The following is a 144,179-nucleotide window of genomic DNA, read 5'->3' as shown; positions in this document are numbered from 1 at the left end:
ATGTAAAGAAAGTGACTTTATGAACTTGATTTTAAGATTTGTATTTGTTTATTATTTATTTATTTACTGTAAACAAAAGAAAAATGTGTGAATCTAGTCACACATTTGAATCTAGAGTCAATATAGTGTGCAGTAACTCCTAAATAATTTTGATTACTCACTGACGTCCAGTGATCACCTTGCATCACTTTGCAGCAGTTCCAGTTTGGCTTCTCCGTGTCGTACAGGCTGTGTATGCATGCGTGAAACTACTGTCCCCCTCGACGGCAATGTATAAGACGGGTCAGAACATGCCAACCGTTGTCTTTAAGAGCCGAGTTTTCTACGATGCTGACAGGTCTGCAGTTAGTTGCCATCCATTTTGCAAGAGTGGTAGCAATTTTTTGGGATTTGGTTTCATCCGCAGGTCGGCAAGTAGCAATCTCCAGAATAGTGCTTTGCCTGAGCCTGCTAGCATCAACCTGAGTCACATTAACTGTACTACTATGCTTAGCTCGTAGCTGGTAGCTCAAGCTTGACGTGCTTCGGTGATATTTTAATTTGGCTTAACACAATGTGCATATGGCTTGTGTTGCTGCTGTCTTTCTCCATCATGCCTGCAGCCTGCAGCAGCAGGATGTGTTACGAGGAAGTATGGTAAAGTGCGGCAAAGGATCAAAATAGTAGCCTGTTAGGCATGACGTGAAGTGAAAATAAATGAATGGCGGCATGCGATTAATGCGATAAAAAAAATGTACGTGTTATGCTCGGCTCTTAATCACATTGCGATTAACCCGTTAATGCTGACAGCCCTAGTTATTATCGATCTCAACACTGTCTCCTCCTAACTCCTGTTAAATCATCTTAGACTAACGCTATCTAAAGTTACTTCTTGATCATTTTGTTTGTTACATCATGTTCTTTTTTTGAAGGGTTTTAATCTGTGTTTTGGGGATCCTAAACATGTTGTTTTGTACTACATGTCCCTGTTGGACTCATTAATATCACATCTGAACAGATTTCTGTCATTCAAACAACTCTGAGTTGTAGTTCAAAACTTTTACAGCCAATTTACTAAAAAGTACGGGTTTTATTTAAGCTCGAGTCCATGAACAGTTAATGAATACGGGCACGGAGAACTGAAGGCTGTGTTACAATTAGCTTTAGTAAGCGCTGGTCAGCTCCATTATAAAGATATGGAGAGGATCGGACTGCCGCGGAGAGGGTGAATAACCAGACTCTGATAAATGACAGTGGCTTTCACAGTGGCGTGGCCGCCGCGTTTCTACAGTTTATCAGTACAGTTAATCCCACAGCAAGACCAACAGGAGCATGCTACTACCGATAGCCTTTGAGCCTGAGGTGAATCTTGACACTGTGTCATGCACAGAGTGCAACGTCACGAGGGGGAGGGACTGGAGGCCGCTGGTCTGCGCTGTAAAAAATACATCGTTGATTGGAAAAAGAAAAACAAATTTGGAATTTCTCTACCTGGGCGGGTCTCAATCTACCTGGGCGGGGCACCCAAGTAGAACCTATGGAAAACACTGATGAGTAAAAGTTTATATGCTTTTTCTTCAACTGCTGTCAATGATTCTAAGTTCTCTCAGACAAGGTGGCAATAAAACAATACGATCAACAGAAAGACATCACAATAAATATTTTTAACGTGTCTAGAATTCTAGGCTAGCAATTTGTTACATTTTATAGTGAATCCAGTGTCAAAATGTTAAATGGCTCCTTGACTGATACTCTCACTTTCTTGTCTGAAGTCTCTATCCTTTCTATTGCGGTCACTCTCTCTTTATTATTATTATTATTATTATTATTATTATTATTATTATTATTATTATTATTATTATTATTGATATTGTTATTATTATTTAGTAGTAGTAGTAAGTGTAAGGCAAGCTACTTGGAAAGTGTAGAGAGCTCAGCTACCAGTTACTCCACATTAAATGAAGCTTGTCTAACTTAAGGTGGGCCGACCTTAAGGTGGACCAGCTATTCTCATTTCAGTGACAAGCTGCTCAGCTGAATTCAGTGTGAGTTGTTCTGACAACCAGATAAAACTAATTTTGTATTTTAGTTGTTAGACCAGACATTTGTAGCAATTACTCATCCCTCATCATATATAGGAAACTCAGGAAACAGTTTCACTTATTTCCACAAAAAAGTAAAAATAAGATAACTGTTGAATCTTTAACAGTTTCCTGTCTATCGTGCTATTAGCTGTGTGGCTACTAGGTGTGAAAACAAACAACCCGGAGCTTCATAAAGTATGCCCTGCAGAACAATCCATCCATCTTCGTCCGCTTATCCGGTTTCGTGTCGCGGGGGGAGCAGCTCCAGCAGGGGACCCCAAACTTCCCTTTCCCGAGCAACATTAACCAGCTCCGACTGGGGGATCCCGAGGCGTTCCCAGGCCAGGTTGGAGATATAATCCCTCCACCTAGTCCTGGGTCTTCCCGAGGCCTCCTCCCAGCTGGACGTGCCTGGAACACCTCCCTAGGGAGGCGCCCAGGGGGCATCCTTACCAGATGCCCGAACCACCTCAACTGGCTCCTTTCGACGCGAAGGAGCAGCGGCTCTACTCCGAGCTCCTCACGGATGACTGAGCTTCTCACCCTATCTCTAAGGGAGACGCCAGCCACCCTCCTGCGGAAACCCATTTCAGCCGCTTGTACCCTGGATCTCGTTCTTTCGGTCATGACCCAGCCTTCATGACCATAGGTGAGGGTAGGAACGAAAACTGACCGGTAGATCGAGAGCTTTGCCTTCTGGCTCAGCTCTCTTTCCGTCACAACGGTGCGATAGATTGAATGTAATACCGCACCCGCTGCACCGATTCTCCGACCAATCTCCTGATCCATTGTCCCCTCACTCGCGAACAAAACCCCAAGGTACTTGAAATCCTTCCCGTGGGGTAAGGACTCATTCCCTACCTGTAGTAGGCACTCCATTGGTTTCCTGCTGAGAACCATGGCCTCAGATTTAAAGGTGCTGATCCTCATCCCAACTGCTTCACTCTCGGCTGCGAACCGATCCAGTGAGTGCTGAAGTCCGCAGGCCGATGATGCCATCAGGACCACATCATCTGCAAAGAGCAGCGATGAGATCCCCAGCCCACCAAACCGCAACCCCTCCCCACCCCGACTACGCCTCGATATCCTGTCCATAAATGTTACAAACAGGATTGGTGACAAAGCGCAGCCCTCGCGGAGGCCAACCCTCACCTGAAACAAGTCCGACTTACTGCCGAGAACCCGGACACAGCTCTCACTTTGGTCGTACAGAGATTGCAGGGCCCTGCGAAGAGACCCCCTCACCCCATATTCCCGCAGCACCTCCCACAGTATCTCCCGGGGGACCCGGTCATACGCCTTTTCCAGATCCACAAAACACATATAGACCGGTTGGGCATACTCCCAGGCTCCCTCCAGGATCCTTGCGAGAGTGAAGAGCTGGTCCGTTGTTCCACAACCAGGACGGAATCCGCATTGTTCCTCTTCAACCCGAGGTTCGACTATCGGCCGAACCCTCCTTTCCAGCACCTTGGAGTAGACTTTACCAGGGAGGCTGAGAAGTGTGATACCCCTGTAATTGGCACACACCCTCTGGTCCCCCTTTTTAAAAAGGGGAACCACCACCCCAGTCTGCCACTCCTTTGGCACTGTCCCAGACTTCCCCGCAATGTTGAAGAGGCGTGTCAACCAGGACAGCCCCTCCACACCCAGAGCCTTGAACATTTATGGACGGATCTCATCAATCCCAGGGGCTTTGCCACAGTGGAGTTGTTTGACTACATCAGTGACTTCCACCTGGGAAATTGACAATGATCCCCCATCATCCTCCAGCTCTGCCTTTAACATAGAGGGCGTATTAGTCGGATTCAGGAGTTCCTCAAAGTGCTCCTTCCACCGCCCTATTACCTCCTCAGTTGAGGTCAACAGTGTCCCATCCTTACTGTACACAGCTTGGATGGTTCCCCGCTTCCCCCTCCTGAGGTGGCAAACAGTTTTCCAGAAGCACCTTGGTGCCGACCGAAAGTCCTTCTCCATGTCTTCTCCAAACTTCTCCCACACCCGCTGCTTTGCCTCTTTCACGGCAGAGGCTGCAGCCCTTCGGGCCCTTCAGTACCCTGCAACCACCTCCGGAGTCCTCTGGGATAACATATCCCGGAAAGACTCCTTCTTCAGTCGGACGGCTTCCCTGACCACCGGTGTCCACCATGGTGTTCGTGGGTTACCGCCCCTTGAGGCACCTAAGACCCTAAGACCACAGCTCCTCGCCGCAGCTTCAGCAAGGGAAACTTTGAACATTGTCCACTCGGGTTCAATGCCACCAGCCTCCACAGGGATGCACGAAAAGCTCCGCCGGAGGTGTAAGTTGAAAGTCTGTCGGACCCTAGCCTTCTCCAGACATTCCCAATTTACCCGCACTACCCGTTTGGGCTTACCAGGTCTGTCCAGAGTCTTCCCCCACCCCCTGACCCAGCTCACCACCAGATGGTGATCAGTTGACAGCTCCACCCCTCTCTTCACCCGAGTGTCCAAAACATACGGCCTCAGATCAGATGAAACAATTATAAAATCGATCATTGACCTTTGGCCTAAGGTGCTCTGGTACAACGTACACTTATGAGCATCCCTATGTTCAAACATGGTGTTTGTTATAGACAATCCATGACTAGCACAGAAGTCCAACAACAAACAACCACTCTGGTTTAGATCAGGGAGGCCGTTCCTCCAAATCACGCCTCTCCATGTGTCTCCATCATTGCCCACGTGTGCGCTGAAGTCCCTCAGCAGAACAATGGAGTCCCCCACTGGAGCCCCATGCAGGACTCCAGTCAAGGTCTCCAAGAAGGCCGAATACTCCGAACTCTTGTTTGGTGCATATGCACAAACAACAGTCAGAGTTTTCCTCCCCACAACCCGCAGGCGTAGGGAGGCAACCCTCTCGTCCACCGGGGTAAACTCCAACCTAGCAGCGCGTTTAGCCGGGGACTTGTGAGTATCCCCACACCCGCCCGGCGCCTCACACTCTGGGCAACTCCGGAGAAGAAAACTCTCCATCCCCTATCCAGGAGTATGGTTCCAGAAGCAAGACTGTGCGTAGAGGTAAGCCCCACCAGATCTAACCGGTAGCGCTCCACCTCCCGCACCAGTTCCGGCTCCTTCCCCCACAGAGAGGTGACGTTCCACGTCCCCAGAGCCAGCGTCTGCTGCCTGGGTCTTTTTGAACCATTCTTTGTCTGGCCCCTCACCTGAGACCACTTTGCCTTGGGAGACCCTACCAGGAGCACACAGCTCCAGACAACACAGCCCTCAGGTTCATAGGGACACACAAACCTCTCCACCACGATAAGGTGATGGTTCCCGGAGAGCCCGCAGAACAAGCTATTTTTAAATTGACAAAATAGTTGCTGTTTGACACACTTGAAAATAATGCATGATGCAAAAGTTGAATATCTTTATATTAAAAAACATTCCTGGTTAAATTGTGATCAATGTGATCTCAATATGGTGCTGACAGAATTGCTATCTGAAGCAGCAGTGAGATTTTTGTTCTCTTATTCTATGTTTCTGCCTCTTTTTTTCTTCGTTTTGTCTTCCTGTGCCTCATTTCAGGTCTCTTTCTTCTTTTGTTGGATCTCAAGATGTCATTGAATAGAGAAGAGTTGAATGGATGAGGAGCCATTTTAGACACACACACACACCTTAAACACACACACACACACACACACACACCTTCCTTGCTCCCTCACCTAAACAGATGGTAAAGCTTAAGCTCACACACTTACTGTACAGTATTTCCTTCTGTGGCACTTTTTATTCACCTGTCTCACTCTCTGTCTCACACACACACACAGTCTTGGCATGCATAGCAGCAGTCATTTTTCTTGTTAATGTAGCATGTTGAATTTGCAGGGCGGCGGCGTGCAAATGAAAGGTTGCACGTCTCACTCGCTTGGCAATATGTATTTGATAAGAGCTGTAAATCAACTAGTGTAGCAGAGCAGAGCCTGCAGGGACGGACAAAACACATGTTAATGGAAAGCAGCTCTAAATTGGAGTGAAATACTGTAGGCACATGAGCAAGTGTGCGTGTGTGTGTGAGAGAGAGAGAGAGAAAGAGAGAGAAGTGTGTAAAAAAGAACAAAGACAAAGTAGATGCGGGTGAGCTGGTGTTTACCTGTGTGGACAGTCATAAGAAATGTGTGTTTGCAAACAGGAAAAGAGGGAGTTGCTGTGCTGCTCAAACTACAAATCACCGACTTTTGTTTCTTTCTGTTGACATAAGGGACATAAACTACACAACTGATCTCAGCCAAAGCGTATTAATTACAATTTTGATAGTAGGGCTGCACAATATATAGTTTTTTTAATTCAATTCAATTCAATTTTATTTATAGTATCAAATCATAACAAAAGTTATCTCGAGACACTTTACAGATAGAGTAGGTCTAGACCACACTCTATAAATTCCAAAACCCCAACAATTACAGTAATTCCCTCAAGAGCAAGCATTAGCAGTGGCTATTGCGACAGTGGCAAGAAAAAACTCCCTTTTAGGAAGAAACCTCGGCAGACCCAGACTCTTGGTAGGCGGTGTCTGACGGGCCGGTTGGGGGCGTGATGAACAGTGGTGATAACAGTCACATTAGAAGTCACAGTGACTTCGAAGGTTATCGTGGAAGTTCATGTCAGATCATCAACGCGATATCAACTGCCGTAATAAACACATAACGAAAGGCTGTGAAATATCGCAAAAGACACTTTTTTGTGTTAGATAAAAGAAGATATCAGTAGAAAACTGCACTTTGAAATGCAACTATCATTCTTTTTTTAATGGTGCCTGTATTCAATTCAATGTTCAATTTGGTCAATAAAAGAATGTTGAAAATTATTTACTTTCATTTGTTTTAAATTCAACAAGCATTTTTTTTTGTATTTCAAAGTTTCTCTGAGCAAGACACTGAACCCCAAATTGTTCCCCGGATGCTGTATAGCTGTCCACTGCTCCCAATACTTAGGATGAGTTAAATGCAGTAATTGAATTTTACTACATTGTACTGTCAAATTGTATGTGACATATTACAGTTTTTTTTGATTGCTAGACGACAGTGGGCACAACTCGAGTCACATGTGCAAAACTCTAACTACAGTCTGCACAGCAGCAGTTCATGTGGACCAAACTCTAGTTTGTTTTTCATTGCTTGAACAGTTTTCAAACCTCTACACACTTTGTGGTGGCAAATTTTATTTTAACCATTTGTTTAATGATATTAACCATTTGTTTAAAGATTGTTTTATAACGCCACAAGATTTAGCTTCTTCATGTGTAGATTCAAAAGACTCCAAGTGAAATAGTTGGCAACCGTGAACTATAGCCTAGAGAGTTATTTAGTTTTACTAGCTTGAAGCTCCTCACATTTTTGACTTTTTGCTAAGATAGAAGTGGAGAAGGCCGATGACTGTTTACAACAGTGAGAACTACATAGGTTTCTGTCTCCTGAGATAAAAGTGTTGTTTAGGCTAATGTTAAGAACAGAGAGCAGAGGGGAAGGTGAGACAATGGTGTGACTGTTAATGATGTCCTCTTTTCAACTATGGCCATACTAAAAGATACATTTAGAGGGGTGGCTTAACGGAGTTTCTTAACTATATGATGTTTGGATGTTTAGACTTTAGGTTTGAAAGACATTTTCAGTTGTGCTGCGTGTACCTTTGAAACTGTGTTTTCTCCATTTGCAAATGTAAATAAATACTCAAAGACCAAACTTTGGTTTAATTCTCAAACAGTCGTTATTCTTTTTGATTTTATCATGAATATCACTAACGCTGCTGCTTCAAGGAAAACTTCCACCACAATTTGGCGTTGTCCGGCAGGATGGATGAGTTAACAGAGAAAAGAGCTCTGTTGGGTCGCTGATGAGTGGCTATCCAGGGATCAAAAATCACCTGCCTCATACCTCTAAACCTTTAAAAAGGTTTTTCAGAGAGAAGAGGGTTAGGACCGCGGAGCGCTCTTGACTGTTTTCCACTCCGTTAAAAACGAACAGGAAGAGATTTCAAGCAGCACGGTAAGATAAAATTGATTAATTACAATTGGATTGTGAATTCAAGGTTTGTTCAAAACATTCTAAACAAGCAACCGTTGCTAAACGAATTAAGTAATGAATAATTGGCGAAATCATTCTCTTAACTAAAGAGAATAAATGAAACTAATTCTGACTTTTGGGAAGTGAGTAACTGGGTATTTTTTTTGGGTCATTAGATAGGACAAAGATATAACTGAGGTTATGAATGACATCTTTTGGCAGACATGGACAACGTTGGACATATTTATGATTGAATTCTCATATGGTGATAAGACAATTGATTGACGAACAAGACCAGTAAGAGAACTGGCAGAACAGTAGGCAAGGCCTAAAGAATTAATCTACGAAACTGATAGCACGTTTCTTGATTAAAGAGGCGGACTGCAGAGTAAAACAAAACAAAAAATAGTTAACTAAGAGATTTTTGACTGCAGGGTCGCACCGGGTTTTTCATACAAGTTTCCCGAGCAAAAACAAATAGTCTATACTCTTTAGAAGAGACTCTTGATTATTTAGAGACAGACTGCAACAAGGCAAAACATACTAAATAGGTCAAGTTATTTGACTATTAAGTTGATTTTGTCCGCAGGGCTGTACACGGTTTTTCACGCAAGTTTCCCGAACAAATAACCTTGCGGTGTGGTGACGATCACATCAACCAAGACATAGTATACTATAAAGTCCAAGAATCAATTATGGGAAACGAAATTTCCCCTTCCGGTGATGCAACTGGACCCATAGTGGGTGAAATGACTCATAAATATGGACCGGAATGTTTGCGATGTCTGTCATAACTGGTCATAAAGCTTTGGCTTTCCGAGAAATGGATCTTTGTGTACAAAGACACTGAGAATGTTAAAGCAAGATTTTAGAAGAAGTAGAAAGAAAATTAATGGGAAAATCAATAATTAAGACACAGGATTTAAAGCTACTGGTTAGCCTACAGGAAAAACAAAGAATGTTTTAAGAAAACAGTGATCTAGGGAAAGAATGCAAACACACATGCACCAATACCCTCATCAGTTCTAACCAAAGCCTATTTCTGAGCTTTCTCTAAAAATCAGGAAGACAAGCTGGAGAAACGGAGGGACGAAGAGGACACGGACTCAACAATCGCCAACAGCATCAGTCACACCTGCATCGGGTGGAAAGACCAACGAGTACGTGAGAAAACCATGTTTGAAGCGTTTGTCTGCATGTTACAACAGGCTGGTGGGCAACATATGGAGCGCGGACCCGAAGGAAAAAAAAAAAAAAAAAAAAAGGTTGCTCCCACAAAGGATGTGGCCGAGCCAGAGAGAGGCCAAGCCGGGTACCGTGGGCAAAATGGTGAGCCCTACAACCGAGACCAGTGTTTGTACTGCAAGGACTTTGGACATTGAGTATGTAAATGCCCGAAGAAAAAGCAAAAAACACCTCCGACAAAGAACAACACTTGTCCCTCTGTTTGACTGAGTCCAAAAGCTGAGGACGGTATGAAGGCAATGAAGAAATGCTTTGCACTGATACACCGTTTTTGTTTTTGCTATTAGGAACAATTGATAGGTTAGAAAGTTCTGAAAAAGAATCTAATCAGTTAAACAATTATAGTATATTATCTTCTGAAACCTAGAAGAAAATACTGAGTGTAAAGTTAAAGGCGTTCCACTCACATAACTTGATTATTAGAACTAAAGATTTGACACTGAAGATTATTTGGTCATTCTATTTGGTCAATTGGGGTTACAGATCAAACAGTAAGAGAACAATTCTCTGTTCCTCTCTCCTGTACATGGGAAAAACAATTCTTGGTGTATGATGCTTCCACTTATTTGGTTAACCTGACAACCAATACATCACTTAAGGCTGCATCTGCTTTTTATCCCTCATGAAAAGTTTTTTGGTGCAGTGCTGTGTTCATGTAAAATGAACAGAATAGCAGCTTGTTCAGTTTAGTGTTAACAATTAGATTTTTACTTGAGCCAGTCACCTAGAATGTCTGTACACGTTCCTGATGTCACTGTAAGACTTTTGCTGCCAAAGCTATTGAAGCGTTCGTGAATATGAAACTGTCTCTGCAGTCTTCCCCGATGCTGGGACTGCCAGATCCCTAAAAACAGTTCATACAGACATACACGTAAATACACATGCTTGCAATGAAGACATGCTTTTTGCACGCTACAAACATTCCCCACACGTAAGACAGATCAAATTAGACGCAAAAACAGCACGACAAACAGAAATAACTTTTGGAAAATATGTCCAAGTATTCAATGTGATTGTCTTGTGTGTATACAAATTGCCTACCATGGTGTTAATTATACAAGGGAAGAAAATTGGATTTTTAGTTGATTCGGGAGCAACAATTTGGGTTTAGTGAAGTTTTGTTCTTCAAATCAGAAGCTCTCTGGTAAACTAGGGTTTTTTTTTCCCCTTAGAGAAATGGTTAGAAGAATGGTTATCTCAGAGAAGTTTACCATTCTTATCATTTGAGTATATTCAGATCCTTAGGATCCTGAACTACATAAGAAAGGAAAATGTTCATTGTTTCTTTCTCCCTTCCATCTGAGTGTCCTGTAAATTTGTTATGCAGATTGGATTTGAAAAGGTCTATTTGAAATTGAAGACATTCTTTCACCCACGGGTCTTAGGAATATTTATTCTTTTGCCCACTGGCTTTAAAGTTGTGCGGTTTGATAAAAATCACTCTTTGGCTGACATATTTTTGTTGCAGCCTAAAAGTACGTATTTGTTTACAAATTTTAATGTAACACGTACCATGTCAGTCTGTTAATCTTCTGATTACGGTAACAAATTGGGACACCTGTAGTTAAGTTGAAGGAATCTAAAAATATTACATGCATTCCTTTTGTCACCTTTTGACCCTGATGAAGACTACGTTGAAAAGTTTTTTTTTAACAAATCAAAGGACGAGTATGAGTTTTCTTTTGTCTACTGGCATATACGCATGCCCAGTGGCTGTCACCTTGACTGATAAACTACAGAATTTTTTCAGAAATTCTAACTCAAAAGCTCACATTCATGTTTCTTTGTCTCCAACAGAAGAGGAGACAGACGTAGGACACCTTGTGACTATTTGTAAAATTGACTGACTGGACTGACATTACTGATAATGTGTTTATTTTTTCTCCATCGAAAGGAGACTATAGAAAACCCATACAATAACATATGCCTTGTATTCAAAGTGTTCAGATATTCAGAGAACCTGTGACTACAATAGATGCATATTCACACGGTAAAAACAACATTTTTATCTACTGATGTTTCACCACTTTTTGTCTCAGGTACAGCGTTATCTCTGGGCAAAACACACAAATGTGACGTGGATTGATTGACAAATTGTTAACCTGTAGTCATCAAGCTGCGTTCGGACTACAGGCCCCAGAATACATAGTGGGTCTATGCTCGAGCACCTAATGTCTCCCACAGCTAAACATAACATTCTGCAGGGAATGTTAAATGTTTTGATTCTCTGTTGTTTCGTCTAACATTTTTCTTTTCTCAGAGTTCCAGTAGAAAAGACAGTAAATATCGTTTTATAGTTCTGGGTGATGGTAAGCTGTACACCTTGACACACCTTTCAGGAATACATTGAGTTGTTAATTAATGATGCCATAAATTACAGAAAGAATAACAGTGTGTTTATATGTACCCTGGAGAGATCCTTCTTTTTTTTGACAGAGGACAGCCAGAGGAGGAGACACACACACACACCACACAGATAAGGCACAAGCTAAAACCAAACAGTAGTACAAGTGAAATTTTGGTTTAAAGAAAAAATATGTGATATGTTTCCCGTAACAGGTAACGATTTGGATAAATAGATGTTCAAAGTACACGTGATTAGGTGTGCTTTAGAAGGCTAAAAACTTTAATTTGTAATGATTCTTGGAACTAGCAGATAGTAATTAATGTTACTTTGGTTTGTAAACTATAGATAAAAAAATGAAAAACAATGTATTTTGGGTAATTCGTCTTAGTTTAATGGTGATATTGAATAACAAATTTTGTTTTTATCATGAATATCACTAACGCTGCTGCTTCAAGGAAAACTTCCACCACAACTTATCCCATGACTTTAACCACAACGTGCACAACGCTGTAGATTTACAGCACTTTGTTGAAATGCTAACACACTGCTGTCAAAACTGTTAACCACACATTCAAAACAGAATAGATTTCAGTCTGGTGCCTATCAAACACTGCTGATTGCAATTTTAGCTGAAAGCCTAAGTAGGTGTCTTGTTTTAGACTAGTTAGTGAACATATATGGTATTTATATAGAGAAAGCTCAGAAAGATTTTTTTTGTATACAAACACCAAATAAGAATGAAACAATTATACACTGTACCGTTTGAGATAAACAGGTAAAAGAGCAAAGATACCAATATGTCCAGTTAAGATGTCTGAGGTTATGTACACAGCTATAAAAAAAAAGTGAAAAACACTATCTTTACAATAGTAAAACTGCGTTCTTACTGTTTTTCAGAAAGTAATGGCGGTGAAAGCAATAGAAATACCACATTCATTTTTATTTAGAGATGATGCAGACATCCAATGTGATGAAGAAAACTTGCCACATGATGCTGGAGAGAGGCAGAATTAGTCACACTATTCTTTGGTACTGTTACGTATGTACCTTTAGTTTTTTTCCCCAGTAATTCCATAAATTACTAGAGACAAAATACTTTATTGAAGAAAACGGCTGATTTTCATTCCTTCTTTTTTACCTTATGTAAAAATTGGTATGACATACAATCTATATTTTTTCCTTAAATAAACTATTGAGTAGTGTCAAGTCACTCAAATTGTTCAAACTGTAAAGATGAAAAAGTTTGTAATTTGTGTATTGGTGTTTGATGCTAGTGTTTTTACTCTCAGTGTGTTCTGAGTGACAGTGTGTGTTATCTCAGTGAGGCTTGTGCATAGTGTTTGGCTGCACTGAGCCTGTTTTGCAGGAGATGTGAACTGTTTAGCTCAGGTGACTGTTGGTAGTGCAGACTGTAGTTTGAGTTTTGCACATGTGACTCCAGTTGTGCCCACTGTTGTTTAGCAATCGGAAAAAACTGTAAGAATAACGTTTTTTTTTTTTTGCATTATTTGTTAATGGCAAAATGTGTCAAACCATTCCGAATCAAGTATTGTTGTGCTGCAGAGATGTCCAGGCCTACAAATCCGACAGACTACAGAAAAAATCTTTCTTTGGTACAGATCCTCTCAAAAATCACACTATAATAATTTTAATTTCTTTCAATGTTAATAATTTCAATGAAAATGAGAATAATGATACAAAAAAGATAATTCCCTCCAATATCGTGAATCATATCGCAATTGCAATATCAGTCAAAATAATCGCAATTAGATATTTTCGTCATATTGTGCAGACCTTGAGTGAATACACTCGACAGTCAACAAAAACACGTGAAGTCCCTCAATAATTATAGTGGTGTGTGCATGTGCGCCCTGAAAGCATAAAAGAAAGTCTAGAAGGTGTATTTACCTTAATGGACAAAAGCACCATGGGTCTATTTTGACAAGGTGGAGGTAATACTGTCCTTACTGTGCGCCCTTTGAAATAACTCTATATTAAAACAGATAGGCCTATTGTCATCATAACATACATCCTGGCCACACACACACACACACACACACACACACACACACACACACACACACACACACACACACACACACACACACATGCACACATACAAAAAACAAATAAAGTATATGCCTGCGCTTACAAACACTCATGTACAAATGCTTAAATGGTAACATGCAAGTTCAAGGGTATGCATGTATGCATTATATGCCTTCTTTTAACCAAATGCATTACTGTAACTCCAAACCTAATTTAATCCTAAATTAATCTTGAATTTAATCTAACATCATGCAACCCTAAAATTGGTTCCACAACAAAATGTCCTCACATTTGAAGTTTTCCTTCAACACCCTAATGGTAAACAACAATTTGGTGTTGTAAGAACAATTTGGTCCTCATAGAAAAGCAAGTGCACATATACAAATACACCCAAATACAACACATGCACTCAGACACATTGTAATATCATCTGAGTGGTATGTGATAGAGGAAAATGATATTTGGAGAAATGGCCTGAGAGGCTCCATGTAACCCTTGTTACTCATAAAGAGTAATGAGTAATAAGGGTCTAGATGTGGACTACTGCTCTTTCACTCATGTGTCCGGCTTCTCTCAACAGCTATATTCTCACTGGGGCGTAAAATACATTTCAGTGCAGCATCCCCATGGCTCCGTGTGTTTAAGGGTCACACAAGCTGGCTCACTTTCCAAAAAACTGAGGCGGGAAATAATTTGGAAGCAGGTAGAAGAATAAAATTCCTATCAAAAGTTACCAAAAGCCAGATGAGATCCATTTAAATTGTTCCATTTAAAAAAAAAGCATTTTACTAGTACAATTTCATGTGACAAATAAAAAATTTATTGATTGATCTAACTGTGGTCAATTAGGAGGCCAAAGTTTGTGATGGTGGAGATTTAGATTGCATTAGGGCCTATATTAAAATGTTTTTCCAATGACTTGTTTATTGTGGACTGAAAACAAGTGGGGGAAACACAAGTGGGGAAGCAATAAGAAGCAAAAAAAAAAAAAAAGATGTTTGAACTGAATAGTTCTGACTAGTTTTTTTATGTTGACACACCCTAAGTGTGGAGTCTGCACACCAAGTAGGCCTATAGCCTAAAGGTTTAATGCATTATTTTAATCTGTCATTCAAAAAAAAAATTATGTACAAAATCCTTGAGTTTGATTTTAAGTAATTAGGTAGCAAAACAAAATTATGCCCTCAAGCAGTTTAAGGAACACGCTGACTTATTGAGACTTTAGCTTATTCACTGTACCCCCCAGAGTTAGATAAGTCCATACTCTTTCTCATCTTACATACCCTTCTCATCTCCATGCGTGTCGTAACTCTGACTGACGCACCCACCGCTAGCCTAGCTTAGCACAGATCCTGGAGGTAACCGGCTCCATCTAGCTTGCTGCAACCAATAAGTTACAAAATTAACGCCAACATTTTCCTATTTACATGATGTGATTTGTGTAGTCACAGAGTGTACAAATAACAAGATCACATGAGACACAGCCATCTTCTAACCCTATACATACTGGGAACTATATTCTCAGAAGGCGAAGCACTGCAACGTCTGCTACTTGGGTGGAGTGATTTGCTCGCAGCACCTGAGAACGCCCGTGGTGAGGAGCATAGAGTAACAATGGTGCTTTTCAGGTGTTGCGCTAATCACTCCGCCCAAGTAGCAGAATATAGTTCCCAGTATGTATATGGTTAGAAGATGGCTGTGTCTCATGTGACCTTGTTATTTGTACACACTGTGACTATACAAATCACAACATGTAAATAGGAACATGTTGGCGTTATTTTGTCACTTATTGGGAGCAGTAGGCTAGATGGAGCTGGTTACCTCCAGGATCTGTGCTAAATTAGGCTGACAGAGTTATGACACGCATGGAGATGAGAAGGGTATATATGGACTTATCTAACTATGGGCGGTACAGTGAATAAGCTAAAGTGTCAATAAGTCAGTGAGTTCTTTAAACTGTTTGAGGGCTGAATTTTGTTTTGGGACTTTTGTTGTTGTTTTAGATAGATACTAGCTAGCGCTAGCTACTAAGGTTATTATCTTAGTAGCTAGGTTCTCACCCACGTTGCAGGCTTTACAGCATACAGTCCTTGGATGTATCATAAGATAAGTGTTAAAGCCTAAACCTAAACCCAAATCGGCTCTTAAGGACATATAAGATATTACATTAACGTTAGCTACCTAACTAGCTCCATTATTTAGCTTGGACCTCGGGAGAGCCGTCAGATGAGCATGCGCAGTGCAGGGCGATATGGGCGGGCACAGTCCTGTGGGTCTGCTCGCGTCCATTATGCGCATTTATCATGCCTAGTTTAATAACTCTACTAGTAAATGTTAAAAATGTTAAAAACGTGACGTTTTAAACAATGACCGTTTAAGTGTTCGGGCTGGTAAAAAAAAAAAAAATATAGAAGTTTCTTTTGCCATGCAAAGTCTATGGGAAAAATCTTTCTGGGCCAGAGGGGTGCAATTACACCGTTAACCGCTAAACGCATGGTTGCTTTAAGACATGGCGCTGTTCCTGGGGGCTTGATTATCATACCATATCAGCTTTGATTAGTTGTATGGTATATAATCAGTGTAAACAGGCTAAAACTATTTTGCCTCGTAACAGGAACATACAGTGCTGACCAAACATTAAGATACTCAGGTTATCAGGAAAATATTGCTAAAATAAATAACTAACCTTTTTTTCCACACAGGAGCACAACCATGTAATGTGCACTGTGTCTACAATTTAAAAGGTCCCATGACATGATGCTTTTTCGATGCTTTTATATAGGCCTCAGTGGTCCCCTAATACCGTATCTGAAGTCTTGTTCCCGAAATTCAGCCTTGCTTGACCAACTGCCACTTTGCTTGTTTGCAAGCCATGATGGCTCTCTCTCATGGGAGGGCCAAATTCTCTGGGTGAGCAAAGCAGAGAAAGGGGAGGTAACCTTGCTCCTTATGAACTCATAAGTAGGAGATTCCAGATTGGCCCATCTGAGCTTTCATTTTCTCAGAGCAGGATACCCAGGGCTCGGTTTACACCTATCACCATTTCTAGCCACTGGGGGAAACATAGGCAGGCTGGGGGAACTCATATTAATGTTAAAAAACCTCATAAAGTGAAATTTTCATGCCATGGGACCTTTAATGACAGCCTATGAACTACTGTAAGTCAACACATCCCCCAGACTCTCAAACTCAGTGTAACGTTAACTAAACAAAACTGTAACTATTTTAGTACAATATGAGATCGTATTCTGAACGGCCGCCATGACAGTGCAGGTCTGAATTTCCGGAGAAAACAAACCCATGTGACGCGTTCGTCCAATCAGCTGCCGGTTTTCATTTCTTGGGCAACATTACAGATTAGCGCCGCCTGCTGTTATAGAGATGTATTACATCTCGTCTCCTCTCGTCTTTTTGGTCTGTTCTGTGGCAGTTTTTTGGACCTCAGGGACGCGACTGATCATATTGATGGGGTTTTCTGTCAACGGTCGGCCGTCGGCTATATGTGTCTACACCATAAGGGCCGAGACACATCAGGCCAATTATCGGCCGTGGGACAGTCTGGCGAGGTCAGTGACTCAAATCGGTTTGGTGTGTCCCGTGTCGTCGTCCGTCTGAGGGGCTGTTGCCGTTCATTTTGGCCGACCTGACATGTTCGGTCGGCGGCAGGGCCGTCGGGACTCACCCGGAAATGGGGAGCGGAATGAGGTGACTAGAGTCTCTCAAAATCTGACGAAAATATTTTAAACTGACCTTTGTTGATTCAGCAACTGCACGGCCTATTTCTCGCTTAACTGCGACTGATCATATCAACGGGGTTTTCTGTCAACGGTCGGCCGTCGGCTATATGTGTCTACACCATAAGCCTGAGTAGTGTAGTACATATTAACAGGCTGCATTTGAGCATTAAATATTTGAATATTAAAAAAAATGTGAAGGGTATTATAGAGGAAGATTGACAGCTTTAGTCTACAGTAGCTGGGTCCTATTTGAAGCCATTTTCTGAAAGTTGTTGTAGGCTATTTATTGTCTGCCCCCACAGAGCACTGTAGAAAAGGGAAGGCTGTTGATTTACCACTGATATAAAGACATGAATTCGCAGTTCACTCATACATTTATGAATTAACTGAGGCAAAGTGCAAATTTTAGGAGTGATGTGGTTCAAAAGCCAAGTCAGACTGGATATCTTAAGAAATAAGGTGGACAAGGTGTCAAACCATTATACCAACAAAGATAACAAATTCAGGTTTGTAGTACTGCAGTACTGTAGTTTCATTGTGGTGTAATGCAACAAATATACATTATATTCAATTAATATACTCAACAATGACATTTAGACAACATATGTCTGTTCACATGATCACATCAAAAAAAAGCAATGCACAATAGGCCGACATGACTTAAGTTACAAATGTCTTATGCATCTATAGGGCCCTATCTTGCACCCAGCGCAATTGACTTTGTACACCAACACATGTATCATTCCTATTTTGCACCCGACGCACAGCGGACTTTTCCCTCCACAGACTCACGTCGGTAAATTAGGGAATGATCTTGCGCTCCCGGGGGCGGTTCAACAAAAAGAGGAGGTGTGTTCCGGCGCAAACGTTCCCTGGTGTTATTATGCAGTTTCAGAAAACAATTCCGCCACTGACCAGGAAAAACCTGGTCTAAAGTCAGTGGCGCGTTATTCAGATGCTATTTTAGGGGCGCATGCTTGGCTGTAATGTAGAGTGTGCACATCGCGCATACACTTTGCTTCTCTCATCTCACGGACCCAGCAGTTACCATTTTTGCAAACCATACATAAATACAAGGAAAAATATGACCTTGTTTTAAACAACATTTCCATGAATCATGGATGTGTTGATGACATAAATGAGGAAATATTAGAGGACTTAAGGGGATGTGATGTTGAACTGCATGTGCCGATGCCACCTAACCCAAATGCCCCAGCAGCAGTACGGGAGAGGAGAGACAGAAGAGCTGCATTGTCTATAGTGAGGTAATCCTGGTCTAATGTTAGACTACATTGCAAAAATACCACCATGCATTCATAACCTTGTGATTCAGTGTGAGTGAGCCCAAAACATCGGAAAGTATGTTTTTGTGACATGTCTTTATTTACATTTTGTCAAAAAGAAAAATCAATAGCAAACGTCGGTCTCCTCGACTGTGAACCACTCCTGGCATGCGCCCATGGATTTAGTTAATCGCGATTAATCACATGTTTTATCACATGATCAAAATTCTATTATTTTGCATTTCAGAACTGTTTTTAAGTGCATATTAACAATGGAAAGCAATTATTACCAGTGTATCTTGATTGTGAATCAAATCTATCATATCTTTGTAGACAGCCGTTCTAAAAAAAATTGTTTCCCCTTTCGGGATTATTTGACTAACAACAACCCAACCACTGTGATAATTTGTGCCCGTATCTAAGGAAAATATATCTTCCCCACCACTCCTCCTTTTCATAACACATCATTTTTTTTACTCACTTTGTGAGAAAGTCCAGTATGCCACAGGGTGATGGAGGCACTTAAGATGAAATGTAAACTTTATCATTGATATCTAATTTCATACATATTCGTGATAATCCGGTGGGCTACAAAGCATTATCTTAATTAACTTTTGGTGTAACTGCCTCCCCATCATCAAGACTCCCACTGGGCCTCCCAGCGGCAGCTCACAAAAACCCAGCGATTAGAGCACACACAAAATTAGCAAGGGATCTCAAAGGATCAGTGGTTCTCGGAGGTAATTACTTCATTTGTAAAATGTGACCATCCAACCCATGTCCGCTTTGTGAGCCAAAAAAAAGAGAGAATATCGTATCTGTTGGTGAACATTTAAGCCAAATAGCTATAAACTCAATTATGAGCAAATCATTTCCCATCATGCATGTAGTTAATGCAGGCAAAGAGTAATTGGATTGCCTGGTTGCCTTGATGCCTTGACATCAGTATAAATTGGACACAATTCATTACCAGAAGGCATTGTTCTAAGTGGTCAGCGCTGATTGGTTCTGGTCAGGCCTAGCTCATCTCAAACAAACCCAAATATGCCACCAGACATGTCATTAGTTCCTCTTTAATTGAAAGAGCACAAATTAGTGAAATTAGTTGCTGTTGTCTTGTAGCCATTGATGATGCAGTTGCCTCCAGTTACTGTTGATCTTAAACTTTTTTTTTTCTTCTTTTTTTTTTAATAGCATTAGAAATCTTTGTCGTTTCTTTTGTTCAGTGTGGAGATGAGTGATCAAAAGATACCAACTTTATCCTGTGTTTTCTGAACTATAAGGAATACTTTGCATTACTAAAATAGCTTTTCTGTACATATTGGATAAATCATTTCCACACGATCACCAAGTACATGTTTGGAAAAAAGTACTGCAAAGCATTCGGTGATTCAAAAGTTAAACTAATTTGTATACACAATCTTAAAAAAAACAAGTGAACTAATCTGTGTGCAGGCTATTTGTTTTAGATTGACATTTCAACACAAAAGACTGATTGAGAAATATTTTGAAAATGACAGATCTTCTAAACAAACCTGTGATGATGTTCAGACAATGTCATTTTAGGAAACTCCTGATGTCTCAAGTTCCAGCTTCTACTGTACCTACCTTCTGATTATGTTCTGTACCAACATGACTTCCCATTTAGATTAACGGGGAAAGCAAATGCCACACCCCGGGGGAGGACGCCTCACACGCCGGGAGATGGCCGCGGGGGACGCGCAACAATAACGGACGGTTAAAAGGAGAAAAAAAACGCCACACGCGGGACGCAATCCCCGGCCCCCTGGGTGAAAGTCCAGAATTGTTTGACCTATCCACCACCCCAACCAACCTCCTTATGCGGATTTTCGGCATTTAATACTACTCGCTACCGTAGACGTGCTGTGACCATGACATATGCTTCCCATTTAAATACATTAGTTTACATTTTCGTCCTGGTCACCACGAAACAAACGACAAGAAACGTCCCTGTGAACACGTATCAATAGATTGAAATAACGTGACCATTTCACGTACTGCCATGAGACTGGATTGTCTGTACCACCACTAAAGCTTGAAACACTGAGATATGATTCAAAATACAATATTATTATGGCAGGAAGCTGAAGAGGCTTGTTATTGTAACTGGAACAAATGGAATAAACAATCAAAGAGTATTATAAGATAAAGGAGCAGGCTGTTTTGGTTATGGGTCTTTATTGGCCTCCATGAACCATGTTTAAACAATGACAATAGCAAAAAGAAAAGAAAATTTAAACAAAAAAAACGTTATAGGGCTAGTGTCCACTGGCACCTCTTCTCTTCAACTGTTGCCCATGTGTACCTCCCACTGTAACTAAACAACAACTGAACTCAGCTCTTTTGAGAATATGTATTTGTCTTTTAGTGGTTTGATTTTTTTTTTTTCAGCACAAAGAGCCACTGTAGAGTTCCCATCTTTTACTGCTTGATTGCTGGCTGAACTACTGCTACATCACACGTACACATTGGTTTCATCCAAGAGGAATTGTTTAGAAAAATGCCAACCTGCATTGGTCTGAAAACAAGTTGGTTGAGAGATGCTGTTACCTTATGCAAATCTAATATGGTTTTAACATAGTATATTCATTTCACTCAAATGTGGCTAATAATGTAAAATCACCAGAAAAATTAGACAGCACCATTTGTGCAGATCCTCTGTAGACACATAGCCCAACAAGTGTGTATAATAAGGCTGAGTGACAACATATAGAACAACTGAATCGCCCAGTTCAAAGGCATCCAGATCTGTCTCAAAACCTTTGTCATCAGACTTATGTTCATATTAAACTGTTTTGCAATAGAAAAATAAGCTTTGGATGAAATACAATGTTCCTGTGTAGCATCATGTTGAATATTGAAAAAGTCAACGTTGTTTTTTGTTTTTGTTTTAAGATTATTTTTTGGCCTAATCAACAGGACAGCTTGAAGACAGGAAAGGGGAGAGAGAGGGGAGACGACTTGCAGCAAAGGGCCGTGGCCTGACTGAACACATTGTCCTTACCGCAAAACCCTTACTTACTTGGCCTATATGAACATCACCTTTCTACCCGCATTGGCTTAACATTGCTATTACAAATTGGTTACATATGAACATAATTCTGTAGGAGAAGGATCCATTTCCCTGTATGCCAGCGAAACAGCCTGTCAACCAGAGGAATGTGGACAAAAATAAATAAAATGTGCTCTTTTTTCTGCACTTGACAATTCTTTGTTGAATGTTGTTGGTAAAACCGAATTAGCATGAGTTAACACGAAACTCTCTCTAGTTGCAACAAACTATCCTGGCCGTTGTGTGTAACTTCTAACAGCTGCAAAGATGGCAAAGAAGTCTCTGAGGAACTGTACTAAAGTTCAGCAGTAGTTCAGTAAGCATGCAGTAAATTGTGGTCCTTCCACAATGGCTACATACAGAAGATTTGTCTTTCTCTGGTATCAAATAAAAGCTGAAATGCCCCAAAAATAACCAAAAAATATTATTGTATTTTTTTTCAGTTGACATCCATACAGTTTTAAAATTGTACAACATGTAGCATTGGTGTCACAGGCTGTAAAATATGTTTCAACTCACAGTTCTAGTCAAGATTCAAAAGGTTTTTCATTGAAAGCATTGCTACACTTCTACATTCAGCGACTATTGAATACCGGACTGATCCTTTCAATCACAGCAGTCTACGTTAGAGTAAGCGAGATACAGTAACGTGTATAAGTCCTGAACATACAGTATATAGTCGTCATCATCAGTCAAAATATCTATTGCTTTTGTGGAGGCTGTGCAGCCCATTTAGTTCCCCCATTTGGAGTCAGCTCAGGTCTCTTATCTGTGCCTATCCATGCTCTCTGTCCTTTGAATCCTGTGTTCATTCTGTGTCAGACCTGACAATTCCATTGTGATTTTATGTGCATTTTATTATGCATCTTGTTAAACAAATTATTGAAAACAGAGATATTTATATCTGTGGTAGTCCAGATTCAGCTTTTGCTTTCTTTTTGACTAGCCCAACATCTTAACATTTGGTTTGGCTTTCTTTCTGAAATGGATGTCTTGGACTCATCAACCTCAAGCACTTTTGAGCGTGATGCACGGTGGACTACCTCCATTTTTACATCTCATTAAGGAGGTAAATGGATTCCTACCCTGTACAAAGACAATAACTCATTCAATACTTTAAACAAAGACAGGAACATCTTTAGAAAAAGAACCAATAAGATCACGTTCACATTGTGGTGATAGATAGTATTGTGTACCATATTTGCACTGTAAAATGTACAAAATATCACCGTGTTGTTGGCTAGTGACCTGCAGTCTTATTCACAAGCACTTTGAAGCATGTTTATTTATCTACAACATACAGTGTACTCTGAAACAGTAACACATTTATAAATAAATATTGCAGTCTTAACAATCTTACAGTTCCTTTTTTATGGTCAATTCGTCACGACTCGTCACCTGAGCTTAACGAAGGTGAGGCAACCTCTGCCTGTTCAGTCTCCTTCCTTTCACTGTGTTCTCTTAATGTGCTATTCACTAGCAGGTCTATTCTTTTCAATCTTTGCCCTTTCTTTCTGTCCTCACCCTCTCGAATGTTAATTTAAATAAATAGATCTCTAGGAGAAAAAATAATCATATGTTCTTAGAATCTTAATACATCTTTGAAATAAAAAGCTACAATTAATAGCCTTCCAAATGAGAATAAAAATGTAACAAGGAAAAACACAATAAAACATTCTATTTATCAAAAAAGACAAACAAAAGGAAAATTATATGCATAACTATGTTCAGCAAAACAAACATGTTTCATGAACCCATATCTATTCTAGTGTCACTCCATTTTTATTTGTATTGTGATTTCATTCAATATATCCTGTTAGCTCCATGTATAACACTGCAGGTACTCTGGTCCGTCTTGTTGCCTACATGGTTTCTGTTTTAAATAATCCTCATTATAAAGTGTTCGGTCAGGCTTTGCAAAGCCTGAGCAGCCTTGCAGCCTTCTTTTTATATAAGTCACCTCAGTCAGTCCCCTTTTAGTTTACAGACAGTATTTCACTGTGTACTTCAGTTCACAAAGTTCCTACTGCTGTCCAATCACAGACAAGGAGGGGGGCCAGGAGATTATGCGATTGGTTCGGAATACAGGGAGAATGCCGCTTCTGCCATTGGCTGGAGGGTTTCACGAAACAGGAAATAAGCCTCAAATATGGCTAATGTCCTTTCCTGTCTGTAATTGTGCAAGTTTAAATGCCTCTGTCTTGGATCCAAGGGAGAAACTTTTTTGTGTATACTTTTTTCAACTCTTGACACATTCTGTTGTTTGAGGAAAGAGCAAGATTGCCCGAATTCAGTGCTGAATGGCAGCTCCCACTGGTGCCTGAATTCATAATTAAGTACTTGGAATATATATATATATATATTTTTTTTTTTTACATGTTACATTTCACTCATGAGCAGTGCCAAAAGCAAATGGGTCAAGTGATATAACAAAAACAAATAGATTGTATCTTTGATGTACACCTATTCTTCAGTAATCATAATCATTATTTAACCATTCAGTAGACTTGGCTGGTAAATATTAAAACTAGATCTATCAATAATCCATCAACAGCCACAGCCAATAATGGCAATACACCATATGAGTAAAAAATACTTCAGAAATGATGTTCTTGCCATCCTTGTTTAAATGTATAGTGGCTTGATGATGTTTGTCCAATAACATACCCTGAATTTACTGTATAGCACAATGGTTTACTGGTATTCTGAAAATAAACATTCATTACCAATAGTGACTTTATTATTGATTTTTACACTAATATCTCCACAAGAAATAATATAAAACAAACTCATAATGTTATTTATTGTTTGCTACCGTTGATTTCAGTGTGAGCTAGTGGTTACAGTATGCTTTCCATTGCCTAAGGGGAGCTAAATGTAAGCATCCCCTACACTGTCTGGTCAATTATCTTCTAAACTCTTCGCTACACTTTATATTCCCTTTACTGTTCTTATATTTGTCCTGTTCTCCCTCCCTTCATCCATTGCAAAGGCATTACAGGTGAATTGTACTCATTGTCCATCCTCCCCCTCCTGCACTCATCCTCTGCCCCTCCATTTCTCAGTCTCTTTCCCATTAGTCACAGATTGTCTTGTAGCCTCTCCATGTAGGTTCTGATTTCAGACTGACCCAGGTCCATATCCTGGCACACCCACTTGATGTCATCTTCGCTCCCATTGGTAACCAGGACTGAAGAGTTGGTGTATGGTCCACCCCCACCCAAATTATCATTGGGCACAACAGTGGCAAAAGACGTGAACTGGACCCTCTTGCGTTTGGCGGCTGCAACTGCAGCTGCAGCTGTGGATCCAGGGGAATTATTCAGATGCTCCGCTTGGCCAGTGCCATTTTTGCCACCAGTAGTGATCGCTGAAAGGCACTGATGCGGTTCTGGAACTGATCTGGGCAAAGTTTGTCCGTGGGTGATACCCCGGTGTCCACCTGTACCACCACCCCTACTAATAGTGCCCATGCCTGTGCCCACACCCATCACCAAGGTGTTACCAGCCCCGTTCAGCAGGTACTTGTTCTCCTCGTATCCTCCTTCATTCCGGTCAATGATGGTGGTGCACTCATCAGGCAGCCCACCCTGGCATTGGTCAGAGTGGTCAGATAAAAGGTCGGCCTCGTTGCCAAGCCACACCCAGTCATGGGCGTGGTTCATGTTGCCTCCTGCTTCCAGCACGGGAACTTGCTTGTGACGGTATCTGTAGATGAAGGACGATAATTAGTCGATGACTCAAGTACTATTTTGAACAAGTGCAATTTCAGACTGTGCTGATTTTATTTATATTAAAAAGGTTGATATAGACAGTAGAAACACACAGAGTAAAAGACAAGCATGGGTGAACAACATTTTGCCAATAAACACATTGTCTGTCAATGCCATGTGCTTTGTGTCCTGGCTTTTCAGGTTCATATGTTGGTCCACACAGAGACTTGTGGTGTTAATGGATGGAGGCCTTAGGATTTAACCTACCCACACACTTTTATTGCTGAGTTTCCTTCAAATAAAAAAATTGAGTCCTCAATTATCACAATGTTTTACCTGAAAGCAAAGCTGACACAGTTGATAAGGAAGACCAGTATTGCCAGACAGAATACACCCAAAAGGGCATACATTCCAATCTCCAGGTCCGACAGTCCTCTGGTGGTCCGAGTCAGCTCGCTATCCCCAGTGCCTGGTACCTCAACTTGTGCTGGGTAGCTACTGTAGTCCCCTGCTTGGCTGGGGCCTCCACCCCGGCTGCTGCTGCTGCCTCCACTGGCAGCTTTACCACCTGAAGCACGATGGGTTACTGTGCTCTTGGTCGTTGTGCTAACCTGATTAATGGAAAATAACACATAGGTAGTTAAACAAATATTAACAAAAAAATAACGGAATTCCTAGTTTCCTAGTTCCTTTATTCATACTCATGTTAACTGCTGTGTTAGGGTTAGTTTAGGACCTTTTACATTAGTGGTGTTTTGTTAATGGTGTTTGGTGTTTTGTTAATGGTGGGTTTTTTTAATACACAAATTTGGGATGGATAGTTTAACATCATAGGAATGGGGACTAATTTTGATTTAAAGTGGGTATTATGCACATTGAACAAAATCACTGTACTTTATGATCAAATATAATGGATATAATCTGTACTTGTTATATTTGAGATTTAAATGCCTGTCGGTGTCTTGCCATTCTATCCAATTGAGCTACATAAGAATACAGTCAAACTCTCCAGTAAGGTTGTAGTGAATACTTTCTTTTACTGACTGCAGTGACAATAAATTGGAAAAAAAAACTCTTTAGCCATCCATTGTTCCCCCCCACCTTTCTCATGGCTCCCTCCTCTCGATCCACTGCTGCACTATTGGACTTCCACTCCCCTCCATCCTTTGTTTGGTGCTCCCTGGTGCTGTTGTCCATCCCTCCTCCGTCGTCCTGTCCACCTCTTCCCACCGCACCTCTTTCTTCACTCTTTGCTCCAAACTTCACTATCACATTGCCAACTCCAGATGCCAATACACTCTTCCTTTTGGATTTCTGGCAGGTCTCAGAGATGACCATCTCTACCCGAACCAGTGCTCCCTGTCCGTCCCCCTCTGCCACTACAATAGGCCAGTGCTGCTCCTAATAGAACATACAGACAATGTGAAGTTAAATAGACACAGCACTATGGACACCAAACTGTCTGACCAATTTGCAAATTCTGCAAAGTGTTTCCTCTTAGTAGAAAATAGACAACAATGTGAGGGTAAACAGACACAGTACTTTGGACACCATACTGTCGCTTTTGCAAAAGTGTTTCCTGAAAATCTTTATCAGTAAAACGTCTATGTTTTTCGTTTCTGGAATATTTTACACAGCCTTAAACCATTGGCAAGATGAAGAAAACTTGAAAATGGCTAGTACCTGATTGGTTATGGAGATGACACTCTCATCCAATGATACAGCTGAGAGGAGGAAGTCCTTGGGATCATAGACATCAAGGGGTGTCACTGAACCGTCACTGTACTGGATCCACGCACTGATCGCTGCTTCCTGAGAGTGAATGAGAAAAAATTGTCATGAGATACATAGAGACCATCTTGCAATGAGGAGGGAGTGGAGGGGAGGGGAGGGAGGGGAGGGCCCCTGCTTGGAAAACACATCCATCTTCAAACTCAGACAGACTATGCTATCACACACACACACACACACACACACACACACACACACACACACACAGTAGACTCACAAGGTGAAAACAATACCAGCATCGCTGTCACAGCTGGTAATAACAAAATGGGTATTAACAGTGTTTTTAACATAAACACAGAACTTTCAATCTTCCTTTATTGGGCAATGATGAGCTAAACCTGTTTTCGAGGAGTTATAAGGTAAAGATGTAATGGCTGTTTTACCATGCTCAAGTCCCAGGCCCATTGATCCTCAAGGTATTTCAGTTCTGACTCGTGCTCCACTGAAAGTTTAACCCATTGTGAAGACCCAATGTACTCACACGAGGCAGGGAAAGCTTGAAGAAAGGTTAATTTAAACATGGATTTCAAAATCACGGCAGGTGATTCTGATCCGATTTACATCTCTCTCTGGACGTTACAAATTTGATGTTCCGATGCATTGTAACCCATTCTCATCACACGGTATCACACGTTATTCCAACCTACGCAGTCTTTTCTGCAACTTTGACTCACCACATTACCATAACATAACTAATTATATCAGAACTTTATAATGTCTCATTCCAACATCAAAATTTTACCAAATATAAAAACATATGTGCTTAAGTGAAAAATATATTAATTGGTGTTGGGCCTTGACAGTGTGACATTTAGTTTTTAATGATTCAGCTGTTTGAGTCTCCAACACAATGGAAATAAATAGCATATTGTTAGTCTTGGAACAGCCCAAAGAGAGACATGTACATTACCATCCATCCCTCCACACAAACACACACAAACACTTAAACATGTAGACATTCATAATTGAAACCAACCACTTCTTTTTGTGCACAGACACACTTTTCTTCTGACTTTCGTTTATCTTTCTCCAGCCTCCTCGTCCACCATTACAATGAGGACAAATACTTGAAAAAATGTTTTTTTGTCAACAGTCTTCTTCCAGCAGCAACTATTCCATAAATAAAAACAGAGTTCAGCAGAGAATGTATTTTCTCTGCTTTTCTTTAAGTGATCCTGCCGCACTAATTTCCCTTGATAAAACCCTTTGCTTTCTTTAATCAGAACACAGAAAGGATTGTGTAGGTATAACACCTCACTACAAAAGTAATTAAGCTCCAATGCGAGGAACAGTACTTTATCTCTTTTCCTCCCTTTATTTTCACATGAAATTGTAATTTTTCCTTGCCTCCTTCATTCCCTTATTTACCCCCGCCCCCCTCTTTCCCTCAGGTCTTCTGTTTTTTACTTTTTTTCACCCTGTTTTCTTCTCCTCTACATAGTCGCATCAAATTTCCACAGAAGATATTGAATGATGTAGATACAAACAGACAGATAGAAAAAAAAATTTTAATAAAATGAAATATGATATCTTTATTTTGATCGTAATGGGCTGCTTCTCGTCCAATTAGCCCTTGGATAAAAATTATAATGTGGGGTATGGTTTGATAAAGAACAAAAAGAGAAGGGAGGGGTAGAGGGTGTGAGGGATAATAGCTTGAGATAGTGTGATGAAATAACCTTTGGCAATGTGATTAGACAGTCAAGAATATCTTGTAACATGGTAGCCTTGCAATAAAATGTGCATGTGGGTATAGGTGAGCATGTTTGTTTTTTTAGGTATGTGTGCTTGTGTGTGAGTGTGTTTTTCTATATACAGTATGTTGTGTGGTTATGCACTGTGTGAGAGAGCAAAAGTGGAGAAAAAAAAGAATTCATAGATTTTTACCAATTTAAATTGTGTTGGACTTGTATGACAAATGTAGTTTTAACTGTGATTTCAGTTGAGCATTGTCAAAAAACAAAATGCATTTATGTGGTTCTAACTAACAATATCGACCACTTTTCTTTACCGTAGACCTTTAGGTGGCTGTAACTGTAGCTAAGTAGTGCTATAGCCTGGATGTTATATGCACTTCTAATTAGAAGCTGATTATTGGAGAGATAGCAGCGATGTGATGTTCGCAGCACAAAATTACTGTGCAACTTTTAGGATTACAAACTTGGGGGTATTACTGTAGAGATGGGAACAGTTTAAAATGTAGTCCATTAGTGTGTCTGTGTCTGTGTATGTGATTCAAACCTAAAGGCAGCATGGAGTCTATGCATGTTTCTGCATCATGTGTCTGCATGTGCAAGTTACATTCTGAAAATCTGATAAATACAACCCTGGGAGGATACGCTATCTAGCAGAGATGGAGATATTGTGATTTGGGTGTGTGGATGTGTTTGCGTACCTGTAGTATCCCCTACCTGTTTGGGTGTGTGTAGCAGGTCTGTGGCTGTAGTCGTTAGCTGTATAGCCTGGTAATTTCCAGGACTTGCTGTCATACTGAGCGACAGAGACGCAACCAGCTGGACACCCAGGTCAGTGATGGTGACCTATTCAAACAGGAGAACATCGTAATACACGCCAATAAAAAGGACTTATATCCCAAATACATAAAATGATTCAATTTGCTATTTTACCTTGTCATCCAAAACAGTCACAGTCTTCTCTGCCAGGATGGAGTCAGACAGCGGGGACAGAACCTGCAGCAAAAGATCACACAACACATAAATAGTTGTAAAAAGAAAACACTAACAATTCAAATTTGAAGTTTTCACTTTCTGAAATGAATCTGCATTATTAGTTGCAGGGATGCACTAAAGCCATTTAATCCATATGTGAGTCCTTAAAAGCTGCATTCCATGGCAGCTTCACATTTTCCTGCTCTAACACCCAGAGTCTGCTAAGTCTTTCCAGAGGAAAAAAAATCCTAAAAACAAGTGCTCACAAGCTCCAAAATCCAAGTGACAAAAAACCAAAAGACATCATGTTGCTGACAAATTGGTTGTTTGACAGGTGATGGAATGACAGCTTGTGTCTTAAAAATACGCAAGCTGTGAAGAAAATAATGGGGAACAACAAGGTCCTGATCATGCTGCATCAAGTATAGGATATTAGGAAGTACACATTAGAAACACTGTATGGGAGAGAGTTGTATTAAATTAGCTTTTATTGTTGTCTCTGTGTTTTTTTGCCTTAAGGTGAGTAAAGTGTTTAACACTGGCGAGAGTTGGTTAACATCACAGTGCTTTGGGCCACATAGACTGGCAGTATCTGTTTGTTACTGTAAGTTACAAAACACCTAACACACACACACACACACACACACACACACACACACACACACACACACACACACACACACACACAGTATTGCCATCTGCCTCCCAGCTGGCTTCCAAAGTGTCAGCATTCAACTAAGACATCTTAGTAACAAAGCACTAGGCCAAAACTTAACAACTAAAAAGAAAGTGAATGAAAAGAGAACAGAGAGAGAGCACAAGTGAGAGACAGTGAGCGAGCCAGAGAGAAAAAAATTCAGTAGGTGTCAGTGAGAGAGAGACAATGACAAATAGAGGAGGACAGAGAGTGAGAGGGGCAGAAATAAGGAGTGGGAAAGAGATTGGGGTACAGATGGAGAGAGGGAGCAGCAGACAGACTGTGATAGAGATTAGGAGCCCTGTGCTGTAGTGTGCTACTCCGCCTGGCGACAGGAGGACAGGCAGATCTGATTGGTGTACAAAGAAAATCTCTCAGTGAACGTGTCGGGGCGTCAAACTCAATCCCACCCTCAGTGAGCTAACAAAATGCAATGATTGACATCTTTGGGATTGCTCCTCAAGACAGGCAGAAAATAAGAGGACGAGAAAGAGAGACTGGGAGGGAGAAAGGAGAGAGAGAGATGGGCAGGAGAGGAAGAGGTGAGACTCAGGGGGACGGAGCGAGGGGCTAAAATTGAAATGTCAAACTATCAAATGATGGCTGTCGACTCTGGCATCTCAATGGGAATGCTGGGTAAATTCTCGCTCCTGGCTCCCAAACAGAGCACAGCTGTCTGTATGCGTGCATCTGTGTGTGTGAGTGTCTGTGTATGCTTGCATGTAGCGCTCCCCAGTTGAACGGATGCAAACACACACTCAGCTGTTCCCCACAATCCCCACTGCTGCGCCGAACGCAGCGCCAACCCACTTCTAATACACGCACACAACACACTCTTCAGAGCAATTACGCAAATGTAAGCACTTAGAACGATCCTGAATCATGAAGACATACAGTTTATATATACATGAAAGACAGAAATGTAACATAATAGGATAAAATATAACAAACACTGTATTGACTATGACTTTGACATATTTAGCAGTTTTGCCTTGGCTCTGCTATATAACAGTATAACAGTAATGTAAAACAGTAAGCCACAGGACTGTCTTCCACTGTTACATTCAGTCACAATGGACCGGCTTATTGGAATTCAGCAAGAATGCGAGTGTGTTCACTGTGTGCAAGTGTGTGTCTGTGTATAATTGCTGAACATCACACTAAGATGTCAGGGCCAAATCCGACAGTTAATTGTGGCTAATTGCGTAACGAGCTAGCAAGCAAGGCTTACAACTGCAAGAGAGGAAGAGGGGAGGAAGAAAGAGAGGATAATGTTTACATCACTGGAGTGTTTATGGCTGCAAAGTGAGTTGTCAAATTACACTGCGCTTCACATAATCATACATTTTTAACCGTCTTTCTCCTGAGTTGTTGTCCAACAAATTTTTTTTTTGAATCTTTAAAATGCAATTCAACCACTGATTGTGGGAATGCTTTATAGTTCGTAGATGGTACACCAGAGTTTGTCTAGTTCTAAACTTTACATTATATTATTTAATTAAAAGCTAACTTTAAAACCACATGAGAATGTATTTATTTATTTTTGGGTTATTTCATTTTATTTTATATTTCATTCTCAGGTTGATATAAGAATGTGAATATACTACTTCAGTTACAGTAGGAGAATGAGTTGCTTTGTGGTTTGGAATGATAATATTAACTAAAACAGTTAAAAAATAATGTGAAAGAGAACAGACTGTACATACCTGTATAGTGGTAATCCCCAGGTCCCGCCCGATCAAGATTCGTCCATCTATCAGTCTGGCAATGCGTGGATCTTCTACCTGAGGAGCACAGAAACAGCTGTCAGTCACTACAAGTTTAATCACTTTGTTTATAAGGCTTTTGTGCATTTATCCTGGATTAATACTACAAAAATTCCTTGTTTGAACTATAATTCAATAGTCAAACATCAGTCCAAAAAGGAAAGAGTTTAAAAAAAGGTTTAACATCTTGTGAAATATAAAACCTTTATCCCAAAAGGGAGATGACAAGATCGATACAAATCTTGTGTTTGTGCGCTAGAGCTAGAGCTACAGTTGGGAGATGGCTGGCCTAGCTTAGCATAGACACAAAAAACACAGGGAAACAGCATATTTTGGCTCCCTCCAAAGATTTTAAATCTGCTTAACAGCACCAATGCAGCTGAATCTGTAATCCATAAATCCAAACTAATAGAAATGTAAACACAAGCTGTACAGTAACTATTTATCTGTAAACAACATTCAGGCAAAGTCTCCTCATCACATTGAGGTTGCTAGGCAACCAGCAGTGACACTTCAAACAAGTATTACAATGTGTTGACACTGGCCGCTAAAGTGCCGCAATTGGCAGGGAATTGCTGGGAAGCGATGCCTGATTCCTTTCGCCGCCCATGAAGCAATTGTGCTGTTCACATAGCACGTGCCCTGCTGAAATATGAAACAATCGTTTCGGCGTCTGATCTATATTTTCCGCAAGCTTTTCTTGCAAGAAAACACACTGATAATCTATAATAAACGGTATTGAAGATATATTATATATGATATAAATGATCTGATTCTGATAAATGATAAACTATGCATCCCCTGCTTGCCAACATGCCTTGATTTTCTTGCCCCTCTCCCTGCTGTTTTCCTGGAGTTTCAAATTCCCAGATTTTTACATAATGAAATATCCAAACCTGCCCATCAACTATATTTATTTAGAAATCACAGAGTGTCACTGCTGTTTGTTGCCACTGCTGCTTGCCCTTCTCTGGACATACAGTATGGTGGCCAATCGCAGCAGTTCAGCGGCCAGTGTAAACCCGGTATTGGGCAAAAGGGTAAATTATTGTTGTAAAGAAACTGTTGAAGCATTGCCATTCATTAATGTTTATGTACAGATTAAACAAGCGAGATACAACGTGTTGATTGGGTAATTGTAATGCTAAGATAACCCTCTGTACCTAGCTATATGCTTAATGTACGGACATAAAAGTTCTATTGATCGTTCTAATCTCATGTGACTCTTTAAAAGCAATTGAGCATATTTCCCAAAATGTTGAACTATTCCTTCAAGGAAGATATAGTGTACGTGTGTGCATTAGGCTTGCACGATTCAGGGAAAAATATGAATCATGATTTTTTAGCTTAGAATTGATATCACGATTCTCTGCCACAATTATTTTTCTCACTTAAGTGTAATGTTTATTGCACACATGAACCATGACAAAACAAAACAAATTGCCAGTACCAAACAGATTCTTTTTGGCACCTATAGCACTTTGCGCATCACTACAAGCCTGTAAACATAGAGGCTTCAATGAATAAAGAAAATACAGTACATACTGGCCATTTAAGTACAGTAGGCTACCAAAAATAGTGACATATAACACATTGAACTAAATATGACCTTGATACAGGCTCTATCTGAACTCCTTGAACATGTCTTTACATAATTAAAACATGTCAATGTCAATGTCAAATGCTTTCAGTAAATTAATTGAAGGAGAAAAAAAAAAATCAAAGTCATTTAAAAAATAAATCGCGAACAGGGGTGAATCGAGATTGAAATTTTATAATGATTTATCGTGCAGGCCTAGCGCGCATATGTGAGTATATGTGTATACATACCTTTAGCTGGTCCAAGACCAAATGAGTGATATCAGCTTGCCAGTCCGCACCCAACATGTAGACCATCTCTCCTCCTGGGTCAGAGGGTTCTGCGACAAAATGGGTAAGGACTCGCACCAAGGCGTACTGGTACTGTAAGGTCGAGAGAAAGTTCAAATCAGACATTAATGATCAACTACACAATGGGCACTGTGTTATCTTGTGCGTTAACTTGTAGAAAAATAGTACACAATAATACTGCACAGTAACTTAAACCAACTGAAGCAAAGCATTATAGTACATACAGTAAGTCACATTTCATTCCCAGTATGTGGTCGGACAGCTCTCACTGCCTTTTAGGAATACTGACATTGACAAAAAGGATTAAAAAACTCTCTATACAAGTTTGTGATGAAAACCAATTAAATAATACCTGTAGGGTGCAGCCTTTGCCCTTCCTCTCATCATCCTCATCATCTTCACTGTCTCTGGTAGGTCTGGGAGGGAAAAAAATAAATGAGACAGAGAGAGAAAGAGAGGATGAGTTTATCTGGTAATTAAATGCCATTTTTATACTCTACACTCATCTTCAGTAAATCTACTGTATAATCTCTGCTCCAGGTTACTCTCTGTGTCAATATAAAGACACTTAGGTTTTTAATCCAGCTGTAACACATTTAAAACACTTTAGTTGTAAAGTGTGCAACTAAGTGTGTTACTTTTGTAACTTCTCTTAGCTGAAAAAGCATGAATGAATTTCCCTTGTGAATGTAGCCCCAGTTCACCTCAACATGTGTACAATCTAAAGTGGGACTTCTCAAATAGCCACATCTGTACTGAAACAGCTCGAATATTCTTTATGTTTTAAGCCATTATCACAAGGCAACTATGATATACAGTAAGTGCTTTAGACTCCACTTTACACTTTACACTTTACTCCATTTTGAATGTATTGTTTTATTGTTTCTATATTGTTTATTATCACTCTGTAATACTGCATTCACACACAATTACTCTTTAATTTGATTTAGTCCCTGTGATGTGGGAGTTTCATGAGTTTTTTACCACCTCTTTCCTGTATGTTGAGTACAAACACTTTATTGAAAGTTTAGCATATTTCAAAAGACACTTGCAGTACTTCTCAACCAGCGGCATATCATACGTATAACCTTTTAAAATGACTTCATCATGTTACGTAAAGTAAAAATCTGCATCTGAATCTGAATTTGTCTTATCCAGTTGTTCCATATTTTCCATTTGTCGCTGCTGTGCATTTCTGATTAAAGCAAAAATTAAACAATTATATTAACACATATACGTTATGAAATATCAACGATTAATATGAAAATGCATATACTTGGTGTAATTCCACATCTAAGGAGGCTGAAGAATCACAGTCAAATAAAGAATTAAAATGAATCTGAGAATACTTTGAATACACCATCAGTGTTAAAACTCTCTCTCCCTGAGTGGAGGATCTATTTCTCTTTGATTACTCAGACACACAAAGAAACACACACTCCCCTCCCTTTGTGTAATATCTTCACAATACAACATGCAGGCAGGCCCACACCGGACCATACATTCACACAAGAACACAGCTGCACAGCTGTCTGTGTAAGAGTGTGTGCCTAATAGTGCTTGTGTTTCACTCTGTGAGATACAAGTTAGGGAAGATAGAGGTGTGTGTGTGTGTGTGTGTGTGTGTGTGTGTGTGTGTGTGTGTGTGTGTGTGTGTGTGTGTGTGTGTGTGTGTGTGTGTGTGTGTGTGTCTGTTCGAGTTTGTGTGTGCACACGGGTTGGTGACTATCTGAGCAGAAAGTGGCGAAATTGAAAAATAGGTCCAGCAGAACAGAATGTAAGGGCGTCAAAATAGGGGAATAGAAGCAACACACACACACACACACACACACACACACACACACACACACACACACACACACACACACACACACACACACACACACACACACACACAAAACTACATATACACCCACATACCCACGCACACACTAATTCACAATCACACATAGAGGCACGGAAGCAGGCAGGCATGCATGCAAGGAAAAAAGACAGACTATTAGGAATGGGTTTGTATAACCTGAAAAAGAAGTGCACATGCATATTTGAGCTGTTATTAAAATCTGAGCCTTAGGTTTCCCCATTGTGACTCTGAATTTGAGTTCAAGAAACTAAGTCGGATGCTGTGTATTCAAATGTGGCAACGTCTTGCTTGCACATCCCTTCTTTATGATGAAGTTAGAGTGGCTTAGATTATATAATGCATTTTTGTACATGTGCAACCGCTGAAACTCAGTGTAGAAAATGTAGAAGTTTTATCACATGCTTGATGTTCATACTGCCTCGCATAGCTCCATCCTCAAGAGGAAATACACAAAAGGTTGGATGTCATTCAGTTGAAAGATTTTATTAAACAGTATAGACTCTGTGAGAAAAAGAGGGAGAAGAAGTAATAGAAATATAGAAAGAAAAAAATAATATGAGCCAAACAGAAGAAAGAAAAATAGAAAGCGGACAATATACTTCTGCCAAGGCTTCGTGATCCTCTACTTATTACATCAGTACAAATCTACACAGTGATTTTCTGTATTGAGAAAAAAAATCTCAGTTTATAAGGTTAAGCTACTATACATGTTTTCCCTGATCTGCAGCTTTTTAATCAAGCAAATTAATTATTTTGTCTTTGACTCATGGCCTGAATTTACACCAAATTTCATTAAGAAAAGCTACGTTTTAGTGAATAACTGTTAACAGATAAACAGAGACCGAAAATAAAACCTTCTAATTAGGTAAAAATACAGTGAATGACAAAATAGACAGAAGAAGAAATTAAGATAATAGTGGGACATTTTTCTTTCTTACTGCAGGGTAGACGAAAGATAAATAACTTCTACCGTTTATATGCTAGAGTGCCAGTTTAGTCTGTCCTACATTCATCTTTCTCTATACAGTATGTTGTTTTGCCTTCACCCTCCTTCCTTCTTCCACATTACACAAACACACAAAAAGCTGCACAGAACATAGGCAAGCATGTGCATGTGCATGTGCATGTGCATGTGCATGCACACACACACACACACACACACACACACACACACACACACAAAAAAGAAACAAAGAAACGTGTGGGCACAAACTGACACTTAAACACCAACATCCTGTAACTGATCCACCCACTTGCATTGAGACAGAGAGAGAGAGAAAGAGAGAAAGAGAGGGAGGGTGTGTGTGTGTGTGTGTGTGAGAGTGAGTGTGTGTTGTGTGTGTGTGTGTGTGTGTGTGTGTGTGTGTGTGTGTGTGTGTGTGTGTGTGTGTGTGTAAGTGAATGAATGCCTCATTCAGTGGCAATGATGCTAAAGCCATAATAGTAATCATCAGTATAGCCAGGCAGGCCTTGACCTCATAGGAAATTATGGACTGGCTAGAACGCTCTATATAGTGCTCTATACTGCTCCATTCAATAAGCACTATATCACACACACACACATGTGCATGTACACACACAAAGACAAAAGCACAAAAGCCAAAAGACATAGACATTCACACATTGTCTTGGTTTATCCTTTCTTTTCTCTCTCAGTCGCAAAGTAACACACACAAATCTTAAAGGTCCAATATGTAATATTTGTACTGTAATAAATCCAAAAATGACACCAATGTCTCATCAGATATTAAGGAAACATGTTAAACTGAAATACTATCTTTTCTAACAACAATGCTAATGTCAGTATTTTTTCTTTTTGAAATTTACATTCCGTGACGGAATTTATGTTTATGTTTTGGTCTGTGTGTTGTTATCAACGGCCCAGTTTGACAGGCAGGCCGGGTTGCCAGATATACCTGTAAAAACGTAAACCCAGCGCGCTACAGCTGTAACGGTAGTACAGCCATGAAAGCAGCAAACAAACAAACAGGATCAACGGAGATAGATTCTACATGACATAAAAAAAAGAAAACAGCATGTTTCTAACAGTTGCGTGACCAGAGACGTAACAACCCCCTGGTAAATATTGGAGATGTATTTGAAAGATGGAGACAGCTTAGATCCCAAAAGGACGCAGAGTTGGCTTATTTTCTCCTGAACAGGTAAGCATTATCTTAAGGCTAATTTATCACAGCTACTAGGGATGGGCATTTTTTGTCATTTCAACATTTGTGTACTCACATTGAATTATATAGCTAGAGTACCCAAGTTGGTTACTCGCAAAAACAATTGAGACATAGCCAGTAAAGTGATCCCGACTGGTCCTGGCTAACACCGCCATGCTAACCCTGCTAACTGTTAACGTTACCGGGAGGACCAGGCAAGCAACCCATGGCTGTTTACAACGTGTAGCCTCTTCAGCGGTTGGAGCCAACAACAGTGAGTTATTTTAAGCCACGAGAGGGGGGCTGTAAATTGGAAAGAGAGGACTGTGAGTTTGCAGTGTGTTTAGCGATTGTTGCCGTAATTCTAAGCCAATGAAGTGTGTTCCGTCGGCAACGTAGTGGTATTTTTAGCGGTTCGTATTGCACTTCTAAGCCGAGGAAGTGTGCCTGACTGGCGTGTGGAGAGGACTGTGAGGTTGTTGTGTTTTTAGCGGTTCATACTGTAATTTTAAGCCCAAAAAGTGTGTCTGTCAGTTGGTTACAGAGCTCCACGTGAGCACGGGCTTTTATGACTGTCAATATAGCCAGCATCTACCGTTAGCTACTCCTCTGTGCTGTGGAGTAATGTCTGGCTATGTGAGTCTAGCATCTAACGTTAGCTACTCCGCTGTGCTGTGGAGTACTGTCTGGCTATGTGAGACTAGCATCTAACGTTAGCTACTCTGCTGTGCTGTGGAGTAACGTCTGGCTATGTGAGAAAAGCGTCTAGCAACATTGTTGTGAATGCTGCGGTCTCAGCCTGGCAACCCCCGTGAACTTCGAGTCTGGGCAGGAGGGGGCGGGGGAAACGACTCTGCAGTATTTTGAATTGTTAGTGCAGTAACTATTTTAACCGCTAGCTGCCAGTATTACATACAATATTACATATTGCACCTTTAAGATTTATCGTAAAGCAAAATTACATGCAGCAATGACACGTACAGTCTCTTCCTTTTGTCTTTTTTTCTCACATGCTCAAACTCAGTACTCTTCGCTGAAGAAACAATATGCTTTGACTGCTTTCAAGCAGAGCAAGTGCATGGACCAATAGCTGTAGTCAAAGTTCAGAGTAGCATATCTGCCTTTTTCTGTTGTTTCAAGTTCAACTACCACAGAACACAGAATACATTACAGAACACAACAAGTTTGCTGTGAGAGGACGTCCTGACTGTTTTGTTTGTATGTGTATATCACACTGTACTGTACTAATATGTACACACAGCACAGCTAGATTTTTTGCATATTCAGTTATGTTGTTGCTGGTGTATGCTCTTTTTTACCAGTCAGTAGGGTTCTGAGTTCATAAATCATCTACGATATGTGTAACACTTCAACATCAATAAATGCCACCAACAATCCATTAAAAAGAAAATCAGAATTGAATTGCTTTATGCTACAAGGAAATAAGGAACCAATTTATTTTGCATGTGATAACAAATTAATTACTATATTTTTCTTATTATATCTATGTTTATTTATCTTATGTTAACATGTTACCAGCTCCCCTCTCTTTGGACGATATAGGTTATAGACTAGAGCTAAACAAATAATTCAACTTTAAAAATATATTGAACGATATTAGCTTATTGCAGACATATTAGTATCTGTAGCTGATAAGTAACAACAAAATAGCTAAAGACATCTGTCCACCAGTTTATTTGTCAACAGTAAAAGCTTGGGCCAAGGTACACTTAACAAGCTTAAACATGTCTTTGTAACAATAGAGAAATTAGTTTTGGCCTCAAAAATCTAGTATTGGGTGGGATCTTTTGTTAACTACCAACCAGAAGTTGCTGGTTGCCGTTTTACTACTCTTTAACTTATTTTATTATTTATTTACATTTATTTTATCGTTATTAATACATACTGTGTGTATAAGTTTATACTTATATTGTTTATATTCTTTTTATCCTTCTTATATTTGAGAATGTGTGACATGCACCAACAACACCATGACAAATTCCTTGTATGAAAAAATGCAAAAAACATACTTGGCAATAAAGCCCATTCTGATACGTTCAGTTTTCTAACAACAAACCTTTGCATTAGTGTTACCTGGTCTGATCTGTTATGTAGCTGCTATATTGTCTTTTTCCAACAAAAATGAAAGGTACACAGGTACGTTGTACAATTGCCTTCACTACATGAATCAGTAAAATGCAAACTTTTACACATGCTTACACCCTCTGTTTCCCTCAGTTGTGCCCTTAAGGTCATACAGGTAATTTACCTCTTGTTAGTGATGATCGGTACCCTCCAGCCTTTAACCTGGCTCAGCTCAGTATCTGACACGTCTATCTGCAGAGGTAGCTTGGGCACCCAGACTGTGAGCTGCAGCTGAGCAGACAGGTGCAGGTAGGTAAAGTTGACTGCCAAAGACTGCCGGCCGCGCATTTCTTTACCGTTCACCAAAACCTGGTCACAGTTTGGGGAAACCTGAAAAGAGGACAAGAGCAGGAACAAAAGAGGAGAGTTGGGTTGTGTTTGGGACAACGTGCATGCAGAGTCTGACACTTCTAAAGGACCTCACACACTTAACTTGATGATTTCTGCAGAAACAGATGTAGCCCCTGTAGTGCATTCCTTAAGCACAGCCTGGAGTGAGTTTTCATCACAACATTCGTGCTCTTGCAGTCAATAAGATCTTATGTCAGTGATTTCTTACACTTTTATTCATCCTGTAAAGCACTTTGGAACACATTTTTGTGCCCTAAAAAGAAAGGTTAATAATATGCTTCTGGAGCTTCTTCTTGCCACATTGGTGGCACCCAATACCCAGGGAGCTTGTGTCACCTCCACCAATCTGAAGCAATGTATTAAATGTACAACTTGTAACATTCTAAAACCAGTAATTCACATTCATTTTAAGACATTAGTATAATTGCTTTGAACCCATCAGACCACCCAGGAGAATACTGCCAACCTTTGCAATGCATTTTAAATTGTGTGCCAAAGGATCTAGGAGGAGATCTGGTCGAAAATCAGAAGAGGGCTAGAGGGCAAAAACATTCTCTCTGTGAGTGGAATTATGAATAATAGTCCTACATTTGACGACACTGATATAAATTGGAGACTATCGATCATCTAAACCATGGTCTCATTGTTTACAATAATTCATAGTCACAGATTAATTTTACAGCTATATCCTATTTAACCCAAAACCCCTACACACTACATTACATGTGAGTCAGTCATAACTCAGCTAACATTGTATGCAATGGTGGAAAGTAACTAGGAACATTTAGAACTAGTACAATTTTAATGTACATTATTACTGCAGAACATTAACCTTTGATACTTTCAAAAGATTTTGTTGTTAATCCTTGTATGTAATTAGGATTTTCACTCATGCAAAGGAGTACTTTTTCTACCACTGTTCCAAATAGCAGTGCCCTTCGGATTAGCAGTTAGTTACTAATTCTGTCACTCTGGTTTTAACTAGTACTCCGGCTTTGCTCAATAAGATTCTGTTGAAGCTACTGTTGAAATTAAAAAAAAAACAACTTTAAAATACTGAATGGTGACCCAACAGTTGTAGTTAACAATGATTTCTCCAGACTAAACTATTTTCAGAATTCATATGTATATGTTGTCTGCTCAGACACAGTTTGTCAGACACAACAAGGTCACAACAAATAATTAATTAAATACATATTCATTGTCTCAAAAGTGACATTAAAGCTGCCCAATAATGCTATGGTAAAACCAAATTAAATACAGATTTGTCATTATCAAAATGCTGTGTAAGTTATGTACGTTCTAATGAAAACGTCTTGTGTATCAACTTGACTGAATTTACGTATTGTCCTTAACAGCACCATTACATGTTTTTCCATAATTATGGAAATGCAGATATCTAGTTTTAGAACAGTATTATTCCAAATAAATTGATACTGAAGTGCAAAACATTTATTCAGACACTGGATTATTATGGTTGTGTTTCAGAAAGTGGACAGCACCCTTAAAGACACTCTGACAGGCAGAAAAATGGAAAAGCCAGGATTTTAGTCAGTTTCATTTTCACCCTCCTTGCTCATCTGACTGTGACTGATTGAGATGACATTTTTTTGGACAAATCCTCCTACGTGTTTTACCAACAATGGATTCATGCAAGAAGGAAACTGATCATAATGCAATGTAGGCATATTGTGATCTTTGCCCAGTTGTTATGGAAGTTATCTTAAATCAAGATTTAGCATATATATTATTCTGGGCCAGTTCCATCCATCCATCCATCCATCCATCCATCCATCCATCCATCCATCCATGATGAGATTTACTGCCATTTTGTTTTTCTCTCTCTGTCCCTCCCCCTCATTATTTCTGATTCTTTTTTTTATATTTCCACAGCCATTCACCCATTCCTGAAATATTATATCACCTGTCCCTCTTTCTTTACCATACACTTTTATTCCCTTTTAATCTCTCTGTCATCTCTCCATGCTACACGTATCCTGCACACCTTATTCTTTCTCCTCACCCCTTTCTTTTTTGCTCTCAGGCTCAACTTAACATAAACCCTTTAGTTTGACTTCCTCTGCCTTTCAAAGTCTGCCTACCTCACCTTTCAATGCTTTTCCACCTTAATTTGCAAAACGTCCATACCTGTACAGAGTTTTTCCCCTAAATTCTGCTTCACACTATTACTGTGTTTTCAAATGCATATATGTATTTCTAACATGAATTTACCTACGATAGAGTTCCCTTGTGTCTATCCTCTCTTTCAGCAACACCTTCTTTTATATTCATCCAGTCATACACATTCATACCAGGGCGCTTCACTTGTCTTAAATTTTGGGGAGAACCATAGAATTTGTGCATTTTTGGTCAAAAATCATTTGAGCTGACAACTTTTTTTTTATCTCAACCTTATTTATTTGCAATTATTGACAGTAATTTACTGCTTTGTAGTTTTTGGAACCTTAAAAATTGTGTTCAGGACAAACATATAACTCCAATGGGATTTTCATGTCGCTCTGTCTGTGGATGCTTCTTCACATCTGAACACACACCACCTACAGTAAAAAATAAAACTCCTAACTTTTCCTAACTCATAATTTAATCTAATAACAATTTGAAAAGCCTGTCCTGTACTGTACGTCTGTAATTTGGGAGACTTTCTGCCCTCTAGTGGCAACTAATTTTCAGTCCCAGCGCGTCAAAAAGCAACATTTGGTCAGGTTTTTTTTGACGTGCTTGATCAGGACTCGTGGCGTCACTTCATGATGCTCTGGGTTGGAACGTACATTTAACTGACATGCGCCACAAACGGTTAGGTTTAGGAAAACATTGTGGGTGGGTTTACAAAATGTACATTTCAGTAACATGTGGGACAAGAATGGGACACAAATCCCAGTCTCCTGGGTGAAAATCCTGGGCCCAGTTTTTCAAAAGTAATCCAGTGGGATTTCGGATCATGGATTGGATGCAATCTTGGAAATGGGTTTTTCAAAAGCAAAAGAGGGATTCTGAACTAAGATCAGACCATGTAATCCAATCTTACATTTGATCTGGATCAAACCTGCCCTTTGGGTTTTTCAAAACTTTGAACTTGGTTTTGGATCTATTTGATCCAAATCCCATCAGAAGTGTGGATTCAGTTGTGATTTTTCAAACCAAATAACATCAGAGAGTTTTTTCTTTTAAGTGAATGATCACAAAATCAATGGTTACTGATGATATATACATTTCTTCATATTTGAAGCATATGTGAAGCATGTCATATCTAATGAGATATGGTAAAAAAAAACAATAAAAAAAACATTATAACAAAATAAAGAATGTAAAATGTTTCTGTTAATTACAGTGTTTCTGTTTCTTAAAATTAAAACAAACAATGGCTATTTGTGGCCACCAGCATTTTGCCTACCTGTTGTTCTTTGCTAAGCTAGTAGGCTACACTGTTGGTTCCATTTAAGGCTCTGGTAAACAGGATTTGGTAATCCTAATATTTGGTATTTGGATCACAGTGATCCAATCCAATGTTCCTTTAAAAAACTGGCATAAAAGTAAAATGGATCAGGATCCTGGATAGCAAAACATGGGATTTCCAAATCCATATCAATTTGATCCAGATTACATTTTTTGAAAAACTGGGCCCTGTGTTGTTTAATCCACCCGGGCACGGTTTAGTGTACAGTGCACTAGTACACTAGTAGTAAACAAACTGGACTTTGGGGTCAAACATGCTATGGCACGTTTTAACTGGGCCAAGTGTGAGTACGCCCTAAGTCCACTCCACATGAGTGATGCTAACATGCCAGCTAGCATTAGCTTATAGTTTTATTCTATAAGAATATGTAAATCTGTGAAGGAGAGGTTCAACATTCACCATTATGAGATTATGATGTTTTAGCTACTTAGTGACAATTTGGAGAACATTGCGAGTTTTGACATTAAAATATTAAATTTTAAAGTTTTAAATCAGCGTTCTGGCTGATTATTGTCACGGTCAGGTCGGATCAGGCTAAGAACTTTCCATTTCCCTGATAAACACAAACAAGCACGCACAGCACTACACACACTTTGTATGGTGTGAAAAAAAAATTCTGGCTTCCTCATGAAAGTCTTTGATCTCAAAAGAGGTTAACATTTTTACATAAGTGCAAAAACGTTTCGTCTCTATCTACTCGTACCTTTTAATTTCTTTCAATTTTACTTTTTTCTCTCCGCATCTGCTCCCCAACATAAAAGGAAAGGTGCCCAACCCTCTCTTTTTTTTCTCTTTTACTTTCTTTATATCTCCCCCAACATCCACTATTTTCCTCTCTTGGCCCTCTCTTTTTCTTTTGTCTCCGCCTTGCCCTCCCTCCCCCATCGCCCCGTCTCCCTCTTCATCTTCGTCTCTCACTGAAACCTGATTTACCGCTTGTTAACATCAAAGGGATGTTAGACTGTTGGTGCCTCAAACTATTTCTCCAAATCATTCTTATATTCCAGGTGAAAATCAGTGTGAAGACTGCACTTGGTAACTGTGGCAGGGTTTAGTTTCCAATGAAGGTATGAGACAGCAGAAGTCATGGGAATGCACAATGGTTCTGCTTGAACTACCACACAGCCATTGTCCAGGACTGTCATTTCTACCACAGTTTTGCTGAATTACTTCTGCTCTATGGCTGAATGTCCTAAAGGAACGATTTAGAAAAATCAAGTTTTTGTTCATTTAGTCAGCTTTTGGAAAGTTTGAAGAAATAGGCAGGGAACTTTTCAGGTCAGTTACACAGGAGTTTGGGTTTTATGAAATAATAATTTGACTTCACCACTTCAGAGGAATGAACTCTGAATTACTAATACAAAATGGATGCAGGATCATTACACGATATACAACTCATGATCTTTATTCTACAATACTAGCAGGCTATTTGCCATGGAAGTTGTTTACAATGCTTCTTTCGTTCTTTTTTTCCAAAACGTAATTAAGAATGCATTTCATTGTATGGGAGCGGCTTCTAAGAGCTGCTTTACCTGTTAACTGCTAAGCAGTTAGCTCTATAAGTGCCTTATTAAAAGGTTAAAGAGGTTAATGTTATATGTTGCTCAACCCTCCTTTTTGATTTGTGCTGAGTCAGAAAGTTTGTGTTTAGAAACATATATTGTGTTTTTGCTTTTCTTGCAGCTTTTTGTTTTGTTTCATAGATATTTAAGGTTTAAGGTTATTTTAAATATTTTTAAATTTAGCTGGGGCTAACATCCATTCTGCTGCCATTACCAGTACAAACATACAAAATGTATTTCTACAAATACACAGACAGACATGATATTGAAAAAACGACACAGCGAGATTCCTAACAACACCACTAGGCAAAACAGGGAAAACATTCACACTAAAAGAATATACCAATCCCTTTGTAAATAAAGTATGTAAATCAATTCATAGTAATAAAACCAAATAGATCCTCACAGTCTGTCCTGACCTATTAATGTAACTGCTATTTAAAAGCTTTATTGACACAGAATCAAATTCATTTTTAAATATATTTAATCTTCATTGTCCATTGTTTTTTCATTTTCTTTCCCCCTGTTCGTTTTTGTTTGTTGTGGATTATTTTTTGCTGTATTCTTTGTGTGTGTGTGTGTGTGTGTGTGCGTGTGTGTGTGTGTTCACATGGCACAGAGCTGAGTGCCAAAATAGACTCACAAGAGCTGCCAGAGACATGATGTGGAGTTGGCGGCACACAGAGAAAGAATTAACGCATGAATACAAGCAGATACACACACACACACGCGCACACACACGCACACACACACACACACACACACACACACACACACACACACACACACACACACACACACACACACACACACACAGCTGGGGACCTGGCAGTGTGAGTGGCAAAGAAGAGGAGATCTTGTTAAATGATGCTGTCAGTTCTTCTTATTCATTTATTCGTTTATGAGCGTGCCATATGTTTCATTTATGTATCAGTCCAGATTTAAAGTAATGAAATCAGATTAATAATACTCTGATTCTACTATAGAAATAAATCAACAATATAACAAAGTTTTTCTTCTTGCAGTTTGTTTTCTTATGATAACAACTTACATATTTTATCATGACTACATGAAAGAAATGTGAGGTGTGTGCCCAATGCCTGCCTGATTACAGTAAATCAGTTATCACACATGGTTAAAGGAGTTTGACATTTTGGGAAGTGCATATTTGCTTTCTTGCCGAGACTTAGATGAGAAGATCTTTACCACTTTCATCTCCTTATATATATATGACGCTGTAGACCAAGCAGGCAATTAGCTTAGCTTAGCATACAGACTGGAAGCATGGGGAAACAGCTAGCCTGCCACTCCAAAGGTCTGCCGGCACATTTAAAGTTTATAAATGAATTACGTCAACCGCTTGCTCTCTTTCTGTCACAGAGGATATTAGATGAAATTGGAATGGCTTCCAAAGAAAAAACATTTGAGATTAGATTGTCCCCATGGAGTCTGAAACAACTTCTTAACATGAGAGACCGGTCACATTCAGTTTGGAGAAAGCAGGACCCTAAGGTTTTAACTTCAAAAAGCTTTATATCATTGTGGTTCAAATAAGCCTCCTGAATAGCCCCCACCAAAAAACATGATTTTAACCTTAAAATTTCAACATGAGGAAAGTTCCATGCATCACAGTAAAGTAAATACAGTGGCTGTGAAGGAGTACAGTTCATTAATGTTATTTTAAATTAACTTATTTCTACAGAGACAACTTTCAATGGAAAGACAAAATAAATATGAATCCGTTTTGGACACAAACACACACACACACACACACACACACACACACACACACACACACACACACACACACACACACACACACACACACACACACACACACACACACACACACACAACAAGTGTATTGGTGTTTTTGCAAGTAAACAGCTGAGTTGGAGGTTTGAGGACACTGAAGAATGGATTTAATCTCTCTGTTTCTGAGAAAGACACAGTGAGAGAGAGAGAGAGAGAGAGAGAGAGAGAGAGAGAGAGAGAGAGAGCAGGCCAAACAGAAAGCAAAGTGAGAAACGATTGAAGAGACACACAGAGAGGGAGAGAAGTAAAAGAAGAGCAAAGGAAAAGCAGTGAGAAAAAAGTAGCAGAGGGAAAGTAAAAGCGTGGATCTCATCAGTTAGGAGTTGTTGAAAGCACAGAGGCCAGAAAAAACTGCCTTCACCTTTATCAAATACCGCAAACAACACCACAACAATGTACAAACCTCCAAAGACAATTGCTGAAACTTTCCTAACTTCTCAGCAGCAATTCCAGCCAAAGCAGACAGAAAGCTTGGCTGCTTAAACTGTGTTTTATTAAAAAAGTCCCATTCACTTTTTTTGGGACGCACAGTCTCACACACACACACACACACACACACACACACACACACACACACACACACAAAACAGCACAAACATACACACAGCACAGGGCACAGAGACACGATGCATGGAAAAACATGCTGATGGTATTACAACTATTTTACTAGTTTTTTTCCCACAGCTTTTATAAAGTGTCAAAGCTATAACACTTTCTTATTATTGAATACAAACACTCTATAAGCTACACATGTGCTACTGTTGCAACACATGCTCAGATTCATGTATAAGTGTAGCAGTTTAACGGTCTAATTTAATTTAATTCTCTGAAAAACTTTTAGGCTTTTTTTTTTTTTTTTTTTTTTACTACAGTACAAGCACATACTTTGACTTATAATGATCCGCCTACAGTTAAAATAGGTTATTATGCATGCAGGAACTTCTGACCCACAGACCTCAGGCTTGTTTCAGAGAAAATGACATGTTTTATTCGTGGCTTTGTGTAGAGGTTAATTGATGGTCGCGTCTCGATCTGATGTGCATGAATGTGCATGAACACGCAATGCTTGTATCAATCCGGCTTGTTACTGTGCGCTTGTCAAACCACCTGCCGCTGTCTTGGCGCCATCCCCCAAAGGAACCTCTGCTTTTTCTGTGAATATCCGACCTTAAAAGCAATGGTCCTGTTGGTTGAGAGGCACCTGCGGCTCGTGTTCCATTATACTAATTTGTGTCAACCACTGGGCATTTGTCAGTATTTACAGACCTCTTTCAGACCGCCCTGGTGACTTTATTTATTTAAATAATACTCTAGCTAATTTTTGGACTGTGTGTATTGGCTTTCTCTGGTGACAGGCCAGTGCTACCAGTGTACACACACTTGAGCTGTGCATCATATGCTTTTCTTATCCAAAGAGGTCTGATGATAGCGATACCTTATGTTCCTCTGCTAAGAGTGAGCTTTTTGAAATATTGTATAGAAAGCGCAAATTAGTGCATGAGGTCCTATAGCAAGTGAATGTGAAGTTTCTTGTACTGGCCAATTTCTGCTTTAGTTGTCACTTCTGGCTTCAAACACTCCCACAGTTCCAGCAACTCGGCTATGGAATTTTGGGGAAATGTCAGACTATATATACTGTTTGATATCAGATTGTGTTGAGCTCTTGCTAGAGCTGTAATCGGGCCTTAAAAGTTAGGCCCGACAAGGCCTGAGCACGACAGCGTTCGGCCCGAGCACGACAAATACATTTTGATTGACAGCTTTTTAAAAGCCCGAACCCGTTTATAGACCGACATTATTCAAAAGTGTGCACGCACAAAGCTCTTTTGTCTTTTGTCAAGAATGAATCATTTATACATTTTTAAACATAATTTATTCATGACTAACGTAAGCTATAGGCCATTTGGAAGTTGGAACAAATAAATAAAACAGTTCTCCAGAGGCCAGGCTCCGTTTCACCTCCTCAGCATCCATTTTTGCGCTAATCTAAACGCATCACCGGACTGCTCATTTACCGCGCAACCCGGAGCGCAAGCCTGAGCCTGGCCCGTCGGGTTCGGGCAAAGATCTTCAGCTCTAGCTCTTGAAAAACAAACCAGCAACTCTGCTAGCTTTTTCCTGGTTTGTGGTGCTGCATAAACTATTCAGACTATGGAATGAGCTTTTAGCTTATTACACTTCCCTCTTCAACTCGACTCCCCTTCCCTTCCTCAAAAACCTACTCAGGAGTCCCAAAAGTCAACCACCCCCTCACCCCCATTTACCGATGATCTCCCCAAGCTGAGTCATTTATTTAAATCCCTATTCCTCTCCCTTCAAGCTAAGTGATTTGTCTGAATTTACAGTTACTTCTCTCTCTGTCTTCCGTTGATCTCTTACACTCTCGTATTTTCACTATTAGTCTCTCTCAGATGTATATTTTCTCCCTGCAAAGCAATCCATCCATCTCTCTCACTCTCAGATTTCATCTTGCAATATTTTTCTCTGTGTGTTTCACACTCTCCCTCCTTCCCTCTCTGCCCATTTCACTTGTTCTATGCCTCAGGCATTCAATCCATCTGACTTTAAAAATCATATCATCCAATAAGGGCCCACTCGGTAGACAGGGGCGGGCCCTGAGGGACAGACTAATCAACTCTCTGATGGGATTAGACCTCCCACCTGTCCGTCATTTAAAAAACCCACACTAGACCAATCCAATCCTCTGCAGTTTCATATGGCTGGGATTTAGGCACGAGTTTTTGTTTTCTGCATGCACACGCACGCAAACACACACACGCAAATGCACGCACACACACACACATACAGTACAAACACACACACACACCACACACACACACCACACAAAGGTGCACCCATTAGCAGCCTTCAGCCCCATGTATGATTGTGATTTGGCTCAGATGATAGACAGCTGACGGAGAGAGCAATTGGAAGGTGCACGCAAACACACACAAGTTAGCAGAATATCACTGGGCCTGTCATTTTGAATTTGGACAAAGGGGCAGTAAAATGTTCTCGAATGGCCATTTGCACTCTGCTTTTCTCTGGAAAAAACTGTCTAATCAAGAGAGAGAGATGAATAGAGAAAAAAACTGTCTAATCAAGAGAGAGAGAGAGAGAGAGAGAGAGATGAATAGAGAAATATAAAAATAAATCCAGTAATGGAAAGAAAAGAATGGGAAGAGCTATAGAAATTTAACAGGAAAAACAGCCAGAAGGTGAAAATCTGACAGCAACAACATACAAGATACAGGAAGAGGGAGAAAGAGAAAAGAGAATGGGAAGAGAGAAGTCAAAGACAGAGAGAAAAAGTATGAAAGAGAAATGAGCTGAAGAAAGATAAAAGACAGCATTCCCTTCTATTGGTTGGGATTTTTATTTTTTGCATTGATAAAGCTGGATGGAGCTCTGAACTCTCTGTCTTAAACACTGTATGCTCTTTTGAAATTTAAAATTCTGGTGTTGGTAAATAAATTCAGCATGCTATGCAAACACATTTCTTAAATTAATAATGAGCATGTGTATTTATGAAAAACGGATGCTGTAATTTTTCTAAGGAGAACAGTCTCATAATGACATAAGGCTGTTATGATTGGCACACTAAATGGTTCAGTTTCACCGCAACCTACCAACCAACGTTAACCACAACCTTTTAGCACCGCTAAGGTTGTTGTTGCTCACATGGAGCCAATGGTCATTTGTGTACTTTATAGTAATTGGCCATAACCATAATTATTTTATTTCAATGCATAAATTGCTATTTAAACATTATAGTTCATGAAAGCGTAAGCTGACAGCAACACATTTAACTGGCATTTGATAAGTTTGTTTAAAATTCATTGGACTATTGGATGGAAACATTTCTGCAGAGATGTTACAGAAGGAGAGAGAGGTACATAACCAAAAAAGATAGAATGACACCCAAAAAGTGGTTTAAAAAAGAAAATAAAGGCAAGTATGAGATAATGTTGCAATTACAGTAAAACCACTATAATAAAACAAAACCATTTAAATATCTTATCTTAACTGTGCTTCCGGTACCAGTGATGTAACTAATATTTTTATGCTCTGTTGTTAATCCTGCATCCAGTTTTCAGTACATCTCTCCTCTTGATTCTATTGGCGCTGGTGCTGTGCAGGCATTTAGGGAATATAAACTCAACGTCCCTGGAACTGTATCTACCAGTCAATAGCAATGTAACGCAACAGCAATCAGAAGAAATATCTCAGTGGCATTTGTTTTGCGGTACTAGCACAATTACTACTAATAAATTAAATGGCTGCCTCCACCAGGTCAAATCTTTACAGCGAGTTTAGTTGATGTACATTCACCTATTCAGATCATACCATGCCTAAATTCTTTGTTACCGTAAACTCTCTTCTTTCTAACCTCTCTACCATCTCTCTCCAATAAGACAAAGAAAAAGTAGTTCATACTTCAAAGACTCTCTCTTTAACTCTACTGTCTTTACCGCGGAGGTCTACAGGGCTTAAGGAAAATGCAGGAGGATGTGGGTTTGTGTCTTTTTATGTGGGTTGGACAGTTGTGCGAATTAGCATGCTTATTAGCATAGGGATATAAGTCAACACTGGCCCCAATATGTCTGTTTGTATGGCCCTATTGTGGCCTAGGTGTGTGGGTGTAGATGTGTGTGAAAGGGCTGCTTTTTTAAGTGTCTTTACTGCTTTTTTAAGTGTCTTTACTTGCTGTTAGAGTTGGTCTTTTTTGGCTTATTTCTGACATGCTTTAAAAATCATATTTAAATGAATTCTACACAAACAGTCACTGCAGTACAATTCACATATTCTTTATGTTTCTATCCTGCATTAGTGCTTACAAATCTTCTATCTTGAAAGTTGTAGAAAAGAATTGAATTAGTTAATATACTCTTAGGTTGTTACATGTATACTTTTCACATACCATTCCCTCATTCTTTGTACATTACCACTTTTACTGTAACTTCTTCTGCATGCATTAGTTACCCTACCAAACAGCCATTTAGACAAAGCTTTAACATGCTCAATTTCAAAACAATGTCTATTAAAAAAACACATAAATGCAGTTGCTTGAAATGTAACCTGATTATATGAGACATAAATGTCATACAGTTGTGTGCTGTACTCAAGGCATTTAGTTCATCCGCGACAGACTTAGTGGACTGAGTCTGTTCAGCTTCTTATGGAGCTAATCATGCTGGTGATTACCTGCTTGTACTGTCACTTTTTTTTTTTGCCCTCTCAATTTTACACTACATTGTTTCTTAACATGTCGTGAGTGGATGTAAACATTAGCGGTATAATGCTGGATAGGCCAGGCCCTCGACCTCTGTAAAAGCAGTTCAACAGCTTGGCCTTTCTAATGTTAATAGCCCTGCAGCAGAGGCAGACTGCTGGCTGCTAACAAGAGAACAGTGCACTGGGAAATGCAGCAATACTGCAGTTGATTTAGAAAATCTCTCTCTCTCTCTCTCTCTCTCTCTCTCTCTCTCTCTCTCTTTCTGTTTCTATCCTCCTCTGTGTTTTCACTTCTCAACTTTTAAATAGGCTAAGTGCAGAAGGAGACGTGGTAAATGTGACAAAGAAGGGCAGAGAAAGAAATGACTGGAGACGGAGGCAATTTAGGAACTAGAAACTGTTAAGGCATTTGATCAGGATGCCTTCTGGATGCCTCGTGGAGCTATTCTGGGCACGTCCGACTGGGAGTAGACCCCGGGGCAGACCCTCAACACACTGGAGAGATTATATATCCCAACCAGCATGAGGTGGCCTCAGGATCCACCAGGAGGAGCTGAGGACATGGCTGGGGAAAAAGGACATCTGGGCTGCTCTGATTTTCCTGTAACCTCAAACTCAAATGGACATTTTTTTTTTTTTACTGAACAGAGAGGAGGAAGAAGCACAAGTATCTGTCTTTTCCAGAGTCTAAATAAATATGTTAATGTTTTATTGATGAAGAGCCATACATGTGGCATCCGGAAATAAATATTAGATTTGTGTTTCATGATGTGTGGCCTCATGTCTCATTTTCCTTGAGCATATAAACAATGTATCTTTTTTTCTCTCAGCATGCCTCTCCTTTTTCCTAGCTCTATATTTATTTCACAAAGCCACATTATTTTTTTGCTCTTTCACTGTTTTTCATCATCATCTCTCTCTCTCCCTCTCTCTCTCTCTCTCTCTCTCTCTCTCTCTCTCTCTCTCTCTCTCTCTCTCTCTGGTCTAGTGGGAGACAGGTGCAGGTGTTTCACTTAGTTGGTGGGATTCTAAGCAGTGCACATGCACGCACGCACGCACGCACGCACGCACGCACACACACAGTGTATTTAAGATTTTGATATGAGAAAGATACCATATAAACTGGGGTAAATTAGATCACCAATTTAAAAACGTACTCAAAATTAATACTAGAGGTTCGACCTCTAAATGGATTCCAAGTATTATTATTTTTTCCGTATTTATTCAGTTGGAAAATATATCCAGTGATGCTCCAGGAAATTTAAAGTGTCACTGCTTCCCAAAGCTCTAAAAGCAGCTACACCCTGGGGCTTCTACCCAGTTTTACTTCAACTGAATGAATATAACTGTGCGTAGCTACATGTACAAATATATATTTTTTGTTACTGGCCGACCACCATATTGATTTTGTGCTTGCATTATGTCACCCATTTATTGGTCATGTGCACTGCAGTTGTAGGTTTTCTACCTTTTGAGTATAAGGGAATAAAACAGCCCCTTTTCTCTGTTTTTTTTCTGCCATTTATCACCAATTTAAAAAATGACTGCATCATTCTACTGTATAGAAAGCCCCGTTTTATGAAAAGACCCTGTTTCCAGCAGTAAAATATTTCTTTAAGAGATTTTTATTTATTTAATGAGGAATACCTCTTGAGATGTATCATCTCATTTTCGAGAGGGTCCTTGATAGGACTAGACAGTACAAAGGACAAGACATTACAGTACAACATACACATTCACTCACATACTAACCTCCCCACCCCACACCCCTGCCCAGACATCACCAGAATGATCATTACAAAATGTATGAATAGTAATTAAGAACAAAAGATAGAAAACAAAAAATCCGATAACCAAGATTGCTGGCAGAGGCAATGGAACACCATTATTATCTTTACCATTATGATTCAAAGCCTATTTGAAAAAAAAAATCTCGTTTTACAGTTAAACAATAAGCTACACTATGTGTCAGAAAATGTTTTAGGTGATGCAGTAACAGAATCTTGGTTTATGTTTGATTATCAGGGAGGGGCAGCTCTCTCTCTCCATCCGCTTCTATACTCAAAACGTGTCATCTGGCGTTTTTTGGCCTGTGAGTATGGAGATCTTGGCACTGATAAGATGGAGGGAAGTTCAACATTCAGTTAAACATGCTACTGTACAAACATTGTTATGATACAAAGTTGGTTAAATATCTTTTTAACGTAAGGGTTAGTTTAACTTGCTATGTGTAAAAATTCAGATGTCAAAGAATAAAGATGTGGCTCTTTGAGAAGTCTGCAACCCGACCAGAGTGTGACTTGAAAACTGAAACTGAAACTTGATTACTTTGGTTGTCTTTGGGTACATTTTCATGTGCACTCTGTGAACTTCGGTTGGTTTTAGGCAGAAAATAAAAACATCAAAACTATAGGTTTATTGTTCTGTTTTAGGTTGTGCTTTAACAGGTGGAGAGGTTTACATTTGTGTTGATGTAAGTGACTGCTGGCTAACTAATGCTTGATGAGCACTAACAGTTGGCTCACTTCATCGTGATGACTAGAAAGGTAACCTATAACAGCAGGCTGCACTGAGAACAGTGTACAATGTCTGTGTGGCTATGTTTATACATTGAAAGAGAGTGTGTAATGTTAAATTATTTGCTTTGGGCTTCGGACTTCAGGCCAGGTCCAGGCTAAAAAAATTTAATGTAAAAAAAAAAGTCAAACTTTCAGGCCCATTAGAACTTTAATTCACAAATCTTATCCTTGTTTTCAGTTGCACTAAACTCTCTTGGAGGTAAATGAATGTTAAATCAAAACAGAATTATTGAATGATTACATTTTGGCTAGCTTTTCAAATATGTTCATTACAGACAAAATTTTGCTAAAAGCAATCCAATTATTCCATAATCCAAGTGTTATTACTCGAGTAGTCCCGAACAAAACTACACATACCATTGTGAAATGTCTATTTAGTAACCTGTATTTCAGTACATAGCAAAGCTGATCCTTCAACACTGATTTGGGAGCGTGAATATTAAAATGTACACACACACACACACACACACACACACACACACACACACACACACACACACACACACACACACACACACACACACACACTGCCTTACCAATATCTGAAACATTACAAAGACGGGTCAAGCACAGGACAGGAGGGAGCGATATACACACAGGCTAGCGGCAGTCCTGTCTGTGGTGTCTGAACTGTCCATGTGTGCCAGTGATGGGGTGCTAATGCACTGCCAGGAAGCAACATGGTTCCCTGAGGGAACGCAAAATGGAGGCATGGTAACAGCTGCCAAAATGTCAGGGTGAGCGAGAGAAAGAGAGATGGATGGAGGTCAATGGGGAGCGCGAGTGCAGGAAGTGGGGGTGCTATGGGAGTTGCAGCCCCCCTGCTGGCCAGAATGAAACACAGTGGAAATGTAATTTTACCGTTTTAAATAATATAGAATAATATCTATATAAAAAATATGGTCTATGGAAAAAAGGGACACAGCGTCCAGTGGTGAGAGTGAGGCTGAATGTAATCTCTATGTATGTCCAAAAAATACAGTGTTCTTCTTTTGTTGAAATGAAATGTATGTGTTTTATTGTGCACACAGACAGGCTGAGCACCAACTAACACACTATTCACTTTTTGGGCAGAGAAAGTACTGACAGCTGCTGATTCTGAGGACAGACAGGATGGACATGTACAGTATCTAAAACATAAGGCAATGCGGAATAAAACACTAAACTAAGTGGAAAAAAAATGGAAGATCAATATATGGTTTCAGTTAAGATCTTTTCAGATCTTTTTTATTGGTAGTCAAACTGTGTTCTTGGCCTTTTGACCTTCATCAAGTGATAGCCCTGAAATACGGCCTGTGTGTGTTTTTGGTGAGAAACAGCATTTGCAGGTGTAACACATGGCACCACCCTACTTAAGTTATCAATATGTGGATGTTTGTGTGTTTATGCGATTGCTGCTGTGTATATTAGCATGGTAATTAGCAGGTAATTAGTTATTGATTAAGGCCAGTATATTTTATGGAGGTGAGAAGGCAAGTGTGAAGAGGGGCACAGCATAACACCACGCACGCAGCGACGCACGCACGCAAAACTATTTGGTTAGGTTTAGAAAAAGACTTTTTTTTCGGATAAAATAAGTAGGTTACACTTTATTTTAAGGTGCTTGTAATAAGCAGTTATTACCAGTTAATAATACATCTATAAGACCCTTATAAACATGAATAAGTCCATATAAGTGTTAATTACACCACACACTACCAATGGTTCCAAAATCTCAAAGCGAAAATGCATTTCTTTTGTTGCTGTTGTCATTACCCCACTGCAAACACTTGTAGGACATGAATAAGCTCCCTTTCTTCCAACCAAAGCTGTGTCATCAGCAGAGATGGGAAGTAACAAAGTACAAATACTTTGTTACTATACTCAAGTAGATTTTTCAGATATTTTTACTTTACTATTTATTTATGTGCAGACTTTTTACTTTTACTCCTTACATTTTTTACACGAATATCGGTACTTTCTACTCCTTACATTTTACAAAATTGGCTTCTTACTTTAGTTTCAAATAATTTCAGTGAAGCTACTATTTTTTGCGTCATCAATTCCAAATTTAATCTAATTGGATGGGAATATACTGTACGTTGTTATAATGTGCTGCAAATTGTGCCAACCGAAACATTACGAACTGCTGGCTTTCAAGAATTTACCATTGAATTTGAAAAAAACACATAAAGGTAAATGCATTTTGTTGTTGCTATGTGTTGTTTGTTTCAGTAACTTTATTAAGTTTACTTTAATGCTTCAGTTACATTTGTTCTCCTGCTAGCAATGACGATGCCTTGGTTCGCTAGCATTTAGTTAAGTAATAATGTTAAGGTTAGCGAGTGTAATCTAATACTAGCTGATACAATATCTGCATGTATAGCTTTATATTAAAAATGAATTCAGTAACTTCATTGTGTAACAGTTCTGTAGTAACATTAACGTTACTCAAGGCAGTTCTTGTTTTCGAGACCACTTAAGTTAACGTTAATGTTACTTGGTCTTGTCTCAAATCGACTTCATTTTGGGCTAATGTTAACGTTATGTCTCAAACCTCTCAGACGTAAGTTAGAGGACTCATGTTTGAATTCTCACAGAATCACAATTGAATTCATATCTTGCTACTCAGTCACAATCTTATTAGAGTCCCAGTTCCTAACTCTACATGTTTTAAACCTATTGGCAGACAGCCATTTAAAATGTAGGCAATGGCATATAAACAGCCTTTTTTCCATGTCCACTGAAGTTTCTCAGCTAGCATACAAAATGGTTGTCATTCGCAAGGCTACTTTTACTTTTATACTTTAAGTAAATTTCCAAGCCTGTATTTTGTTACTTTTACTCGAGAAAAGAAGTTAAATCAGTACTTCTACTTTCACCAGAGTATTTTTTAACACAAGTATCTGTACTTCTACTTAAGTATGGGAAGTGAGTACTTCTGCCATCTCTGGTCATCAGCAAACTTGATCAATTAAGTGACACTGATGCATTTAATTTTTTATAAAGCCTTGAGTGAAGTGGTTTTTTTTCACTCACTACCTGGAAGTTTTGTCTGTGGAACATTTTATGCGGATGCACTGGGGAACATTCAGGGCTTTGCTGATTTAACAACAAAATCTCTTTCTGCGTTGTATAAGAACTGGATCACTGGAGGTCTAAAAAATAGTTTTAGACTCCTTCAAGGTTGCAGCTCCCACAGATATATGTCTTTGGGTGTTGGTAATGGTCTGGTCTGATGTTGTGCACTTTAAATCGCTGGCTATTTCCTAAGCCTGTTACTGCTAAATGGAAAATGTGGGTTTAGATAAATGTGTGTGTGTGTGTGTGTGTGTGTATATGCGTGTGTGAGACCTCTGCCTTTAATCCACTTTACCTTTCATTTCTTTTCTAGGCTCTCAAATGACCCAAGGCCCCTGGACAGTCCCAGTTTCTCTCCTCTACTTTTCTGCCTGCTCCTCTTTTTGTCTCTTCTTCTCTTCTAAATCACACATAATTAATTTCCTCCTCATCAATCCATTCACTTAAGGAAACCTCATACCTTCAACATCATTTGTGGTTTGAATTATGTTACTGTTTTAAAAAAACGTTTTCTAATGATAGCAGACTTGAGTTTGATCTCCTCGTCACCATGCATTTTTCCGCCCTTCTGGGAAAATCAACAAGTCCTTCAAACCATACGACCATAAAGGTTGTTTATTCCTACCCTCTAATACAACCCATTGAAACGTTTAATAAATTCACACGTCGTTAACGTTGCAAAAATGGTCGCAGTTTAGTTTTAGGTTGAGGCACAAAAACAACTTAATTCATTATGGAAAATATCGTGGTTTGGGTTAAATGCAGTACACTTGTGACGTTATTTCACTTCCAGTTGTGTGTGATGAAGCGACACAGAACATGACGTAGTTCCATTTGTTTTCATAAAATTAAAGAAAACTAGCCATTTATTTTTATTTTCAAACAGGACAGGTGCCTGGGTAGCTCACCCGGTAGAGCGTGTGCCAATATAAAGACGCTCAGTCCTCGACGCAGTGGCCGCGGATGCAACTCTGACCTGTGGCCCTTTGCTGCATGTCATTCCCCCTCTCTCCCATCTCAAGTCTAAGCTGTCCTGTCGGAAATAAAGGCCTGAAATGCCCCCCAAAAAGCTGTTCACCTATTCATCACCCCAACATTCCCTCTTACATGGAGTTAGGTGCTTTTATACTTTGTCAGTTTACGACCTGCTTTGCTACCCTCTTAATCACTACAGCCACTAGAGGGCGCCGCTACTATAAACATAAATATGGGTCGTAATTGCAGCTTAAACAAACAACTTATGGTGTTGTTTTTCAAGGCAGGACAGTCTCAGGAAAAAAATGGATGTATAGCATTCAGAATTGTGACATCAATATGAAAACATATTCATGCTTGTAAGGGAATTATCTTTTTATCTTCCTTATCCAGAGGAGGGTCAGAGGCCAGATTCAAACATAGAGAAGCAGCCAAAAAGCTCCAAACCAGCATTTTTCTAGCGCTTGACTGAAAAAGCGTTGGTGACAACTTAGATTTTCAATCACTAAAACCCACCTTGCCAGATTCATTATATTTGACATTGTACTGTTGAAATTTCACAGTTGTGCTGTTACTGTCTTGCAGCAATCAGTGGTTGTTTGGTTGTAATAGAAGCATAGAAAACTTGATTCACTTGATTAGTTGATTAATGAGAAAGCAATTAAAAGCACCACTTAGTTGACACTTTTACCAAATTAACTCACAATGGCGTGATTGCATATTGTATTCTCATCCCAGAGAATTACACAGGACTACTAAATTGAAGCTTGGCTATTCAAATTAAAATAAATAACTCAAGGTGACTGTAATTATCATTTATTCATAAGATTTTAAAGATGGTGAATAGATGACCTTCTTAAAAAAATAATTATTTTTGCCAAAAGCGGATGCTTATTCATTGCATGAGTGTGCACTGGCAAACTAAATGTAAATAAACTAAGCAAGCAACAATTATTCATTTTTTTAATTTATGGGATATGTTGAAATTAAAAGCCGGGCAGAAGCCCCAAACCTTTAACACAAAGCACTAAAACTCTTGCCAGGAGCAATAAATGTACAGGAAATTGTCCTTGTGACTTTAATACATGTACACAGTGACAACTCCCACAGTGACCAAGAGTAAGTACACAATGGGACACAATTGACATAATTCATATTCACTGCCAGAGAACAGAACGTTATATAGCATCTAACAAGCACTCAGTATATATAATGTTTATAGTCAATTCTGGCACTGTGACACAAAAGGGTGCAGCTAATAGAAAGGGATAGAGAAACTGTAGCAGAGAAACCTTAACATATAATTGCTCTGAGTTAGATTCAATTAATTTTGATTAGTTACATTTGCTCCTGAGGCTTGAAGTTGCTTTACGACTCATCTTGACATTATAAATGGTGTTTCATAGTGCAAGCAACAATTGGCAGTAACAGGAAATGAACTCAGAAGAAATGGCGGTAATAGCAGTTTTGTTAACCCCAGAGGGAGAAGAGGGATTTGGTGTCACCAAAACCTGCTTATCTTGTTTTTTTAATTCGCTAACAAAATATGATATTTCACCTGTGCTGACTAAGACACCAATGATTGCTTTTAGTGTATATAGTTCAAAGAAGCCAGCAAAAGGAGAACATATGAGCCTTATCGGCTCTGATAATAACCTGATACGTTTTCTTAAATGGTTTTCTTTTTCCTAACTTTACATTTTATGCAGCATGTCATATTAAAGGAACATTCACTTGCTAGCTCAACTTATAAAAGTCATTTTCTTCCCTAATGTCTTCAGACAGTTTGATAGTACTATCAGCCCTTCATACTGAACACTCACACATACACAAACATACATTTCTTTCACTTGTGAGGACGTTGTACTGACTCACATAAAGTCTTAGGTGGCTTACCTCACTCATAATTGCTTCATGCCTAACACCAACCATTAGCCTTGCCTTTACTGAAGCATGATACTAACCTTTACAAAAAAAGCATTGAATGTCTAACCTTGTGGGAACTAGCCTTTTATCTCCAGGTACGGTAGAGAACTTAAAGTTGGAAGATCTATATTGAACTTTGGAAGTAAAAGTTCCATTAATTTTCTTTATAGACGAGAGACTCACACTTGCAGCATTGCTTGATTGAGTATGGGATTCCTTTGAAATCAGTACAAAACATTTCCAAATGTGTTAGAAAATATCAGTTTAAATAACAAAAATTAAGTTACAAGCCTGTGTTCATAAAAACACATGGTGAGAAGTAAAGTACAACTCCCCTGGTGCATTCTGGTATGAAACATCCAATCACAGAGCTTAAAATCCTGTTAGTGGAAGCTAAAGATTATGCTTTATCTTTGGATTCTTTTGGATGAATTTGGCAGCTATAGTGCTGTGTTAACTGCAAGGACAAAGCATGTTGCATTGATTACCTCTTTGATTCACACCTCTGACTAGGTTCCTCTCGATAACAATGGCGGCCATGCCTCGAGAGTGCTGTACTATTTACAAGCTGTCTAACATGTCAAAGTTGCAAAAACAACACGATTCTAACAAAGGGTTTAAAATAAAAATGGCCATAACATAAGGATTGTTAAATTATCCAGGAGACTCCAGTGTTTGTGTATGTTGAGGAATATTGAATGTTTTTATTATAAGAAAAAAACAAATGGGAATTCAGAATGGGGAAAATACTTCCAGGACCAGTGTCTCCTCCTACTTGGCAACTTTAATCTGCCATCACTGATTTTAGGCTTTATCATTTTATTTTTGACTTATGTGATATGTATTGCTATGTTATACGTGTACTTCCTATGGGGACACAGTGTTGTTATTTTACTGGTGATACTTTGTTTATTGCTAGCATGATAAAACAATGAGTTTATTTGAAAGTTATACTTTTGTGGATCCAGTTTTCTTATTACTGTACTAATTTATTCCTATAGAAGGCTAGCTTTGGTTCAGTGCAGATCTTTCTCTGATTTGTAATCACTATCAATGAACATGTTTACTCATTTCACAATTGCTCTCTGGAAACCTTTATGGCCAACTCCTGTCTTCAATATTAATTGGAAGTCTATCCAGCGTACTGCACAGGTTTGCACCTGCACACATTGTGAGGGCAGAAGATGGAGAGTCTACACAATGGGACTGTGTGAGCAGTCCCCACAGTGTAATACGTACAAGTGCACATGCAAATGAAGAAGAAAAAAGATTCAGAAAACATTTAATCACAAACTAATTGATTAAATGACTTATATGGCCTCTCTGCCCCCTGGTGGCCATCAGGATTCAGGCTCCTCTTTCTCCTCTCACTTGTCTCCTCCTCTTTTATATTCAAGAGCAGTGAAAGCATTTAGGCTCTATTTTAAAAAATGTCCTTCTCTGTCTTTTAAATGTGATGTGCTCTACCACCTCCATCGACAAAAATAGCTCCATGACCTTCAGAAACCTGCATCCAATTGATTGATGTTCGCTTACCTCAAACTATGATGAAGCCCTTCCTTTAACCACCCAATCTATTCACAAAAAAACTGTAACACTTCATTCATTCCCAAACTTTAACCCAACTGAAGCCACAAAATAACAAACTCCACAGTACAGAAGGAGGAGAGAATTGCAGACAGAGGTAAATGGTTACAAGTTTGAGAACTGCAACAGTTAGTGTGTTTATCAATTTTTCATCAAAGCAATGAAGCATCCCTGAGCCTAGCAGTGAGCTCCACCTGCTAATTATAGTGATCTAAATAGGGGTGTTAATAAAAAAGAGAATGTAAATGTGAATGCAAAATGCCCATCACTTCTCTTTCAAATGTGGATACAGGTTTCAATCAATCAATCAATCAAACAATCAATCACATTTTTATTTGTCAAAGGAAATCATACAAGGTATAATTCCAGTGAAATGTTATCCCATCAGCTCCTTGAACTTGTGCATGACTCATCATAAAGCAGAATGTGGCTGTCAGATCACAGTATAAGAGTCACCCGGTTGAATGGCATTGGCACCCCATGATCGAGCCAAGTCTCGGCAAAAGGACACTACAGCTCCCGATATCCTGCTGGAAACTGACGCTGGCACGGAGGCACAAAGCTACACCCAGCTCAGCATCAGACGCCTGCACATTGGTAGCAGGATGCCCAGCAGAAAGGTCACAGTCGGTGTTCCATTCCTACGCTTGCGTCGGTAGCCCCTCGTATATAGAGATGGAGATGGACGCAGAGATGGTCTTGCTAGTCCACGCAGTCGGGGTCATAGCCATAGGTCGTAGCTGATGGTCATCTTCACTTTTTTTGTGTTTAATCTGATGTTTACATTTGATAAATTTTACTGGCCAGGCTAGCAGAGTCAGCAGGAGACCGGTGAGTTGATTTCCCTATCCTGATGAGCGACTCGTAGTCACGAGGTGGCCGCAGAGATGGTCTTGGATTGCTAGACCTTCCTCCACCGTGGCGCTGCGGAGGAGGTGTCTGGCGGGTCCACACAGCATTCCGGGATGGGAGAAAAACGTGCTCTGGTTTATTGGCATTTATTTAAACCAATTACAGCCGACATGGTGCTAATCTGAAAAATAGCCCCGGGAAGGAACTTGTTTTGGATATCCGGATAACTTGAAATCCCGCAGAATTTCTTCAGCAACGGAACAATCCCGGAAGTGGAACGTCGAGGATACTGTTAGTATAAACATATAGCGCCTTTCCAAGGACAGAGCAATGTGTGTGTGTGTGTCTGCATGTGGGGTCACGTAGGTGCGTGTCAAGCTCTGCGACCGGTTAATTAAATGCCACACAGATCAATTCTTAATCTGCTTTGTATCTGTCCTAACACATGCAGAAACACACTCTCTAAATCTCCCATAAACATGCATTCTCACACACACACACACACACACACACACACACACACACACACACACACACACATCACACACGCACTAACATAAACACATACACATACACCCTCCTTCATCACCAGAGTGTTTTTGTCTTCCTCTTTGTCAAATTCAATTACTGACAACATCACTAAAGGAATCTCCACACTAACCAATTACCGCGCGTCTGTGAGATGATCTCTGTGTGTGTCTGTGTGAACATTAATATGAAACAACTATAATAGAAAGTATGTGTATGTCCAGAGTAGTTGAGTAGTTTAGTATTATAAGTATGATATGGAAAAATAGAAGATAAGATACTGTTTTTCATTTTAACATAACCCTGTTTGGCTGCTTAGCGGACATTCTTTTTTTTAAACAGTATGTTAAACGTTACAATAGAAAATGTGACTCTATCTTGAATAACATTGGCTGTGGTTCCTTGAGTGTAGGGCTGACGTCTCCAGGTCGGTTGGTCGATTGGTTGGTCGATATGCTCTTGTACAACCACATTCTCATTGGTTGGGCAATTGCTTGTATTACTTTCCTATGGTCAGCTTTCCACTAAAGCATTTTTTCCCATCTGTAAAGCAGTACGTTTATATGCACACCAATATCCCACTATTATTCCGAATATGATACAGATCATGTAAACAGCATATTCCGGTTGGATATTCCGGCAATAAGACCTTTTTCCAAATATAGCATTTTCCGATTATTATTATTCGGGTTTTAGAGGCATTGTTTGAACATGTATACAGCGCATTCGGAATATGCGTCTCAATCAGGGTTTTCACTGCAGGCTTATGGTCAGCTTGCTATGGTTGCTGAAAACAAACCAACCAGCCAACAGTTTGCAAAGCTACAGACCCGATAAGAAGGAGAAACACAGCTACTTTTAGACATTATCAAAGACTTGGATATCAACAGGTTTTTATATATTTGTACACATCGCTATGCCGACTTTTTCGAGAAGCTGGTTGAAGGAATGAAAGAGGGACGCCGTGTTCCCGCGGCCCGTCCAACAAGTCCCCCACCGCTGGTAAACTATGAAAAAAATCCTGCTTTGCATGGCTACATGTAAACGGGAATATTAGTGGAATACTCACTTTCATTAGCCATGTAAGCAGCTTAGTCGGAATATAGTCTTTTTCGGAATTAGGGCAAAAAACAGAATATTATGTGCATGTAAACATAGTGAATGACAGACGGTCTTCTGCTCCAGCTGAGATGCCTTTGTTGAGTCTGGTTGCTACTGTATGATACGGAATGTTCGAGGAAGTAAAAATGTTGGTGGCTATACATGCATGTTTGGTGGTCGGCACCATATGGTTGGCACAAGGTAGAGTACCTGCTTTGGGCCTTGCTCTGGATGAAGGGAAGGCTAAAGCTCGTATGCAGAGAGGACAGATATATACGGTCCAGCAGTATTAATGTCTCTTGCTCCATTGTTGTAGTTTAGCACTTGTACGTTTTTATTTGTTTATTTAGAATCGTCATTAGCTCCTGCATTTGCAGGTGCTATTCTTCCTGAGGTCCTTACAACTCACTTAAAAATGTGGCCATGCAATAATAAATACACATAACATCATAAACAAAAAAAATTATAAAACAAAAACTAAACTATAAACACTATAATTTCATGACCAAAATAACAAAATACACACACATAAGACAAAGACAGACATATAGACAGCTCCACCAGTGCAGTCATTGGGCATTCCTTACTTTTAGATTGAACACATTTTTAAGACATGTATATCCACATACTATCATACTATAACATGTCTTTCATCCTCTCAGGACATATCTCACAATTGAACAAACATACATATATTGTTAAACCTTAACCAATGTTGTTTCCCTTATCTACTCAACTTCTTTAAACAATAGATATTTTTTAACTAAACTTTTAAATCTCCTTTTACTGCTTTCTTGTGTTATTTGTTCAGGTGACTCTATACATGACCATGCGTTTAACAGTATGAGTCTTTGCTTTTGGCATGTCTAGTCGCATAGTCGTGTATATCTAAACTGAAAGGTAATTTATTATACAAAATAGATGGTTTCTTTCTAACAAGAATATTCCTAACAAAAACACATAATAAATAGAATAATCTATTTCTTACAAATAACCAACCTAAACATTTGTGCATTGTAACAACATTTGTCCGATATCCACACCTAAGCTCTATATTCGCGACTCTATTTTGCACCATTTGCAATTTAGTTATTTTTTCTTGAGTTACATTAGACCATACCACTGAACAATAATCAAGATTAGACAATATTAAAGCTTTAGCTACTACTTTGATTGAACTTTGTGACAAATATGGTGCACATCTTTTAACAACAGAAACACCACTTCCCATCTTAACAACCATGTTATTTATATGTTTAGTCCATGATAATTTGCTATCTAAAATAACTCCTAAAAGTTTGGTCTCATGGACCTGTTCAACAGACACATCATTTATGCAAAGTTTCAACTCAGGTTGAATATGAAGAGTATAATGTGAACCGAACATCATGCTTTCGTCTTTGAAATATTAAGAACTAGCTTATTTTCCTTTATCCATTCAACCACCGATTGCAGCTCTTGTGATAGGATAGTGTTTAACTCATGAATTGTAGATGAAGACATATAAATAGTTGAATCTGCATACATTGATATACTGACCTTATTTAAAACAAGTGATAAATCATTTGTGAAAATAGTGTATAACAGCGGCCCAAGACAACTCCCTTGGGGAACTCCACAGCTAACCGCTCTAACATCCGAGTAGCTACCATTAAAAAAGACTAGTTGTTGCCTGTTTGTTAAATAACTCTTCATCCATAACATTACTGACTGAGAGAAACCATAACATTCAAGTTTTTTCAATAGTAAATTATGATCATAACTGCCATCACACCCATTTTCTTGCATTTCACATATTTTATTTAAATATGAACTATTCGCACTTGGTGTAGGATGTGACGTCTGGTCTTTGTGCTACATCGTTCACTGTGATTGAATGGCTGGGTAAAAAGTGACAGGGACAAGCACAGCTTGTTACCAAAAGACAAAAAACATTTTTAACTCTCTGCAACCAGAAACAAACTCCAAACACGCAGCCCTCAGCGCAGTAGACACTCAGTGCCTCGTCACACTGCTGGCGTTTATAGCATCATGTGAATATGCTGCGCTCCCATTGAAAAGCATTTAAAACGTATTGTGGCCTCAGGAAAAATTGCTGTGATGAACACCCAACGCTACCATTTAGAGCACGGTGGACAATTTAGTTGAGAGAGAAATCGACCAATCAATTGGTTAAAGAGAAGGTAGAATTCCAGTCAAACAACATTTTCTTTGGTTGAATACAGCCCTACTTGAGTGCTTCCCAAAATCAAGCAGGCCAGAGCTGTTACCTGCCAACCCTGGCTTAGCAAAGGGTCAATTGTTTCTGGTACGGGATCTTGGTGTTAAGACAGTGGGATATTGTCTTGTGTTTGCTTTTTTAAGTTATCAGCAACCCTACTCTCCAAATCCCTTTACATTGATTTCCCTTCTCTCCCATTCATCCATAGTCTTGTATCCTTTCGACTTCCCCTACTTCCCAGATCTCTCATTTTATTTCCTCTCCTCTCCTCATCGATCCATTCATCATCTTCTCATCCCATCTCTCTTCCTCTTACATCCTTGCTTTGTCAGAGAAAGGCTTGCGTGAGGTCACGATAATGGTACTAATTTGTGTGTATGTGTGTGCTTGCCCCCTATCTGTCCCCTACTAGCTTTGACACCACTGACCTACACATACTGCTTTGTCAACAATAGCAGCACATGCATATACACGCATCACAAATGACAGCATCTCGCAGGACCTTAACAAGATAGTTTACACTGACAGAGAACGAGAGATGAGGGAGGGAGGGGAGGGCTGAAGAAGAGAGAAAGTTATTATCTATGTACATCGCTGCTGCTTATGTTGTTGTCAGGGATATATGGGCTAAACTGAACAACACAAGCTGCATCAGTGAAATCTACAGTAGTACACAACAGCCAGTGACAGGCTTAGCTAGTCATTCCATCCATACGTTCATTAGCAGGGAAGGGTAAAGCACTGTGCAATTCCCCCTGCAAACATTTATCCACCATGAGTAATTAAACAAAAGGTTGGTTAATGGAATGCGATGTGAATCCAAATGAGAACTCTAATCTTCCTCAGACTATTGCTTGTAACTTACAACAGCAGAGGAACAGTTTTTTTTCCCTCAGGAATTTATTCTGCATTCAAAGTGGAGCAGTTGCTCAACAAACCTGCAATATAAAAGTGGAATGTGACAGTTAAAACACATGTGAAGGAAATTGCAGTGTTTGCTGGATTCACCCATTTATTTCCTCTGCTGGCTTAATGCTTTTCATTATTGCAACGATCTGGAACCCATAAACAAATTGTAAAAGCTACTATAGAGGTAAGTATCTTATAAATTCAGTATTATGTGGCTCTGCTGAGACATAGCTTCAAAGATAAATGCACTGCCGCATTTCAGAGGCTGCCATGTTCAGTGGCTACATTTCAAGATTTTGTTTATCATGGACAAACTTTAGTTGGAGGACTTGGTGGTATTTGTTTGGTAACACTTTACTTGAAGTTTTCTACATAAGAGTGACATGACACTGTCATGAACACATGAACCATAACCCTAACCATAACCATAACCATAACTTGTCATGACAAAACCAAACAACACTTGCTAAAAGAAGCGTTATGTCATAAATGTTTATGACTTGTCTATTATGTTTTATGTCACATTCATGACAGTGTCATGTCACTCTTATGTAGAAAACTTCAAGTAAAGTGTAACCGTTTTCTCTATTGTGTGATCTTTTAAAAACTTTTTTTGTTTTTGTATGTCTCCTCTATTTATATTGCACTTTAAAAAAATATTTTTATTCTAATTTTCTTCCATTCTATAGTTATGTCTTTTGATTTTTTTTGCATCACTTGCTTTCATTGTTGATTTAATTTTCTCTTACTTGTTTATGTTGTGCACCAAAACACCAAAGCAAATTCATTGTATGTGAAAACCTACTTAGCAATAAACTGGATTCTGATTCTTTTCTTTTTTCTGTTTTTCTCTCTGGGCTGTATAAGCACTTTTGATCCACTGGGTTGTGTGTAAAGTGTGATATATATAAAGTTGAGTTGACTTAGTGTAATATTGAAACCAGTCAGAAGGCTGCTGTATAGGCCATCAGACAAACAAAGAAGTGTGTTGTTCATGTAATATCAAGGACTTGTTGGTGTAAATTAGGTGTGCCAGAGTCACTGCACACAAACAATCTTTACAAAATGTAAAGTCAGAAAATTATCATATAACTAATTTATATTTAGCATGAACTGGACCTATGAAAAAGCCAATGTATGATGTAAATAATGGGAGACTGGCATTAAATCATGCACATCTAAATGGACAGCTTAGTATTTTGTTGTGCTATTAGTTAGGGACCTGTAGCAGTTTAGGCCTGCCAAGAGATACACATTTTGTATGTGGAAGCACTGCTTCAGAGCCTCAGGTCAGGGCGAGATAGTCCTCTGTGTATGCTGCGTAGGTTTTCTGGATTGCACTTTACAGCTGTCATAGTGACTCACTGACAGCTACAGCTACCTGAAGCTGTACCCTATGGGTTCCATTGTCAAACAGCTGTCTGTGTTAAAGCTTTCTGTGTGTGTGTGTGTGTGTGTGTGTGTGTGTGTGTGTGTAAAGGAATACAAGAGAGGGTATAGCTTTCATCAGATGTCAACAAACAACAGTTTGCTAACACTCAATCATACATACACACTCTTTTCCACACAAACAAACACACTCAGCACAAAAGAGGAGGTTGCTAAACTGCTTATAGTGTCTCCTCTGTGCCGTGTTATAACAGTGACTGTCATTGTATTGGCGCCCTGTACTAAAATTGATCTAAATTGGTTGATTTAGCTTTTCCCATTTGACACTTTCTGTACATCATAAATAAAACATCAGCAGCAGAGATTTGAAAATGTGTTTTTATTCAATAGCTGCTGTTGTTTAAAGCGCCTTTTTTTTTAGTTGGTGAGAAGGGCCTCTGTATTATTTTACTAAGCCTGTCTGCTATTGCCTTGCTTTACCCAAAATGTACATTGTATACAGTATATATCAATAAAATGTGTAATTAGATTTGTGGGATGTTGAAGTAATTCAGTGGATCTTTTCTTTATCCTGAAAACGTGGGTCCATGCTTCAATGATATAAAGCAGGGTTGATGCTCACAGTTCAGCAGGGTAGGATAGCAGTTTCCTATGAATGCTTGTAAAGTCTGTGTCCACCCATGCAACTAAATTCCCTGGTTTGCAGAGGAAATGAAGATTTACTAGTATACTATATATGAAGGCTCCATGACTGCATACAGAATGGATGGAAAGGGTTTGATCAGTAGCTAAGAAATGAGACAAAAAGTTCAACATATTTCAGTTTCATAAAAAAAAAAGAAAATGTAGCACTCATGGGTAGTTGTATGACTTCACTTGTTCAGCAAGAGAGTCTGAAGTAAAGTAATAGAAATGACTGGAGATCCTGGTAAGTATTAAAGTTAGTCTAACTCTGAGTTAACAGAGTCAAAAATACTCCAGCGGTCAAAATCAGGTGAATTTGTTGAGACAAAACTTTGCTTTGGGGTTTCTCTAAATGCTGCTTTAGATTGTTTATTGTTTTAACGTTAAGCTTAAGATCTGGTATTATCTACATGTTATGCTGTCTCCATAGAGGCATCTCGGTATTCGTATGCTTGTTGTCTATAAAGAGCACGATATGGTCATCCCTCACAAGAACTCTTTACTTTCCTTGTCTACTTGTTTCACTCACATGTATGCTCACAAGGACAGGCACGCAAGCACACACACATGCACACACACACACATGCACACACACACACACACACACACACACACACACACACACACACACATGCACGCACTACACTACATCTATCTGAATGAGTTCCTTCCATTTTTACTATTTTGCTATTGATTTTACTTAAACAGCACCACTCCTGTTGGCTTGTACCAGGAAATTGGCTTCATATTGAAACTGTCACAGCAAGGTGCGTTTCACTGAGGAACCAGGGGGGACGTAGTGCAAGACCGTGACCTCGAGGGGATTAAGCGGACAGCAAGGACTGATTAGAGAGTCAAAAAGAAAAGCAGGATAGTGATGACATGCATCACATTTTAGGAATTGGGGTTCCATGCACACAGCACCTTTAAGCTTGTTTTAATTAGAAATTTAAATATTATATTTTTTAACACAAATAAGTACGATAAACACAAGAGCGCAGGTGTTTATGTGGTTATTTTCTGGTAGGACAAAATGTAATTAAAGTAAACAGTAGATTGAGCAGTCATACTTCGACTATGTATGCCCTTCCACTTTCTGAAAGCTGCGTTGGGAGATAACAGTATCCTGAGGAGTTTTTGACCACTACATTCTGGAGCAATAGTTTCATGAGTGGGTATTTGTTTCGTTTGTTCTCAGGCATATGGATGAGGATATGCATGATTGATGTTATACACAAGGTAGCTCGCCATGAAAGACAAACATACAAAGGCAAGAGAGGAAGATTGCTAGCAAGTAAATATAGATCAATCAAAGGATAGAACATCTTTATTAGGCCTAAAGGATGTACACAGTGGGTTTTGGTCAGTAACACTGCATGTAAACTTCACAGGGCACTTTTAATCAGCTGAATAGCATACATATTTTTAATGCAACCTGCTACTAGACTATTTTCTATTATGTCTGGAAGCTGAAACAAAAACAACCTTTACCAAACCATTTTCTCTATTTAAAGACTTATAGCTGTAGTTTAGTAATCACTCAGCAATCTATGGAGTTTCTCTAATGGACACATCTGTTTACCTGTTTAGCATGTTTTCATGGTATTATATTAGTTCTGCTTTACTTTACCAAAACACTGAACCAAATGTAAATTACTTGTGTTCCCTCTTTCAGAACAAAAAAGAAACTATTGCTTTTTATGATCAAGTAAGTGCAAAGTTCCCCACATATCAGCAATTCTGAGACTTTAATACGAAATTCAGTAAATGGAAAGTGAGATTTAAAAAAGGCCTGCACACTGTGATAAGTGTCTCATTATGCTCCGTTGCACAAAGCGAATTAGAGAACAGCACAAATCCTCCAAGATTTTAGATTATAATGATGATTCAAAATGGATCCCTTGCTGTGTAAAATACCCCCAAGTTTACCTCCTCACATTATTGTGATTTCCCTATTCTTTAAACATTTGTATTTCTCAAACTCTTGAGAAATGATTTTTTAATCCACATTTAACTTACCTGATAGACCATGACTTAAGATATTCTTTAAAATAGCTTGAGCCAATCTTATATTTTAGCCCATGTTCAATCACAAAGCAAAATATCAACTGGTTTACTTTACTATCTTACCTCAAAATGCAATGCCGGAATTTGTGTTTTTGAATATGCGTGTGTGAATCAGATTATCGACAGTTGTGTGTTTCAAATTAATTTATAATTCTTATATACGTATCTCTCTGTGTGTACCTTGACCACGTCCACGTCTGTCGAGCTGCAGGTGACCAAGTCGTCCACCTCCCTCACTTGCCCGTCGGTTTCCACGGTAACCAGTTTGATAGGCACTGCGACGCGCCGACCCGTAAGAATGGCTGTGTTCACCACCTCTGTGTCCTACAGAGAGAGAGAAAGAGAAAGAAAAAGTTTCTTTAAAAGAAAACATTCTTCAATCCGCAGTTTCTTCCTGTTGGCACTATATTACAGTTTACCAAGTTATTACCTGCGCCAAGGAGGTTGTGTTTTCAGTTTGGTTTGTCCGTTGTTTGTTTGTTTGTCTGTCAGCAGGATAACGGAATAACTACTAGCCCAATTTTCATGACAGTTTGTGGAAGGGTGTAGCATGGGCCAAGCAGGAATTTTGGAGCGGATCCAAATCAGGGCGTAGATACACAAGTTATTTTTCACTTTTGTTAATATTGCGAGATGGGGCAAGGACTGCGCTCTGCAAGTGCCCTTCTAGTTATACTATAATATGTTATTATAATATAGCCCTGAACGGGAAGTAACTATAAACATGTTTTAAAGTCTGAAACATTTGCAATGAAAGAAGAATGAAATAGGCAAAAGGTTCATTTAAAAGAAATGTCTTTCAAATATTCAGAATTTTTGTGAATTCTTCTATTTCTAAGAATTATTTGTTCTGCAGTCCTATTTACTTTTTATGTTTGAGACAAAGTAGAAGATTATGAAAGATGCAGGAGAGACAGGAATAAACAAGAAACAGGGACCAGGGGAGAGTTTTAAATGAAAGAGAGAGAGAGAAGAGAGAGAGAGAGAGAGAGAGAGAGAGAGAGAGAGATAGATAGACAGAGAGAGAGAGGTGATTATAAACCTCACAATTAATGTAATCAACATGATTACATTTGATTAGATCCTTCCAACAAAAATAGCGCAAACAAACCAGCACACGCACAGACACCTCAGAGCGCAGTGTGCCAGTGTCAATCTTGATTATTTGGCATTGCGTTTCCAAGAGGGCATTTATCACCGCCAACATACACACACACACACACACACACACACACACACACACAAGCCTGATTATACTGTGTTTCGCTGGGCCCACTGTTTCTGGATGGGAAGTGTGTTTGTGTGTATCTGCTATTGGTCTCTTGTGGAATTCAGCGGAGCATACAGGATGCCAACAGAGAAGATGAAGAAGAAATGTACTGCATTGTCTCCAGACACAGTTTGCATTGAAATGGTTTCAATCGAAAATGTTCTGCACCTTCGGTATACAATAATGCGTGTGTTCTTCTATCTTTGTCTTTGTGAGTACAAATTTTACATCTCAGTTTGAGCACATTTTTCGAAAGTTAGGACATGGACTTGCACATCTTTGGGAATAAATATACTTTCCACAATTCTTATAGATGCTTTGGCATGTGATCGAAAGGAGCCAGAGATCAAACCACCAAACATTTAATTAATGGAAAACCTGCTTTACCACCAAACCTGCTCTATGCGTGCGTGCGTGCGTGCGTGCGTGCGTGTGTGCATGCGTGCGTGCGTGCGTGCGTGCGTGTGTGTATCTATAATGTAAAATGACATTTTAACATTGTTATAGTAATTGAGAGGATGCATGATAATGCAGGATGTCAGCAAGGACAGACACACAAACAAAATAAATGTGGGGCAAACATGGAAACTTAGAACCACGACCATCACATGTACTTTGTACATTAAATACATTTAAACATTTACAGACACAGTTACACATGCAGTATAGAAACCTATGTAAAGATGCAGAAACGGGAAAAAGACTAATAGCAAACACATGTACATACAAACACACAAGTATAAACAGCATATCAGAGCAGAGATACACACTTGCAAACATGTACACACAAATAACACAAATACACTACACACAAATAAGATAAATACACTTAACAAGATAGGACCTCTGACACACATGCTCACACTTAACACACACACACTCAAGAGTTTAAGCGCATGTGACTAGTACACGTTTCCTAATGACCTATCCTTCTCTGCCACACACCGCTATGTGACCTTTTCCTTAATGAGATCTCTCTCTCTCTCTCTCTCTCTCTCTCTCTCTCTCTCTCTCTCTCTCTCTCTATATATACAAATACACTTTATTAATTTGTATTTCTCCTAGTTTTTCCCTTCTCCTCCTTACACTCTGCTCAGTCTTGCCTGAAAGCAGAAATAGATACTGTAGATATGCAACACGTCAGAAGAGAGTTATGCAGGTTGAAGGTGAGAAACAGGTGAGGAAGAGTAGGAGGGAGAGAAGCGGGGACAAACAGGATTAAAAGCATGGAAAGATGAAAGAGGGAGCGCAGGAGAGGAAGATGGAGGGCACAAAGAAAGTAGACCTACAGAGATTTTTTTTTTACGAATTACGAATTAACTGTAAGATTCTTCTTTCGCCTCAAGGGAAGGAGAGCAGATGGAGGGATAAAAATCAAAGAGGAAGACTGGATGTGTTTATGTTAGTAGGTAGCTTATATGTGTATGTTAAAATGTATGTGTATTTCAGGGCAGTAGCCTCTTGAAGGCTATAGTAGTGCCACAGATAACATCACGTTTACATCTCTGCTATCTGCACCACAGGCCAAAAGAAATGACAACAACAGCAACCAGTAAACCATATTTTTTTTTTAAATAAAAAATGAGTTGCTGCCTTCTGCAAAATCGTCACATCTGATTTCTGTCTTTAAACTAAAAGCTTAAGTGAATTTAAACTGGCAACAAAGTGGCCATTAAATAGTTTTACTTTGTGTGTCGGTGTGTTGAGTTTTTCTTTATCTGAATCGAGGGTCTACAGAGGTGATGTAGGTTGTACGGTATCCAGTATGGTGGAGGAAATGGCTCAAAGCACGGAATCTAATAAAAGTATGAAGATATGGAGACAAATGAACAAATGAAAACTTCATCCTCACCACAAGGGAAAAAAACAAAACTGAGTTTTAACACAATGTAGGTTTCAAGGGGACACTTAAAACTGGTGAGCACACAATTCATAATGCAATCACTAGATGTGTTGTGGCTGACAAGTGGTAGCATGTTCCCTTGTGGCTAGCTTGTTAGCAGTTAGCTCACCAGTTCTGGTAGTTTACCAACCAGATCTGCGAGTAGTCCTTACATCACCAAGCTTCTACAACCACATATTTTGCAAACAAGTGGCACTGAATTTTTGCTGTGCCACTTTAGGCCTTAATACCACATTCAGAGGGATACTGACAGGTTAAACATTAATTGATAGTCTATTTGCATTGGTCAAACTGCGTCTGCTGACCTGAGTCCATGACCCTCTTCCCGACCTGGGTTGAACACGACACGTTGGTGAACAAGCATCTCTAATAGGGATAGAAACTTAATTGAATTATATTCATGTTTAATCATAATTGAACTGACTCCCTGAGGAGAGAGGTAGACTACATAAACCAAAACTGCCAATGGTAACAGCGAAAGATTAATCTGTCACAGTCATCTAATATGAATAATGTAGGTCCAATGCATGTGGAATGCATGTTCAGAAAACCTGCCGTATTACCCCGTCCTTTACTCAAGAAGCAGACTATCGTTGCAAGTACCTTATTAACCTTCATGTTAATAAGGTCTTGCGTTTACTAGCACAAAGATGAATCAAAGGAAGCAGAATAAAGACAGAAATGGAAGAGACAGAGAGAAAGGAGTAAAAAAATAAAAACAAAGCAGAAAATTAGAAAAATAGAGAAAGTGAAAAAAAGATAAAACACAGCAGGAAGAAGAATATTAGAGCAAGAGCAAAGGAGACAGAGAGAGAAAAGGAAAAAATGTCATGCCTGTCCAAGGGAATTATTAAGTGGCTCGTCAACAGCTGGCTCCCTACTGCCTTCAAAAGCTGCTCCACAATGCACTGAGATAAGCTCAGAGGAGGTGTGTGTTTGTGTGTGTGTGTGTGTGTGTGTGTGTGTGTGTGTGTGTGTGTGTGTGTGTGTGTGTGTGCGCATGTGGTGAGGTCTTGTGTGTCAAGTATTTCTATGTATGAATGAATAAGAGGTCCATTCATGCATGTTCCTGCATACACCCACGTGTTTGTGTTTGTTTGTGTGTGTGTGTCTCTGTGTGTGTTTGTGTGTGTGCATGAGTGAATCAGAGAGATGTGGGAAAAAGAGGGAATAGCTATAGAGAAAATAAATGTGTGTGTGTGTGCACACATGCATCCGGTGAGCACTGACAAATACAGTGTTCTAAAAGAGTTGACACAGTGAAAAACCTGGAGCTTTTTGCTCTTCTGTACAAATTCAATTCTAACTGTGACAATAAGAGTATGTAAGCAGTTCTCTTTCTGTCTCGCCTTCCTTCTCTGTCTCTCTCTCTCTCTCTCTCTCTCTCTCTCTCTCTCTCTCTCTCTCTTTCACACACACACACACACACAAACACACACAAACACACACACACACTGACATTTGTATAAACACCACAAACACTGTGTTGAAGCCACCAAATAACATAAAAAGAAATTAAAACCACTTTATTTATCAACATCCATCCATCCATCCATCCATCTTTGTCCGCTTATCCGGTGTCGGGTCGCGGGGAGAGCAGCTCCAGCAGGGGACCCCAAACTTCCCTTTCCTGAGCAACATTAACCAGCTCCGACTGGGGGATCCCGAGGCGTTCCCAGGCCAAGTTGGAGATATAATCCCTCCACCTAGTCCTGGCTCTTCCCCGAGGCCTCCTCCCAGCTGGACGTGCCTGGAACACCTCCCTACGGAGGCGCCCATGGGGCATCCTTACCAGATGCCCGAACCACCTCAACTGGCTCCTTTCGACGCAAAGGAGCAGCTGCTCTACTCCGAGCTCCTCACGGATGACTGAGCTTCTCACCCTATCTCTAAGGGAGACGCCAGCCACCCTCCTGAGGAAACCCATTTCGGCCGCTTGTACCCTGGATCTCGTTCTTTCGGTCATGACCCAGCCTTCATGACCATAGGTGAGGGTAGGAACGAAAACTGACCGGTAGATCGAGAGCTTTGCCTTCTGGCTCAGCTCTCTTTTCGTCACAACGGTGCGATAGATTGAATGCAATACCGCACCCGCTGCGCCGATTCTCCGACCAATCTCCCGCTCCATTGTCCCCTCACTCGCGAACAAAACCCCAAGGTACTTGAACTCCTTCACTTGGGGTAAGGACTCATTCCCTACCTGGAGAAGGCATTCCATCGGTTTCCTGCTGAGAACCATGGCCTCCGATTTAGAGGTGCTGATCCTCATCCCAACCGCTTCACACTCGGTTGCGAACCGATCCAGTGAGTGCTGAAGGTCACAGGCCGATGATGCCATCAGGACCACATCATCTGCAAAGAGCAGCGATGAGATCCCCAGCCCACCAAACTGCAACCCCTCCCCACCCCGACTACGCCTCGATATCCTGTCCATAAATATTACAAACAGGATTGGTGACAAAGCGCAGCCCTGGCGGAGGCCAACCCTCACCTGAAACGAGTCCGACTTACTGCCGAGAACCCGGACAAGGCTCTCACTTTGGTCGTACAGAGACCCCATACTCCCGCAGCACCTCCCACAGTATCTCCCGGGGGACCCGGTCATATGCCTTCTCCAAATCCACAAAACACATGTAAACCGGTTGGGCATACTCCCAGGCTCCCTCCAGGATCTTTGCAAGAGTGAAGAGCTGGTCCGTTGTTCCACGACCAGGACGGAATCCGCATTGTTCCTCCTCAACCCGAGGTTCGACTATCGGCCGAACCCTCCTTTCCACCACCTTGGAGTAGACTTTACCAGGGAGGCTGAGAAGTGTGATACCCCTGTAATTGGCACACACCCTCTGGTCCCCCTTTTTAAAAAGGGGAACCACCACCCCAGTCTGCCACTCCTTTGGCACTGTCCCAGACTTCCACGCAATGTTGAAGAGGCGTGTCAACCAGGACAGCCCCTCCACACCCAGAGCCTTGAGCATTTCTGGACGGATCTCATCAATCCCCGGGGCTTTGCCACTGTGGAGTTGTTTGACTACATCAGTGACTTCCGCCTGGGAAATCGACGACAATCCCCCGTTATCCTCCAGCTTTGCCTGTAACATAGAGGGCATATTAGTCGGATTCAGGAGTTCCTCAAAGTGCTCCTTCCACCGCCCTATTACCTCCTCAGTTGAGGTCAACAGTGTCCCATCCTTACTGTACACAGCTTGGATGGTTCCCCGCTTCCCCCTCCTGAGGTGGCGAACAGTTTTCCAGAAGCACTTTGGTGCCGACCGAAAGTCCTTCTCCATGTCTTCTCCAAACTTCTCCCACACCCGCTGCTTTGCCTCTTTCACGGCAGAGGCTGCAGCCCTTCGGCCCTTCGGTACCCTGCAACTGCCTCCGAGTCCTCCGGGATAACATATCCCGGAAAGACTCCTTCTTCAGTCGGACGGCTTCCCTGACCACCGGTGTCCACCACAGTGTTCGTGGGTTACCGCCCCTTGAGGCACCTAAGACCCTAAGACCACAGCTCCTCGCCGCAGCTTCAGCAATGGAAAATTTGAACATTGTCCACTCGGGTTCAATGCCCCAGCCTCCACAGGGATGCACGAAAAGCTCCGCCCGGAGGTGTGAGTTGAAAGTCTGTCGGACAGGGGCCTCCTCCAGACGTTCCCAATTTACCCGCACTACACGTTTGGGCTTACCAGGTCTGTCCAGAGTCTTCCCCCACCCCCTGACCCAACTCACCACCAGGTGGTGATCGGTTGACAGCTCCGCCCCTCTCTTCACCCGAGTGTCCAAAACATATGGCCTCAGATCAGATGAAACGATTATAAAATCGATCATTGACCTTCGGCCTAGGGTGCTCTGGTACCAGGTACACTTATGAGCATCCCTATGTTCGAACATGGTGTTTGTTATAGACAATCCATGACTAGCACAGAAGTCCAACAACAAACAACCACTCTGGTTTAGATCAGGGAGGCCGTTCCTCCCAATCACGCCTCTCAGGTGTCTCCATCATTGCCCACGTGTGCGCTTGAAGTCCCCAGCAGAACAATGGAGTCCCCCACTGGCGCCCCATGCAGGACTCCACTCAAGGTCTCCAAGAAGGCCGAATACTCCGAACTCCTGTTTGGTGCATATGCACAAACAACAGTCAGAGTTTTCCCCCCCACAACCCACAGGCGTAGGGAGGCGACCCTCTCGTCCACCGGGGTAAACTCCAACGTAGCGGCGCTCAGCCGGGGGGCTTGTGAGTATCCCCACACCCGCCCGGTGCCTCACACCCTGGGCAACTCCGGAGAAGAAAAGAGTCCAACCCCTATCCAGGAGTACGGTTCCAGAACCAAGACTGTGCGTAGAGGTAAGCCCCACCAGATCTAACCGGTAGCGCTCCACCTCCCGCACCAGTTTCGGCTCCTTCCCCCACAGAGAGGTGACGTTCCACGTCCCCAGAGCCAGCGTCTGCTGCCCGGGTCTGGTCCGTCGAGGCCCCTGACCTTCACTGCCACCCATTTGGCAGCGCACCCGACCCCAGCGGTTCCTCCCACAGGTGGTGGGCCCATGGGCTATCAACATCCATATACATCCAATTAGCTAATTGGGCTAAATGTTAATGGGGTAAGTGGCTTTTTCATCAGGTAGCTAGAAAAAATACCTTCTAGTAACAGATAGGAAATTTCATCAAGACCTTGTGTCGTTATTAAATTGCAGTTGTTATTTCTCTGTGTGCACATACACTACAAAAAGTGTGAGAGAGAAGAATACATAAACAAGAAAGAGAAATACAAAATAAAAATGCAAGTTAGACTCTGTGAGAGGAAATAAAAAGAGAAGCAGAGAGGATAAAGGGGAGAAGAGACAAGCAGTTTTATATTTACTAAGAAACTTCCATGATCTCTTGACGAATAAGCTATACAGCCAAAGTAACAGTTTGAGGGAGAGCACTGTTATTGGATGTTTTATTGAGTGTTTGACCAGGGGCAAAGCAGTGAAATACTAAATAGTGTGTTCATCTGAGTATGTACAGGACATAATAGGGCAGGAAAGAATAATACAGAGGGAAAAAGAAGAATTTAGAACAATGTGGCCAAAATATTGTTTGCTTCTCACTACATTGGTTTTCTTTGGATGATTTCTTGCATATCTTTATCTCCCTATACTGCTTTGGCAATGTTATGTTTCTCATGTTTATTGTCCCTGTTCCTCCTCACCTGTTTCTTACTTTCGACCTAAACTTCTTGTTTTGTTAGGTGTCTGTATCTGATTGTAAAGAGACTAAAAACAACAGAATTAAACATGAAGAAAGCTTGGATGTGTTTTGTGCATTAGAGATCTGTACTGCCAGGCCACAGCAGAAGGCCAGAAAAAAAAAAGATTAAAGATCAAGATGCATGCATGTTGCTTATAGCATTTTAAATTGCATTAGTGAAGCAATGAAGTCAATGAAGGTGTGCATGTGTGCAAATCAGATGTTCAGCATGTTACTGCTCCAATTTCATTTTCACGGCTAGGTTAACACGTTAATAGAGATTGCTTCAAGTTGGGTTATCTTGCTGCATTGATATAAACTTGGTTTATGTACTATATAAGGGTATTATTTTAATTTAGTAACATATGCAGATTGCATATAATCAGAAGATATTCCATTGTATGAATTAGGTTCCAACAAAAGCAGTTACATATTACAGAAAGGTGATGGTCAGGTAAAGATGTAAGTCTACTTTTAGACAATTGAATATCCAACTAAAAGCATATTTAGCACATGAAAACACATAAGAAGTACCAGACTAATTTAATATTAAAACATCTTACTGTAACACATAGTAATACAGATAACTGTCTAGACCTTGACTTTATCTGAACTGTTATATTTTATTTGCTCTTTAAAGAAATGTTTTCCTGTGTCTTGCTCGTCACATTAACCTGTACAGTGTTTTCTGTGTGAGTGTGTTTGCTTGCTTGCTTGTGTGTGTGTGTGTGTGTGTGTGTGTGTGTGTGTGTGTGTGTGTGTGTGTGTCAGGCCACAGCTGTGAAAGGAAAATTGGTTGAAGGCACTTAGCTGCAATTTACTACAGACCCATTAAACACATCAAGTGCATTGCACTTCCTTTCGTGCGTGTGCTTACTTGCGTGCGCCTGTATGTGTGGTGTGGCCCTGGACAGTATTTTAGATTTAAATGCCTTAATGTACTGCACATGTTGGCTGTATGAAGTCTGGGTATTCACATACACACAGTAAGCACATTTGGATAGATAGTGATAATTCCCATGTGGGGAAAAAAATTAAAATCACTTGTTACCGTTAGTCTTTTGTGTTGTGTTACCTCAACTAACGATATTTTGATTTAACTGTTCTAGTTATTATTAGTATTGTTATTACAATGGGCAGTCTCTATACAATACGTAAACACGGGTAAGTTCATGCATTTGGTGCAGAGAGCCCCCAGCACAGTAAACCAAAATAAACTTTTTGTTGCTAGATAAGTTGAACTCTTTTGTAAAGAGCAAGGGGCACTATTTACTATACGACCTTTTTCCCCAAAGAGATGTAACTGCTTTAGAGCAGACCAGCTAAACATTATTTTGTGATCTTCATCTTAATTGTCATCTCTCCTAACTCAAGTAATCTTGGTTAAAAAAAGACAGCAGGAAGTTAAGCTTGTTTACTAGCCACAGGCGAGTAATTAGGAGGACTTAATAGAAAAGTGAAATCTAGCTATTTGGCCACAACTGAATTTAAAAGTGTCTATAATAATGTACACATAATATAAAGTGTTTTCTTAAAGTTGTTGTGGGGGAAAAAACACTTGCATGTTGCTGACTGTGTCAAGTGGCATGCAGTAATGCCTACAAGGAAAAGGTTTTACTTTACCCGTGTTGGTTCTGTTTCTTTCCTAAAATGTCTCCCTCTCTTTTTGTCTGAGTCTAAGTCCTGAGAATAGCTTGTTTTTGCAGCTCTTGTTAAAGTAAATTAACCTCGACATCAACTGAAATTGTGATTAAGCAGAGCGGCTGCCCTGTGCCACATAAGTCAATACTGTTTACTCAAAACTGTTGCATCATCAATATCACAACAGTTTCTTACATCTATGAACACAGACAGTCTGCATATGTGTATATCGGTATGTGGTTGTCTTTGAATGTTTAGATTAAGAAAGTAAAAGTGTATTATGTGTCTGCAGCACATTTTACCCAAAGGCATTCAGGTTAATGTGGCCTGTTAGTAGCTGCTACAGCCATAAGGCACAGTGGTAATTAAATCCCCTTAACCTGAAATCCAATCATTTTACCAGTACTATCTGTGCTGTGACTCGGACAGAAACAGAAAACAGATACCCAACAGATGAATCCAGTGTATTTTTTTTGTGTATCCAGACAATACTCTTGTGCTAACACAGCACTTTAGAGATGTGTTTTTCTAGTCAAGTTTACCATTCACAATACTGTTTTAATCTAAATTTAAATTAAGATTTAACAAGTGGGGGTGAACCAACAGCAAACCTTTTTGAGTTTAGCAATCTCCTCCGTCAATGCTATCTACATACAGTAGTTGCTATCAAGCGCTATAATAAACTGCAGGCTGAAATTCAGTATAATATTCTAGAGTGAATTACGAAACAACCAATCCAGCTAGAAACTTTTGAGAACCGTTCAATGTACAATTTGATGCTTAACACCAATACCGAAAACCTCATTAAGACCGCAGTGGAAAACCTGCTAATTCTATTACAGGTTGACTATGATTGCACACACAGCTGGCTACCTGCTCATGTCTGATATGTTCAGTGATGTTAATACTCAGTTGACAGCTTGGCTTGAGTACTTTCTCATCTCTCATCCCTTTTCTTTTTAGTGCATGTGTATTTTAAATTACTAGATAGGATTAAGTAAGCCTAGTAGAATAGAACACCTTTACTAACAATCATTGATAGCATTTTTTGTTTTGTTATTCTCAGGATAAGACATCAACTGTGAACAATTTTGTGAAACAAAGTTTGTTTCACTTTATTTTTTAATTTGTTTATTTATTTGATTAGGACAATGCACATTAATGAACATTTCTGTAAATGCGCCAGTGTTAGCCAGTCGGCTAATTTTCAACTGTATTCCTAGTTGCCTAGCATGCATGTCTTTATGGTGGGAAGAAACCGGAGCACCCGGAGGAAACCCACGCAAACACGGGGAGAACATGCAAACTCCACACAGAAAGGCCTGAGACGACCTGGGTTCGAACCCAGAACCTTCTTGCTGTGGGGCTGTTCCCACCGGAGATGCCGTCTACCACCTCATCGGCCTTCAAAATGGACGATTCGAAGATCACATCGGGGTCATGTTCTAATCGTGTGTGGGATTGTGTAGCCTCAAATCGGTGGTATTATTTTTAATTCACGTTAATTATCCAAAGACTCATTTTCTAGTGACATAAATATTGTGTATTGGACTGGTGCTGTTCTAACTGCAAGATAACCTTTGACCCAACTCTCTCTGTGGACATTCCTATGTGGATGAAGTTGAAACCACAAAGACAGTGCTATCGGATAAAACATGTTTTAAATGTACTCCTAAACTTTCTTATAACCCAAAAGTAATAACTAATGTCATCCTACTGTATTTCCAGATTTAAAACTAATTAATTCAATAACCTTCATTTTACAAATCTACAGTTTTGTTTCCTTCACGTGGCTCCTTTTTGGACACATCAGACGAACACCGACTCATTGAGAACCAACTCTGTTCAGGCTGTAAGAGCCTTCTCAACAGCTCATCATCAGCTAGCTGACCGCCGCTGTTGAACGTCTACACTGCTTGCAGACGTGGGCCAGCCGGCCAATCAGACTCTGTTCCTGCAAACAATCCTCTTCTATCGCCAGTGAGGACGTGGCTCATTGATTCCTCCCGAAGGTGGACACAGATCGTCAGAGGACGAAACCTTTGCTCTTTCTGTGAGCCGCCGTCAGAGACGACAGCCCTCACAGGCCGAAGGGACCAACCTGACAGAAGTAGGCCGAATCAAACACGCTGGTTGATTTAGAGTTGATGTCTAATTCTGAGTCTTCTGTTGAGTCAGTTTAAATTCAGTTTAAAATGATTAATTAGTCTTCGTTTTTCTCATAGTTTTTAAATCATTTTCCCATCACTAAAGTTTCAATTCAACAGTTAGTCTGTGTTCATATCTCATTCATTTATTCTGCCTTTTTCTACGTTACAGTACCTGGTTATTTTATTTTAACTATCTGATTAATAAATCTTTTCATTTATTGATAAAGCCGTTGTATCTCTATCTTGTTCATGAACAGAATCTCGGGTCAATGTACAGCTAAGAACTCTACGATTACATTACGTTATACGTTAAATTTGATAATTTATTCCATTCAATTTGAGCGTCTTTGGCTCAGAAAACTCAAAGTGGTGCCCTATTTTCACGAGTGCAAATAATTATTCATTTATAATTGATTATAGATTAATAGTCAATATTAATATCCAAAATCCAATACACGTGTAGATTATTTACACTACAGATAGATAGATAGATAGATAGATAGATAGATAGATAGATAGATAGATAGATAGATAGATAGATAGAAAGATAGACAGATGGATGGACTTTATTAATCCCAAACTGGGAAATTACTCTGTTAGAGCAGCATGTTAGCAGAGGTAATGCAAGACTACTGAATCCCCAACTAACTGACAGCTGACTATGGCAGCCCCATCACTTTAACATCTCTCCACAACCATAATGCATGTTTATAGGTGCGTGCATGTGTGTATTTTGGGCTGACCTAAGGTAAACTATAAATGACTCCCTCCCAGAATACCCGCCTTTGTGTGTTATCTGTTCACCTTTTACCTGACCTGAAAAAGGTGTTTTGTGATTGCTCTGCTGTCCACTGGTTCTGTTTGTTTACCTGATTTAAGCCTGCCGTTCCTGTTAGAAACAAATCCACCAGTAAGGAGCCTTTTAAACTACCTAGTCCACCTGTTGAATCTGCTTTGGGGTCCACGCCTTGTCTACCACAACTGTGCCAGTCTTTGTTATTATGGTAGAAATCAATTTGGGGGAAAACTGTTTTCTGCTGACAATATTCTTCTGTAGTGTGAACACAGCATGTTAAAAAGAAAAGGTCGCAATGTGAGACAGAAACAGACTGACTAAGTAGGGGAAAGTTTGAAGAAAGAAAGAGAAACATGGTGAAACGAAGAAGGATGTGGTTTGAATATTTGAAAAGGAAGTGAGAGAAAGGAAGAGCGATGATGGAGTGAAGAGAGAAAAAAGAACACTATACAAAGAGTACAGAATAAGAGTAGATAGGAGGAGGGGGGAAAAGGAGGATCATGAGGTTTAAATACTGAAGAGGAGGAGGTGGATGAGCTAAAGGAGGGGAGGTTGGAGGGAGAGAGACGGATGAGGGAGGTGACAGCTGGGCGAGCTGCCTAGACAAGATAGAGGTTTTGGACTATGTGTGTGTGTGTGTGTGTGTGTGTGTGTGTGTGTGTGTGTGTGTGTGTGTGTGTGTGTGTGTGAGATATGTCAGGGATAAATGGCTATTATCACTATGACAATGTTAATTACAGCCAGACTATTAGGCCTGAGGAGTGCCGGCTCATTTATTTGGCCGCAACGCAGTTGTGTGTGGGTTGAGTGTGTGCCTATGTCGTTTTTTCATACTTGTGAGTGTGTGTGGGACTGTGTGTGTTTGTGTGATTCCATCACATCTATTTGTTAGACAGAGTAATTACTTTAGGCTTTGGCCAAGCGCTGAAATGTTTTTTTGTGATCTATAAGACTTCAGACTAATCATTACTAACTGAGCTTGAGCCAAATTTTCACTCTTTCATTGGGAGTTAAACTTCCGTATAAACCGACTTGCGGCAAGTCCTGGACTCGCGGTTTTGCGACAAATGAGCAGAGAAGTGGCATAGAGATTCGTCTTTTGTTTCCGTTGCCTTGCTCCTAGAAAGGAATTGAGGATTGCTAGATTTAATTGCTTAATATTTCTATTGGTAAGTCATCAAATTCTATTCATTAAATGAGAGGCCAAAATGGAGTTCTCAAACTAGCATAACAACTAACAACAATCGCCATTTTCTCTTGAACTAGTAAAAGAAACACGGCAATGTCCATTTTAATGTCCATTTAATGTCCATGGCACTCACATTCTATTTCTATGACTGAAATTCAATGTTTATTTTTGTCGGTTTTGTTAAGTTTACTTAATTCTGTTTTATTTTATTTTATAAAAAAATTAAATTAAATGAATAAATTCATTAGCCCAGGGTTCACCAAAGCCTTGGTCCCATGCTGGGCTCCTCCTCACCATCTCCTCTTTGAATTGATAAGTTATAGATAGAAAAGGGCAAGTCCTGGGATACAACATGTAATTTAAGAATGAATTTGTAGAAATGTATTTTGTAGTGAACTGTGAAAATTCAATAAGCGGTATTTAACTCATAAACTTAGCACTTGCTAGGTGGAACTGTTGATCATGGAACAAATATTAGAGAAAGTCTGGCAGATTGGCTGGTTCCTGAAAGCCTGTGACTGTGAAAGTAATCTGTCTTGTAGTAATTTGTTGGATGTTCTCACACCGCAAATAGCATGTAACAGCCTATTTAAATAATATAATTATTATCATTGCGTCGTGTGTGAACACATATTCCACTCCCATACAACATTTTGTTGCAACTGCCAGCCCTTCTAAACTTTGGTTTATATGTCAGTGTTTAGGCATAATTGCCTGAACTAGGAACAGCATAATATGTGTGGGCGTATAGGACTGATGAGAGCCGAGAGCAGGCGTGGATGGGAGGGCGTTTTTGAAGGTACTGTTGATCCTTGTGTGACTAATTCAACCACACACTGTGCGATGAAACATGTCCAATTGATAACGTCAAGGCAATAAACTCCCAGCTGGTGGGTGGACAACAGTGTGAGACTCTGATTGTATCAGGTACCTGTGTAAAGTGTGGATGTGTGCAGTTGTGTGAATTTGAGTTAGGATGTTGTTTAAAAAGAGCATTGATGCTTAGGTAACCTTCCTCATCATGCATGGTTTAAAGCGCTGGTACAATGCGCTACGATGCTGAAAAATATTGCTAGCTATTGCTAGCCATCTTTGTGAAATGGCAGTTAAAGTGTCTTTAGCTTCCATAACGTCATTTCAAAGTGAAACAGAATATGTGTACGGGATATAGTTTATGAGAAATATTTTAGATTTGATTGGATTCAATTGATCAAAAGTGAGTGTGGCTAAGCGAATACAATGCAATATGGAGCTGTAGAATAATTTTGGCCTGCAGTGTACCTACATCTCCCTTTCACATGTTAGATCAGGAGGTGAAGGTTGAGGATTAAATAAATAAACACACACACCTATGCCACTATATGTGTACGGGATATAGTTTATGAGAAATATTTTAGATTTGATTGGATTCAATTGATCAAAAGTGAGTGTGGCTAAGCGAATACAATGCAATATGGAGCTGTAGAATAATTTTGGCCTGCAGTGTACCTACATCTCCCTTTCACATGTTAGATCACGAGGTGAAGGTTGAGGATTAAATAAATAAACACACACACCTATGCCTCACATCTTTGTTTCATAGCAGTAACAGAAAGGTCAACTCCTATGCTAATCTTAAGAGCAACCTGGGTAATTGAAAGTCTACTATGTTAAATATACTGTAGGTCAAATCATGTCTTACAGCAAGGTAGAAAGATTTTCACTCACTCTCTGTATCCTAAACCTCTTCACCTCTGCAGCCAATGTCTTGCTGTACCTCGTTGTCCACCCTGTCTGTCTGTTACGACACTAATTGCAGTTGCTAACGAGATGCTAACGAGCCTATGGGGGTATCTGGGAGTCAATCACCTTGTTGCTGGGGCAATTAGAACACGCCTAACCTACTTCCTTCCTGTCCCACTGCCAGCATGGAAAGCAAAGGTTGACTCTATGGACTAACACTACCTGACATGCACACGCAATGCTTCTGTTCACATCACAAACACACCTACACACACACACCTACACACACACACACACACACACACACAGGTGCTAATGGGGCCAAAAGTATTCTTGGGCACAGCATTTAAATTTGCCAGTGGTAATTATGCACACAACTAATTAGAGCAGGTAATGAGCCAAAGTGACTGGTGTTGTTTTAAGCCCTTACTGGAACAACAATTCATTTTTAAGGGAAAATATAGGTGGAGTAGCATTTAGTGTTTGTGAACACTGGCAGTGGGTCTATGTATATAGAGAGAGCAGGGGGAGGGAAAGAAGAAGACAATAAATGGAGGAAGGGCACTGTGGAAGGAGAGAGTAATTTTCAGTCAAATGAGAGAGGGAGAGATGAAGAGATTGAACAGGAGGGGGGAGGGATGAAGACATTTGGTAGATATGAAAGCTAACAGCCCATCCAAACCCCCCCACCCCACACACACAAACCACTCTTGCAAAGATCCCAGGGAGAATTGTACTTTCAATTTCCAGCCCCTAATTGCATTAGAACTGCCCTGCTCTCGTCTCCTCTCTCTATTTCTCTTTCTCTAGGTCTCTCACTCTTTTCTCTCTTACTATGTGCTGCCCAGGACTTTCAAGGGACTATTACATGGTGCACTGCACCTCCACTGGGCACTCCTCTTTCTCTCTCTCTACAGCACATTCACTCTCTCTCCACTCTGCGCCCACTTCTACCATTTCAGCTTGTCAAATTCCCTCCTTCTCAAGCAATCTCTTACTCTCTTCATTTCGCCACCTTTCTCTCCCTTTGTTTCCCTTTTTCACTTCTATCAATTAGTCAAACCCCTCCCCACCTTTTTCTGTCTATTCTCTTTCCTTCCAAAGCCTATCAATTCAACCTCTTCCCCCTTATTCCTCTCTTCTCACTCGAATTTCCCGCCGTTTCGTCCTGCCTATTTCAAACAAGTCAAATTTTTCTTTCTCCTCATTCTCTCTCTGTGTCATCTCATCAATCAGTCTGTTGGTCTCTTGTTCACTTCAGTTACCTGCAATTAGCTAACACGGTTAATTTTGTGTGAAGGAGAGTTTTGAGTGTGCCATCCTTTCACTTTTTGTTTCTCAGAAAAAGCACCTTCTCACTTTCATACATTTATTCCAAATGTGCGGCAGTGGTTGACCTAAATCTTAAAATGTTTGTAGTAAGAAGGTTGCCAGTTTAACCTCAAAACTCTCCTGCCACCAGGGTGACTCTCTGTCACCCCTCTTCTCTCCCTTTTAGATTGTTGCTGAGGTACACTCAAGCACAGCACTCAGTCCTCAGTACAGCTGCTATGGAGGCCCCTGAGGACATTGTGGTTGAACTAAGCAGCTCTCGGGTGGGATTAAATGTAACTGAGCATGAAGGAGGCTGTTCTCAGTTTCTGATTTGGTTCATGAAAAAAGGAAGAGTCAAATCAGCGCATCTTGTCAGAAAATAAGAGATTATTTTGTCTCTGTCCATACCATACTCACTATTTCTCAGTTTATCTCTTTTGGTTTTGGTTTGGTTTATTTATGGATATAGAAAGACAACAAGGGGATCCAAGGGATAACATGTCACTGCTCACTCTCTAGCAGGAGTTCATTTCCAAGACCTTGTAAATTTCAGTGGGTTTCATGTGGGATTTCATTCCAACCATTTACTGCGTGATTTTGCTTTTTAGTTTCTCCCTTCTGTTTTAAAATGAAGTAAACAAAAGTGTTTGATTGAATTAAAAAACACCATTCAGCACTCTTTGCCCCATGGTTACTCATCCTTCACCTACACAGCTCTGGTGACATAATATTAGTGAAAACTTTTACAATAGTACATTATTTACTTATAATTGATTACTAGGAAAATAAACAGTAGTTCATGTAGTCAGTTTCAAAAGTTTTAGTCTTTGGGAAGTTGTTATGACTACAAAGCAATGGGGATTTTTTTGCAATGCTGAATACACAATAAGTGATAGGCATTTGCAGTATATCAGGTGAATGTCTTGTGCAACTTGAAATTTTTAAGAGGAGTAAATGCGTTATTCCTCTTAATACACAACCACCCAGAGCGAATGTGCCTCCACCGTGCTTGTTTTATTGACTTTGCATGCATCTACTGCCTCTTCTTTACAGTTAGAAAGTAAAAGCAGTGACTTCCTCTAGCCTTATAAGTTTTGTCATTTTTCCACCTTCACTTCCACACTTGTATCCCTAGCTTTAAACATCACTCCCTCTCACTTCCTCCCCTCTCTTTTTCTTCTATTCTTGTTGACTGATTGGAGCGAGGTAGAGCCGCTTGGTATGGAAATAAACCTGGAGCCCAGGACACACAAGTTCTTAGTGACCCAAATACACACACACACACACACACACACACACACACACACACACACACACACACACACACACACACACACACAGAATATGTCAAATGTGTTTTATTGGGTGGTTGAAGGCTGGTAACAAGCAAATACTGTAACTAAAAAGAGGCAGGGGCATGGGTGAAAAAAACCCTACTTGCTGACTATACTTTCTAGCTTCTTTAGAAAGTGGAAAGTGAATAAAAAAGCTCTATCGGAGGTTAGTAGTCAGAATAACATGGTTTAACTAGTTGAAATAGCTTACAGAAGTGGTGCTTCAAATGTCAGGAATTGTCAAAAAAGAAAATCAGTTTAAAGAGTAGAAGTGAGCATTGGTCAAAAGACCATCCTGCTTCCCTTCTCTCACCTTCTGATAATAATTTGTTGATTTTATGAGGCATTTGAGAGTATGTTTTCTTCTCAAACAAAATACAAGCAAATATACCAAGGAGTGTGTGAGGTAAAACAAACGGAGAGAACCTGGGGAGTGTGTTTGTAATATTGATTCCACAGTGTCTTCCTTAATGTCTGTGTAAATTAGCAAGCACAGGTATTTAGAGCTCTGCTAAGAGACATATGATATGATTATAAAAACTGGTAGGGGGAGAAAGTGAGAAAAAGGCTGTTTCTAATAAAAACACAGACCGTGAAAATGATAAATCTATAATTGAGTTTGAAAATGTTGTGTGTGTTTGTGTATGCTTTCATCAACAGATTATTGACAACTCAGTTTCCTGTTCCTACTTACAGACTTCATTTTAGGGAGAACCAATCCGAAAAGGCAAATTAAGGAACCACTTAGCATAACTGCTCTGCTATGAGGTCTGCACATGCACACACAGCCCACTGAGAAGTGAAAGCAACATAGATAAACAAGTGTTCAAGTTAATAATTAATTACATAGCGAAACATCAGAGAGAGAGAGGTGAAACTGTGTGGAAAAATAAAGAGAGGAATGAAGAAAACACACGGGGAGAAAGACAAGAAGAAAAAGGGGGAGAGGCTGGAGGTGGAGGGGACTGGAGAAGGGAGGACAAAAATGGGGTGAAACTGGTGAAAGCTGATCAGAGAGAGAAACGAAGAGAAAGAAGAAGTAATAGAGGACAGTTATGAAAACTATATAATTTAAAGACAACGCAGACAAGGGGATTTCTTCTATGGAGAAGAAATAATCTTCTATTTTTTCCCACTCACTCCTTCCCTCCTGTATACAAAACAAATAGGGGTAGAAATATTGTAAAAGCATTATTACAAAAGGGAACATAATGTTTCAACAAAAATCTGATGGGATATGCAGGTTGTCTTTAGCCATCCTTATTTGTCAATCAAAACTTCAGACAATGTCCTCGCAGATGTGAAGCATACATTTTAATGTAATGTATTGTAATTATGGTGATTTTATAGAAAGGAGAAAACATTTTTCAGTCTCTCTCTCTCTTTCTCTCCCTCTCTCTCTGAGAGGCTGTGAAACAGCCTCTTTCCAGGCAGAGGTGTGTAATGGTGCTTGTAGGGAACATAACACAACATCATTACTGATCCAATTTATCAGCTGCTAAAATATCTCTAAGAGCAAGAAAAGTATAGCAGGTCCAAGTCTGACCTCTTGTTTCATTCTGTTTTAACCCTGACTAACATAACCCTGACTAACATAACAGGTTGTTTTGTCCCCCTTTCTCTGTCCATTACTCCATTATTTTCTCTCATGTTTTCTCTCATGTTTTCTCATCATTTATGTCACCAGGTAAAGTCAAAGATAGACTGAACTATCAAAAAGGGCAGGACTGTTCATTTTCACTAATAATTACCACATTAACACAAAAAAACGGTGTTCCATTAGGATGCTGATGCTATTTTAGCGAACACTGTGACGCTGTCCTTGGTGCTGAAACTTCAGCAGGCTCAACACTCTTGTGCTTTGCTGCATATTGTCTTGTGCAAGAATGCACGCAGACTCTGACTATAACTACGCATTGTTAGCAACCACTATGCCTTCTATGTTTATTATTATTATTATTATTATTATTATTATTATTATTATTATTATTATTATTATTTAAATCAGCTTTGATATTTGCTTGGTCATATACCTTGAGTTCAGAGAAGAACACGTTTTCTGGACATGGCTCTGCCACTGCACAACACTCCTGTTAGAAAGAGTTATTTAATACTTTACTACTACCACTGCTGTACTACCACCACAACCATTTTTACTATTGTTATTTTTATCATTTTTTTTTTATTATTCCGACCAAATTTCCCGATCCATGGAGAAATATTGAACTTGCGAGGAAAGCCTTTAATTTGCATATAAATGGTGGACAAAAGCACTAGTGTTTTGAATTCTTTTGAAATTAGCCCATTAACCTCTCTTTCTTACAACAAAAGGTAACAAACTTGTTTGGCCATATTCTTAACATCCCTCAAAGGGAATCTAGGTGCTACATTGCCATAACATACACAATTTTAAATATAGATCTAAATATACCTGATGTAGCGGGAGGTGGGGGTACAATGTTAGAAGTATTTCAGGGTTGTTTCCATGTATTTATCTGCATTATTATTATTATTATTATTATTATTATTTTTTTTTTTTTTTTTTTTTTTTTTTTTAAAAATGTCTAATTCTGTCTATACCACTTCGAAAGCCTCCAATAAAATACACAAACAGCAACTGGGCCAACCGCAATTTGTTTTTGTTGTATCCCATCTAGTGATATGTTATATGTGGCTCTTTCAGACAGACTGTGTGATATCCCCAGCCAATGGGAATGCAATCTGTAATTACAATTCACAGACTGTCCAATAGTAATACAGTTAGGGTGGAACAAAACAATTGCATTTTAAACCTACAGTAAACTTCCCAGAGCTGTCTATTGTGTAAGGCAAATGGTGGTGGATTGACTGCCTCTTAATTATGAATGTTCTCCTTCCTAAAGAATTTCAGAATCAAAATTGAGAGGAATACCTTATGAAAGGAACGTTTCTCAGCGGCCCACCATGTTTGAAAAGCATCAATTCTGTTCTGCTGCTGCAGTTTGCCATTTAAAGACCATTTAAAGAGATGGTAATTCACATTTTTACTTCTACAACAGGTAAAAAGTGTCCTGCTCAACCCTATTGTTCTCCTTATGCAATATATAAAAATTCCCCACTTTGATGCAGTTCAGTAAAGGCACTGCGAATTAGCTGACATAAATAAATCGTTTACAGTAATAACATTTTCCTCTGAAAAATTACTTTCTGTCTGTCTATCTCTGTTTCTATCTCCCTCTGGCTCTCTTTTTGTCGCCCTCCCACTTTCCCTAACTCTTTCTCCTCTACTCACCTCCCCACTCCTCTCTAAAAGATTAAACCAATTTTTTCAGTCCCCGCAGGAGACAAATTACTCCTAATAATCCCTCGTTTCCTGAAGAGGGCCTCTTTCTTTCCCGCTCAGCCAAGAGACCATGAACCTTAATAGTTATGCGGAATTAGGAGGAAAATGTCGGAGAGGGCTTGGTAATGACAGGAAGCATTCCGGTTTTCGTTGTTGCCTTGTTTAGAGAGAACTCACTGCATTGCCACATCAGTACTGTTGACAACCTGACTTTTGATTTGGGAGATGGTGTAGATGATGGCTGAGGTGGAGTTGAATCACACAAACAGATCAGACAGAGAAATCATGTTGTAAAACCAGTGCTGAGTGCTGCTGATGCAATTATGTGCTAGGCTTAGTTTTTAGACCTTTAAAATATGTAACAGCTGTTAAGATCCCACATGTTGTCACATGTGTACTTTTGTTCCATATAATCCTCAGATGTGGAAATGTTTAGGAACGAGGATGCAAGATTTTGTGAAAGCTTTTACATCTGGCTCCCTTTGAAGATTCTAGCTTATAATTTGATTCCTTCTCCTTCCATCCTCGAAAAAACGTCGGCGCTTTCATCTCAGTGACCCTCTTAGTGACAGACCTTAAACAACCAACCAACAATCAACACCTGGTCAGCAGTTTTGGTAAACAAATCAAGAAGTCCAAATAGTTTGTAATAGCAGCCATTTTGATGCTTTTACCCAAAGGAGAGGGGCAATAACGAGATGGAGGGAGAGTCAATGCAACTGGGTGTGTAGATGGATGTATATAGACAGTTGTATTTGTTTGTGTGTATGTGTGCATGGGCTTCAGTAACAGAATACATGTAGTCATAAAGGGAATAAGATAAAACAACTGTCTCCAAGAAATTACATATATGTACTACAACAGCAAATACATTTAGAAAGAAACAATTAAGTTGCATGGAAACCTTTAGGGAAATGCTTTTAATTAAGGTATATAAAAAACACACATTTAAATACTTACATTTTAAAGAATACAAGGGAATGAGATGTACTTCATTCACACTGCCCCTTTTTAAAAAAGCAAGCAAAATCCCAACAGCACTGCTATTCAAAATGATGGTTTCAAGCTTGCTTTTTCCAGTTTGTGAAAGAGACAGAGGTTGCAGAAGCTCTGAACAAAATTGGGTTTTCTCACTAGGGCTTTGCTGTTTGAAGGAGGGCTATCCGGCCAGATTAGCTCTACCTCAGTGGTAATGGAACTGGTAGTATTTTTAAAAGCATCCTCCTCCTCACTTTTTAGCCTGAGGTTCTTGGTTCCTGTAGCCAGAGCTGCAATGTCTGTTATGGGATGTTTCTGGTTTGATCTGTGATTGTATGAAGTAATGGTGGTAAAATGTTATGGATGAAAGCAGTCTTTTTAAGCAATCATCTCCTTAAAAGTAAAAAAAAAAAAAGTAAGTCCAAAGTCATCATTCTTTGCAAAGGTTTGCTCTCTTTTCCAAACAGGAAGCTTTGAATTTAACTTCATGAGTTTTTTTTCCCCCTTTAAGGAAAATCTGGATGGCAACAATGCATGCGGAAAAAAATCTACAGTTCAAAATTACATTTGTATATTGTAAAGGTTATCTTATTCTCTTTTTTTACTTACTAGATGTTTTATTTTGATATGCTGTAGCTATTTTCCACTAAAAAGCGAGCATAAGAGAAAAGGAAAGAAAAGGAAAGAAAAGGAAGGGAAAGAGAAACAATCAGTTGTTTGCGCTTTGCATCATTTTACAACATTATATGTATTGATTTACGATTTGCTGATTGTTTGTTGATTTTAAAGCGTAACTCTCGCCAAAATGCAACCTAGGGCCTTTTTGTGAATATATTAACTTTCGTTTAAAAGCATAATTAGGATGGAAACGCCACTTTTAAGACTTACCGTATTCTCGTTTTTGGTCAAATTTTTTGCTAGGGGGCACTTCTATGATAGAATACTTAGGGTATAGTCACAAAAAGACCCTAGGTTGCATTTTGGCGAGAGTTAGGCTTTAATCAGTAAGAGGGCTTAATGTTCCCCACAAGGATGTGTGCTTTCACACTTATTATTAATTCTCTACACAAATTTGTCAGCGGAGGTGGGAAGATTTGACCATCTTAAAGTCTGCAGAGGACTCTGTCATTACTGTCATTACTAGTAGTCTTCAACAACTTTGTCAGCAGGTGTGAGGAGTCTTTAATAAAACCAAAAACATGATCATTTATTTTAGAAAACATGCCCACGAATAAAGTCATATTTATTAAGATTCATGCAATGGAATGTGTATGGAAGGATTTTGAAATTAAAAAGCCAATGAATTTCTAGCACTGTATATTTATGCATTGAATTATGTATCTGAATTTTTTGCCTCTGAATTTTACTCTTGAAATTTTCAACAACTAATTTCCACATTTATTTTTTCAAGTTCATAAATTCAGAATCAAAAGTTCAACGCAAAGAAATTCAATATAAAGATTTCAGATGCAAAATACAATGTTCAAAATTCAACAGCCATTGATGCTCACAGACCCCGCTGTCAGCTGAGTCTTTCAATAGACTCAGGGACAAGTTTATTTACTCACTCGTTTGTTTAAATAACAAAACACAATTAGCCATTAAAAGATAAACAGCAACCTGTGTTATCAGCCGGTTATCAGATAACATAATTTCAATGCATAAATATTCAGTGCTAGAAATTCAATGGCTTTTTAATTTCAAAATCCGATGAAACAGATTTACTTCCATAAATGTGTCATCTTACAATTTAATTTAATTTAATTAAAAAATTAAGTAAATTTAAATTTAATTGATTTAATTTTAATTACATTTTTTATTTATTCTTTTTTTTTAATCCCCAGTGGTGAAATAGCAATTTAATATCATTTCATATCATATTCATTTAAATATCTTGGAACAATTATTGACTCAAAACGGAACTCTGAAGCAAATTGTGAAGCTGCTTGCAAAAAAAAAAGTGTCCAGCGTTTGTTTGTTTGAGGAAACTGTCGAACGTCCAAATTGCCAAAACCACGATGACCTTATTCTATCGTGCTTATATTTTTTATTTTATTATCGATTTTATATTTTCTGTGGAGTCATGGTTTGGGAACCTATCTTTAAAGAACAGCAACTCCCTGAATCAAATTGTTAAACGGTCTAGTATAGGGTCACAGCTTAGCCTAGCAGTCAGTCACAGCGGATAAGTGGCTCGATTTCAAATGACGACTACAATCCTTTGAGAATTTCAGCTTCTTCCTTCTGGGCGGAGGTTTATAGTCTCAATATGTAGAACAAAGTGATATAAAAACTGCTGTGTTCCAGCAGCCTTCACTCAGGTGAACAAGTTGTGGAAACATTGCGCAGATACAATAGAAGCACAGTTTATTTATCCATTTATTGATTTTATTTGAATGCTTCTTAAAGTGACACAGGCTCAAATACAGAACAACGAAAGTTCCGGGTCTATATGGAAAGCAGCCTTTTAAGAGGCAAACTGTGCTTGAGTCTCACCAGGAATGACACCTGCCAGCATGACGTATAAATGGGGAAGCATTCGGCGTGAAGGTAGGTGTGTAGGGCTGTACCTGCGTATCTGTGTGTCCATATTTGTGAGGCTGCTTGTCATTTCGAAACCTGCGAGGGTGAAACCTACTGTGTGTGTGTGACCAGACCAGGAGGCTTGTAGCAACAGGAGGGGGTAACAAGCTGACCTTTATAGCTTTGATCAACCTAGAGGAAGGAAATGAGCTGGGGGTATCAGCAAGAATGCTAAGAGGAGGTGGGTATTGGAGGGAAAAATCTATTCCAGCATAAGAAATGTGCTGCTGGGTATGTCATTTATGTATGCTCACAGATAACTGTATCTGTTCTCATCTATCCAGTCATCACTCACCTCAGCCAGTGGTACGATTCCCTGTATGTCTGCATTGCTGATGTAGAGGTGCGAGACTTTCTCTGTTTGTCTGGAAGTTGTCTGCATGCCAGCTGGGTACTCAATGTTCCAGTGTAAAGTCTGGGTTGGCACCAGGTTGATCACGTTATCCACCTCAAATTCCAGCTGCATCACCTCATACAATTGACTTTCCAATCTGCAAAGAAAAAGAGGGAAACAAATACATATTTGTCTATTTTAAAATCCCAAAGATTGATTGGTCTTTCCTGTAAAAACACCCTCTGATGAGCCCTGATAATAATAATAATATATCTGTATTTCAAACGCACAAGTGGGTCCATAATCCATAACCATCTTGACAGGCGAGACAATGTGAACAGTGCCCTGTATAAAAATGTCACCAGGAAATCTGAGGCAGACATTCGTACTAGCCACATTTTAAGACTGTGAATGTGAAAACAGCAGCATTGACCATGATGACCACAGAATACCATTCAGGTGTCATTTTCGTCAACACAACTTTTATGTCTACTAACTTGTGATAGAACAATGTCACAAATAATGGTAAACACACCTTTAATACAAGAGACAGAAACCACATGGTAAGGTCTGGAGTTTAATTTGTAAAATGAGAGTATTTGAGTAACCAGTGAAACACTAAACTCCTTTCTATTCAATTGTTTTTGTAAAAGAGCATAAATTAAGGGAGAGAGAGTCAATCTTTGGAGATTTTTGGAGAAAAAAATTCTGTAGTTTACATCCACACTAAGTATCTCCTGCTACTTATGAAAATGTGATTATGATGATAATAATGACAAGAATAATAAAGGGGGATGATGGTGAGGATCTTGGTAATGGAAATGATAATGAGCACTGCTGAAAAGGAGCATCTGTGGATATGTGTGCATATGTGTGTGTGTGTTTAAGTGTGTGTGGGAGAGAAATGGGGAGTCAAATAATCCCATATTAAAATAATTATACATGTTACAATTTAATGGATAGAAGCCATTCTGCTTCATGCATTCTTCAAAAATGCCTGTGCGGGTGTATTTACGGTATGTGCCTCAGTCTTTCTCTATGTTGGTACGTGTCTGTAAAAATTGTTATTTTTGCAATGCTAATGTGCTGTGCATCACCACAGACCAGTAGCCGTGCCCAAATGGTTTGTATGCAGGCTCATAACTACTTTACCTTAGATTTGCATGAAGACTTGCTAAAAGTAAGCTATATGCCCTTTAAAGCCACTGTATGAGAGTGATTCTGAGACATCACCGATCTTAAAATCATTATACAGATCTATCAGTCATTATCAGATTCAGTTTTAACTTTCTACCTGGAAAACCATGGCAACTTTTTTTTTTTTAAATATAAAATATTATCTTCTGCCTCTCTATTCTGATTCCTACATACAGAATCTTTTCTGTCATTTTGACAACTTGGATTCGTTCTGCACATCATGCCCTCACGACTTTGCAGACTTTGTCATTATCGGCTTTGCCTCTTTGCCTGTCAGGAATCCTTATTCTATGTGCTGCTTGTGTGAATCACACCCAGTTGTATCATTTATCCTCACAGAAGTTCTTTGCATCTCCTTCTTCTAGACCTAAGCCAACGATTTCCCAGTTAAGATTGGGGCTGTATTTGTATATCAGGATTGTGGTCAGATTCAGGATGACTTAATAATGAATTAATGACTAAAGAGTCATTATTTAACTAAAATGGACAAACTAAACCGGACATATTCATTAGTAGTGAATTATGTACATTCTGTGTATTGTCTTGAGAGGGGATACGTATTAACTGATCTACCGCTGAACGGCATGCTGGGTACCACTCGCTCTCTGTCGCTAGCTACGGTACATTCAAGAACAGATGAAGAAAGAGAGACCGGAGTTGTTACATTGTAGCCAGCTCAAACATTTCAAGCATCAGCGATGTTACTTTCGGAATGAACACTTTTTTTCGTGGAAATACCCTGGTCCGTATACTCATTTCTATATTTCTATAGGGATGCAACTCTGTCATGGCGGGTGTATTGCTCTGGACTGAAGGAAGCGCAGTGTCAAGTGTCAAGCTTCAAATGTGAAGTTGTTTTGATGAGCAGTTCTCAAGAAACCTGCAAGCATCAAACACCTGTTTTGATTGGGGACTGCACTACTAAAATAAAATGCCCAAACACTGCAATAAAATGCTGTGTTTATGGTGCTCTAAGCCATGGCACACAGAGCTAAAAAACCCAGTAGGTCTTAAATAAAAACACTATCTGAAATGTGACAGTACATTTTCCGCAATCAAGATAGCAGTGAAATTTACCCACTTGCAGTTCCCAGTAAGTGAAACACAAAAGGTCTCCTGGGTGGGATTTAGGAGATAAGCATTCAACACACACCACAGTCGACTGTTTCACAGCCTCAAGAAAGATGCCTTGAAAATAATTTAGATACTGTTTAGCAACAGTATCTTTAGAAAATCTCTCTGACTGTATGTCTGGCTCCATTGTTTTATTTCCCTGTCACTGACACACTCTCTTACACACACACACACACACACACACACACACACACACACACACACACGTGTCCAGTGTATAGTGGAACATTAATAAGAAAGAAAGGAGCAGCAGCAGCAGCAGCTGTAAATTGATTTTTGAGCGGACGCTTTATGTCATACACACATGCATACACACACAAACTCACACAGATATATAGGGGTTAAAGGTCACGACAAAGCCAATTGCTGAGGGTCTGTGATATCTGGCCTGTGTCTGTGTGTGTGTGTGTGTGTGTGTGTGTGTGTGTGTGTCTAGGGAGATGGGGTGAGCGATGTGTTACACAGATAGATTAAGAAGAGAAAATTGATGTGTGTCAGCTCCCCTTGACCTCTTCCAGATCCCTCCATCTTGCTCGCTTTTCTTTCATCTGTCTCTACCCATCTCTCTTCCTCTCTCTGTCTCTTACCAAACCCAAGCTGACATTATATTATGGTTATCCCATCTTTAAACTGAAAGCTTGCTTTGCTCCTGTTTAATGGCTTTGGTTACATGGAAAGATCTAGTAACAATTTTATTTAACCCTCAGCCCACCCTTAGCTTAGTAAAAGTCAAATTTGTTGTGAAAAGTATTAGTCAATGTCTATAGGTTGTATTTCTACAACAAGCATCACTGTCTTTGTGACCCTGGGCAATTATATTTCTCTGTAGGATAAAGTGTGATGAGTGCCTCGCTGAAGGACACACTAAAGAGTACAGCAGCTTCTATGTCACATGTGTCCGGCCCACATATCAATTTAGGTCCATAATACATTTTGGCCCAACTAGTTTTTGTTGCTTTATCTGAAGTTTTTGTCACTTTTGCCAACGCTGTTGGTGCTTTTTCCAGCATTTTTCAGCAGTTTTGCCAGTTTTTCAGACGTTTTTGTTGCATTTTTTGACGTTTTTTGCCCTTAGTGAAAATGAGTTTGACACCCCTGTTCTATGTGATGCTACAGAATAGCAAAGACAGACAAAAGAAGAAAGAGAAAACTTTGTCCACATTTTTTCATTTGAGTTAATGAGAATTTTTCATATTTTGGTGAGGTCCACTTATGTGTATATGTGTGTGTGTGTGTGTGTATCCATGACGGCTTGTTGTTTAACCTCAAAGGACACAGTAGCAGTAGACCTATTTCATATTTTCCAGGGAGAAACGTAAAATACAGCAGAAGTTTAGACACATACACAGCAAGACACAATGCTCTGTCACTCTCACTCTCTGTTGCTCTCACACTCACAGACACATGCACACAGGCAATGCACAAGCAACACACCTCTCTGTCTCTCACACACACACACACGTACAAAGAATCGTCCAGAAAATGTTGAGTTAGTTTGGGTGTAGTGTAATCGCTGGAGCTGAAAAAGCAATGTGTCTGCAGTGACAGGTTCATTCAGGTGTTAGCTCCGTCCCAACCACAAGGCTCCAAAACAAGATTACACTGTCCTCTAGTACGCATACGCATGCGCAAGCATGCACACAATCACACACACACAGAAAATTGTCTGCCAACACTGACAAACCAAACAAAACCTCTGTAGAAGTTGATACTTTCTCTCCATCTATGAGTGTGTTTTCCTTCAGGCAGCTATTATTCCTGTTACTGACACAGTGATGCAGGTTTTACAGTGTTGGTCTGAGGGTGTCAACTAGGTCATCTGATATTGTTTTACAGTCCTCCTCCAAACTTACGGTTTGGACACTAGACGGACCAGCTTTGGTGATCATGCATTCCTAATAAAAAGGGAATTCATTCTAATTTTTCTAAAGGTTTAAATTGGCATTGGCAATTGGCATTTAAGTGATAAAAAATCAGACAGTAAGTGGCAACCTCCAGCGGTGAAAAATTAAGCCAAAAACTACAATTTATTGAGTGGCCACTTGAGGCTGGATCCAATAGTGAGTCAATAGGTTTACAACCTGGTACAAAAAAATGGTTTTGGTATCTATAGCTAATTTCCTAGCATAATTAAGAGTGTCCCGGTTTGAGTGACAGATGGGTGCCGTCACAGGTGTCTAGCTCAGCAACCAGGCTTCATTCAGCATGTCAGTTCCACCCGTATTCTACCACTTTGCCCATTTTTTGGAGTAGACGGAGTCAGGCGTTATATGTCATCACCAATATGGTGAACCGTCACAGTACACGCAGATTACACAGCATGTAGATGGAAGCAAATTTCACAAGCATGGGTTCTGCTCGGAAAGTTTTAGCTGTATGCCGTTTGCAACATATGCTAAGTTTAATGCAACAAACTGATTGCCGTGCATGTCAGTCACACTATGGTGAACACAAATGAAATGTGAGGCCTCCACAGCAGTGTTTCAGTAGACATTAAAGTTATTAATCTAGTTTGATGGCAAGCTATACATTAATGCCAACATGCTTACCTACAATTTAAACACAACAGTCTCAAACCCCTGTTTTGGGGGGGTTGTAGAAAGGCATTCATGCTATGTTTAGAAAATCCTGTCTGAGACAAAAATGCATGACAGGGTGAAGAAAACTGGTTACACCACAACACATAAATTACAACAATTCAGCACAAAACAACTCTCTGAACCCTTCAAAGAGTAAGAACATCTGAAGGTGCACTTTTATTCCTGACTCACCTGTGTTTATACCTGTGTGATAATTTGGTACACAGCAAGACGGACAGACACAGATCTCTATGATAGTGAATGTTTCTCTGCCTATAGAGGCTGGCCTGACTTAGACTATAAACCCAGATAAAAAGATACACTTCTGGCAGCAGAGAGTGTTTTGAGAGACATGCAGGCTGGATACACTTCTTACGCTTGTGTGTAACTGGTTTGGCCCTTCTGGAGTCTCAGAGCTGATTAAAAGAGATGATTGACAATTTTTTTTCTCTGTTTATCTATTTAGCCTCAATTAAACAATTTAGTTTCCAGGCTGGGTCAACAGAGATACAATTTGCAGCCTCACTAATCTGTTCTTGCCTCATTCTTAGTCACCTTTCTGTTTTATTGTCTCTTCACCTGCATGTCCGTCTCTCCATTGATCCATCAGTTTATCTGGATTTTACGGCTGCCACTTTGATACAGACTAAAATATCTCAACAAATATTTTATGGATTGCCATTAAAGTTTTGTACGGACCCTAATTGTCTACAGTGGATGACTCCTAGTAACTTTGGTAATAACAAAGGTAACACCACCATCAAGTTGACTTTTGTGGCTTTGAAAGTTCTCAACAACTATTGCATGGACTGGCATAACATTTTGTACAGACATACTGTACCTTGTTACCTAGGATGAATTGTCATAAATTTGGTGATACTCTACCAACATTATCAGGTAAACATTTTAATATGACACTCTGGGCTAGATTTACTAACACTAGCGCAGTTTGCGCTGCGTCTGTTTACGCGAGTTCGGTAATAGCGCACGCTATGCTTCCACATTTTGCGTAGTATTTATCAACCCTGACACCCATCAGGCAATCAGCGTCTTTCTCCGCCCACTATAACGTAAATTGCGCTGTAGCGAAGCGGTACTTGTGCTATGATATGGCTGAGTGCAGACTGTGATATTCCCACTGCTGATGCTATGACTGTTTGAAATGATCCTGATGCCAATATTTGTAATGTAGCGAGGAGTTTAACAACTGCTGGAATGGGATGTGAACGCCGAGTGGGAGATTCAATTTCATCTTTGATTTCTTCCAGTAACTCTAATATTGCATGGCTGCTTGATCTGTAACGCTAAATGATGTTGTGTTCACTGACAAAGTGTGATTCTTATGTTAAAAACATTTTCAGCCTCGCCTATGTCTTCGTCTTGCTCAAATTACTGTTGCCATTTCACCAGCGGCATAAAGGTCTACGAGGAAACTCGATTGCGACTGGTTTAGACCTGCTTTTAAGAGGCGGAGAATTTCCCCCTCAGAATAGAGATGCGCTCTTACTGACAGTCTTTGTAAATACCACGGAATATATAATTAGGCGCACTTTGCGCTTATCCTCCCACCTTGTTGGGTGGAACTCCCACTTTCCCCACAACCCTCCCACGAACGCATATTGAAAGCGCAACTTGTCTCTTCTCGCTCACGTGGCAGACAATCTGCGGTTTTACCCAAGTGCGCCCTGTTTGTAAATAGCCCGCATCGGTTACGTCCGTCTTTGCGACCAAATAGCGCCTGGAAACAGGCGCAAACGGCTTGATAAATCTAGCCCTCTGTATGTAGTGCTAATTACCAAATCTTAGCATGCTAAATTAAGATGGTAAACATTATACCTGCTAAACATCAGCATGTCAGCAGTGTCATTGTGAGCAATTACACAAGATGGCGCCGCGGATGGTAGGCTCGGTACTTCGCTTTGTTATTTTTTCTGCAGTTTTTCACCAGTAACTTTTACCAGAGAGGAACTCTTAAACATCAGGCAAACCTCTACAGGAACTTTTTCTCCGGTTTTCACAAACCCAGCAAGTTTTTCTGAAATCCTGGTTGGAGGCGCCGCAGTTCTCCTTGGAATCTGCCGGAGACGCAGACGTGGGAAACAAGCGGGAGCGCTGGTGAAATTAAGGAAGTAGGGACTACGCACCTCGCTTCCAGCCATTCAACTGGCAAACGTCCGGTCCCTGGAAAACAAGATGGATGAGCTGCTGCTTCTCAACCAAAACAACTAAGACTTTTACAGATCCGACCCCATGTGTTTCACTAAAACCTGGCTCTGTGAACGCATCCCGGACAGCGCACTTCAGCTGCTTGGTTTCCAACTCATCTGGGCGGACCGCAACACAGAGCCTTCGGGGAAAACGAAAGGCGGAGGAATCTGCTTCTATTTAAACAAAGGTTGGTGTACAGATCCTACAGTGCTGAAAAAGACGTGCAGCCCTCACTTAGAGACTCTTTTCATAAACTGTAAACCCTTCTATTCTCCGCAGGAGTTCTCCTCGTTTGTTATGGTCGGTGTTTACATACCACCACAAGCCTGCGTAGCAGACGGGTTACAACAGCTAGTCGACCAGATAACAGACAGAGAGAAAAAACACTCTGACTCTCTCCCCATTATTGTTGGGGATTTTAACAGCGCCAAACTCAAAAACATACTGGACCACTGTTACACAGTTTTAAAGGATGCCTGTTGCACCGTTTCCCGGGCAGCTCTAGGACTCTCCGACCTCTGTCTGCTTCATCTCATCCCAATCTACAGGCAAAAACTACAAATGTCTAAACCTGTGGCAAAGACTGTAAAGAAATGGACAAGGGAATCAAAGCTGGAGTTGCAGGCTTGCTTTGACTGCACCAACTGGAGCGTTTTTGAAGCAGCACCTACACACCTCAATGACCTCACCGACACTGTAACTTCTTACATCAGTTTTTGCGAGGACATCTGTGTGCAAACCAAGACCTTCTGCGCATACAACAGCAAACCTTGGTTCACTCCTAATCTTTGGAAGCTGCGTCAAGCCAAAGAGGACGCCTACAGTAGTGGGGACCGGGACCTATACAAGCAGGTCAGGAACAAGCTGACAAAGGAGATCAAGGTAGCCAAAAGAAGCTACAGTGAGAAACAAAAAAATAGCCTCTCAGCCAATCACACTGCATCAGTTTGGAGAGGCCTGCAACAGATCACGGATTACAAGAGACAATCCCCCCACCCTGCAGAAAATCCCACTGGCTGACAACCTGAACAACTTTTACTGCACACGTACAAAAGGTTTTCTGTCAACATCCATCCCTCTCCCCCCACTTGTGCTAACAATCCGCGAGAAAGATCAGGATCCAGGCTCCAGGATTAAATGCAACCAAGAAAATGATAGCTCAGCGCTGGCTCCCCCCCTCACTCGCTTTGTATAAAACAGTGGTTGGCTTATTTTCTGGACATAGTTATGCTTGAGCTCTCTACAGCAAGGATCAACAAAGCCAAATCATCAACCATCAGCCTATGGGAAAGCGCAGCAGCACAATAGACTTAATGACCTCAGCCCCACAAGAACTAAAGGAAAGTAATTAGGCAAGGTGTGGTTTCTGTTTGTTTGTTTTGTTTTGTTTTCCTCAAGGCTGCATAGGGTGGGGGTGGGAGAGGGTTTTTGTTCTTGTTCAATTTGTGTTTCTCTGTAATGTGCGCCATCTGACATTGCCTGTCACATATTGTGGAATTTGTTTTGTATGTCTGAAGGTGCTAATAAAAAGTTGATCGCAAAAAAATAAAAATACAAAAAAAGGCTCCAGGACCTGTTGGTGTGTCCCCCCTCTTGTCTGTGAGTCTGTGCTGAACAGCTGGCGACAATCTTCTTGCAGATCTTTAACCGGTCCCTGGAGCTGTGTGAAGTGCCCTCCTGCTTCAAATGCTCCACCATCATCCCAGTCCCTAAAAAAACCCTTCATCACAGGATTAAATAACTACAGGCCTGTCGCCCTGACGTCTGTGTTCATGAAATCCTTTGAAAGACTGGTGTTGAGCCACCTGAAGGACATAACGGGACACCTGCTGGACTACCTGCAGTTTGCCTACAGGGCAAACAGGTCGGCGGATGATGCTGTCAACATGGGACTGCAATACATCCTGCACCACCTCAACTCCCCAGGGACGTATGCCAGGGTCCTGTTTGTGAACTTCAGCTCAGCGTTCAACACCATCATCCCTGAACTCCTACATCAGAAGCTCACCCAGTTCTCAGTGCCTGCTGCCACCTGTCAGTGGATCATCAGCTTCCTGATTGACAGGCAACAGCATTTCAGATAGGGGAGCATCTCATCCAAAACCCGGTCCATCAGCACTGGTGCCCCATAGGGGTGTGTCCTCTCCCCGCTGCTCTTCGCCCTCTACACCAATGACTTCACATCAAAGAACCCGTCTGACACCACCATCATTGGTTTGATCCAGGATGGTGATGAGTCTGCTTACAGACAGGAGGTGGAACAGCTGATCCAATGATGCAGTCAGAACCACCTGGAGTTAAACCCCAAGAAGACTGTGGAGATGACAGAGGACTTTAGGAGAAGTCCCCCTCCCCCACTCCCCCCCTCACCATCCAGAACGACACAGTGTCCACTGTGGATTCCTTTAGGTTCCTGGGATCAACCATTTCACAGGGCCTAAAATGGTCTCCCCACATTGACTCTTTCCAGAAAAAGGCCCAGCAGAGGTTATACTTCCTGCGACAGCTAAGTAAGTTTAATCTGTCTAAGGAGCTGCTGATCACTTTCTACTCAGCCATCATTCAGTCTGTCATCTGCCCCTTCATCACTTTCTGGTTTGGGTCAGCCACCAAACGGGACAGGGCCAGACTGCAACGAACAATTAGGGCTGCAGAGAGGATCATTGGAGGTGACCTTCCCTCCATCCAGGACCTGTACCGGTCCAGGGTCAGGAAAAGGGCAGCAAAAATCTCTGCAGACCCCTCACATCCTGGTCACAAACTGTTCAAACTCCTTCCCTCTGGTAGGCAATACAGGGCACTGTTTGCCGACACAAAGACAGTTTCTTTCCCCAAGCAGTGCTGTTAAACGCTCAGAAATAGCCCCCACCGTTACACTGAACAAAGTCAATCAACACTGTTCTGCTCATCTACCTCATGCATATTTATTATTGTAAATTCTGTTGTATTGTTATAGTGTATACTTAACAGTATTTTTTTATGTATTTCTTACTGTCCATTCTGTTTTTTATTCTTTATTCTCTCTATGTTAAGTGAGTGTTGTTTGATTGAGATATTAACATGTTGAAGTTAGCATTTCACAGAGCTGTTAGCGTGGCTGCAGTCTCTAAGTCTCATTGAAGTGAACACACAGCAACATCTTTAAAATACAGCACTAATTAAGAGACAGTTAAAGTTAAACCAGCTTTGTGTGGGCAGTGTGTTTAGAAACGGTTGTCCATAGTTAACTCGTGATTAATCACAAATTTATCACAATATTTTTTATGTGTTGTAAATTTACTTTATTTTCTTTTTTAAGTGTTAAATGCTCAAGTGGTATTTGAGACTCAACGTACTCCGGTGGTAACTCAGTTCAAATCCACAGTACATGCAAATAACTTAAGTCTTGTCGAGAGAACCATCTGGAGGGGCTTTGAAACGGAACTGTTTTGGTTATTCAAAGGTAGTAATTCCCAGTCACTGATTTTTGTCCTTTACTCATCCTCAACCCGTCCCTACGAGCCTAGACACTGGTCCAATATTCATCTCACTACCCTGTGACCACTAAGCAGGCTACATGGGGTTACACATGCACACAGTCTTTCGCTCAATCCATCTCCCTCTCACACACGGTAACAGCTATGGCGGTGTGGTAAGTAATGGGCTTTTTCATCTTTCCTTTTTTAGTTGTTGTGTGATTGCATATAGACCTTTCCCTGTCACGCACAGACCCCCTATCGAGCACCTATAAACACACACACACACACACACACACACACACACACACACACACACACACACACACACACACACACACACACACCCTGAGACACCTCCAATGGCCTTGCCGTAGAAGTGGATACACAGTCACTGACCCGTTCATCTCTCTGTCACAGCTTTAATAAGAGACACACTTTGAACCGTTTCTTACACACACACATCCTCACATTACATTAAATTACATTTGAAGTCATTTAGCTGATCCTTTTATCTAAAGTGACTTCCAATAAGTGCATTCAACCATAAAGGTACAAACTCGGAACAGCAAGAATCACGTAGAAGAAGTAGATAGCTTCAAATAAGCCACACAGAGTTCCACATGTAAGTGCCCACTGTACAGTAAGCACAACATGTACGTGCAATTTTTATTTATTTTTATAGCTATCATCACATCATCGCTTGAGTGATAGTCAAGTCTCACACTTAACTAGATAAATTGCCACACCCAATATATGCCAGATACACACAGATGCACACTCTAGATTGCTGCTGGAGCATCTGATCTGAAACTCAAACTGATTAGATTTACTTTCGAGAGAGAGAGAGAGAGAGAGAGAGAGAGAGAGAGAGAGAGAGAGAGAGAGATTTGGCTCATGTGTTCCCTTTGGCGTTTACAATATTCATCAGTGAGTATAAATTACATTTGAAATTAATATAAGTATTGTGGTTATTATGATATTATGATATTTATTGAGGATTCCACTTTTTTCTTAAAACTTGTATTGTTTTTTTAGAGATCAGCTCAGTGTGGCTTCTCTGTTATTCACACCCCATTGCTGACCCCTTGCTGGTTTTTCCTCCTGAGGAGAAGCAGGTGGTAGTTAAAGGAAAATCTCTCCCTCTACCTAAGTCACCCTCAAAGTTGCACAATCGATCCACACACATACACGCACACACACACACACACACACACACACACACACACACACACACACACACACACACACACACACACCATGTAGCAAGTGCAGGGAGGACAGTTTGTCTTATCAAAGTGTACTGTAGGAAAGTGGTGGTCTTGGGGGAAATTCAAAGGACAATAGAGAACAAACACACACCAACAGACATGCACCGCTGGCAAGAGGAAACACCACCTGGGAGAATACAAGGCAGGAAAGGAAGGATGGAAAAGGGAGAAGGACAAGACAAAAGGCAAAGGATTTTTTTTTCTCTTTTTGCTAAGAGGAAGTTGTCCCTTGCAGCATTTCCCCTCAGCACCCGCACAGCCAGGCTGACAGCAGGTGTGTGTATGTGTGTGTGTCTGTGTGTGTGTTACACAGAGCGAGGGACACTGGGGGTTTTGTAGAGAAATATCTGATATGAGACAACCACAACATAGACGTAAAGGATAGACAGACAGAGAGAGACAAAGAGATAAAAAGCACCACATGGAAACGAAAGTTAATAACACCGCCCCACACATGCACACATACACACACACACACACACACACACACACACATATATACATACAACATACATACATACACAGTCAGAGATGTGTTAGCTGCAACAGAGGAAGACAGAAGTAAAGGCAAGGCGACGCCACTGTCACAGCCATCACCCACCTTCACCTTTACTGTGTGTGAGAGAGAGAGAGAGAGAGCGTGTGTGTGTGACAGCTGGACGCAGATATGCAACGCACCGCCGCAGACAACCCCTGTCAGTTTGGCTTAAGACAACCCTGAACTGTGTTTGTGTGTGTGTGAGAGAGAGCGCATTTCATTGTGTGTATTTCGCCCTAGTCTATATCCTTCACGTTCCACTTCCGGGATTGCTCCAGTGCTGCAGGAAATTCCGCCGGATGCATGTATTTTCCTTTTCCATCCGCTTTCTTTGTGTTGGAATTTTAAATTCGGTGGATTTATGAGGACTATTGTTAACTCCTCTTCAGATCTGTACATGGTAAATTGAGACAGCTAGCTTGACTATCTGTCCAATCTAAGTTTTCCCTCATAAGACTATTTTGCAGCAGCTCTGTTTAGCACCGCCCATGACAATTCTGATTGGTATAAAAAAAATAAATGCCATTAAACCTGAGCACGTTTTCATCCAATCCCCGAATGCTATGTGGAGTAGCCAGACTCTCCTTCAGTACGCTTAGGAGGATGGTCTGGCAAAGTGAGATTAATTTCGCCCCAATATGGAAGTTCAGGTGCAATCAGCCTTTCACACTTAATTGCAACACGTCAATGCAGACTTGGTTTCAGACATGCAACCATCCATTCAACACACACCCGCTGATTCTTTTTAACCTGGTTTAGCCTTCACTGACTAGCTGTCAAATCTTGGTTGCCATCAGTTACCAGACCCTATAATGTCAAGAGAAATGGGAAGAAAAGATAATAGCGAGAGAGCGAGGAGTCGGGTGCTATTTTAAACTCTCCGGTAGGACAAGCTACATTATAAGAATGTAAAATACTAAATACGTAATGACTGATCTTGTTGATGCAGCATAATAAAAGAACAGTTGTGTGTTCTCAATGCCAGGTAACCTCAGCTAGGGAGGATCAGTAGACTGCTGTGTTTTCAGTTGTGTTATTTCACTTTGTTCTCTCCATCTGCTTTTTAAAATGGTTTGTGATGTTTCTTTTCTATCTCTATAAAATGTTTTGATTGATTTTGCTTTCTTTTGATAAATACGAGAGGTGCGTCGGGCCGCTCTCCTCCCAGTGAGCTGCGACACACTTTATGGTCCTACTGATGTGTGTTGTCACCATGACAACTAACAACAATCGCCATTTTCAGTTCAAGGCCCTTTCTTTCCATTTTATTTCTATGGATTCTTGTATGTATACAATTTCTGTCAAACGTGATTGATATCTGGGAAATATCTGGAAATGAGATGGAGACTGAACAAATGCTGAGTACAATGAGTTCAGACTAATGCAGCTTTATTCACATTGAATGAAACATACTTTCATGAAAGGGAGAACAGTTGACATGCACCAAATGTATATGCCAAGGTTTCTCTCCTAGAAAGGAAGATAACCATGTGTACACGCTCCTAAGAGCATGTACCCATAGTGTCTCTACGAACATCAGAATAACTCCTCCTACATACAAGATATAAAATACATTTGAAACATGTAGGCTGAAATATCCTGAAATTTATTTTCTAATAGATGCACACTGTCTAAATGTAAGTCCAACCCTGCTGATGTTTCAATTCCAGCTGTGGCCCACACTGAGTAAATAAAATACAAACACTAATTTGGAAAAAGAAGAAATTAAAAAAATGCATCATGTTGACAAGCTTTGAGATAATAGACTGAAATAAACCAACACAAAAAAGGACACAGTCACACTGTCTTTCTTTGATAACACACAGATAGTTACAGCTTGCATGAACAGAGACCTAATTGGCTGCAGCACACACACACATATATACACACACACACACACACAAACATAGGTTTAGTGCAACAGAACAACAAATAATAAATTTAATGTAATTTACTTTACTTTTATTTTATTTTATTTTAAAGATAATAGCAACATTTTGTTCCAGTCTTCCATTCAGCCATATTGGCAATATTTGAGCCAAACGGACATGAATTAACTTTTTTTTTTTATGACAGAAAATGGCTAATTTCTTTTAAGACATTTTGTCAACACTAGTTAAGTTTCCATCCACTTGTCAATCGAATTACCTGAAGTTCGGTAAAAAAAACTAAAGCCGAATAAATCCGGTAAAAGTGTTTTTCCATCCAACGGCTTTAATGCGAATAAAAACCTGTGTGACATCACATTCTGTTTTGCGGTCAAATTGGTATATCAAATTGATTTGAGACATTTTATGGTGTTTCCATTCATTTTTGCAATGAATTGCACAACATTCAAGCAAACATTTGCGAACAAAGTTTTGCTGGACAAAATCATACTTCATCTACCTACATATGAGCAATAATTGCAGAAGTTGCAATAGTCAGTCCCTCCAGGATTTCGCGGCCTTTTTTGAGAGTGTTGCGGCCCAAAATGCCTGATTTCATGGGAGCTTTTGTAAAAAATTGCAATATCTTTTGTATGTTTGTTGCAATGAAGTTGCAGTAGACAGTGAAAGTTGCAAAAAATGTTGGTATAATATGAAAATTGCTGGTGGATTTAAGACAAAAAATAATAATTTATTAAATTAATCAAATATGAACATATGTGTCAGAGGCTTGTTGATCTTTACATTGTTAGTTAATTTCCTATCCTGCCCTGGGCTGGGACTCACATTCATACGGTTTGATAAAGTACTGACTTTAACTTATCATTGCACTTACAATAACGAGCGCAGCTGTCCTCAAATTATGTCATCATGTTGTCTCATATCCGGTTTTTCCTGCATCCACCGTGTGTGTTGTTTGTTTGTGTGTGTGTGTCTGTGTGTGTGTGTTTGTGTGTGTGTGTGCAAGCGTCAGTCGCGGGGGGAACGGAGCAGCAGAGAGCCGACAGCCAGGATTGAAATGGCAGCAACTTCAGCGACTTTTAAATTGTTACAGTCTACTTTGATGTTGTATACAGGTTGGCAGGATGGTCTGAAATGTTTTGCACGGTCTTTTGCTGTACGTTTTGTTGGTAAATGTGAGATGTTCGAGTCTCGTCTTCATATCACAAACAAGGAAATGATCAACCCGTTCTCACTCCCGCTTGGTCATTGGCTCTCAGAGCGCACGTGGGACTGCTGTGATTGGTTGAAGTCACAGGAAACTTCAGGTTATTAGTCAAATTTGTGGAAAAGTTGCGGTGATTGGTCAAAATTGCAAGTCACACCAAATTCACAGTGACTGGTTGAATTTGCGTGAATTGGCGCGATAGCGACCTCGCCAAATCCTGGAGGGACTGAATAGTGCTTATGTGCCAGCTGATAGCGACATATCAAGCTATAATAAGAAAACAACGACGGCATCAACAAATTGCTATGATGATGCAGATGCACGTAAATGCCCGACGACAACGGAGGCGGCCTGTGGTGTGGGTACGAGAGCGCTCCACAGTTCTGAAAGATTGTGGTTTAAAGTCACTTCACAGAAACCCTTTGGTTGAAGCATTTTTGGATTTGACCTTTTACTGGCCCGTCCCTAGAAAGGGCCCTCCGATTCCATCCGAGAAGTGTATCGCCATTGCGCTCTACAAACTGGCTACATGCGCAGGGTTTGAGGTTTGGGTCAGCAAGACCACCGTGTGTTTACGCCGTGTGCAATGCCATAGGAACGAGGATGATGCGATGGCATATACCTACCTAGAGTGGATAAGGCGCATGAGATCTCGCTGCGTAACTATAGAGCAAACCTTGTGCCACAGGTGTATGGCGCAATAGATGGGAATCACATCCCGATTAGACCCCCTGCTGAAGGCTGCAGGGATTTTTTTCAATAGAAAGGGCTGGCTATCAATCGTATTACTACAGCCTGTAGTAGACAATCGTTGCATGATAAGGGACATTTGCGTCTGCACTCCCGGCAGTGTGCATTGGACGCGCGGTCTTTACCATTTCTGACCCATACAGGTGCGTCTGTTTAACCATAAAATGACCTAAAACTTAATCGCAATTCATTATTTATTCAGCAAATAACGTTTCCATCAGCGTTTATTGCATAAGCCGTATATCGATCAAGAGAAAATCCGATGAGACCGAACGTATAAACTTTGAGTTGACATCCATGAAATTGAATCGAATTGTTTCCATTTTTTATTTGATATCACTTGATTCACATAAAAACGTGTGGATGGAAACATAGCTACTGACTGTAATGCACACAGAAGACAAAAGTCTATTTGTGTGTAAAAGAGAGTGTGTGTGATTGTGTGTCCGAGCTGTCGAGAATACAGTCAGGTTGTCACTGAGAGGACAGAAGGGACTCTGGGGGAATGAGTTTGCAGAAACAAAGAAGACATGCACAGACTCACACACACATACACACACACACACACTGTAGCTCCCCAGTAACGCGCGGACACACGATGTTTAGTGAAAAACAGGGTGATCTTTATTCCATGGTAGACAATCAATCCCGTGAAACTGCCAACAAAACAACACTTATCACAGCTGCTTGCCGTAACCACATTGCAACACAAGCTTACTACATTAACAAAGCAAGCTATAGGGCTAAGTTAGCTAATACATGTAAACATTCTCAACGTACCTCGTTGGCAGCTTGTTACAAAGGAGCTAAACCCAGATCTTGTGTCTTCAACACATCTCTTCACAACTTATCTTCTCACCAATCCAGTGTAGTAACTTAACTTAAGATATTATGACACTTTCTTGCAGAATGCACTCAACAGGGAATTACTGTAATTGATATTTATATATTTATCTGAATTTATAGAGTGTGGTCTAGACCTACTCTATCTGTAAAGTGTCTCGAGATAACTTTTGTTATGAATTGATACTATAAATAAAATTGAATTGAATTGAACACGTCACATCGCAGCTCTTTCCATTCATGTGTAACATCAAACTGCGTCCAACGGGCAGTGTACGTGCAAATTAGTTCCGCCCCAAGCTATTCAGAACATTATGTAGAGACATAACATTTATACACATAAACTATATAACTGTACTGAAGTTACATACCACATAAATGAAATCTAATGCATGTTAATGAACTGACGGCAGTTACACACACACCCCAACATGCATTTTCTTCTGTATGCACATACAGGCTAAGACACACGGATTGCTTTACATCAAGCCCTGGATTGAATTGTATTCTGTGTAAACATATATGCATACAGCACACTCCTGTCCTGCACTATTCATTAAAACATGTGCATGTTAAACAACAATACATGCTTAATAAAGAGGATGTAAGAGGACAGATCAATATTACTGAGCAGCTAAAGAGAGACACACTGACACAGTGGCCTTGATAATTAAAACAGCCCTCACTCTCACTCTCTCCCTCTCTGCTATGCTGTTATACAGACTAGATTTTTGATATCCCCTGAAGTTCCTTGCACCTTGGATTCTGGATCCTCTCCTTGACGAAGGAAATGGCGAGCCACTGCTGAACCTCATCATCCCTCATCCCCGAGGAGGAAAACGATTCTTCCTTCACTCCCTCATTTTGATGGCACTAGTGTGCTGGGACTGCGTCATAAGCTCCGCATTCCCTTTGCTTTCATTATTACCGGGTGCACCCGGAACTAAAATTGATCACTGTACAATTAGTGATCTCAGAATTCAAAAAAACGGATCAGAAACTGACTGAATTGACTCAAACCTGAAACATGACCTAACACTGTATTAAACTAACAACTGAGGAAACATATGAAAGGAGGAACTGAACTTTGTCACACTCAAGGAACACATCCTTTAAAAAGAATTAAGGGCATTTAAAATTGTGGAAAAGTGGAAGTGCTCTAAGTCAATCGATTAAAATATTCAATTGTGATTAATAACCTGATTGTCCATAGTTAACTCGTGATTAATCGCAAATTGATCACCATTTTTATTTTTTTTTGTGTTCTAAATTTACTTTAAAAGGGATTTTCTTTTTTAAGTTTTAAATGCTCAAGTGGTATTTGAGACTCAACGTACTCCGGTGGTAACTCAGTTCACTTCACAGTACATGCAAATAACTTAATTCTTGTCGAGAGAACCATCTGGAGGGGCTTTGAAATGGAACTCTTTTGGTTATTCAAAGGTAGTAATTTCCAGTCGATGATTTTTGTCCTATCCTCAACCCGTCCCTACGAGCCTAGACACTGGTCCAATATTCATCTCACCACCCTGTGACCACTAAGCAGGCTACATGGGGTTACACATGCACACAATCTTTTGCTCATTCCATCTCCCTCTCACACACAGTAACAGCTATGGCGATGTGGTAAGTAATGGGCTTTTTCCTGGTCTTTCCTTTCTTAGTTGTTGTGTGATTGCATATAGGCCCTTCCCTGACATGCACAGACCCCCTATTGAGCGCCTACACACACACACACACACACACACACACACACACACACACACACACAGACCTTCGCCATCTCTTATTCTTGTTCGTTTTTTCTTGTAATACCTACCCCCTACCTTCGACAACCAAATAGTCAGAAACGCACACATGTGCTGCACACACATTATCCTCTTATGATTCACCTTTTAAAAAAGAAATACTCACATACTCCTTCTTTCCTCATTTAACAGCGGTGACACACACTCTCCTTCCATCACGTACACACAAGGGGACTAACACGGACCCCCCACCAGATCTACAACAATATGAAACATGCAAATGCTTTTAGGAGGAGCTCAGCAAAGGGACACGAGTATGCGTCTGCACTTGTGTGTGTATGTGTATGCATACTTAGATGGTCTCCCCAGCGTCATGTTAAGTCTTTTTTTGTTTTTCAGAGTATTTTCTTTTGTAGATCAAATGCTTTGTTTTTGGGGGGCACACAACAGAAAGAGTTAAGGAAGACAGGAGAGGGGGAAATTTTGCTAAGCCAGAAGAGATTCAAGTTGGGGCTGCAATTCATTTGTAATAACTTGCATCTTGATCTAGAGTTTGGCTCACTCAAAGTCTTGGATAAGATGTTGACAACAAACCAACTTATCAAGAGAGGCTTCAGGTTTGGGGCCTTACTTTGAACAGAAAGCTGTTGAACTTAACTTTTCGCTCCACAGACTTAGATGATTTATAACTATACATGTAAATGTGTTGTGACCGTTTGCCCATATTTGGTTCGTATATGACTCTTACTTTGACATTTTGTGTCTGTCAGACACAGTGCTCACATGTAAAATGTGAATGTTTTAACAAACTGGATATACAATATGTATTATGGCCATATCAGGTTAAAGCCACATAGACTCATTTCACTGGCCTTTATTTGGTTTACCTACCTTTTTAAGTAATTATAAATCATTGGGTTTTGGGTAATTACTGCTTCGCCGAAAACATAGTTGGGTATTAATACTATGGTTGCGGTGCTTTTAAATTGCCAATAAAATTCATACTTTACTCACCTTTTAATTTGACACTACTGTAAATAAGTCCATATCTCAATTTAAAACGCATTGTGGCTGTTTTTTGGGATTGTATGATGACAATGATAAATAATTTACCATTTGTACCCAGTACTACTTTGCTCCTTGTCTCATTTTAAACATTCAAAACACATGAAAGCCTCTGAGAGAAAGACAAAACCAAAAGAGAGTTGGTAAATTTGAGAGAGGAGACGAGAGGAGAGTAAAACAGATATCAGGAGACAAACGAAAAGACAAAACAGAGGAGATAAGATGGAGAGAGGACGAAAGAGAGATACAGAAATAGACAGAGAGAATGAGATACATATGAGTGAACGAAAGAACAATAAGCAGAGAGAGAATTCACTTCTCAGCAAGGTTCTCGGCACCAGACTCCATTAGGACTGCTCTGGTTTGTCTAATTGCTGCAAAATAACAAGATATAAATTATCATCTTGATGAGATACAGATGATGCGTCGTTAACAAGTGAATTCCTGGCGTTCATTTCCACATATCTCTGAAGATCTCATTAAGTCCGAAACATCTCCTCCCACTCAGTTACCTCACATAACCCTCTTTCCTAAAAGCAAGCAAATTCAACTCTGATCATTTGACAGATTCTTGCTTAGCATCTTTAAAAGTATTTCCAGGGTTCTTGCTAAACTGAATACTAAAAGGTAAGGCACTGGTGAGTTATAGTTTAAGTTTACTTGCACATTCAGTTGGAAAGACAAACAAAACATGGGAAAAGTGCAATAAAAAACCTGAAATGTCACTGCAGGCAAAACAAAAATAAAAAAGGGAAATGTGATAGAGACAAAACATTGGAGAATTACTGGACAACAAAATCACTTTGCTTTTCCAGCCTTGATCCGTGACGTACTAAAACATTGCTTTCCATTTCTTTTTGAGCAGATCATTTCGATACTCTTCCGCCATTACATGTAATCATCAACATATCAGCTAGGACTGATAAACTGTAACTGCTTAAAAAGCAAGGAAACTTTTTAAAAAGACAGAGAAAAGGCCAGAAGGTTTTCTTGGTTTGTGTTATTCAACATATCCAGCTTGGATTGTAATTGTATTTTAGACAAATCCCTGTGAGTTAAAAAAGTTCAGATTTCCAACTATTCTGAACGCTTCGGTAGAAAGTGCTGCTATAAGTGTCCACTGCTAACTATAGTAGCTACATGGCTAACGACAGTAAACAATGGCATCTGGGCTGCCAAGGTTGTTAAATTCTCCCCAATTTTGGGTCGCATTACTGCTGAAACATGTCCAATTGGGTAGTATGTCCAATTGGGCAGCTCTCGTTTGGCTCTCTGTGAAGGCGGTCGCATTTTCTCCCTCTCCTACCGTTGCCTACCCTGCTTTGCTCTCTCGTCTAGTCTTTGTCTCTGTGTACTTCTAGAGTCTCTCTCTCGGCACTGCTCCTAAACTACGAATATTGGATTTGATCAACTGGTCTCTCAGCACAATTGACACCATCTTCTCAACGAGAAGCTCGGGTTCGGGAGAACCTGACTGCCCTGCCGGAACGTTCGCAGCTGGCTACACGATGGACGCATGGGAGAGGTGGCGGGTCGTGTGTCTGGCGGTTCTTTCCGTGGAGGACATTGAAGATATCTACCTATTCGGAACCATGATAACAGGTCTTTTGCTGATTGGCTCAGGCACTGCCCTGGTTTATCGAGAAATTAAGAAGAAGACGGGAACCGAGCAAAATACCAGGCTGCCTGTCATGGTTGAAGCTGTGGGCAGAGCTGTCGGAACTCAAATTGTGACTTTGACCACCATGAGCCACACACCATGGGCCAAAAATTGGATACCATCTTGGAGAGACTCAGTCAGTTCTGGATAGGCTGGACAACATCTTGGGAAACTCACGGTTTTGGCAAGGAAATTTGATCGATACGGAGACCAGAGGGGACATTTCAGAGAAGTCGAGAGTGACTAACTGCGGCTTCTGGCCCTAAGACAAAACAAATTCCAATCTTATCTTTTTCGGCTCCCTGAACCAGCGCTGGCCTTGGCCGAGGCCGGTGTTGAATAATCACCTCCCCCTGGAGCACTGCAGCGAGGCACACTCTTGCGTTCCCTACCCGATTCCCACAGACACCTGTTGATTGTTGACTCGGACGGGGTCCTGTTTCAAGGCTGACTCCATGGCAACCGGCTGTGTATCGCAATGACAATCGTGCGGACTGAGAAAACCAGATTACGGGGGCCAGACGTAGCTTGACTACTCAGGCCTACATACACACAAACTCTTACATATATACAGATATGCAATCACCCCCCACCCCCGATCCAGCGCCTTCACCGTTTCTACCCCCAGTGAGGCGGGCGGGTCTGTGACCAGCGCCTTTGTTTGGCTGCAGGACCAGATGTCTGCTTGCCTGTGCTGGACTACCTGCACCCCAACACCCTCCCTCCCCCATGCCCCCCAAGACTCCCCTCACCCATTGCCTGTCTTGTGTGCCCTTGTATTGGTTATGTGCTTATGTTGCTGAGGTGTTTTTTTCCTGTTCCCACACTGTGCTCCTAGTGGGGGCATAGTCTGGGAGTTGCCTTTTTCTCCTCGTCTCTCCTCATGTCATGCTGTATTTTCTTTACCCAATGTATGTTTGTATGTACCTTGTAAAGCGCTTTGTTGGTTTCTTATCTGTGAAATGTGCTCTATAAATAAAATTGGATTGGATTGGATTGAGTATTTGGCTCAGAAACCTGTATCTGCGATTTTTGACAGTAGAAAGTGCTGCTTCGTTCCATTACAATTTAACATTAGCATACTGCTAACTATTAAGCAGCTACATGCTAATGCAATATAGCTGTAATCTTGGCCAATGCTGGTCCTTTCTCCCTAAATCCCAGTCACTTTACCTCTAGGACATGTCCGGTTGTGTAATATTTGGTTTAGAAGCCTTTATTGGTGATTTTGTAAGGTACAAAGTCCTGCTATATACTCTGTTGCAGTACCCCCAGTTTCAAACACGCAGTGGAGGCTCCGGAGATTCCAGGAAGCGCGCTGGCCAATCAGAGCAGACTGGGCTTTGTCGGGAGGAGGGTTTAAAGAGACAGGCGCTCCTACAGAGTGTCTCATACAGAGGGTGAATACAGGTGAACCAGCCGTGGGCATTATGAGTAAAATATATATATATATATATATATATATATATATATATATATATATATATATATTTTTTTTTTTTTTTACATTAAAGCATGTAAACATGTTCTAGTACAAACACAAAAAGCAAGTATAATCCTGAAAATGCTACATAAGAGTTGCCCTTTAAATCCCCCTATGACAATCTCTGTCTCTCTTACACACACAGTCCCAGAGTATCGATAGGTGGGGGGCTATGTGAAAAATTTGGTGCAAAAGCAGAGTGACAGCTACCAACAACAACACCGCCACGGATACACACATTTTAAAATAAAAAGTGCAGTCACAAATGTAGCCTTTAACGCCGTCACCCCAAACTCCATCCCAACCTGATAACCTGTCTCGCTCCGTCTTGCTCACAGATATTGATTTAATGCAGCACTAGGTATCACATCCATCTCTGCTTTTCTCCATTTTCTCTAATATTTCTGTGCTTTTATGATATTTGTCCGGGGAGGTGAAGACACACCGTTTAAGATATGGGCTACTTGGCCCTGTCCGGACCAAAATTAGATTTCTTTACGTAATTTATTTGAGCAATGGCCATTTCTCTTGAAGGAAGAAAATAATGCTAGGCTATTTGTAGCAAGGTGAGCAAGGATCCAGACCATTGCACCTCCAGACTATTATTGCTGTATTTCTGCTCGAGTGTATCTTGTTTTGATTTGATACCTTTTTTTTTTTTTTTACATTTACCCCTTCTAGGGAAGTCAAAGGTCATGCTCAGCTAAAAAAAGATCCTTGGAGCAGCATCTGGGTTTTGCCGTTTTGGTTGATTTGTGTGTGTGTTGTGAGAGATGCTAAACAAAAGCAATTACCAACAATTACCATCATTATGGTGCTATTTAATTACTGTCAATTTAAACAAAAACTGTAAGTGGGGGTTTCCTGCTGGGAAACAAAATGGAAATGTAAAGATTCGAGCACAGTAGTGTGTTTTATAAAAAGCAATAATCCACTCCACATTGTGATTCACAATGAGGTTATAAAAGCCAAAAGGGTTTTAAGTAATCTGCGTCTTGTGGCTTTTTGCTTGAATAGGGCTCAACTCCCACAGTGAACATTACCCTTGGCATATATATGCAAAATAGCTTGCATAAAGTCTGTTTTTTTATTAAGTTTGTAATGATACCAAATGAAACATGGTCATGACTGCAGTAAAAACCTCCCTCCAGTGGCCTTCACACTGTTTAATGACCAGTTATGTTTACATATCATATTCCATGCACTCTGGAAAAGAAATCTATACCAATCTGGATGATGCTCTACATGTAGTTGGACATGTGTATGTCATGCTTCAAGGTTATCATTATTGTCCCACTAGGGTGAATTTGTTTTGCAGCCAGGGTTCACATAAAAACAGAATGCAGAAAGACAACATCAATACCGCATCAACACAATAAATCACAGTGCTAGAGCAGGGAAAAGGAAAATCATACGAAGTGTGAATGTGCAAGTGGGCAAGAAAAGTGCAAGGAATGCAGCCTGAGTGCTGTTTGCTATTACAGTAAGCATCAGTAGCACTTAGGATGAAGGAGACGTTGATTCACTTAGTCCTCCTAAAGGGTGCTCCAAAACAACGTCCTGAGGGCAAAAGCTCATGCAGTGTTTGTAATATTTCTTTGGTGTGGAAAGTTAAATCACCTAACTGTAGGTGGGATGATGAAGAGACACACAGTCACACACAAACGCGTGTGTGTATGTGTCTTCGAGGGAACTCCATTGTGTTTTCATCGCTTTAAATGTGTCTTCTTTGTGTCACATAAACTCTACAATAAACTCATATTCATAGTTTTTATCAAAACTTTTTTGTTGTTTTGGCTTCATAATGGCAAATGACTCAATCACTGGCTTTATACTGTATGATGGATTTGTGCATGCCCTTCCCCTCATCCTCCAACACACACCAGGCTCACATATATTCACACATACACCCCTCTGACAGAGACTCCAAAAGAGAAAAAAGAGAAAGAATGAATTATTAATCGTACCGTCTAATTATGGTGTGTGGCCCTGAGAGAGATATGATCCCGGGGAAATCACATCTAACAGTCATTTATCACAACAAATAGAGTGAAAAACACTGGTTAGAGGAGAAAAGTGAGGATAGGGAGTGAGAGAGACAAAGAGAGGGCAAGAGAAGAGCAGAGATAAAAGGCAAGCCCTCTGCTATCAGACTCTACTATTAAAATATGCTAAGGAGATGCAAGGATAGAGTGGAGAGAAAGGGTAAAAGGAGAGTCTAAAATAGTGAATTAAGAGATGCTCAAGGGAAACTGGAGCCCCATAAGAGCTCCTAAATGCCTCATAAAGCTGGGTTTACAGGGCAACACATTTAAAAAACAAGAATTAATGTGGTAAAAAGAAATGTATCTTGTCTAGTAGAAAGTGTGAATAAAGTTACTATTAAAATATTAAAATATCTGTCTTTGAAATTAAAAATAAAATAAGATTATTAAATCTTTACTGAAGGTCAAGGTTTGGTCATGTTTAACTCTAAAGATTACATGTTTTTTAAGGAAAATGCAATAAGTCGATGGACGGGGTTGTAAGTATAAAGCAGGGTTATAAGTGTCTGACAACAGCATTGCACAAGTCACTTTACTGTCATTCCCCTTTTTATCAATGTCCTTGCACCCATTGCACCCCAAGTATCATCCTCCCTCTTTGCTCATATAATATAAACAATATGAGAGGTCAATCCCACTGGAAGAATTTCGTCTTAACCCATACTTATTGAAATAAACCGGCAGCGATAGAGTCAGAGCCATTAAAAAGAATTTTGTGGGTGTGTGCAGCACACCCACACAATTATCCTTAATTATATCCTTAATTATCCTTTACAATGTATTGATAAACCTCACAGAGGCCTTTAGAAATCTATTTTCCAACTGACAAAGTATGATGCCCTCCCCTTGACACTTACACCCAACCCCCCCTCCCTCCAATGAACCACCACATTTGGGATTGTACCTTGCATATATTTAGCCACTAATAATATACACAGGGGCATCTGAGCCATGCCATGATGTGCTGGGCTGGGCTGGGCTGGGCTGGGCGGAGCCGACAAAGTGACTGAATCAGGCCAAGAATCAAATTCAGCCTGTCAGCCATGCAGACCAAGGGTCCACTCAGGCCTTTAAAAAAAATAAAACACCAACTCCCAGAAGGCCAAGCTCTTTGCCTCTCTGCCTCCTTTCCCTGACAGCTCGAAGGGAGGTGGGGTAATGGTGTGTGTGTGTGTGTGTGTGTGTGTGTGTGTGTGTGTGTGTGTGTGCATGCACATGTGTGTAGGATAGGATTCAGGGAGAAAGATGGAAAAAGAAGAGAAAAAGAGGGAGTGAAAGGTTGAATAGAAGTTGGGAGAGCCAGGAAGATAGATGGATAGAAAGGAAGAGAAAGACGGAGCGCTATTCTACCCTGCTTCCCATCAAGGACACTGGGCTCATTTTCAGTCTGTCACTATACAACAAAAGCAGCTATAGAAGACCTGAGAGACTTTCCGCACTCACTTATAGGTATGTGTGTGGGCAGTTGAGGGTTTATATTGAATATGTGTGTGTGTGTGTGTGTGTGTGTGTGTGTGTGTGTGTGTGTGTGTGCACATGTGCAAGCATGCAGTACATGCTTCTGGTCATGTGCATGTTTGTGTGTATCTTTGAGAGCTCCAACCATGCCGGGAGGCCCCTATGTCAGATGGTAAATGGTCTGGCCTCAGTGTGAAACAAGCCTGCAGGTTCAATTCCCCTGCTCACACCAGTGACCCTGTCAATCAAACTATCAGGGTCAGGGAGAAAGAGAATGAGGGGAAGGAGAATAAAGTGGAAAGAGAAAGGAATAAAAGAGAGAAAGGAGTGGGGGCAAAAGGGGAAAGAAAGAGGGAGGTAACACAAATACACAAAGAATTCAAGAGAAAGTGGTGATGTGAGAACTCTGAATGCCCCATCACTTGTGCATGTCTGTGTTTGCATTAAGGCATCTCAAATGACAACTGCTGCCAACATCGTCTGTCCTGTATAGAGCAGAGTTTGGCTTTCAGAAAGGTCTCCTTACACACAAATACACAGGCACGCACACTCCCACACAGTGTTCTTGGAGTCATCTGGCAAGTAAATGCTAGGACACTTTGTGTGTGTTGACACCTCTGGCATTAGAACACTTGCGATTAGAGTGTTGGCCAGACAGGTCATTTCACAGAGGAGACAGTGAGAGACAGAGAGAGAGAGGAGAGAATGACAGAGACGAGGTTTGGACTTTTGATTTTCTTTGTTGAGACATCTCACAGAAAGAAGGCAAAGACAGACTCACACTCACACACGCGCGCGCGCACACACACACACACACACACACACGCACACACACACACATACTGTATATAACAGATGGCAAAAGCAGCCGCTGTCAATACCAAAACTCCTTAATGCTTCCAGGCAGACTGGCACAAATGGCATTTAAATACAAACAGCCAGATCAGCTTCTCCCACTGTATATCCCTCAGCCCCCAAACATTCAAGAGTTTGATATATTCATCCTCCAGCCTTCAGATACCTAGACTTAAGCATTGCCACAAGGTCTGCCACAAGGGAGGCACAGCTTTCCCTTTGGTCCTGCAAGGACCTTACATCCTCCTTTGGAAGCTGTTTGATCAGCCTAAAAGCAGTGGAAACCAGCGGCCAGTGCCCTGTCCCGATTAAAACTTAGAAGGCTTGGACACCCTTCTTGTTACAATCTCTGAGCCAGTTTACGACGCTATGTATAAATGTAATAATTTATTTCCGGTCATCTACCATAACCCATTTCTCAGCATCCACAGTATATTGCAATGCCCTTACAGAAAGCACAAACCGCCCAAAAACATATATATATATATATATATATATATATATATATATATATACTGTATAAATCAAAGCATTCTCATGAACGGGTTCGTATGATATCGCATGAAAAGTTATGCACACTTTAGCCGCTACATGCTCCTGTTTCCCTGGACAATGGTTAAAGGTTAAACCCAGGACATTAGATAAATATACATGAACTTCCCAAATAATATAATCAGTCAAAAATTACATTCCCACTACCCACCAATACTGTTGAAATTTCTGGGCATTGTAGGAAAGCTTTTTTGCACACCTCTTTTGTCGGGCAGGTGCGTAGGATATGATCAAATGTAGCAGATCAAACTTTTTTGAGAAAATCCCGCACACTGACCATTACGCAAGCAATGATTTATTTAGAAGAAAAATACAACGTTTCGGTCTCAGACCTTCATCAGGTAAATTCCTTGAATTTGTGTCAGTGTGCGGAAAGTGTGCGGAAATTTCTAGGCATAAAATGTCTTAAAGTGGGACTATTTTAATACAGTATTGATTTCTCATACTACTCTGTTCAATTCATCCAAAAGAAATGTTTTCGTAAATTAAAAAGGTTGACCATTGCAAACAGGATTTCAATGTCATTATAAGTGCCATGAGTCACAAGTGCATGAGAGTGTTTGCTGTGTTTGACACAGCGTGGAGGCTAAAGATTTAAACATACTTGGTGCATCAGTGTGCATATCATTGACCCTACGTTTTCATTGTGCTCTTTGTGTTTGATGCACTATAAGTGCAGTTATAGGGTTTTCTGTATATGGCACTGTTCCTTCCCAAGCTTTGTGAATGTTTTCCTTGTAAATGCAAAATTTGGAAATTTTCTTCCACAGCACACAATACTAGCCATCTGTCTGTGTTTTAAATCCCTCAATAACTATTCATACAAATGCATTCCTTACAGAGTCCCAATCAATTGACATTGGTGTATGTTGTTGTCATTGAGTTTTGAAGGAGAGGGAGACACATTGTTGTAGTTTGGGAATTGCAAGCCACCACATCGTGGTGTTTTCCAATAACTGCACCTTCAGACAGAGGGAAAACTGAAAGAGAAATAACAAATCACAGACACAGTGGCAGACAGAAAATGAAAAGTCAATGTGCGAGTTGAAAAAGAAGGATGGAGAGGAATACAGAGAGAGAGAAAGATAGAGGAAAATGAATGGCCGATCTCCATAAAAGTAGCCGTGCTTTTCAAGGTGGGAGCTGGGCAGCTAAAAGTCAACAGCCAGAGAATGGATAGGACTGATTGAATTTATAGGAGCTGCTTTCTTAGATCAATGCCACACACACACACACACACACACACACACACACACACACACGCACACACCCACACACACACACACAGTGCATGATAGAAGCAGATGTGTTGTCCATCAATACCTCACTTCCTCCTGACTTCTGAAGAATTACAAGGAGTGAAAAGCAGCAGCTCAGTCTGTTCTTTTTAAATGTTTATTCAAGGATTGTTGACTGAGAAAGCATCAACTTTAAGACTTTCTTATGCAAATGAATGCAGTATGAGCTCTCCGAACAACCGTAGTCTAGAGCAGCTAAGTGCCTTGCTTGTTGACAATTATTAAAGGACTAGAGCATTTTACCTGCACTTCACCTGAATGTCTTGGTTGATCAGTTGATCCAGGATTGGAACCTGCAACTTTTATGTCACAGGAACAGCATCTTTATACTTTCCAAATTGGCCCATTGGTGCAGCAATCAGATCTTTTTTGACAGATTTTTTTCTTGAATTACAGTTAAAGAAATTTTTACTTAAGAGGAATTCAAAATGTTTTGCATTATTCAGGCCGCATCACAGTTCAAATGCACTTCAGTATATAACAGTAACGAAGGAATGAGCTGACAATGGTGTAAAGTGACCTCCATGTGTTAAATCTGTGGATTGCCCCTTTAAGACACCTGACTCCAAAGAGATTCCCCATGGAGCCTTCTTGGGTTTCCCTATGGTTGCAGTCTGAAACCTCTCTGCAACCCTTTTATTTTGAGCGTGTGTATAACACTTAAAAGTGGCATTTTAACTGACTCGCCAGTAAAGCTTAGCGACTGGAAAAGCGTTATTCGTTATGAAAAAAAGAAATCAAGAAATTGGTTACTGATGAAAAACGAGGGCAGGCAGAAAGACAGTGAGAGAGAAGGGAGACTAAGGAGAGCGCAATGAGGAGAGCGCAGTGCGGGGGCAGCGGGAGCGAGAGGGAAGAAGAGAAAATTACGGGGAAGGAACAGAGAGCTCTTTGTAAATCTGCATGTGTGTGTGTGTGTGTGTGTGTGTGTGTGGAAGAAACAGGGGAGGAGAGAGAGATGAGAGCCAAGAAGAGATGGTAAAGGAGAGAAACAGGGACTTGGTTGTAGTGAGAGAGCAATAGGCAATAATTAGAGGTTGAGAGAGATGAGAAGAAGGAGCGAGGGGAGTCAGACAGAGGGTGAAAGATACAGAATGGGAAGAAGACAGAAAAAGAGGGTGAGAGAGCACAAAAGAAAGGAAGAGACATAGACAAGAACAGGAGTGGGTGTCATGCACAAACTCTTTTGTGTACCTATCTGTATGTCTTTATGTGTGTGCCTGCCTTTAACTTTTTTGTCTGTTATCTTTGCGGGTGTCTGTGTCAAATATAGCCCGTTTCCACTGCCGTAACCTTTCCAGGAACCCAGGAACTTCACCTACATTTCCAAAGGAGAAACAAGGGCCTTAAATTTGTTCTTGCAGTGTAGTTCCTGCCCCCCAAAAAACTCACTTAGTACTCTCCCATTCAGTGCTGAATGCTACTGATTGGTCCACACCGGCCTCTTCCACAGCGTTTTACAAACTCCATTTATAAAAACCGCAAACTCCAAGTGCTTCAAACCACTTGGAACCCCAGAGGCAATTTAAAATATTTTTCAGAAGACGACATCAAAAAGTAGATCAGAGGTCTTTGTCTCGTTTTGGCAACTTAACCACACAAAGCTGAGAATTCAAGGACCACCTGCAATCCTTTTTTTTTTCAAGCAACAATCACTCACATACAACTTTTGGATCAATGGGACAGCAAATCAGTGTGAAAAGTCATGCATACACTGATTTGTTAGTTTATCGTTTTTTTAAGTACTTTTGGTAAAAGTTGGTTAAACCAAAGACTTATCAGTATTTTATAAGCCTTGTGCGCATACTGGATGTATAATCTATTTGGGTACTTGTGTGTTAAGATACGTAGAGAGGCGACACAGAAAGAGAGAAGAAATGTTGAAAAGAAGCACTGGTGTATGTGACAGAAAAAAGTAGAATTAATCTCCCATGAATTTATAAGTACAGGTTTCAAAGGTTGAAGCATTGTGTGTCTGTGTGAGTCTGTGTGCGCCTCTGTGTGTGTCTTTGTGTGTGTGTGTGTGTGTGTGATAGAAAATGTAGGAGGATAAATCTTCCATGAACCTTTAAATCAAAGTACAAAGGTGGAACAAGTGTGTGCTTGTGCATAAGTCTGACTGTGTGTGTGTGTGCACACTTGTCATCTACTACAACGTGCATTTCTTCTAGCACACACACTTGCTGTATGCACGGAAAAAAGGAAAAAGAGAGAGAGAGTCAGTGACTGTCTGCGAGGATCACATGTGATTAATCCAGGGCATGTGCCTTGCTCGAGGGCACAGCAACGCATCACACATCAGCTTGACGGATTAAAAGTATCAACGTAAATCCCCGTTTCATCACGAAGGCCTTAAACTGTGTCAGAAACAGAGCAGCGACAGCATTGTTTCTTTTTCTCCACGCTTTCTACTCTTGTAGAAGTTTTTTTTTTTTTTTTTTTTTTGATCTTGCTTAAACTCCAAGAAGAAAAACTTTATCGGTGTTCCCGGCAAAGAAATTGAAACTTTCAGAAAAAGGCTTAGCAAGTTAACACATTAGAATCAAAGCACATTGATTATGAGTTGAAATGTAAAATAATTGAAAAGCATTTTATAAAGAGTGTGTGTGTGTGTGTGTGGGGGGGGGCTTAAAATACATCTGTGTTTAACAATGTATATAGTAAGTAACCAATTTGACATTCCCACTCTCTTTTCGGAAACTCTCACCTCCCCTGAAGTCATGTTCTAATTGAAACCGACACGCCAACATCCTCCACCCTTTCACAATGCTCTCTCTTAAAGCACATTATCAGCCACTTACCTTTTTTTAGCATAGTATCGATTAACAATGAACTAGCATATAATGTCACCAAATGCCCTGGTCGATGCCCTTTTTGTTAGCTGCCATGCTAATGTCCCAGGCCATTTGTTGGGACATGCTAATGTGCTAATCAGACCGGAAGAAATGTTTAGCCTCAGGAGGCAAAGTTTTGGCTACAATTTGGCCCCCTGCCAGCCAGCTCAGGTCACACATACACACACACACACACACACACACACACACACACACACACACACACACACACACACACACGCACACACACAGTAAGACCTACAATTAGCTAAACATTCCAGAAGGTTACCTGAATCCTACTCACAAAAGTCAAAATCAGTAATATTTACCTACTAACCTAAGTTGTACAGTATATGACGAAGGACAAATATTACATATAAAACTCTGTATGAGATATATGCGTTTGTTTTACAGCACATATATTAGTGGCGATGAAGTAGAGAGGTGAACAGTGACAGACAGTTCTCTCTGGTGCTGTAGAATTATCTCTGCTCATATGGGATGTGGATTCATTATCCATGTAATGACACATTGTGATGTCTGCCTACACATCTGTTTAATCTATACATGTACATATGTCTTGGCTATATGTCTTGTGGAGTGTATGTATTCACATGTGTTACGAGACAGAAGAGGCCAAGCGTAAAGATGGCTCTGGGTTAACTTTGACCCTTCTGTTAGGAATGTAAAATTGTTTCACATCTTTCACACATATGCATATTACCGCTAACATGCAGGCAAAGCGACTACATCTGGATGGAAACGAATGATGGAAAGAAGTGCACGATTACTCATAGAGTAAAGGTCTATACAAAACAGAAATCAAAAAGTCTTGTGTCCAGGTGGCTGAGGGACATTTAAGTGTTAACATACTTGTTTGATTATACTGTAAAACATAAAGGTGAAACATGCCTCCACAGATAGCAAGATGGCACAGCAAAGCAGTTTTTGCAATGTTTGTAATGATTTATAATGAACTTGTAATTTATTTCTATACTTAGTTAAGAAGAGTTGATTAAAATGATTAAAGGATATTTATCAGGATATTTAAATATAGGTTGCATATACGAGTTGTAAAACGTGGCAGTCTCAGCGAATAGAATATTACAATTTTAAAGGTGCCCCGCCACACGTATTTCATTACTTTATGGTAATGTCTGAAGTTCTACCATGGACTCGGTTACCTTGTTTCAAGCCATTCTAGCGTGGTATAGAAAACCTATAGGAAGACTCAGCTCTCATTCTCATTAATATTCAACAAGCTAAGCTGATTGAATCTGATTGGGTAACAGCTAGCCAATGAGAGCCTGGCTGTCAGAATCCTTTACCCAGCCCAACTGGGTGAGCTAATGAATAGTAATGAGCTCAGGCAACATGATGTCAGACTGACCAGCTTTTGTAATTGGCCTGATTTCCCTGCTTATTTCTTTTCAGTGGCTAGAGCTGACAAGGGAGCTAGCAGTTCATTTTCACATTCACAACATAACACATATGGACCTAACATATTTCAAAAAATGCAATAAAAACGGTTTTGTATGGCTGGGCACCTTTAAGGACCTTAACTTGTTAAATGAACGTCATCGTGCCAACACATTCTGAAGAACGTGAAGAAGTCTCCCTCCTTGAGAGCAAATATATAGATCCACCAGTAATCTCTTGCAATATTGTGTGTAAAGGTTTCCTGTGGGGTTTCCTTTAGTTCCCGAGATAGTATATCCACCTTGCTTTACACAGCTCCAAATTCTGAGCCAGGTCTTACAGTCATCATTGTGGTGCCCAGAAATATTCCTGTGAGATTTCACTGTGCTAAGATAAGTAAGTAGCTGCTGTTGATGGACATCAGAGACAGTTATCACTAGCACTGGCACACAAGAGATCGAAAGACAGGTATGTGGTTTCCTAGCAACAGCAATACGCCTCATGTTGTCATAACTGCCCCTCATTGTGATCGCGATTAGTGCCTTAGAGAGAGCATAGCCTTGTGAAGTGCTTTGCTTTTAAATAATTTTAAGTTTTGTTTATATTGGACTTTTGGTGGTTGATTGTCACCAACTGGAGGTCATAGTCCGTGCATTGTTTTCTTTGCCACTACATCACTGAGACTACAGTATGACAAGACTGCTGAGACCATTTTCCTTGAATAAAACTTGGAGCAGTCGACTGACACAAAACCACACCTTTGCTTCCGTCTGATTTTAATGCAGCACAGCGCTTCTTTTTCACCCCCTTGTCTCTGGCAGTTTTTCATTGGATCTGACACTGAACACAACCTGTAAAACCCCTGCCTCAGCAATGTCGGATAAAGAAGGAGGAAGACAGAGCGAGAGAGAGAGCGAGAGTATGAGAGAGAGAGAGAGAGAGAGAGAGAGAGACAGAGACAGAGAGAGTGAAAGACGAGAGAGAAACAAAATGGTGTGACAGAAGTGAATGGAGAATGAAAAAGGCAGACAGATGGCAAAATCGAGGAAAAGCAAGAGAAGAGAAAGAGAAAAATGCTTGTTAGCACCTCACTGGCCCGAATAAATATAAGATGACACACCTGACTGATAATTAGTCTCCAGAGCATTAGTGTCTGTGTGTGAAAGAGAGAACATGTGTGGAAGCATGTGTAAATGTGGGTCTGTGAGTTTGTGTGTTATGGTGAAGTCGAAAAGTGTGTGCGCACAATTGTGTTTGTGTGTAATGAAAAGGAGGGCAGAGGCCTTTGCATGTGTCCAAGCTAATGGGTATCCTGGCACACATAATCAGGACCGTTAATCACAGAGAGATGAGAGATAGGCTGAGAAAAAGAAAAAGAGGTTTCCACCGATGCTAAAAAGAGGTGGCGAGAAGCGAGATAAAGAGTCAATAGTGGTAAAAAGGGAGGGTGTGAAAGGGTGAAATGGGACAGAGCTGTCATTTCATCTAATAGGTGACCTATTTCATCTGTTATTTGTTGTTTTTTTCTTTGGCAATAAGCACCTCTGTACTCTATCTCATGCCAAAAAGCACCTTTGAATTTAATTACACGGGGAAGGGAGAAAAGAGATCGAATAGGAAACAAGAAAAAGTGAGTGGAAGACAGAGAGACAGAGGGATGGAAATGGATTTTACTTGTAGTCAACCAACTTGCGTCATTGGCTGGGCTTAAGTCAATATTCAATCTGAAAACAATTTTCTTAAGTCTTACACATTGTTCTAGATCAAACCAGTGTTTGTAAACATGGGAAATTATGCCAGTAAAATACCACAGAATATGAAACCGATTTTTGGCATATCCACACACACTATTATAAACCAATCCGATCTGATGTTTTGTGGTACGTATCCTATCATCTACTGGCTGGACCTCTTTCAGTTGACTCTGAAAGCAGTTACAGCAGTTACGAGATCTCGGAGAAGAAAGTGACACAAAGCATGTTCACAACTTTCTAAAGTTTCAATGAGACACACAAGAACATATATGTTTTCTAACAATCGCTCCATTCACTTCGATGACGTGAGAGTAGATAGATAAGAAAGGGGCAGAAGAGGAAAGAAGGGTTGGTTCAAGGTAGGTTCACGCAGATAAATCTTCAGGAAGGAAAACAGGGTAACAATTTATGACACCAATTTATAATACCAATTAAAACAGATGAAAGAGGCTTATTTTCGGAGTTGAACAACACACACACTAGGAAGCAGTGCAACAGACTTCCTTACTGTCTCTTTAAATGTACATTATAACTAAACACACACACACACACCTTTCCTATCCTTACAATACTATCAATCTCTCAGCGTTAGGGAGATACTTTATTGTCTCTGCGTGCTATTTATGGATTCTGTTGTTTGTCCATTCTCCCTTGTGTTATAGTTTGATGTTATGTGCTAGGCTGTTGCCTTCTATTTTTCCTCTAGGGGTGAGATATTTTTGTAGCACCAATTGGAGTTTTTATGTGTCATCTGCACAGATTGCACATCCTCTTTGTTCAGATTTTTCCATTTGTTCATGCAAACAAATTAAACCATAAAACAATACTCTCTGTGCAAACCTATTAGGACATGGACCCAGAGTCTGCTCTTGGTCTTGAAGCGGCACTTCTTATTAGCACCACTTCTTTCTTCTTGACAAAAAAGTGAAAGAACACCCTGTTTACGCTAAGGTTTTTTTTCTTAACATTATCATAAAGCTTTGAGCATTAGCTCATGTAGAAAAACACTAAGAATTAAGAGCTGAACTGGAAAACATACATTTACTATTGGAGCACATATGTGTTTTCTGCTCAAACCAAATCATGATATATATAATTTTATTTTGTATGCCATGGTCGTCTTGTTCTTGTGTGTTCTTTACATATCAGTGCCCCCTCCATTAACTAGCCCAAAAATGGCAAGAAATGTTAATTTTGTCATGGGAGAGTCTGACTGATAAATCTGTTGTTGTACCTTTACAGGCAATATGTGGTATTAAAATATACATTACAGTGTTAGGACATGTGCATATGCACGCACGCATGCACGCACACCAAGCTAGTTTTTCACAAAATAAAAACTTTACTGACTGATTGTAAACAATAGCTTTAGCACTAGCAATCTTCCTCTATGGGTGTGTATGTGTGTGAAAGAGTGTGTGTGTGTGTGTGTGTGTGTGTGTGTGTGTGTGTGTGTGTGTGTGTGTGTGTGTGTGTGTGTGTGTGTGTGTGTGTGTGTGTGTGTGTGTGGAGGGGGGGTGGGTGTATTAGTGTGTGTGAAAGGCAAGGTAATTAGGTAATCAACAGCTGTGCTAGACAGGAAGCAGCTTGTTAAGAAACTGAAACAGAGATGGAAATAGATAATGAGAGAGAAGGAAAGGTAGAATGAGCAACATATAAACAGAAAAAAAAGAAAAACACAGGAACAGAGCAAGAAAAAACAAAGAAGGGTACAGGAACTGGCAGTGAGAGAAAGACTGAGAGAGTGATGAGAAGATGAAGGGGGTAGTGCGAGAGAAAAAAGAGACAGGGAATCATCAGATGTGAGGACAGGTGCTGTTGTCAGCTATGAAACACATTTTAACCTTCTATTGACAGGAGGAACCAATTACTGACAGCAGGAAGAGAAGGAACCTTTCCCTGCCACACCAGGAAGCACAAACAAACCTACGTAGAAAAGTATTATTGTTTTTTAAATGTCTAACACTTGATGTTTTCCTCTGTAGGTGGGATAATGTGCCAACTTGTGTGTGGATAAAGACAGGTGACTGGAGGATAAAACTCCAGGTCTCAGGGCAAAGAGGGCACTAGCTTAAATGGTGAAAATCTGGGCGGAGGAAACTGAAAGAGAAATAAACCAGATCTAAGATTTCAAAAAACGAAAGTGTGCTTTGACATCGAGACATTGCTTTCCTATCTGCTTGCATTTGACCTCATTGCAGAACTTCATGAGGTCAATAAACAATTTTAAGAAGAAATAAATAGTTCAGAAAACATATTACCTTTGAGGAAGACCAACTGGTGTCCAGAACTGTGCCCAAGCAACAGCAAAAATATATACGGATGGGTGGATATCCTTAGTAATATCACTTTTTCCATTGCCAAGTGATTTATGCTGTGTGTCAACTAAATGAGACAGAAGATGGAGCAGTGAAATATTGTGGTTTGGGTTAAAACAAAATGTGTTTGTTAAATAGGTTACATACATAACTTGACGTGTAATAAGTCAATGTTAATTTTTGATTTCACACAGGACACTAACAGCGGCTTCATGGATTAAAGTCCTGTGTTAGTTTGACCCATCCTCCTCTCTACCCGGACTTTGTGTTCGCTTTTTATTACTAACCTCCCTATGCAGACTTTGTCACTCTTTAAACTACGACATCTCACTGCGGTCGAGCAGTTGAAAGCGCAGTGCGTCTCATAGACTGAAGAGTGCCTTGTACGTCAGTATCAGACGCTGATGGCCACTGACCAAACTGCTGTATTTAACAATTTGGGAGTGAGAACAGATTGTCAGGGTAAATGGAGGGTTTCAATACTGGAGACAAGGGCTTGAATCCCCAGACTCCCGCATGTGATTAGGTTTAAGTAATAAACACAATTTGGTTTAGGTTAGGTAAAGACCTAGTGCGGGTTATTTGTTAAATTAAAGTAAAAGGAAAAAAACAGTGCTTTGACTGCCTAATAACATAAACATAAAACACACAATATCAAGCTTTAGTTGCTATGAGTGGATATTGTATTGGGAGAGCAAATTGTAGGAAACTAAATTAAATAGCAGGAGGAACACTGCAAGTAGTAGATGCAAAATATTTCATGAATTCACTGTCGAGATCTTGCTTCAGTCAGAGCACGTCTCCGTGCTGGTTTCATTCATACAGCTACTCAATAACATTTAGATCATATGGAAATAGAACTTACTCCAAATACAATCACGCATATAATGAATGTCAAAAGATCATGTCAGAAGACAAGTAACATGAGCACTGGAGGAATGAGTGCATGATTGCCTGAGTTTAATTTAGTGTCCATTTCAATATTAATGTACTTTATCTCACCTGTAAGACCTGTACGTGCTGAAATCAAAAAGGTTGTATAACATAGAAAAGGTTAGCTGCTTGCACACTGCCTCGGTGACTGCAGTAGAATATATATTAAAATGAATGAATGCATTGGGTGTAAATATTGGTTGCCATGCTAGAAGTAACAAAGCCATTGTGTAAATGGCTCCTTGGATAACTTTTTAAGATATGATAAGAAGCCTTTATTGTCATTATATTATAATGAAACAAAACTGCGAATGCCCCTCCCAGCAGTGCTTAAAAGAAACTATATTGCGCACATCCGTATAGAACATAAAAAAAACACACAAACACACACACACACACACACACATATACAAACACACACACACACACACACACACACACACACAGTCAACCACATTCCACGTCGTATACCAACATTTATTAATGTTAGAACAATAATAAAATGCGGGGAGAAATATACCGGCACACAGGAAGTTCAGTTCAGTTCATCCATCCATCCATCCATCTTCGTCCGCTTATCCGGTGTCGGGTCGCGGGGGGAGCAGCTCCAGCAGGGGACCCCAAACTTCCCTTTCCCGAGCAACATTAACCAGCTCCGACTGGGGGATCCCGAGGCGTTCCCAGGCCAGGTTGGAGATATAATCCCTCCACCTAGTCCTGGGTCTTCCCGAGGCCTCCTCCCAGCTGGACGTGCCTGAACACCTCCCTAGGGAGGCGCCCAGGGGCATCCTTACCAGATGCCCGAACCACCTCAACTGGCTCCTTTCGACGCAAAGAGCAGCGGCTCTCTCCGAGCTCCTCACGGATGACTGAGCTTCTCACCCTATCTCTAAGGGAGACGCCAGCCACCCTCCTGAGGAAACCCATTTCGCCGCTTGTACCCTGGATCTCGTTCTTTCGGTCATGACCCAGCCTTCATGACCATAGGTGAGGGTAGGAACGAAAACTGACCGGTAGATCGAGAGCTTTGCCTTCTGGCTCAGCTCTCTTTTCGTCACAACGGTGCGATAGATTGAATGCAATACCGCACCCGCTGCGCCCGATTCTCCGACCAATCTCCCGCCCCATTGTCCCTCACTCGCGAACAAAACCCCAAGGTACTTGAACTCCTTCACTTGGGGTAAGGACTCATTCCCTACCTGGAGAAGGCATTCCATCGGTTTCCTGCTGAGAACCATGGCCTCCGATTTAGAGGTGCTGATCCTCATCCCAACCGCTTCACACTCGGTTGCGAACCGATCCAGTGAGTGCTGAAGGTCGCAGGCCGATGATGCCATCAGGACCACATCATCTGCAAAGAGCAGCGATGAGATCCCCAGCCCACCAAACTGCAACCCCTCCCCACCCCGACTACGCCTCGATATCCTGTCCATAAATATTACAAACAGGATTGGTGACAAAGCGCAGCCCTGGCGGAGGCCAACCCTCACCTGAAACGAGTCCGACTTACTACCGAGAACCCGGACACAGCTCTCACTTTGGTCATACAGAGATTGGATGGCCCTGAGTAGAGACCCCTCACCCCATACTCCCGCAGCACCTCCCACAGTATCTCCCGGGGACCCGGTCATACGCCTTCTCCAAATCCACAAAACACATGTAGACCGGTTGGGCATACTCCCAGGCTCCCTCCAGGATCCTTGCGAGTGAAGAGCTGGTCCGTTGTTCCACGACCAGGACGGAATCCGCATTGTTCCTCCTCAACCCGAGGTTCGACTATCGGCCGAACCCTCCTTTCCAGCACCTTGGAGTAGACTTTACCAGGGAGGCTGAGAAGTGTGATACCCCTATAATTGGCACACACCCTCTGGTCCCCCTTTTTAAAAAGAGGAACCACCACCCCAGTCTGCCACTCCTTTGGCACCGTCCCAGACTTCCACGCAATGTTGAAGAGGCGTGTCAACCAGGACAGCCCCTCCACACCCAGAGCCTTGAGCATTTCTGGACGGATCTCATCAATCCCCGGGGCTTTGCCACTGTGTAGTTGTTTGACTACATCAGTGACTTCCGCCTGGGAAATCGACGACAATCCCCCGTTATCCTCCAGCTCTGCCTCTAACATAGAGGGCGTATTAGTCGGATTCAGGAGTTCCTCAAAGTGCTCCCTCCACCGCCCCTATTACCTCCTCAGTGGAGGTCAACAGTGTCCCATCCTTACTGTACACAGCTTGGATGGTTCCCCGCCCCCTCCTGAGGTGGCGAACAGTTTTCCAGAAACACTTTGGTGCCGACCGAAAGTCCTTCTCCATGTCTTCTCAAACTTCTCCCACACCCGCTGCTTTGCCTCTTTCACGGCAGAGGCTGCAGCCCTTCGGGCCCTTCGGTACCCTGCAACTGCCTCCGGAGTCCTCCGAGATAACATATCCCGGAAGGACTCCTTCTTCAGTCGGACGGCTTCCTGACCACTGGTGTCCACCACGGTGTTCATGGGTTACCGCCCCTTGAGGCACCTAAGATCCTAAGACCACAGCTCCTCGCCGCAGCTTCAGCAATGGAAACTTTGAACATTGTCCACTGGGTTCAATGCCCCCAGCCTCCACAGGGATGCACGAAAAGCTCCGCCGGAGGTGTGAGTTGAAAGTCTGTCGGACAGGGGCCTCCTCCAGACGTTCCCAATTTACCCGCACTACACGTTTGGGCTTACCAGGTCTGTCCAGAGTCTTCCCCCCCCCCCTGACCCAACTCACCACCAGATGGTGATCGGTTGACAGCTCTGCCCCTCTCTTCACCCGAGTGTCCAAAACATACGGCCTCAGATCAGATGAAACGATTATGAAATCGATCATTGACCTTCGGCCTAGGGTGCTCTGGTACCAGGTACACTTATGAGCATCCCTATGTTCGAACATGGTGTTCGTTATAGACAATCCATGACTAGCACAGAAGTCCAACAACAAACAACCACTCTGGTTTAGATCAGGGAGGCCGTTCCTCCCAATCACGCCTCCAGGTGTCTCCATCATTGCCCACGTGTGCGTTGAAGTCCCCCAGCAGAACAATGGAGTCCCCCACTGGAGCCCCATGCAGGACTCCAGTCAAGGTCTCCAAGAAGGCCGAATACTCCGAACTCCTGTTTGGTGCATATGCACAAACAACAGTCAGAGTTTTCCCCCACAACCCGCAGGCGTGGGGAGGCGACCCTCTCGTCCACCGGGTAAACTCCAACACAGCGGCGCCAGCCGGGGCTTGTGAGTATCCCCACACCCGCCCGGCGCCTCACACCCTGGGCAACTCCGGAGAAGAAAAGAGTCCAACCCCTATCCAGGAGTATGGTTCCAGAACCGAGACTGTGCGTAGAGGTAAGCCCCACCAGATCTAACCGGTAGCGCTCCACCTCCCGCACCAGTTCCGGCTCCTTCCCCCACAGAGAGGTGACGTTCCACGTCCCCAGAGCCAGCGTCTGCCGCCCGGGTCTGGTCCGTCGAGGCCCCTGACCTTCACTGCCACCCATGTGGCATCGCACCCGACCCCAACGGTTCCTCCCACAGGTGGTGGGCCCATGGGCTGGAGAGATGGGAGCCACGTCGCTTGTTCGGGCTCAGTTCAGTTTAGTTTATTCTTTGTCCCAGAAGGGCAATTTGTGTGCAGCAGGAAGACATCACATGGAAATATACACCACAACCTGAAGTGATGTGTTTTTTGGCAGAACTAACAGAAACAGAAGTTGTTTATTTGGAATAAATCAAAGAATAACTCGGCCATCAACAGAAAAGACATGATGCCATAAAGCTGTGATGTCATTTGATTGGCAAGTTGTCTCCCTGAAATATTAAAAAAAATTAATAAATGAGTTTTACGATGCAACTTTGAAGCTGATTTGGTATCATTCCCTCTCCCTTCCCAGCTCTTAAAAGAATTCACCAACCTTAAAACCAAACCACAATGCATTGTCTCCTCTTCTTTCTTTCTCCCACTGCTAGCTGGATGTTAAGAAGACACATGTTCACAGGAGCCTCAAAGCAAAGAACATTGTCTAATTTCCCAACTCCCATCTCTCCTCCAATCTGTCTTCCTCGTCCTTCTTTTTCATTGAAATATTTTCCATTCCAAGTAGGCAAAGCAAACAGCTGCCCATTACATTTTCCTCTATCCTTTACTCGCTCTGTCACCATGCTCCTCTACTCCTGCTCACTGCTAAAAATACAGGCTAAAAATACAGGCATTCACCAGAGCCATGAAAGAAAAGGACATAAAATCGGTTTCTCCACATTCCGTTCTCCCTCCCCCTCCTTCCCACTATCCTCTTCCTCTCATAAGCTGGCCATTAAAGTGGAAAACATTCAAAGCAAAGATGCCAATCCTTTCCTCCCTCCATTGCTCTCCTCCTCTCCCAGCACGGTTTTACAAAGTTGTGGTTTACACAGCGTGTCACAAATCTCCTCTTGGCCTCAGTTTTCTGCACATCAGTACTTTTTTCAACATATCTTTTACTCCTTTGCTGCAGTCTGTCTGTATGTAGTACTCAACATTTAAGTATTTATTTGTCAGACAAGGTCATGAATGGGGTGTCGAAGAGGTCAGAGGAGTCCCCACCACCCTATTGTTGTTCCTTTCACTGAGATTGTTACTGTATCTCAGTCTTTGGCATTTGTGAAATGGCTGATGCTGTCTCAGAAAGTGAGAATTTGAAAAACGTTGGCATTGGAAGTACAAAACGTAACCCAGGGTTATTGCAAAACTATCAAGTGTTGACTTTATTGTCCGGCCATTGGGTTGTTATAAGAGGACCCTGAGCAGACTGCTCTCTATAATGGACAATGACTGCCACCCCCCTGCACACCACATTCTCCAAGCAGAAGAGCATGTTCAGTAGTAGGCTCCTGTCTCTGTCTTGCAGAACAGACAGGCTGCGTAGGTCCTTTGTCCCTAGAGCCGTTAAGCTCTTCAATGCTACACAGAAGGGGAGGAGTGTGATTGACTTAAGTGTTTAAGTCTGCTCTGCACACTGCCCTTTGTACCATGCCTTCATCTGGGTGCCTTTATACATATGCGTAAACTACCCTGGACTGGAATGATTGGCACTGTTTGTCTCCCTTACTGGCTATATTAGCCATATGCACATTTTGCTAGCTTGCCTGTACAGTCAATACAGTGTTTTGTCTTTATGGACAGTTTACAACTTTTACTTAAACTTTTCTTCAAGTCTTTACTATTGCCTATGTATAGTTAAGTAATACTTATTCTATTTTTGATATATTGTATTGCCTGTTGTACTTGAATAGATATAGAATTTGCACTGACACTATCTTGCACTATGATACCATTGCACCGTTCTGCATTTTTTTCCACACCGCTCCTTTAAACATACAATCTAACTTTACTGTAAGGGCACTCTATTGAGATCTTCCTTTGTATTTTTTTAAGTATGTGTGCGTGGGTATCATATGTCTGTGTGGCTATAAGCTATTGGAAACCTTAATTTCCTTCGGGATAAATAAAGTATTTTTATCTATCTATCTTGTACTCTATACGCAGTGTATATGACCAAAAACTTGCCTTGTTCCATAACATCTACTACTTCCTGTCCGGTTTCTGTCCCTCCCAAAGTTGGTCATTCAAAACACCAGGATTCACCAGCCCCCTAAAAGCCAAGAATATTGCACTACTTCCAACCCCCTTTACTCCTCTGTCAAAGACAATCTTTCATCCCACATTCTTACAAAGTATAGCAACTTTTTAACTCTTTTTATTTTCCTTTTCTTCTTTCTGCAGATCCTTTTAGCTTCCTCCTGGGAGACAGAGGTGTTCTGTCCCCTTAGTTTGTTTGTGTCATTCATTTGCTCCTGCATGCTCGAGAGCTCTCAAGTCAAGGACACAAGCTCAGTTTTTGATTTACACGATGAAAAGAATTAATTAAACAGCAGAGATGGGACTCTGGGGTTCCCGTCGCCTAAGGAGGGTAAGAGGGCGAAAGTATGAGGACAGAATGAAAGAATGGAGCTGGTTGGAAAACGGAAGGAAATGAAGAACAGGAGGAACGAGAAGAGGGTTGGGTAAGAGAGCGAAAGGAGGACAAGTTGTGTGGTGTAATAGAGAGGGAGGCCATGCAGGCTCAGGGAGGGAAGGAATGGGAATGGGAAGAGAGCAAACAGAGAGAAAAAAGAGAAAAAGAAATGCAAAGAGAGACTGGGATATCTCCAACGTTTGACACCTCTTCGCCGACGCACACACACACACACACACACACACACACACACACACACACACACACACACACACACACTCACCCACACAAGGGACAGGGAGTTAGTGTAAGCATCGGCACTGTCGCTCGCTCTATGACACTGTACATCTCTAAGGAGAGGGACTCAAACATGCGGGGTCTGCGTGGGTCGCCTTAATTAGCCACACATCCCGCTACGCAGGCTCCCAGGGGGGTTTAACAAGGGCATGGGGGGTGAGGAGACGAAGGATGGGGGAGACAGAAAGGAGGGGGAGGACCGGGAGAGGTAGCGAGGGAGGAATGGGTGTTAGAGCAAGGGGAATAAGCCAATGGGATTGGAAGGTTATTTAAAGCATGGCCTACAAAAACATTCAGAAAAGTACAGTGTGGGTTTGCCCGTATGTTTGTGTGTTTAGATATGAATGCTTACACGAAATGTGACCAATACGTGTGTATTTACTTTATAGTCAGGATGAACCCTGCGATCCCATGCAGCATATTCAATAAATTCAGTATGTGTGAAGCCATTGTATGCATGTGTGCGCGTCTGCATGCATTCACGCTTGTAAAAGTGTATGCATATGAGTCCGGCCTGGTGATTGAGTGTGCTCAGGTGGCCAGGGTCATTTTAGTGAGTGACAGAATGGTGCTAGGCGAGGCTGTACACATAAACCCCATCCATATCTGCGAGGCCTAATTAGCCAGCCCAGGTCATCGCTCAGGGCTATAAAGAATGCTGGAGCACACAAACACTCACCAAACCACACGTAATGAACACAAATGTTGCCTTTATCCCTCCGAATCTTTCTTTATCCCAACTGCCTTGATGTCTTTTTCTCTGTAATTGACAGCAACTGT

The 144,179-nt window shown here is 40.6% G+C and overlaps 1 protein-coding gene across 1 annotated transcript; it reads right to left on the bottom strand.

Annotated features, from left to right (window-relative positions):
- Nucleotides 1-24,291: 24,291 nt before the first annotated feature.
- Nucleotides 24,292-141,094, bottom strand: si:dkey-215k6.1 (transmembrane protein 132C). The gene is made up of 13 exons (XM_028578574.1): nt 141,024-141,094; nt 98,567-98,762; nt 73,017-73,160; nt 40,645-40,850; nt 34,699-34,762; nt 34,287-34,418; nt 32,397-32,474; nt 29,952-30,014; nt 29,736-29,864; nt 27,217-27,345; nt 26,635-26,934; nt 25,870-26,144; nt 24,292-25,528 (listed from the first exon to the last, which is right to left on the bottom strand). The coding sequence occupies exons 1-13, from the start codon at nt 141,044-141,046 to the stop codon at nt 24,901-24,903; spliced, it is 2,367 nt and encodes a 788-aa protein (XP_028434375.1). The 5' UTR covers nt 141,047-141,094; the 3' UTR covers nt 24,292-24,900.
- Between the last annotated feature and the right edge of the window lie 3,085 nt (nt 141,095-144,179).

Source organism: Perca flavescens, chromosome 5 (assembly GCF_004354835.1).
Source record: "Perca flavescens isolate YP-PL-M2 chromosome 5, PFLA_1.0, whole genome shotgun sequence".
Lineage (NCBI taxonomy): Eukaryota > Metazoa > Chordata > Actinopteri > Perciformes > Percidae > Perca > Perca flavescens.
Note: the sequence above shows the minus strand (reverse complement) of the source record. Positions and strands in the feature narration are given on the sequence as shown.

Excerpts from the sequence above, each read along its gene's own strand:
- si:dkey-215k6.1 (XM_028578574.1), bottom strand. The coding sequence starts at position 141,046 with ATGCATTGTGGTTTGGTTTTAAG. Across the intron at positions 26,145-26,634 it reads AGGAGGGAGCCATGAGAAAG|GTTAGCACAACGACCAAGAG; the intron begins GTGGGGGGGAAC and ends TCCATTAATCAG. Across the intron at positions 25,529-25,869 it reads TGTGTCAGCTTTGCTTTCAG|ATACCGTCACAAGCAAGTTC; the intron begins GTAAAACATTGT and ends CTTCATCTACAG.